This window comes from Myxine glutinosa, chromosome 4, assembly GCF_964187855.1.
Source record: "Myxine glutinosa chromosome 4, kmMyxGlut1.1, whole genome shotgun sequence".
Lineage (NCBI taxonomy): Eukaryota > Metazoa > Chordata > Myxini > Myxiniformes > Myxinidae > Myxine > Myxine glutinosa.
In genome coordinates, this window is record NC_136264.1 from 14151881 (window position 1) to 14290826 (window position 138946).

At 46.0% G+C, this 138946-nt stretch overlaps 3 protein-coding genes, 1 non-coding gene and 1 pseudogene across 5 annotated transcripts in view; 4 read left to right on the plus strand and 1 right to left on the minus strand.

Moving 5' to 3' along the window:
* Positions 1-3854: 3854 nt before the first annotated feature.
* On the minus strand, positions 3855-3996 carry LOC137426335 (U5 spliceosomal RNA; annotated as a pseudogene).
* Positions 3997-15836: 11840 nt separating this feature from the next.
* On the plus strand, positions 15837-15950 carry LOC137426334 (U5 spliceosomal RNA). The gene has a single exon (XR_010984292.1). It is a non-coding gene; the product is annotated as a U5 spliceosomal RNA (small nuclear RNA).
* Positions 15951-19350: 3400 nt separating this feature from the next.
* On the plus strand, positions 19351-21519 carry LOC144891682 (THAP domain-containing protein 2-like). The gene is made up of 3 exons (XM_078775472.1): positions 19351-19599; positions 20182-20377; positions 20748-21519. Exons 1-3 carry the CDS (start codon positions 19532-19534, stop codon positions 21060-21062), a joined length of 579 nt encoding a protein of 192 aa, XP_078631598.1. The 5' UTR covers positions 19351-19531; the 3' UTR covers positions 21063-21519.
* A 21746-nt stretch (positions 21520-43265) lies between these two features.
* UBE2D3 (ubiquitin conjugating enzyme E2 D3) lies at positions 43266-121311 on the plus strand. Of its 2 annotated transcripts, XM_068111920.2 has the most exons (7): positions 43266-43818; positions 66351-66414; positions 78666-78697; positions 96839-96916; positions 105842-105947; positions 115895-115988; positions 119422-121311. In XM_068111920.2, the coding sequence occupies exons 1-7, from the start codon at positions 43795-43797 to the stop codon at positions 119465-119467; spliced, it is 444 nt and encodes a 147-aa protein (XP_067968021.1). In that variant the 5' UTR covers positions 43266-43794; the 3' UTR covers positions 119468-121311. The 2 variants fall into 2 exon arrangements, with proteins under 2 accessions (XP_067968021.1, XP_078631607.1); XM_078775481.1 differs by lacking the exons at positions 43266-43818; positions 66351-66414; positions 78666-78697; positions 96839-96916 and adding an exon at positions 104995-105263.
* Positions 121312-135776: 14465 nt separating this feature from the next.
* The window catches only part of MANBA (mannosidase beta), a 166018-nt gene continuing 162848 nt past the window's right edge, over positions 135777-138946 (plus strand). The window contains exon 1 of the mRNA XM_078775482.1: positions 135777-136168. Coding sequence (XP_078631608.1) covers positions 135968-136168 — 201 coding nt within the window. The 5' untranslated portion in view covers positions 135777-135967. The remainder of the gene's footprint in view (positions 136169-138946) is intronic.

Genomic DNA, 138946 nt, shown 5'->3' on the forward strand with positions numbered 1-138946 from the left:
GACATGTTCCACTTGTTTGACCAGTCTGTGATTTTGTCCAGGTCTTCAGAGAGTGAGGAGGCTGCAGACTGCCGATCTGAGGGAAGAGGAATGGAGCGGCAGAGAGTGGAGTCATCAGCAAAGAGATAGAGAGGATTTTCCAGAGAGTCGGAGAGATCATTGATAAAGACCAGAAAAAGCACAGGGCCCAGCACACTTCCTTGGGGAACTCCAGCCTGAACAGGAAGGGGAGATGAGAGAAATCCATTCAGGGCCACACGTTGACTACGACCAGAGAGGAAGTCCACAAGCCATGCATGGAGATTTCCATGGATACCATAGGAGGAGAGTTTGGTGAGCAGAGCTGGGTGCCAGACCGTATCAAAGGCCCGTGATATGTCAAGGGAGACAGCTCTGATTTCCTGTTTGGCATTGAGGCTTTTCTGGCTTTTCAACATAATACGTACGGCGTACGCGTTCATTCACAACATCGGCTTCGCCGGCTACTAGTACCCGAATGCAAAGCCGCAATGAGCCGGCGAAGCCAAAGCCTCTTGCCACTATTTTACCCATCACTATGGCATCAGTAGGTTAGGTAGTTGGTAGTAGGTAAGTGTAGTAGGTACCGTACCTAGTTCAAAATGACACCATTTGCCTTCTGGATGAGATTAAAATTTATAAAATCTTCTTCTTGATTAATTCGGTGAATTCCGTCTCAACTTCGGATATTTCCGGCCGTGCAAATCTATCCCCGACGGCCGCGAGATTTCTAAAAAATAATTCTTCGTCAATTTTAGAATATTTGACGCCGTTTTCACCCTCCGAAACGAAACGCGTAATAAGCTTTAAAAAAATATTTTTCAAATGCTCGAATCTCATTGGTTCCGGTGTTTGGTGACGATTTTCGTTGAAGATAACGAGGTTGGTCTTAACGTATTTTAATTACAAATTAGAGGTGCATTAGATTGTGAATCAAACAAAGACGGGTGAAACAAACTCCTATTGAACTTTTTCGCAATTGTTTTATGCAAACTTCCGCATCCGGTCGATGGCGGCCTCCATTGCGTGATTTGGTTTTAGAAATATTTTTTCAAATGCTCGAATCTCATTGGTTCCGGTGTTTGGTGACGCTTTTCGTTGAAGATAACCAGGCCCGTGCGGGCCGAGGTTGGTCTTAAAGTATTTTAATTACAAATTAGAGGTGCATAAGATTGTGAATCAAACAAAGACGGGTGAAACAAACTCCGATTGAACGTTTTTCAATTTGTTATGCAGTTCCATTTATTGTAGCAATACATCCGTCATGGGCAATAGGCATCCAGTAAAATCCACAGCCACATTCTGCTGATGCACACAATGTTCAGGCACTTCAAGATGTACCGCACCCAGGAGAGCATCACAACAGTGATATCATTTATTGTCCTAAAAACAAAAATAGTTTTTGTCAGTTGGTGTCTCCTTGATGGCTTACTTTCATTAACAAAACGTTCTGTGTACAGTCTACCATGATGATGATGAAGAATAGTCCGAATGAATAAGGAGCTGATTTTCTTTGTAAAATGAGTGACATGATCATCTTCTTCCATCAAGTATTGGTCAAGGCAGTGTTCATTCAGATCTGAGAAGACAGAACCATGCACGGTATTCAGGACTTCGAACTGAACTGACTTCAACAGATTGGAGGATGTCCTCATGGGCCCACCTTCAGTAGTACACAATGTTTTCCGAAAATTGAAAGAAAAATAAACTAAAAAAAAAATTGGAAACTGAAAAGGCAGCATGGACGTACTGCACGGCACATCAGTAACACTAGAAAACCTTTGACCTTTGATCTCGACCTCACATTCACTATGCGTTGGTTCACTTCCAAGATCGGTAGCCTGTCTGACGTCATTGCATGTTTTGGGTTGTGCAGCTATAGTGTGTGCGCACTGTCCATGGAATTGCATCATAATATTTACGCGTGCGGTCAACAAGAAACGTGCAGCGCACAGGTAGAGACGCTTTGTACGTGAACCAAAGCATAACATGTATGCAATGTTGCCAAGTTGACCTTAAAAATAATTGGTTGTTGAATTCAGTGACCAAATATCCAAATCCTTTTCAAATTTAGTCAATCGGATTAAAATTGCCAATTTTAGAAATTTGGCCTTTGTTGACCTAAAAAAGAATTGGTGGTTGAATTCAGTGACCTGTTATGAAAATCCTCTTCAAATTTAGTCAATCGGATTAAAATTGCCAATTTTAGAAATTTGGCCTTTGTTGACCCAAAAAATAATTGGTGGTTTAATTCAGTGACCTGTTATGAAAATCCTCTTAAAATTTAGTCAATCGGATTAAAATTGCCAATTTTAGAAATTTGGCCTTTGTTGACCGAAAAAATAATTGGTGGTTGAATTCACTGACCAAATATGCAAATCCTTTTCAAACTTAGTCAATCGGATTAAAATTGCCAATTTTAGAAATTTGGCCTATGTTGATCTAAAAAATAATTGGTGGTTTAATTCAGTGACCTGTTGTGAAAATCCTCTTCAAATTTAGTCAATCGGATTAAAATTGCCAATTTTAGAAATTTGGCCTATGTTGATCTAAAAAATAATTGGTGGTTTAATTCATTGACCTGTTATGAAAATCCTCTTCAAATTTAGTCATTCGGATTAAAATTGCCAATTTTAGAAATTTGGCCTTTGTTGACCTAAAAAATAATTGGTGGTTGAATTCAGTGACCTGTTATGAAAATCCTCTTCAAATTTAGTCAATCGGATTAAAATTGCCAATTTTAGAAATTTGGCCTTTGTTGACCTAAAAAAGAATTGGTGGTTGAATTCAGTGACCTGTTATGAAAATCCTCTTCAAATTTAGTCAATCGGATTAAAATTGCCAATTTTAGAAATTTGGCCTTTGTTGACCCAAAAAATAATTGGTGGTTTAATTCAGTGACCTGTTATGAAAATCCTCTTCAAATTTAGTCAATCGGATTAAAATTGCCAATTTTAGAAATTTGGCTTTTGTTGACCGAAAAAATAATTGGTGGTTGAATTCACTGACCAAATATGCAAATCCTTTTCAAACTTAATCATTCGGATTAAAATTGCCAATTTTAGAAATTTGGCCTATGTTGATCTAAAAAATAATTGGTGGTTTAATTCAGTGACCTGTTATGAAAATCCTCTTCAAATTTAGTCAATCGGATTAAAATTGCCAATTTTAGAAATTTGGCCGATGTTGACCTAAACAATAACTGGTGGTTGAATTCAGTGACCTGTTGTGAAAATCCTCTTCAAATTTAGTCAATCGGATTAAAATTGCCAATTTTAGAAATTTGGCCGATGTTGACCTAAAAAATAATTGGTGGTTGAATTCACTGACCAAATATGCAAATCCTTTTCAAATTTAGTCAATCGGATTAAAATTGCCAATTTTAGAAATTTGGCCTATGTTGACCTAAAAAAATAATTGGTGGTTGAATTCAGTGACCTGTTGTGAAAATCCTCTTCAAATTTAGTCCATCTGATTAAAATTAAGGATTTCAGAAATTCGACAAAGTTGTTGACCTTTGGCCTATGTTGGCCTTTTCACCTCAAAATCAATAGGCTTCTATTTGGTGAAGTTTCGTGAAAATCAGTTTAAAATTGTGACCTGTAGGCGATTGACATATAAACAGACAGCATAACACACGTGAACAACCGATATACTTGAAAAATTCTCGATTTTCACAAGTAAACAAACAGAATTACAGACCAGACCAGACCAACCAATAAACTTGAAAATGTTCAATTTCGCAAGTAACAGACATGGGGTGAATACAGACATAACATAACCTCTGTCCATCTTGGTGGGAGATCATAAAATTGTTCTTTTTTTATTTAAATACCGCCCCATATAAATACAGGGCATCAAAAAATACTTGGACTCGTAGATGTTCCTCTCCACGGAAATCTTTAGTAAAAGGCGAAAGATGCTTTTGAGGCCAGCACCGTAGCCTGCCTTTTTTTAATAAAAAAGGTAAAAAAATCAAACATTTGAACAGTCTTGGACGTGTACCTTGACCCCACGGCTAAGGCACACCGTCTATCAAAATGTCCCATTAGCATACACATGCACTTCAACCCCAAGGCTGAAGCACATGGTCATTCAAAACACATGCATCCTGACCCCGAAGGGCCAGAATGCATGGTCATACAATACTCCACCACAGTGGACCACTCCACCACAGTGGACCACTCCACACCTCCTCCACGAATTGAAGAGAAACCAGAGTATAAATCGCTCTGCTTTGTCTCATCATTTTATGCACATATAACACATCGACAAAGATGGTGTTTATACAATCAACCCAGATTGATGTTTTTACTTTATTTTCTCATTTCTAATATCATAACATATAATGATTCTTCAGTATTTTCTACATTGAAGTTTAAGTTCTCTTCATTTCACGATTTTATTTAAAAAATGAATCATTCCTCATTCATATTCAAGTCAACCAGCCAATCAGAGCGCACACCATCATGACGTCATTTCAATAAACCTTGGCTTGATTTCCTTAAAATTCCGGAAGGAAGTAATTCTTCCCAACACATTGAATGCTCTTTATTGTCCCCGTCGCACCGCGGAGCGAAAGAGGGACTATGGTTTCCCCCTCTGTCCGTGTGTCCGTCTGTCCGTCCGTCCGTGCGTGCGTGCAGGCGTGCGTGCGGGTGTGCGTGTGTGCGTACGTGCGTAAGCGAAGGACCGCATTCGAATTTGGTGTGTGGGTGTTACGGATTCGTCACTTCCGTTGTTGTGGTTTTCATCCACTGCAAATATTTCTGATTCCATGTACTATTATTGTTTTCAAAAGGTTTATTGTTTAGGAACTGTTTTCAAAAGGTGAAAAAGTTAGAGTTAAAAGAAACCGAAAACCGGATCAGGAACCGGACGATGACGAAGAAGAGGAAGAGGGGAAAAAGAAGGCGGAGCGAGTGGAGTCGGACAAGAAGCATAGTTGCTTTGCGGTCTGGAGCGAACTTTGGCGAGCAAGAGTCACGAGTGAACTTTGGGTTTCCCAGGAAGGGGATTCCTGCGACAGAGTTGGTATCGATGTGACAGATCAACCTGCGTGTCAGGTTTTGTGGTCGATTCCGAAGAGAATCGCTGGACTGCGGTTACATCTTGAGTATGGGCCGTCGGCCATTTTAACTTGCGCGCTTTGCGCGTCGAGCAAGGTTTCTTTGCTTCGCTTCAGCCTTTGCGCGTCGTGCAAGGTTTTTCTTTGCTTCACTTCAGCCGTTTTCATCGCATTACTACGTATCAGGTGTGTGTGTGTGCAACGCGGATATACCTGAAGGTAAATCTGAGGTTTGCCGACTGTGAGCCTTGGAACGTCCATACCCGAGGGTGTGATTTCCCAGTCGCCTGGAGGGCGCCTTTGGATTTCCCAGTCGCCTGGAGAGCGCCTTTGCACAGCTTTGGCAGCAGGACTTCTTCTTCTTCCAAATCCTGGTGGCGACTGGTCAAATCTGTTTCTGGTGTTTGTTCCCCCTCCATCCCCTCCCTCACCTCAAACGGCTACACTGCTGACTCCGCACGTGAAAAAGCTGAATGCCTCAACTCTGTGTTTGCCTCTAAATCTTGTGTCCCAAACCCATCCCTCTTTGTACCCACCGTACCCAGGCATACCCAGCTGCTCCTGGACTCTGTGTCCTTTCCTCCTGACAAGGTGGAAAGGTTTCTGTCAACCCTCGACTCTGATTCTGCAACTGGACCTGACGGCATCAGCCCACGGGTCCTAAAATCCTGTTCTTCCGCACTTTCACTCCCTCTCTCTGTTCTCTTCACCCTCTCTTTTGCTCAAGGTCATCTGCCATCTGCTTGGAAATCAGCCAACATCACCGCTTTGCACAAAAAAGGGGCAAAAACAGATCCTAGCAACTACAGACCAATCAGCCTTCTCCCAATTATCAGCAAAGTCATGGAATCCATCATTGCTTCAGTTATGAAATCTTTCCTCTTCTCCAATGGCTTGATCTCTGATCATCAATTTGGTTTCAGACCTGGTCACTCTACTCTGGACATGCTGCTTCTGCTTTCTCAACAATGGATGGAGGTCCTCAATGCCAAACAGGAAATTAGAGCTGTCTCCCTTGACATATCACGTGCCTTCGATACGGTCTGGCACCCGGCCCTGCTCACCAAACTCTCCTCCTTTGGTATCCATGGAAATCTCCACGCATGGCTGGCGGACTTCCTCTCTAGTCGTAGTCAACGTGTGGCCCTGAATGGGTTTCTCTCATCTCCTCTTCCTGTTCAGGCTGGAGTTCCCCAAGGCAGTGTTCTGGGCCCTGTGCTTTTTCTGGTCTTCATCAATGATCTCTCTGACCCTCTTGAAAATCCTCTCTATCTCTTTGCTGATGACTCTACTCTCTGTCGCTCCATTCCTCATCCCTCAGATCGGCAGTCTGCAGCCCCCTCACCCTCTGCAGACCTGGACAAAATCACAGACTGGGCAAACAAGTGGAACATGTCTTTCAATCCTGACAAATCTCACACTCTTACGATGTCTCTGCAAAAGGACCGACTGGACAACCCTCCCATCCACTTTCTGAATAATCCTCTCCAAGAAGTTCTGTCACTCAAGCTTCTGGGTCTCACTATCTGCCATGATCTTTCCTGGGAAAACTACATTTCCTCCAAAGCCAGTCGCCGACTGGGCATCCTCCGTCGTGCGAAGTCCTTCCTTGGCACATCCGAGCTCCTCACCACATACAAGGCTTTCATCCGCAGCTCAATGGAATACTGCTCTCCCCTCTGGGCTGGTGCTCCTGCCTCACACCTAGCTCGTCTTCACGCTGTTGAAACCAAAGCGTTCAGAATCATTGGAATCTCCCGCAATGAAGCTAACACCAAGGGCCTTTCACTCACTCACCGCAGGCAGGTTGGTGGTCTTTCCGTCTTCTACTGACTCCTCTCTGGCCTTGCCACCCCCCCCCCCCCAGCTCTCTCTGGGCTCTGTCCCCCAAATATTCCTGCAGGTCGCACAAGATCTGCCTGCAACCCTCTTATGGTTAAACTGCTAAAATCAAGACTCTCTGCTCACCTTCACTCCTTCATTCCTCTTTTCTCCTGCCTCTGGAACAAACTACCTCACTCTCTTCCACCCCCCCTCCACCCTCCAGGTCTTTAAAACAGCTGTTCACCACCATCTCTTATCTTCCCCCATCCAAAAGCTTGATCTTTTCTTCCCCCGCTAATTTCACCCCAAATCCACTTTTTTGAAATACCAACTTCTGTCCTGGAAGTCCTTGGTGTCCTTGTGTTTTATACTTCTCCCACCCCTCCCCCCCCCCCTTCCCACACCTACTCCCACCAGGCCCTCTCCCTCCCACACATCTCCCTGCTCTCAAATGTTGTGTTTGTGTGCTTCCCCTTCTCTCCCCATCTTGTCTTCCGCTCCCTCTTTTTATATATTTTGTTTGTCTGGTTGATTTGTTTGTGAAATAAATGTTAGCTCTTTCACGATCCTCGATTCAGTATACAAAAAAAAAAAAAAAAAAGGATTGTAACTGCCAACCCAACGGGATTCTGGTCTCGATTGGACATTGATCTGACGATCGCTGGAGCGAAGCCACTTTGGCTTGAAGCCGGGAATTAGAGACATTGGGATCTTTGGAACCAACTGTCATCCCAGTGTTTCACAGGCAGTGCGATTCATCATCAAATTTGGGAGTCTCGCGGAGATCTCGTGAGATCTTGGAGACGGCGGCAGGGATTTTCGAAGCTCCACACGGTCTCCACGTTTTTCGAAGTTAAGTCTGTTCACAATTGTATTTTGTCGAAACTGTATTTATCTTTCGGTGTGTGAAGTTATTGTGTGCAACTTTGGTTGTTTCTCGGTGTTTATCTTTCATAAATTGATCGTCTGTTTGCCGTGTCGCGAGCAAGGCCTTGTACAGTGTGCACTGTACAACCTTGAGGCTTTGTTTTTCTCTCAGCGGTCCGTCGTTTGTGATCCAATAACTTTCGTTCTCTGTATTCCCAGGCTTTTCACCCATAGCCTACTTCCTTGTGTAAATCTCAACTCAAAAAAAAACAACAAAAAAAAAAAACATTTCCTTCTCTGTTCTCATTCGTTTATTCATTCTTATTCGTTCGTTCGTTCTTCGACCACGTGTTTCTCCCCCATTTCCCCAGATAGTTTTCACTCATTAACCTTCAATGTTTACACTTTCCCCTCAAGTTATGTATTCCGTCATATTTTATAACACCTTTTTCTTCTTCTTCTTTAAAAGGCTGCTTTCGACTTGCTCACCAAATCAATTCATCCCAAAAAAAATATCCATCTCCTATAGTGCCTTTTTTCTACATTCCCTAAACTCTCCTGCACTCCATCCTCCATCCAGCGTCCTTAAACGTATTTTTAACTCGAAGGTCACAAGAAACTCATTTTGCAATAAATGTTCGTTTCCCATAAATCGTACACTTTCAAAAATCCAATCTCACCCCTCCCCTCCAAATCTTCCCCATAACCCCTCCCCTCCAAATCTTCCCCATCACCCCTCCCCTCCAAATCTTCCCCATCACCCATCCCTTTCAAATCTCCCCCCTTGCCCCCTCCCTCCTAAACTACCCCCTCACCCCTCCCCGCCAAGACGCCCCCTCGCCCCTCCCCTCCTAGACTCCTGCCTCACCCCTCCCCTCCAAATCTCCCCCATATCCCATCCCTTTCAAATCCCTCCCCTTGTCCCTTCCCTCCCAAACTCCCCCCTCACCCCTCCCCTTCAAATCTCCCCACCCTCATTGCTTCTCAATTTCCCCCCTCTCACTCCCCCTCCTCAAAGCGTCCTCCCCGCTTCTTCCCCCTTCAAACTCTCACCTCCATCTCCCCCAACCTTCTGCCTCGCTCTTCCCCCTCCTCAAATAACACCTCATTGTGGCTCACCCAATCACCATCAAACCTTTTGTCCGCCCCATCCTTCCCTTTCTCCGAGCTATTCTGAAATCTCTGACACACCTTCAACAGCTCTCCCTACCTCTTCCACCTCTTCCACATCTTACCCTACCCCTCCTCCCCCCTGTTCTGTATCTGATGCTCCCCCTTCCTCTTCATTAACGGTATGGACCTCAAACATCCGGGGCCTTCGTTCAAACTTAACTGATCTCTCCATACAGGTTGCTTCTGTCAAACCAGACGTGATCTGCTTAACAGAAACTTTCCTCCTTTATGATGTCTCTGATTCCATAGTATCTCTCCCGGGCTACTCCCTCCTCCGGTATGATAGACCTGAGCCTCGTCCTGGAGGCGGGGTTGCTATCTTTATCAAAAACTCTCTTCCTCACTCGCCCTGCACTGCACTCTCTCCACCTCACCCCCAGGAATACCTCTGGCTACGGCTTCCCCTTCGCTCCCACCTCTTGTTCATATGTGTGTTGTACCGTCCACCAAACAGTGATGACTCCATCTACATCTCGCTGTCTGATGATATGGACCAACTTCTATCTACTCATCCCAACCCTCTCTTCCTCATATGTGGTGATTTCAACTGTCATCATGCCAGTTGGCTGGGTGTGGGTACCTCTCTCACCAGCCATGGCTCCTCAGCAAAGGACTTCTGCGACTCACTGGGACTGACACAATCTGTCAATTTCCCGACCCGGATCTCAGTCAACGGAACATCTTCTCTTCTGGACTTGGTTATGACTAACTTCCCTGAAAATGTCTGCTGCTCTTCTTCTGCTCCGATCGGATCATCTGATCATGTCCTTGTTAAAGTGGACATCTCTCTGACCATCCTCAGGGAGCCTGCTCAGCGTCGACGAGTCTGGCATTTCACTCAGGCCAACTGGCACGGTCTTCAAGCAGCCATCAATCATCTGGACTGGTCTCCCATCTCTACCACCTCTAACATCAACTCATCCTGGGAATTCTTCCAAAGTAAATTGCTCTCTCTCATGCACAGATTTATCCCATCTCGTCTTCAGTTGTCATACCCTTCTTCCCGTCCATGGTACACGGAATCTTGTGGTGAGGCTGTTGCCCAGAAACAACTTGCCTTCGTCTCCTGGAAAGCAAATCCAACGGAAGGAAATCTCATTTCCTTTCACAAAGCCCGAAACAAGTGTGTGTCCACCCTCAGGAGAGCCAGGAAACAATATCTCTCCGTTCTCAAGACCGAACTCTCTTACCTGTCTCCCTCTTCCAAATCCTGGTGGCGTCTGGTCAAATCCGTTTCTGGTGTTTGTTCCCCCTCCATCCCCTCCCTTACCTCAAACGGCTACACAGCTGACTCCGCACGTGAAAAAGCTGAATGCCTCAACTCTGTGTTTGCCTCTAAATCTTGTGTCCCAAACCCATCCCTCTCTGTACCCACCATACCCAGTCGTACCCTGCTGCTTCTGGACTCCGTGTCCTTTCCTCCTGACAAGGTGGAAAAGTTTCTGTCAACCCTCGACTCTGATTCTGCAACTGGACCCGACGGCATCAGCCCACGGGTCCTAAAATCCTGCTCTGCTGCTCTATCTCACCCTCTCTCTGTTCTCTTCACCCTCTCTTTTGCTCAAGGTCAACTGCCATCTGCTTGGAAATCAGCCAACATCACCGCTTTGCACAAAAAAGGTGCAAAAACAGATCCTAGCAACTACAGACCAATCAGCCTTCTCCCAATTATCAGCAAAGTCATGGAATCCATCATTGCTTCTGATATGAAATCTTTCCTCTTCTCCAATGGCTTGATCTCTGATCATCAATTTGGTTTCAGACCAGGTCACTCTACTCTGGACATGCTGCTTCTGCTGTCTCAACAATGGATGGAGGTCCTCAATGCCAAACAGGAAATTAGAGCTGTCTCCCTCGACATATCACGTGCCTTCGACACGGTCTGGCACCCCGCTCTGCTCACCAAACTCTCCTCTTTTGGTATCCATGGAAATCTCCACGCATGGCTGGCGGACTTCCTCTCTAGTCGTCGTCAACGTGTGGCCCTGAATGGGTTTCTCTCATCTCCTCTTCCTGTTCAGGCTGGAGTTCCCCAAGGCAGTGTTCTGGGCCCCGTGCTTTTTCTGGTCTTCATCAATGATCTCTCTGACTCTCTCGAAAATCCTCTCTATCTCTTTGCTGATGACTCCACTCTCTGCCGCTCCATTCCTCTTCCCTCAGATCGGCAGTCTGCTGCCTCCTCACTCTCTGAAGACCTGGACAAAATCACAGACTGGTCAAACAAGTGGAACATGTCTTTCAATCCTGACAAATCTCACACTCTTACTATGTCTCTCCGAAAAGATCGACTGGACAACCCTCCCATCTACTTTCTCAACAATCCTCTCCAAGAAGTTCTGTCGCTCAAGATTTTGGGTCTCACTATCTGCCATGATCTTTCTTGGGAAAACCACATTTCCAAGCTGGCCTCCAAAGCCAGTCGCCGACTGGGCATCCTCCGTCGTGCGAAGTCCTTCCTCGGCACACCTGAGCTCCTCACCACATACAAGGCTTTCATCCGCAGCTCAATGGAATACTGTTCTCCCCTATGGGCCGGTGCTCCTGCCTCACACCTAGCTCGGCTTCACGCTGTTGAAACCAAAGCTTTCAGAATTATTGGAATCTCCCGCGATGAAGCTATCTCTGAGGGCCTTTCACTCACTCACCGCAGGCAGGTAGGTGGTCTTTCTGTCTTCTACCGACTCCTCTCCGGCCTTGCACCCCCAGCTCTCTCTGTGCTCTGTCCCCCAAATATTCCTACAGGTCGCACAAGATCTGCCAGCAACCCTCTGATGGTTAAACTGCCGAAATCTCGGCTCTCCGCTCACCTTCACTCTTTCATTCCTCTTTTCTCCCGCCTCTGGAACAAACTCCCTCACTCCCTTCAATCCCACTCCTCCCTCCAGGTCTTTAAAACAGCTGTTCACCACCATCTCTTATCTTCCCCCATCCAAAACCTTGATCTTTTCTACCCCCGCTAATTCACCCCAGATCCACCTTGTTTGAAATTCCAACTTCTTTCCTGGAAGTCCTGGCAGTGTCCATATGTTTTATACCTCTCCCACTGCCCCCTTCCCACGCCCCCCCCCCCAAAGCCCTCACCCTCTCTCAGATCTCTCGATGTCTCCATGTCTCTCGGTCCCTGCTCTCAAATGTTGTGTTTGTGTCCTTCCCCCTCTCTCCCCATCTTGTCTACCGCTCCCTATGTTATGTTTTATGTGTCGGTTTATCTTTCTGTGTGATTAATGTTCGCTCTTTCACGAGCCTCGATCTTGTATACAAAAAAAAAAAAAAAAAAAAAAAAAAAAAAATCTTCTTCTTTCCGCTCACTTGGAGCACAGTGAGTTACATTTTACGAAACTGATGGTACCATCATAGGATATATATTGATTGTACTTTTGATTACTATTATTGTTGTACTGTTATTCTTGTGTGATCTTAATACAATATTTGTTTGTGAGTAACAATTGGTGTGGCTTCCCCATTGATCTTTGACATACAGAAAAACACATTTTTCTGCCGTGACTCCTCTCGGGGCTCATAGGTACACCGTGACCAGGGGGTCGGGGAGGAGCACGTAACAGTGGGTGGAACCCACGTCAAAATCCAAGATGACCGCCGCCATGTATGTCTGACGCCATGTATGTCTGAACCTTGTGAGCGGAATATCATGAAAAATAAGCGAAGTACCAACTTCTAATCTGGTGTGTGGGTGTATCTAGGCATAAGGAAGGCTATTGAAAATTGGGTCGCCACTTCAAAATCCAAGATGGCCGCCACCATATATATGTCTGAACCTTGTGAGCGAAATATCTTGAAAAATAAATGAACTACTAACTTCTAATCTGGTGCGTGTGTGTATCTACGCATAAGGAAGAACGCTATTGAAAATTGGGTCGCAACGTCAAAATTCAAGATGGCCGCCGCCATGTATAGTATCCCTCTACCCAACAACTTGTCAAACACAACTTCATACCATCCTTCCTTTTCTCCAACCCACTCGCAAATATTATCGACTCTTCCATGTTTTCTGTCTTCCAATTTGTCAACTCACATCACTTCCCCGACGGGGGACCAAGGCGTAACGCTTGTTAAACTTATCTTTGCATCAGAAGTAGACTCGGAGACGTTATGGTTCGAGCAGCGGTTCTTACACTTCATTCATCCTTAAATATGAATGAGTGTTTCAAATACAGTACCGGTACTCACAATTTACCACTTTGGCTCCTACCAAGTTGCTACATTCCCTCCAGCCTGCCCTTATATACCTTGGGGTAGTTATATGATGACATAATTTGGATCAAACATGTCTTTATTACTGTAAATATACTGAACGATATAATTATTAAATAACTAAAATATATTCGTTAAAATAAGAATAAATGAGATTAATAGAAAAAATAAAGAACAAACTAGAATGGCACTGGGACAGAGCATACCTCCGCCAGGTGAATAGTTCACGTTTTGTATCCCACTGATAGGCCGAATCTGGATTCGGACCTGAAGCAAAATATAATCAGCTTGTTCTTGTCACCTTCCCAACTCATCCAGCAAGTTTTGTCACAAATAATTTAAAACTTTTTGAAATATCATCCCATATATCGTTTTCAGCCCTTCCACTCAATGGTGAATAATCACTTTAAAAATGTAAAAATTGTATCCGGATCCGTGTTCAGATCTTCACCAAAATGGAATCAATGCGTCCTTCCCAGGTCAAAAATCCCATAAAAAACGAATAGGCCAAATCCCATAAAAATCCCACAGGAAATTGGACCAGTAGGGGAAACTGTAACCAGTAGAATACCTATAAGTCAATCGGACCAGTAGGGTAATCTGAAACCAGTAGGATACCCATAGGTGAATGGGACCAGTAGGGGGAAACTGTAACCAGTAGGATACCCAGAGGTCAATAGGACCAGTGGGGGAAACTGTAACCAGGAGAATACCCATCGGTGAATGGAACCAGGAAGGTAAACTGGAACCAGTGGGATACCCATTGGCTGCCACTTTCAAAAATGATGAGAGTATTCTTTGCCAGATCAGAGGCAACGATTGTGTTGCAATAGAAGTGAGAATATCATCGCTCCTGTTATGTACATATTGTTATGTCGGTGGGGTCGGGGGATATATAGATCCAGGTAGATTTGCATTGGTAGGTGGTCCGATGTCGTGAAGAAGAAGAACCATCTCGATGTAAGCAAGTCAGGGACCTGTCTAGCCCGGTTTGTCGGATTAAGAGTATACCTGTGATCATACAAGGATGATCGGGTGATAAATACTTGTAGGGATTATGCTACTTCCCGCGTGTGTGAAACCTGTAATCATCCCGGTGTCCCGAATGGCAATGCACTCATATACATGAGTTAGGCCCAATAGCGCACCACATTAATTCATTCCCCTGCCACCACAATGACAATAAAACCTGACTGGACGAACAGACCGGAAGCGGCCACGCACAACGCCGGCATGATGAGCAAATATCGCACGGGCAGGCTGGGAGCCACGCCCAGGATAACTCGTGATTGGCCAGGGGAGGGGCAAGTAACAACCAGGGCACTGATTGGAGAGGAAGGAAGATGAAGGACATGCGACACTGATTGGCCACCGACCGATGGCACTAACACCAAAGGCGCGAGACGCTCGGCCAATCAGTAAGGAGGGCGTGAAAGAACGACAAGAAGCAACGCGCTGATTGAAGGAGAAGCGCCAGCGACGTGTGAGGGCGCGAAAGACCACGAGTAAGTGACGCACTGATTGGCAGAGAGAGAGAGAGAGGAGAGAGAGAGAGAGAGAGAGAGAGAGAGAGAGAGAGAGAGAGAGAGAGAGAGAGATGACGTCAGACGACGAGCGACAAAACGACTCGCGAGCCGGCATTTTGTCTTTTCGTTCTTGGATTCTTCCTGGCCGGACCGGGCCGGGGATTTTCGACCGGGGGAGGACGCATTGATTCCATTTTGGTGAAGATCTGAACATGGATCCGGATACAATTTTTACATTTTTTAAGTGATTCTTCACCATTGAGTGTATGGGATGATATTTTTAAAAGTTTTAAATGATTTGTGACAAAACTTGCTGGATGAGTTGGGAAGGTGACAAGAACAAGCCGATTATATTTTGCTTCATGTCCGAATCCAGATCCGGCCTATCAGTGGGAGACAAAACGTAAACTATTCACCTGGCAGAGGTATGCTCCGTCCCAGTGCCGTTCTAGTTTGTTTTATATTTTTTCTATTAATGTCATTTATTATTTATTTTAACGAATATATTTTAGTTATTAAAAAATTATATTGTTCAGTATATTTACAGTAATAAACACATGTTTGAATCAAATTATGTCATCATATAACTACCCCAAGGTATATAAGGGTAGGCTGGGGGGAATGTAGCAACTTGGTAGCAGCCAAAGTGGTAAATTGTGAGTACCGGTACTGTATTTGAAACACTCATTCATATTTAAGGATGAATGAAGTGCAAGAACCGCTGCTCGAACCATGACGTCACCGGGTCTACTTCTCATGCAAAGATAACTTTAATGAAGAGCATTCAAAGAGAAGCGAATTGCATAATTAACTTATTATATTGAAATCGTGATGTGTTGGGAAGAATTACTTCCTTCCGGAATTTTAAGGAAATCGAGCCAAGGTTTATTGAAATGACGTCATGACGGTGTGCACTCTGATTGGCTGGTTGACTTGAATATAAATGAGGGAATGATTCATTTTAAAAATATAATCGTGAAATGAAGAGAACTTAAACTTCAATGTATAAAATACTGAAGAATCATTATATGTTATGATATTAGAAATGAGAAAATAAATAAAAACATCAATCTGGGCTGTTTGTATAAACACCATCAATGTCAATGTGTTATTTGTGCATGAAATGATGAGACAAAGCAGACCGATGTATACTCTGGTTTCTCTTCAATTCGTATAAATCTTTCGCCTTTTACTAAAGATTTCCGTGGAGAGGAACATCTACGAGTCCGAGTATTTTTTGATGCCCTGTATTTATATGGGGCGGTATTTAAATAAAAAAAGAACAATTTTATCATCTCCCACCAAGATGGACAGAGGTTATGTCTGTATTCACCCCATGTCTGTTACTTGTGAAATTGAACATTTTCAAGTTTATTGGTTGGTTGGTCTGGTCTATTATTAGTGTGCACCGGAGGGGACTATAGGTTTGCACTCCGTCTGTCAGTCCGTCACGCAAAGAATAGTTTTCCGGCCTTTTTTCTAAACGCTTAACGCTAATGATTTCAAACTTGGCACATGGTTTCCTCATGATAAGTTACAGATCGAGTTCGATCATTTTTGACAAAGTTATGGCACTTTGAACTTTGGGAATTCTGATAATTCTCATGATCCTTAACTCAATGCCATTTTAAGTTTTAATTTCCTTTAAAAAACAATTTCTCTGCAATAAATAGGACCGATTGAGATAAAATTTTCACCATAGGAGGGACTCGGTCTGTAGAATATTTTTATGGTAATTATGACGTCACAGGTCGCATGGTTGGGTCGCCATATTGTTTTTCGTGAAAACACGAAAATCCCTTTTTCTCTGCAACGGCTGAACAGATCGAGGCCAAACTTTGCAGGCAGAATCGCATAGCCATGACGAACAAAAAAGTCAGCGAGCATGACGTCATGTGTCACATGGTTTCAGAGTTATAACGTTATTGAGCATGAACATTTAAAACCGAGCTCCTCCCTCATTTTTGATCCAATCGAGGGGAAACTTCACAGATCTGTTCAGCACTCAAATGTCCTTTTGGAATTTGCGATAGGGCACGTGGTTTGGCAGATATCGTTAATTAAACGAAAATAATTTTAAAAATGGATATCTTGTTTATTCTCGAGTTCTCCTCAAGCCGTACCTCGTGCCCTCAGCCTCGTCTCGCGAACGTCAACAGCGCGACACAGCGCGCGCTTTCCGGAGGGGCGGAGCCAAGCCGAGCAACATATACAGACTTGGCATTTAATATGGAATAATTTTTTTTTCTTGACTTGGGTTTACTTTCTTAACTCAGTATATCAATCTGGTGAGTTTCTTTTACACTTTGGTGATTTATTTGTTAAAAGAACCATGTCACTGATTGTCTGTCGCAGCAAGAAGTCAACAACAGGATTATATCACAGGTGGCGTGGCAAAATGTACGGACAGGTGCATTTGACGATTAGCTTCACAATCGGGTATACAAGGGTTGTTGCGTTCTGTATTAGTGGAAAACAACTGCTGCACGTCTCCAAAAGTTATTGCCGCTTCCTCTGGAGATGGTCCGTCAACTCGACAATGCTGTTTGTCATGGAGTGGTGGCTTTACGAAATTACGGCATGAAACAGCGTGCTATTGCTCAGCAGTATGGCATCACTCAAGGTCAGGTGTCAAAGATCCTGAAACGAAATGCTCAGAGGGGTGTCCCTACTCCAATACCGAGGCCAGGACGTCCCCGCAGAACCACAAGGAGGGATGATCGCCAGCTGCACCGGTTAGTCCGCAATGGCCGTACCAAGTCAGCTAATCGGCTTAGGGCTGAGTGGCAGCAACTGACAAATGTGCCTGTATCCAGAAGGCTAGTCAACCAACGACTGGTTCAAGCAGGCTATCATGCCAGGCGTCCCCTGAGAAAGCCACGGCTGACCAGACAACACCACCAGCGCCGATTGCAGTAGGCCAGAGAGCACCGTCAATGGCAGCCAGGACACTGGAATCATGTGATCTTCACTGACGAGTCTAGATTTCTGGTCTATCGTCAAGATGGCCGCGTCCGAGTGCGCAGACAAGTGCATTAAGCCTACAACAAAGATTGTATCGTGCCAAGAGTCCAAGCTGGAGGTGGTGGGGTGACTGTTTGGGCTGCTTTTCATGCAGGGGGCAAAACTGACCTGGTTGTTCTGAATGGAAACCTGAACCAGTTCAAGTACAGGGCCATTCTGGAAGAAACATTGCTTCCATTTGCTCGTGCAGCCTTTCGAGGAAACTTTGTCTTTCAAGATGACAATGCATGGCCTCATCGTGCTCACATGATCCAACACTTTCTTGCTGACCGTGGTGTAGAGCATATGGAGTGGCCTGCCATGTCCCCGGATATGAATCCGATAGAGAACTTGTGGGCAGAATTAACTCGTCAAATCGACCACTTGGACCAGCAGCCGACCTCTGTGCTTGAATTGCAGCAGGCTATCGTCACTGCATGGCAAGCGATTCCTGTCCAAACTTTGGCAAATCTCGTGAACAGCATGCCTCCACGTGTATGTGCTCTCCTGAATGCTCGTGGGGGTTACACGAAGTACTGAACTGTAATTTTACTGTCCGTAATCCCAGTCGTAATTTAACTTTTGTTTTTGTTAAAAAAAAATTTGGCTAATGTGCAAAATAAAGAGATACTTCTGGAAAACGTACAGAAGTTTAACACAGTACTGTCCATGAATTGAGTTCGATATCAGTTTACATCATTTTCAGGGCTCAATTTATTTGTTTCGAAATGTCAAATGTGGTTTTTGTTTCTTTTAAAGGTCACATTAACAAAATCTAGAATAATTTCAACATAATTCCAATGAACTTTTGGTTCTAAGACATCTTGAAAAGTAAGTTCACCCTCACAAAAAAAATATTCCATATTAAATGCCAAGTCTGTATATACACATCGATCATTGATCGTGAACTGAAAAATATAATAAATTACTGATGGTTTCAGAGTTATGACGTTTTTAAGCATGAACCTTCAAAACCGAGCCCCTCCCTCATTTTGATCCAATCGAGGGGAAACTTCACAAATCTGTTCAGCATGTCAGTCTACTAAAATGTCCTTTTGGAATTTGCGATAGGGCACGTGGTTTGGCAGATATCGTTAATTAAACGAAAATATTTATAAAAATGGATATCTCTTGAATCGCTAGTACCTCAGACCGTGAGTTGGTAATAATTTATATAATTCACACAGTGCAATACGTGCAGGCCGCTCCACGGAGCGACCTTGCGGGCTTATCAACGAGGCGAGGCGAGGCGTGACACACGTGTCTCAGCATACCTCAGATCAAGTTTGAAAACCAGCATCAACCGTGCATAAATTTGCATCTTCGATCATTTTTGACAAAGTTATGGCACTTTAAACTTTGGTAGGGGACGTGTATTGCAGCGCAATACTCAGAATGCTTGTTCTGTTTGTTCGTTGTGAAAATCTAGGATTTTTCAAGTATATCGGTTGTTCACGTGTGTTATTCTGCTGTTTATATGTCAATCGCCTTCAGGTCACAATATAAAACCGATTTTCACGAAACTTCACCAAATAGAAGCCTTTTGATTTTGTGGTGAAAAGGTCAACAACTTTGTCGAATTTCTGAAATCCTTAATTGTAATCAGATTGACTGATTAAAATTACGATTCCCTGCCGCGCCCACGGAGGTATATAATAAACTGGAGAGCCAATGACGGCTGTCGGCTGAAGCTAGCGGAAGTTGCTTGGCGGCCATATTGGGAAGCCGATTGTGTCTGCGTCCGTGTTTGATCTCACAATCAGCTGATCTCACAATTTCTGATTCATTTTGGATGCTTACCGACTGTAAGGAGTCTTATTTGTGAACGCGCTGTTTCAAAATGCCACAGTGTGTTGCATTTGACTGCACAAATACCTCAGGGAAGGCCTCCACATGCACATTTCACAAGTAAGTGACAAACCGCGATCGCGGGTGTTCTGCTTTTTCAGTTTTTGGCGTGGTCACGGTGGTGGGGCTAGGTAATTAAGTTTCAATGTAGTTTCAATGAAGTTTGAACACTGTGTTTGAATTTGATGATGTTAGACCACGCGCAGGGTGTGCAATACGACACAGATCTCAAATATAACTGTATTGTGTATTCACTAGGGCTATGTGAGTATGTCAGACTGATGTCTGATTGACTCATTCATTGATTCAGATTGAAGTATCGAGATTGACTCGTCAGCTCGTGATCATTGTCAAGTGATTTAATTTGTGATGAGCTTCACTTAATTGTCCAGTCTACTACTGTCAGGGTTTCCATGCCCTCCTGTGTCACTCGTGAGCAGAAAGAGCAAATGGGGGTTACTTGTGGAAGGTACGAAAGTCCGACACATGGCAAACATTAGCAGATGAAGTTGTATTTAACTATACATATGAAACTCAAAATATTATTTTGATATGGAGTCGTTTTGACTCGGATGTTTTGACTGCCCTCTGAGGTTTTGACCCGCAACCACATTTTGTGACCACAATGTATTTTGTTTCAAGGTTTCCAAAGGATAAGGACTTGTGCTCTCGATGGACATCTGCCCTGAGAAGGGAGTCCTTCTACCCCACCCCAGGCACCACAGTTCTGTGCAGTGATCACTTCAATGAGAGTGACTTCGACAGGACTGGTCAAACCGTCCGACTGAAGCCGAAGTCCGTCCCCAGCTGTTTCAACTTCCCAGCACATTTAAAGAAGGTAAACTATGCTATGTTGGTATTCCACCTATGTTATGATAGTAACCCATCACATGCCATGTCTGCTGCTTCATATGCAGCTCCTAAGACATAGTTTTATGGAGAACAACTCAGTTGCTTTTTAAAAGATTTAGAGCTGAGCCGAATCCCATTTTGTACACTTTCTTGGCATTTCCCCCCCGAAGCTTTGTTGTAATAATATTTAACAAAATGTTTAGTCTTTGAAACAATGTTACAATACGTCCAACGCAGTCACATCTATTTCTAATTAGAACCCCAATCTAATGAACGAAGCTTCTAAGCATTCGGCTCAGCCCTAAAAACAACTTAATGAGTATTAATGGTTCACCTTTTCTTTTCTTTCCAAATAGGTTACAGCTTTGAGGAAAGCGCCAGTGGCCAGGTCTGTCATCCAAGAAGATACACCAGAACCTCAAGCCACTACTCAAGATCCTGAACCTGAGGTGGGACCCTCATTTCAGACCACAGATCACTCCTACTCCGTCACAAGTCCACTGGTATTGAAGCACAAGCTCGATGAAGCAGTCCACAAGCTGGACAACTTTCGAAAAAAAATTAAAAGTGAGTCAGCAACACAACAGAAGGTTAGCCAGAAAAGTGGAGTCCCTGAATACCATCGTGGAAGACCTGAGGGAGAATGGGATGGTCACCGACAATTGTATTGAAATGCTCAACACAACATTCTCTGGTGTGTCAAAAGCTATTGTGAGCAGAATGCTGAAGAACAAAGGCAGCGGCAAACGCTCGAGAGATGAATACGATCCAGTCATCAAAGCTTTCGCACTCACTCTTCAATTTTATTCTGCTAAAGGATACGACTATGTTCGAGAGACATTCGACTTGGCACTGCCAAGTCCATCCACAATCCGGAAATGGTACAGTGCAATTGATGGTTCACCTGGTTTTAGTGCAGTTGTATTCCAAGCACTAGAGAGCCGGTTTAAAGCAGAGAAGGAGACTGGCAAGAGAACACTGTGTAGCCTGATGTTAGACGAGATGGCCATCATGAAGGCAATTGACTTTTTAGGGGACAAGGTATTGGGGTACGTCGACATCGGAAACGGAGTCCAAGATGACAGTGCTCCCCAGGCCAGCAACGCACTGGTTTTCATGCTGGTTGCACTGAATGACAGTTGGAAAGTGCCTGTAGCATACTTTATGATAAATGGATTGTCGGGGAAGGAACAGGCGAATTTGGTGACACAATGTCTACTAAAATTGCATGATATCGGTGCAGAGGTGGTTTCCTTAACTTGCGATGGACCGTCCGCTCATTTGACAATGTTACGTGAGCTAGGTGCAGACATCACGCCGCAGAATGTGAAACCAACATTTCCCCACCCAGCAAATCCCGAAAAGAAAATTTGTGTTGTACTCGATGCATGTCACATGCTTAAACTTGCAAGAAACTGTCTTGGATCCATGAAAATGATGGAGGATGGCAACAAAAAAGTCATCGCGTGGAAATACATCCAGGCACTCTTTGATCTGCAGAAGAGGGAAGGCTTGCGTCTGGGAAATAAGCTCTCCCGGAAACACATCGAGTGGAAGAGCAATGTCATGAAGGTGGACACAGCTGCTCAGACATTGAGCACTAGTGTGGCAGATGCAATTCGGTTTTGCAGGGACACTTTGCAACTATCAGAATTTCAGGGCAGTGTCCAATACATTGAAACATTGGACAAACTGTTTGACATTCTAAATTCTCGCAATCCATTGGCAATCCTCACAGTTTGACTGTGAGGCAGACAGCAACCATGTGTTTGCTTTAATACATTCTGTATCACAATCATACAGCAAGATACGTTTCCATCATGTTGTGAGAACACTCGATGATGACATGAAGGAAGAGCGCATCAGGAAAAAATATTGCAAACTGGTCCTGTTTGCTCACCAGTGAGGCAACACCAGAGCAAGCTGAAATATAAGAGCGACCTCATCTCTACATGGTGTGGGTGTGTTTTGTGGGTTAACTGTGAATTGTGTGGGTTAACTACATGACAGCGTTTCATGTCATTTATGTGACTGACTCACTGTTGATGTGTTGCTGACCCATGTCAGTGTAGAATAAACTCTGGTTATCATTATATCTGCGTGGTTTCTAACATCTCGGTAATAGAAACATACACATCTTAGTTACAATATAATGACTGAATTAAGTAACATCATATAACATGACAACAAATCAGATCTTTATATTGAGGAATATTATAGAACAAGCCAAAGAATGGCAAACGACGATGTACCTCAATTTTATAGATTTCTAGAAAGCTTTCGACTCCTTGCCCAGAGAAAGTCTGGGTCATAATGAAGAAATACAGCATACCTGGAAAATTAGTGAACCTTGTAAAAGCCCTTTACCAAGACTTTCAATGTGCGGTCGTCGACCAAGGTGAAACAACAGAATGGTTCAAGGTGAAGACAGGAGTTAAACAGGGGTGTAACATGTCAGGATTCTTATTCCTACTAGTGGGTGATTGGGTCATGAGAAGGACGATAAAGAACACCGAGCGGTAATTTTGGGCACTTTTTTTTCAAACAAGCTCTAAACCATTGGATTCCCCAGGAAAAATGCGTCTAGAACCAACTTCAAACTTAATGAACACCATTTCCTTAAAGAACGGGATTCTGAGCCCAAATATCAGTTCAAATATTAGTATTCTATATTAATTAAATAGTCGGCGGTCCTAAAATTCGCTCCAGCTGCATCATCAGTGCGCCACGCCTTTGCTTTGACAGGCTTACGATCGGCTTCCCAATATGGCCGCCAGACTATTTCCGGTGGCTTCACGGCGGCTAATGCTGCGAGGTGGCCAATTGGCTCTCCATATTATATACCTCCGTGGCCGCGCCCTCAATTGGTGATGTTGCGCAGGACGTCCGTGTCACGCAGCCGCCCACTTCCCGACTATCGCGAGATTTAGCCTGTTTACCACACCCGGCTCGGCGTCTCATGTCGCATCACGAAAATAGATCCCCGCTCATTTTGAGGCGATCGAGGAAATAAAAACAGGGGAAATGATACAAAGCTCGAACAATGTTTAAACAAATGTGACATCGGTTAAAGGTGGCAACGTTTGCTCGGAATAACTCATGCTCATTGTCGGCTGTAAAAAATTTACTTCACAGTTCGGTGTTGGTTTTACACACTTTTGATTTATTTGACAACAACAAGACTTTTTTTTTTAGGCCACAAGTGGTGACATTATAAAATAGGTCACAGCAACAAGACAAACGACAGCAGATAAAACAGCGAGGCGAGACGAAGTTTTCACCCGTGATAAAGAAGAAGAAATGTGAACGACAGATATTTGGACGAACTGTCTCAATTGATTGATTGGCAACAGGAAGTTCAAGTTCAAGGCAATCGAAGCGAAATTGCACTAACCGACGTCACGCGGAGCGATCTTTTTGGCACTACATTCTAAGCTGCAGTGCTGACAGGAAGCGTGCGATACTGCGATTCGGCCTCTTTGTGCTAGTTGGGCCTAGTTGAGGGAGGGGGGTATCGCTTTATTCCCACAAGATAAACCCCCATTTATTTTTCCTCTTCCAGGCTGTTTGTTCTTCATCGGATCAATCCTACGATCGCTTCCTCGGTTCACGACTTGGATTTCCTTTTGTTCCACATCTTCCCATCGCGTGTTCGTCATATTCAAGTGTCGGCGTATTTTTTTTTTTATCATTATTTTGAGGCCTAACGAGGCCCACGGCCAACACTTCCCTTCGCTGTGCATATATTTCCGTCTGGACCCTCAGGCCTCTCCGAATCCGTCAACCTTAAGTTCTGTTCACCTGTTCGATGGCGCTGAAAAGAATCAACAAGGTAAGACGTCCACACTGTACTGTCCACTTATTCACCACCTTCATACTCTCCCTTTGGGCCGCGAGACTATTGCACTGTACAGGTAGTGTCCACCTGCAGAGGTGCTTCCTCATCTTTTGTGTGTTCCCCTCCTTCCGTGTCAGTTCCGGCTCCTGTATCTTCCCGGCAAGTTGCTCTTCCCAAGAAAACCTGGGAATAATTCGTCCATACAAACAAACATATAAACTGGGGGAATTTGTGGGGAAAAATGGTGATAAGGATTATAATTTATATTTGTTCACAATTGTGTTTTTATTGTAACTTGGCGATAATGTGTTCATGTTCTGAGGAACCAGGTATCGGGGATTCCCAGGTTCTCTATAAATATCCGATCCCCGAGCGTCTCTGATGTCACTTGAAAATGAAACAGAACCAGTTTGATCCGGTCTCACGTTGTTGTTACATGACGATCCCGGGTAGTGCGGCTGGTAAATGATGATCCCGGGTATTGCGGTTGGTAAATGACGATACCGGATAGTGCGGCTGGTAATAATGATTCCGGGTAGTGTGGTTGGTAAATGACGATACCGGGTAGTGCGGTTGGTAAATGACGATACCGGGTAGTGCGGTTGGTAAATGACGATACCGGGTAGTGTGGTTGGTAAATGACGATACCGGGTAGTGCGGTTGGTAAATGACGATACCGGGTAGTGTGGTTGGTAAATGACGATACCGGGTAGTGTGGTTGGTAAATGATACCGGGTATTGTGGTTGGTAAATGACGATACCGGGTAGTGCGGCTGGTAATGATGATTCCGGGTAGTGTGGTTGGTAAATGACGATACCGGGTAGTGCGGTTGGTAAATGACGATACCGGGTAGTGCGGTTGGTAAATGATGATACCGGGTAGTGTGGTTGGTAAATGATACCGGGTAGTGTGGTTGGTAAATGACGATACCGGGTAGTGTGGTTGGTAAATGATACCGGGTATTGTGGTTGGTAAATGACGATACCGGGTAGTGTGGCTGGTAAATGATACCGGGTAGTGTATTTGGTAAATGACGATACCGGGTAGTGTGGCTGGTAAATGATACCGGGTAGTGTGGCTGGTAAATTATACCGGGAAGTGTATTTGGTAAATGACGATACTTGGTAGTGTGGCTGGTAAATGATACCGGGTAGTGTATTTGTTAAATGACGATACCGGGTAGTATGGCTGGTAAATGATGATACCGGGTAGTGTGGCTGGTAAATGATGATACCGGGTAGTGTGGCTGGTAAATGATACCGGGTAGTGTGGCTGGTAAATGATGATACCGGGTAGTGTGGCTGGTAAATGATACCGGGTAGTGTATTTGGTATAAATGACGATACCGGGTAGTGCGGCTGGTAAATGATACCGGGTAGTGTGGCTGGTAAATGATGATACCGGGTAGTGTGGCTTGTAAATGATACCGGGTAGTGTATTTGGTAAATGACGATACCGGGTAGTGCGGCTGGTAAATGATGATACCGGGTAGTGTGGCTGGTAAATGACGATACCGGGTAGTGCGGTTGGTAAATGATACCGGGTAGTGTATTTGGTAAATGACGATACCGGGTAGTGCGGCTGGTAAATGATGATCCCGGGTAGTGCGGTTGGTAAATGACGATACCGGATAGTGCGGCTGGGAATGATGATTCCGGGTAGTGTGGTTGGTAAATGACGATACCGGGTAGTGCGGTTGGTAAATGACGATACCGGGTAGTGTGGTTGGTAAATGACGATACCGGGTAGTGCGGTTGGTAAATGATGATACCGGGTAGTGTGGTTGGTAAATGATACCGGGTAGTGTGGTTGGTAAATGACGATACCGGGTAGTGTGGTTGGTAAATGATACCGGGTATTGTGGTTGGTAAATGACGATACCGGGTAGTGTGGCTGGTAAATGATACCGGGTAGCGTATTTGGTAAATGACGATACCGGGTAGTGTGGCTGGTAAATGATACCGGGTAGTGTGGCTGGTAAATGATACCGGGTAGTGTATTTGGTAAATGACGATACTTTGTAGTGTGGCTGGTAAATGATACCGGGTAGTGTATTTGGTAAATGACGATACCGGGTAGTATGGCTGGTAAATGATGATACCGGGTAGTGTGGCTGGTAAATGATGATACCGGGTAGTGTGGCTGGTAAATGATGATACCGGGTAGTGTGGCTGGTAAATGATACCGGGTAGTGTATTTGGTAAATGACGATACCGGGTAGTGCGGCTGGTAAATGATACCGAGTAGTGTGGCTGGTAAATGATGATACCGGGTAGTGTGGCTTGTAAATGATACCGGGTAGTGTATTTGGTAAATGACGATCCCGGGTAGTGCGGCTGGTAAATGATGATACCGGGTAGTGCGGCTGGTAAATGATGATACCGGGTAGTGTGGCTGGTAAATGATACCGGGTAGTGTGGCTGGTAAATGATACCGGGTAGTGTGGCTGGTAAATGATACCAGGTAGTGTATTTGGTAAATGACGGTATCGGGTAGTGTGGCTGGTAAATGACGATACCGGGTAGTGTGGTTGGTAAATGATACCGGGTAGTGTATTTGGTAAATGACGATACCGGGTATTGCGGCTGGTAAATGAGGATACCGGGTAGTGTGGCTGGTAAATGATACCGGGTAGTGTATTTGGTAAATGATGATACCGGGTAGTGTGGTTGGTAAATGACGATACCGGGTAGTGTGGCTGGTAAATGATACCGGGTAGTGTATTTGGTAAATGACGATACCGGGTAGTGTGGCTGGTAAATGATACCGGGTAGTGTGGCTGGTAAATGATACCGGGTCGTGTATTTGGTAAATGACGATACCTGGTAGTGTGGCTGGTAAATGATACCGGGTAGTGTATTTGGTAAATGATGATACCGGGTAGTATGGCTGGTAAATGATACCGGGTAGTGTCGCTGGTAAATGATACCGGGTAGTGTGGCTGGTAAATGATGATACCGGGTAGTGTGGCTGGTAAATGATACCGGGTAGTGTATTTGGTAAATGACGATACCGGGTATTGCGGCTGGTAAATGAGGATACCGGGTAGTGTGGCTGGTAAATGACGATACCGGGTAGTGTGGCTGGTAAATGACGATACCGGGTAGTGTGGCTGGTAAATGACGATACCGGGTAGTGTGGCTGGTAAATGATACCGGGTAGTGTATTTGGTAAATGACGATACCGGGTAGTGTGGCTGGTAAATGATGATACCGGGTAGTGTGGCTGGTAAATGACGATACCGGGTAGTGTGGCTGGTAAATGATACCGGGTAGTGTATTTGGTAAATGACGATACCGGGTAGTGTGGCTGGTAAATGACGATACCAGGTAGTGCGGCTGGTAAATGATGATACCGGGTAGTGTGGCTGGTAAATGATGATACCGGGTAGTAAGGCTGGTAAATGATGATACCGGGTAGTGTGGCTGGTAAATGATACCGGGTAGTGTATTTGGTAAATGACGATCCCGGGTAGTGTGGCTGGTAAATGACGATACCGGGTAGTGTGGTTGGTAAATGACGATAGCGGGTAGTGTGGCTGGTAAATGATGATACCGGGTAGTGTGGCTGGTAAATGATGATACCGGGTAGTGTGGCTGGTAAATGATACCGGGTAGTGTATTTGGTAAATGACGATACTGGGTAGTGTGGCTGGTAAATGATACCGGGTAGTGTGGCTGGTAAATGATGATACCGGGTAGTGTGGCTGGTAAATGATACCGGGTAGCATGGCTGGTAAATGACGATCCCGGGTAGTGTGGCTGGGAAATGACGATCCCGGGTAGTATGGCTGGTAAATGACGATACCGGGTAGTGCGGCAGGTAAATGACGATCCCGGGTCGGGCGGCTGGTAAATGACGATCCCGGGTAGTGTGGCTGGTAAATGACGATCCCGGGTAGTGCGGCTGGTAAATGACGATCCCGGGTAGTGCGGCTGGTAAATGACGATCCCGGGTAGTGCGGCAGGTAAATGACGATACCGGGTAGTGTGGCTGGTAAATGACGATCCCGGGTAGTGTGGCTGGTAAATGACGATCCCGGGTAGTGTGGCTGGTAAATGACGATCCCGGGTAGTGTGGCTGGTAAATGACGATCCCGGGTAGTGCGGCTGGTAAATGACGATCCCGGGTAGTGTGGCTGGTAAATGACGATCCCGGGTAGTGCGGCAGGTAAATGACGATACCGGGTAGTGTGGCTGGTAAATGACGATCCCGGGTAGTGTGGCTGGTAAATGACGATCCCCGGTAGTGTGGCTGGTAAATGACGATCCCAGGTAGTGCGGCAGGTAAATGACGATCCCAGGTAGTGCGGCAGGTAAATGACAATCCCGGGTAGTGTGGCTGGTAAATGATGATCCCGGGTAGTGTGGCTGGTAAATGACGATCCCGGGTAGTGCGGCAGGTAAATGACGATACCGGGTAGTGTGGCTGGTAAATGACGACCCCGGGTAGTGTGGCTGGTAAATAACGACACCGGGTAGTGTGGCTGGTAAATTATGTTACCGGGTAGTGTGGCTGGTAAATGACAATAACGTGTCGTGCAGCTGGTAAATGACAATAACGGGCCGTGCGGCTGATAAATGACGATACCGGGTAGTGTGGCTGGTAAATGATACCGGGTAGTGTATTTGGTAAATGACGATACCGGGTAGTGTGGCTGGTAAATGATACCGGGTAGTGTGGCTGGTAAATGATACCGGGTCGTGTATTTGGTAAATGACGATACCTGGTAGTGTGGCTGGTAAATGATACCGGGTAGTGTATTTGGTAAATGATGATACCGGGTAGTATGGCTGGTAAATGATACCGGGTAGTGTCGCTGGTAAATGATACCGGGTAGTGTGGCTGGTAAATGATACCGGGTAGTGTGGCTGGTAAATGATACCGGGTAGTGTATTTGGTAAATGACGATACCGGGTATTGCGGCTGGTAAATGAGGATACCGGGTAGTGTGGCTGGTAAATGACGATACCGGGTAGTGTGGCTGGTAAATGACGATACCGGGTAGTGTGGCTGGTAAATGACGATACCGGGTAGTGTGGCTGGTAAATGATACCGGGTAGTGTATTTGGTAAATGACGATACCGGGTAGTGTGGCTGGTAAATGATGATACCGGGTAGTGTGGCTGGTAAATGACGATACCGGGTAGTGTGGCTGGTAAATGATGATACCGGGTAGTGTGGCTGGTAAATGATACCGGGTAGCATGGCTGGTAAATGACGATCCCGGGTAGTGTGGCTGGTAAATGACGATCCCGGGTAGTATGGCTGGTAAATGACGATACCGGGTAGTGCGGCTGGTAATAATGATTCCGGGTAGTGTGGTTGGTAAATGACGATACCGGGTAGTGCGGTTGGTAAATGACGATACCGGGTAGTGTGGTTGGTAAATGACGATACCGGGTAGTGCGGTTGGTAAATGACGATACCGGGTAGTGTGGTTGGTAAATGACGATACCGGGTAGTGTGGTTGGTAAATGATACCGGGTATTGTGGTTGGTAAATGACGATACCGGGTAGTGCGGCTGGTAATGATGATTCCGGGTAGTGTGGTTGGTAAATGACGATACCGGGTAGTGCGGTTGGTAAATGACGATACCGGGTAGTGCGGTTGGTAAATGATGATACCGGGTAGTGTGGTTGGTAAATGATACCGGGTAGTGTGGTTGGTAAATGACGATACCGGGTAGTGTGGTTGGTAAATGATACCGGGTATTGTGGTTGGTAAATGACGATACCGGGTAGTGTGGCTGGTAAATGATACCGGGTAGTGTATTTGGTAAATGACGATACCGGGTAGTGTGGCTGGTAAATGATACCGGGTAGTGTGGCTGGTAAATTATACCGGGAAGTGTATTTGGTAAATGACGATACTTGGTAGTGTGGCTGGTAAATGATACCGGGTAGTGTATTTGTTAAATGACGATACCGGGTAGTATGGCTGGTAAATGATGATACCGGGTAGTGTGGCTGGTAAATGATGATACCGGGTAGTGTGGCTGGTAAATGATACCGGGTAGTGTGGCTGGTAAATGATGATACCGGGTAGTGTGGCTGGTAAATGATACCGGGTAGTGTATTTGGTATAAATGACGATACCGGGTAGTGCGGCTGGTAAATGATACCGGGTAGTGTGGCTGGTAAATGATGATACCGGGTAGTGTGGCTTGTAAATGATACCGGGTAGTGTATTTGGTAAATGACGATACCGGGTAGTGCGGCTGGTAAATGATGATACCGGGTAGTGTGGCTGGTAAATGACGATACCGGGTAGTGCGGTTGGTAAATGATACCGGGTAGTGTATTTGGTAAATGACGATACCGGGTAGTGCGGCTGGTAAATGATGATCCCGGGTAGTGCGGTTGGTAAATGACGATACCGGATAGTGCGGCTGGGAATGATGATTCCGGGTAGTGTGGTTGGTAAATGACGATACCGGGTAGTGCGGTTGGTAAATGACGATACCGGGTAGTGTGGTTGGTAAATGACGATACCGGGTAGTGCGGTTGGTAAATGATGATACCGGGTAGTGTGGTTGGTAAATGATACCGGGTAGTGTGGTTGGTAAATGACGATACCGGGTAGTGTGGTTGGTAAATGATACCGGGTATTGTGGTTGGTAAATGACGATACCGGGTAGTGTGGCTGGTAAATGATACCGGGTAGCGTATTTGGTAAATGACGATACCGGGTAGTGTGGCTGGTAAATGATACCGGGTAGTGTGGCTGGTAAATGATACCGGGTAGTGTATTTGGTAAATGACGATACTTTGTAGTGTGGCTGGTAAATGATACCGGGTAGTGTATTTGGTAAATGACGATACCGGGTAGTATGGCTGGTAAATGATGATACCGGGTAGTGTGGCTGGTAAATGATGATACCGGGTAGTGTGGCTGGTAAATGATGATACCGGGTAGTGTGGCTGGTAAATGATACCGGGTAGTGTATTTGGTAAATGACGATACCGGGTAGTGCGGCTGGTAAATGATACCGAGTAGTGTGGCTGGTAAATGATGATACCGGGTAGTGTGGCTTGTAAATGATACCGGGTAGTGTATTTGGTAAATGACGATCCCGGGTAGTGCGGCTGGTAAATGATGATACCGGGTAGTGCGGCTGGTAAATGATGATACCGGGTAGTGTGGCTGGTAAATGATACCGGGTAGTGTGGCTGGTAAATGATACCGGGTAGTGTGGCTGGTAAATGATACCAGGTAGTGTATTTGGTAAATGACGGTATCGGGTAGTGTGGCTGGTAAATGACGATACCGGGTAGTGTGGTTGGTAAATGATACCGGGTAGTGTATTTGGTAAATGACGATACCGGGTATTGCGGCTGGTAAATGAGGATACCGGGTAGTGTGGCTGGTAAATGATACCGGGTAGTGTATTTGGTAAATGATGATACCGGGTAGTGTGGTTGGTAAATGACGATACCGGGTAGTGTGGCTGGTAAATGATACCGGGTAGTGTATTTGGTAAATGACGATACCGGGTAGTGTGGCTGGTAAATGATACCGGGTAGTGTGGCTGGTAAATGATACCGGGTCGTGTATTTGGTAAATGACGATACCTGGTAGTGTGGCTGGTAAATGATACCGGGTAGTGTATTTGGTAAATGATGATACCGGGTAGTATGGCTGGTAAATGATACCGGGTAGTGTCGCTGGTAAATGATACCGGGTAGTGTGGCTGGTAAATGATGATACCGGGTAGTGTGGCTGGTAAATGATACCGGGTAGTGTATTTGGTAAATGACGATACCGGGTATTGCGGCTGGTAAATGAGGATACCGGGTAGTGTGGCTGGTAAATGACGATACCGGGTAGTGTGGCTGGTAAATGACGATACCGGGTAGTGTGGCTGGTAAATGACGATACCGGGTAGTGTGGCTGGTAAATGATACCGGGTAGTGTATTTGGTAAATGACGATACCGGGTAGTGTGGCTGGTAAATGATGATACCGGGTAGTGTGGCTGGTAAATGACGATACCGGGTAGTGTGGCTGGTAAATGATACCGGGTAGTGTATTTGGTAAATGACGATACCGGGTAGTGTGGCTGGTAAATGACGATACCAGGTAGTGCGGCTGGTAAATGATGATACCGGGTAGTGTGGCTGGTAAATGATGATACCGGGTAGTAAGGCTGGTAAATGATGATACCGGGTAGTGTGGCTGGTAAATGATACCGGGTAGTGTATTTGGTAAATGACGATCCCGGGTAGTGTGGCTGGTAAATGACGATACCGGGTAGTGTGGTTGGTAAATGACGATAGCGGGTAGTGTGGCTGGTAAATGATGATACCGGGTAGTGTGGCTGGTAAATGATGATACCGGGTAGTGTGGCTGGTAAATGATACCGGGTAGTGTATTTGGTAAATGACGATACTGGGTAGTGTGGCTGGTAAATGATACCGGGTAGTGTGGCTGGTAAATGATGATACCGGGTAGTGTGGCTGGTAAATGATACCGGGTAGCATGGCTGGTAAATGACGATCCCGGGTAGTGTGGCTGGTAAATGACGATCCCGGGTAGTATGGCTGGTAAATGACGATACCGGGTAGTGCGGCAGGTAAATGACGATCCCGGGTCGGGCGGCTGGTAAATGACGATCCCGGGTAGTGTGGCTGGTAAATGACGATCCCGGGTAGTGCGGCTGGTAAATGACGATCCCGGGTAGTGCGGCTGGTAAATGACGATCCCGGGTAGTGCGGCAGGTAAATGACGATACCGGGTAGTGTGGCTGGTAAATGACGATCCCGGGTAGTGTGGCTGGTAAATGACGATCCCGGGTAGTGTGGCTGGTAAATGACGATCCCGGGTAGTGTGGCTGGTAAATGACGATCCCGGGTAGTGCGGCTGGTAAATGACGATCCCGGGTAGTGTGGCTGGTAAATGACGATCCCGGGTAGTGCGGCAGGTAAATGACGATACCGGGTAGTGTGGCTGGTAAATGACGATCCCGGGTAGTGTGGCTGGTAAATGACGATCCCCGGTAGTGTGGCTGGTAAATGACGATCCCAGGTAGTGCGGCAGGTAAATGACGATCCCAGGTAGTGCGGCAGGTAAATGACAATCCCGGGTAGTGTGGCTGGTAAATGATGATCCCGGGTAGTGTGGCTGGTAAATGACGATCCCGGGTAGTGCGGCAGGTAAATGACGATACCGGGTAGTGTGGCTGGTAAATGACGACCCCGGGTAGTGTGGCTGGTAAATAACGACACCGGGTAGTGTGGCTGGTAAATTATGTTACCGGGTAGTGTGGCTGGTAAATGACAATAACGTGTCGTGCAGCTGGTAAATGACAATAACGGGCCGTGCGGCTGATAAATGACGATACCGGGTAGTGTGGCTGGTAAATGATACCGGGTAGTGTATTTGGTAAATGACGATACCGGGTAGTGTGGCTGGTAAATGATACCGGGTAGTGTGGCTGGTAAATGATACCGGGTCGTGTATTTGGTAAATGACGATACCTGGTAGTGTGGCTGGTAAATGATACCGGGTAGTGTATTTGGTAAATGATGATACCGGGTAGTATGGCTGGTAAATGATACCGGGTAGTGTCGCTGGTAAATGATACCGGGTAGTGTGGCTGGTAAATGATACCGGGTAGTGTGGCTGGTAAATGATACCGGGTAGTGTATTTGGTAAATGACGATACCGGGTATTGCGGCTGGTAAATGAGGATACCGGGTAGTGTGGCTGGTAAATGACGATACCGGGTAGTGTGGCTGGTAAATGACGATACCGGGTAGTGTGGCTGGTAAATGACGATACCGGGTAGTGTGGCTGGTAAATGATACCGGGTAGTGTATTTGGTAAATGACGATACCGGGTAGTGTGGCTGGTAAATGATGATACCGGGTAGTGTGGCTGGTAAATGACGATACCGGGTAGTGTGGCTGGTAAATGATGATACCGGGTAGTGTGGCTGGTAAATGATACCGGGTAGCATGGCTGGTAAATGACGATCCCGGGTAGTGTGGCTGGTAAATGACGATCCCGGGTAGTATGGCTGGTAAATGACGATACCGGGTAGTGCGGCAGGTAAATGACGATCCCGGGTCGGGCGGCTGGTAAATGACGATCCCGGGTAGTGTGGCTGGTAAATGACGATCCCGGGTAGTGCGGCTGGTAAATGACGATCCCGGGTAGTGCGGCTGGTAAATGACGATCCCGGGTAGTGCGGCAGGTAAATGACGATACCGGGTAGTGTGGCTGGTAAATGACGATCCCGGGTAGTGTGGCTGGTAAATGACGATCCCGGGTAGTGTGGCTGGTAAATGACGATCCTGGGTAGTGTGGCTGGTAAATGACGATCCCGGGTAGTGCGGCTGGTAAATGACGATCCCGGGTAGTGTGGCTGGTAAATGACGATCCCGGGTAGTGCGGCTGTTAAATGACGATCCCGGGTAGTGTGGCTGGTAAATGAAGATCCCGGGTAGTGCGGCAGGTAAATGACGATACCGGGTAGTGTGGCTGGTAAATGACGATCCCGGGTAGTGTGGCTGGTAAATGACGATCCCCGGTAGTGTGGCTGGTAAATGACGATCCCAGGTAGTGCGGCAGGTAAATGACGATCCCAGGTAGTGCGGCAGGTAAATGACAATCCCGGGTAGTGTGGCTGGTAAATGATGATCCCGGGTAGTGTGGCTGGTAAATGACGATCCCGGGTAGTGCGGCAGGTAAATGACGATACCGGGTAGTGTGGCTGGTAAATGACGACCCCGGGTAGTGTGGCTGGTAAATAACGACACCGGGTAGTGTGGCTGGTAAATTATGTTACCGGGTAGTGTGGCTGGTAAATGACAATAACGTGTCGTGCAGCTGGTAAATGACGATACCGGGTGGTGTGGCTGGTAAATGACTATCCCGGTTAGTGTGGCTGGTAAACGACGATACCGGGTAGTGTGGCTGGTGAATGATACCGGGTAGTGTGGCTGGTAAATGATGATACCGGGTAGTGTGGCTGGTAAATGACGATACCGGGTAGTGTGGCTGGTGAATGGCGACACCGGGTAGTGCGTTTGGTAAATGACGTGACTGGGTAGTGTGGCAGGTAAATGACGTCACTGGGTCGTGCGGCTGGTAAATGATGTTACTGGGTAGTGTGGCTGGTAAATAACGATCCTGGGTAGTGCGGCTGGTAAATGACGACGCCGGGTAGAGTGGCTGGTAAATGACGATACTGGGTCGTGTGGCTGGTAAATGATGATACTGGGTAGTGTGGCTGGTAAATGACGATCCTGGGTAGTGTGGCAGGTAAATGACGATACTGGGTAGTGTGGCTGGTAAATGACGATCCTGGGTAGTGTGGCAGGTAAATGACGATACTGGGTAGTGTGGCTGGTAAATGATGATACTGGGTAGTGTGGCTGGTAAATGACGATCCTGGGTTGTGTGGCAGGTAAATGATGATACTGGGTAGTGTGGCTGGTAAATGACGATCCTGGGTAGTGTGGCAGGTAAATGACGATACTGGGTAGTGTGGCTGGTAAATGACGATCCCGGGTAGTACGGCTGGTAAATGACAATCCCGGGTAGTGCGGCAGGTAAATGACGATACCGGGTAGTGTGGTTGGTAAATGATGATCCCGGGTAGTGTGGCTGGTAAATGACGATCCCGGGTAGTGCGGCTGGTAAATGACGATCCCGGGTAGTGTGGCTGGTAAATTACGATCCTGTGTAGTGCGGCTGGTAAATGAGGATCCTGGGTAGTGCGGCTGGTAAATGACGATCCCGGGTAGTGTGGCTGGTAAATGACAATCCCGGGTAGTGCGGCAGGTAAATGACGATACCGGGTAGTGTGGTTGGTAAATGATGATCCCGGGTAGTGTGGCTGGTAAATGACGATCCCGGGTAGTGTGGCTGGTAAATGACGATCCCGGGTAGTGTGGCTGGTAAATGATACCGGGTAGTGTGGCTGGTAAATGATACCGGGTAGTGTATTTGGTAAATGACGATACTTTGTAGTGTGGCTGGTAAATGATACCGGGTAGTGTATTTGGTAAATGACGATACCGGGTAGTATGGCTGGTAAATGATGATACCGGGTAGTGTGGCTGGTAAATGATGATACCGGGTAGTGTGGCTGGTCAATGATGATACCGGGTAGTGTGGCTGGTAAATGATACCGGGTAGTGTATTTGGTAAATGACGATACCGGGTAGTGCGGCTGGTAAATGATACCGAGTAGTGTGGCTGGTAAATGATGATACCGGGTAGTGTATTTGGTAAATGACGATACCGGGTAGTGCGGCTGGTAAATGATGATACCGGGTAGTGTGGCTGGTAAATGATACCGGGTAGTGTGGCTGGTAAATGATACCGGGTAGTGTGGCTGGTAAATGATACCAGGTAGTGTATTTGGTAAATGACGGTATCGGGTAGTACGGCTGGTAAATGACAATCCCGGGTAGTGCGGCAGGTAAATGACGATACCGGGTAGCGTGGTTGATAAATGATGATCCCGGGTAGTGTGGCTGGTAAATGACGATCCCGGGTAGTGCGGCTGGTAAATGACGATCCCGGGTAGTGTGGCTGGTAAATTACGATCCTGGGTAGTGCGGCTGGTAAATGAGGATCCTGGGTAGTGCGGCTGGTAAATGACGATCCCGGGTAGTGTGGCTGGTAAATGACAATCCCGGGTAGTGCGGCAGGTAAATGACGATACCGGGTAGTGTGGTTGGTAAATGATGATCCCGGGTAGTGTGGCTGGTAAATGACGATCCCGGATAGTGCGGCTGGTAAATGACGATCCCGGGTAGTGTGGCTGGTAAATGATACCGGGTAGTGTGGCTGGTAAATGATACCGGGTAGTGTATTTGGTAAATGACGATACTTTGTAGTGTGGCTGGTAAATGATACCGGGTAGTGTATTTGGTAAATGACGATACCGGGTAGTATGGCTGGTAAATGATGATACCGGGTAGTGTGGCTGGTAAATGATGATACCGGGTAGTGTGGCTGGTAAATGATACCGGGTAGTGTATTTGGTAAATGACGATACCGGGTAGTGCGGCTGGTAAATGATACCGAGTAGTGTGGCTGGTAAATGATGATACCGGGTAGTGTGGCTTGTAAATGATACCGAGTAGTGTATTTGGTAAATGACGATACCGGGTAGTGCGGCTGGTAAATGATGATACCGGGTAGTGTGGCTGGTAAATGATACCGGGTAGTGTGGCTGGTAAATGATACCGGGTAGTGTGGCTGGTAAATGATACCAGGTAGTGTATTTGGTAAATGACGGTATCGGCTCGTGTGGCTGGTAAATGACGATACCGGGTAGTGTGGTTGGTAAATGATACCGGGTAGTGTATTTGGTAAATGACCATACCGGGTATTGCGGCTGGTAAATGAGGATACCGGGTAGTGTGGCTGGTAAATGATACCGGGTAGTGTATTTGGTAAATGATACCGGGTAGTGTGGTTGGTAAATGACGATACCGGGTAGTGTGGCTGGTAAATGATACCGGGTAGTGTATTTGGTAAATGACGATACCGGGTAGTGTGGCTGGTAAATGATACCGGGTAGAGTGGCTGGTAAATGATACCGGGTCGTGTATTTGGTAAATGACGATACCTGGTAGTGTGGCTGGTAAATGATACCGGGTAGTGTATTTGGTAAATGATGATACCGGGTAGTATGGCTGGTAAATGATACCGGGTAGTGTCGCTGGTAAATGATACCGGGTAGTGTGGCTGGTAAATGATGATACCGTGTAGTGTGGCTGGTAAATGATACCGGGTAGTGTATTTGGTAAATGACGATACCGGGTATTGCGGCTGGTAAATGAGGATACCGGGTAGTGTGGCTGGTAAATGACGATACCGGGTAGTGTGGCTGGTAAATGACGATACCGGGTAGTGTGGCTGGTAAATGACGATACCGGGTAGTGTGGCTGGTAAATGATACCGGGTAGTGTATTTGGTAAATGACGATACCGGGTAGTGTGGCTGGTAAATGATGATACCGGGTAGTGTGGCTGGTAAATGATGATACCGGGTAGTGTGGCTGGTAAATGACGATACCGGGTAGTGTGGCTGGTAAATGATACCGGGTAGTGTATTTGGTAAATGACGATACCGGGTAGTGTGGCTGGTAAATGATGATACCGGGTAGTGTGGCTGGTAAATGATGATACCGGGTAGTAAGGCTGGTAAATGATGATACCGGGTAGTGTGGCTGGTAAATGATACCGGGTAGTGTATTTGGTAAATGACGATCCCGGGTAGTGTGGCTGGTAAATGACGATACCGGGTAGTGTGGTTGGTAAATGACGATAGCGGGTAGTGTGGCTGGTAAATGATGATACCGGGTAGTGTGGCTGGTAAATGATGATACCGGGTAGTGTGGCTGGTAAATGATACCGGGTAGTGTATTTGGTAAATGACGATACTGGGTAGTGTGGCTGGTAAATGATACCGGGTAGTGTGGCTGGTAAATGATGATACCGGGTAGTGTGGCTGGTAAATGACGATCCCGGGTAGTGTGGCTGGTAAATGACGATCCCCGGTAGTGTGGCTGGTAAATGACGATCCCGGGTAGTGCGGCAGGTAAATGACAATCCCGGGTAGTGTGGCTGGTAAATGACGATCCCGGGTAGTGTGGCTGGTAAATGAAGATCCCGGGTAGTGTGGCAGGTAAATGACGATACCGGGTAGTGTGGCTGGTAAATGACGATCCCGGGTAGTGTGGCTGGTAAATGACGATCCCCGGTAGTGTGGCTGGTAAATGACGATCCCGGTTAGTGCGGCAGGTAAATGACGATCCCGGGTAGTGTGGCTGGTAAATGACGATCCCGGGTAGTGTGGCTGGTAAATGACGATCCCGGGTAGTGCGGCAGGTAAATGACGATACCGGGTAGTGTGGCTGGTAAATAACGACACCGGGTAGTGTGGCTGGTAAATTATGTTACCGGGTAGTGTGGCTGGTAAATGACGATAACGGGCCGTGCGGCTGGTAAATGACGATACCGGGTGGTGTGGCTGGTAAATGACTATCCCGGTTAGTGTGGCTGGTAAACGACGACCCCGGGTAGTGTGGCTGGTAAACGACGATACCGGGTAGTGTGGCTGGTAAACGACGACCCCGGGTAGTGTGGCTGGTAAACGACGATACCGGGTAGTGTGGCTGGTGAATGATACCGGGTAGTGTGGCTGGTAAATGACGATACCGGGTAGTGTGGCTGGTGAATGGCGACACCGGGTAGTGCGTTTGGTAAATGACGTGACTGGGTAGTGTGGCAGGTAAATGACGTCACTGGGTAGTGCGGCTGGTAAATGATGTTACTGGGTAGTGTGGCTGGTAAATAACGATCCTGGGTAGTGCGGCTGGTAAATGACAACGCCGGGTAGAGTGGCTGGTAAATGACGATACTGGGTCGTGTGGCTGGTAAATGATGATACTGGGTAGTGTGGCTGGTAAATGACGATCCTGGGTAGTGTGGCAGGTAAATGACGATACTGGGTAGTGTGGCTGGTAAATGACGATCCTGGGTAGTGTGGCAGGTAAATGACGATACTGGGTAGTGTGGCTGGTAAATGATGATACTGGGTAGTGTGGCTGGTAAATGACGATCCTGGGTTGTGTGGCAGGTAAATGATGATACTGGGTAGTGTGGCTGGTAAATGACGATCCTGGGTAGTGTGGCAGGTAAATGACGATACTGGGTAGTGTGGCAGGTAAATGACGATACTGGGTAGTGTGGCTGGTAAATGACGATCCCGGGTAGTACGGCTGGTAAATGACAATCCCGGGTAGTGCGGCAGGTAAATGACGATACCGGGTAGTGTGGTTGGTAAATGATGATCCTGGGTAGTGTGGCTGGTAAATGACGATCCCGGGTAGTGCGGCTGGTAAATGACGATCCCGGGTAGTGCGGCTGGTAAATTACGATCCTGGGTAGTGCGGCTGGTAAATGAGGATCCTGGTTAGTGCGGCTGGTAAATGACGATCCCGGGTAGTGTGGCTGGTAAATGACAATCCCGGGTAGTGCGGCAGGTAAATGACGATACCGGGTAGTGTGGTTGGTAAATGATGATCCCGGGTAGTGTGGCTGGTAAATGACGATCCCGGGTAGTGCGGCTGGTAAATGACGATCCCGGGTAGTGTGGCTGGTAAATTACGATCCTGGGTAGTGCGGCTGGTAAATGAGGATCCTGGGTAGTGCGGCTGGTAAATGACGATCCCGGGTAGTGTGGCTGGTAAATGACGACCCCGGGTAGTGCGGCTGGTAAATGATGTTACTGGGTAGTGTGGCTGGTAAATGACGATCCTGGGTAGTGCGGCTGGTAAATGACGATACTGGTTATTGCAGCTGTCCTGTTTTATCATGTAGGTACGTACGTATATATCAGAGTACGCTCGTCCTCTCTATGTCGGGATGGCACGGAAAAAGACGTCGGTCACATCTGCTGCATGCAAAACTAAAGTTGGATTATCTTCTTTAAAAACTCGCTTCGGCTACATATGAGAGCCTACCTGGTCTGTTCAGCTGATTGTCGAGGTAGCGATCACTTTCTGTTCTCCAGACCCAGGCAAAAGCAAAATAAAGCAAAATAACGAGATCGCTCAAAGCCGGGAATTGCTCTTCTTGTTCATAATAATAATAATAATAATGATAATAATAATAATAATAATAATAATCTTCTTCAGACGACATATTTCCGAGCTGTCTCTATCAATGGCAAGGATTCGGCTACCATTCGATAGAGTTTTACTTCCTGCAATGTCCTTTGGTATTGTAATTCTCGTAGCTTGAAAGAATTCCACGAAAAGTACCTAAACCTACATTCCGATGTGGGGACTGGGGTGGTATGGGACTGGGGTAGGCGTGGCTATGACTCGGTCAGCTTGATGGGGGCGGAGCCGCTAGACACAAAGCTGTGAATGACTTGTGACAAAACTTGCTGGATGAGTTGGGAAGGTGACAAAAACATCAAACATGTCTATTGCTGTAAATATACTGATGAACGATATCATTATTAAATGACTAAAATATTATCGTTAAAATAAGAATAAATGAGATTAATAGATAAAAAATAAAGAACAAATTAGAACGGCACTGGGACAGAGCATACCTCCGCCAGGTGAATAGTTAACGTTTTGTATCCCACTGATAGGCCGGATCTGGATTCGGACCTGAAGCAAAATATAATCGGCTTGTTCTTGTCACCTTCCCAACTCATCCAGCAAGTTTTGTCACAAGTCATTTCCAACTTTTTGAAATATCATCCGATGTATAGTTTTGGTGAAGGTACCGCAAAAACGGCTGAACCAATCGCAACGATATTTTGGGTGGGTAATCCAAGGATTCCCTGGAGTAAAATAGGCTATTATATATTGTTTTTCCAATTTTTCCAAATTTTCCAGTTTTTCCAAACACGATGGAATAATGTTTACCGATATGAACAGTGATGTGGCTTTTGTTTAAATTCTACGTACCAGGAGAGTTTTTTTTTTTTTTTTGTATACAGAGTCGAGGCTCGTGAAAGAGCTAAGACTCTTGACTCTTGTAAATCGACTCTTGATGAACTCTTCCTATATAAACGTGTGGCCCCGAAGTAACATTGCAGCGTGTGCAAAGCGACTGAGAAACAGGTGTAGCGGCCGTTTACGTGTTACAGATTCGGCACTCTTCACACAAACGTGCGACTGGGAAAGACGTGTCGCGGCCGCTTACGTTTCAAAATGGGCGCCATGTACTGTTTAGATTTTGATGATTTGCGTGTGATATGATTTAACGGATGTTTATATGAATCGTTTAAAATGAAAAAAGCCTTCAATTTCTGATATTTTGCATTTTCATTTGGGCTTCCCAATTGAAGCCCGGGCGGGTACCGTTGCTTGTGTTCTTCAATTTCAAGTTTTCAAGGTCACGCAAGAAAGCTGCCAAGTAGGATTGCCTACCTCGAGGTGCACACACTTGCTTCTGAGACGTCTAACCCAAATTGACTCTTGGTCCAGCTATAAACTCCCGGATTCATCAATGTGAGTGCCTTCCCTCGGATGGACGTCAAATGGGTGTCCCATCTGCCGGCATTAGTTGCTGGATGTTAAAGATCCCAGTGCTCCCCTCGCGAAGAGTAGGTGATCTATCGCCGGCACCATGAACAAATTCTAAATTCCTGCCATAATTTTAGTCGAACGTCAGGCCTGGTCAGCCAGTTTGTGAAAGACTTGGGGGAAGCTTCTCTCAGCCAACCCCACAAGAACGTGGGAATAATAATTGTAGTTGGTGAAGAAGAAGAAGCGTGAAGGGGAGAAGAAGAGAAAAAAGAAATGTAAGTCAAGAAAGCAAACAGGGGAGGCTGAATTCTTCAGATATTTGTCCGCTCCAGCAACTCATTCACACTTTGTCATCCTCCCATTTCTTCCGCAATGCAAGAATTTCTCACGACAACCGCACCCATTTGCGTATGTACTAAATAGATGTCGCATTGGGCTCCAAAACCGAATGAGATCGGAAATGAGCGTCGTGATGGTCCAAAAAAAACCTTCACATTGCATAATAGGGGAAATTAAGGCTGCAAAGACGAACCAGGAAATATTAATAGCAAAAAATCCTCAGCCATTCCACAGGAGCCCTCCGTGTGTTTTGGATATAAAAAGGTTCGATGATTCACTTCCGCGCCCTCAATTGGTGATGTCACGCAGCCGCCCACTTCCCGACTATCGCGAGATTTAGCCTGTTTACCGCACCGGCTCGGCGTCTCATGTCGCATCACGAAAATAGATCCCCGCTCATTTTGAGGCGATCGAGGAAATAAAAACACTGGAAATGGTACAAAGCTCGAACAATGTTTAAACAAATGTGATATCGGTTAAAGGTGGCAAGGTTTGCTCGGAATAACTCGTGCTCATTGTCGGCTGTAAAAAATTTACTTCACAGTTCGGTGTTGGTTTTACACACTTTTGATTTATTTGACAACAAGAAGACTTTTTTCTCGGCCACAAGTGGTGACATTATGAAATAGGTCACAGCAACAAGACAAACGACAGCAAATAAAACAGCGAGGCGAAACGAAGTTATCACCCGTGATAAAGAAGAAGAAGAAATGTGAACAACAGAGATATTTGGACGAACTGTCTCAATTGATTGATTGGCAACAGGAAGTTCAAGGCAATCGAAGCGAAATTGCACTAACCGACGTCACGCGGAGCGATCTTTTTGGCACTACATTCTAAGCTGCAGTGCTGACAGGAAGCGTGCGTTTCGGCCTCTTTGTGCTAGTTGGGCCTAGTTGAGGGAGGGGGGTATCGCTTTATTCCCACAAGATAAACCCCCATTTATTTTTCCTCTTCCAGGCTGTTTGTTCTTCATCGGATCAATCCTACGATCGCTTCCTCGGTTCACGACTTGGATTTCCTTTTGTTCCACATCTTCCCATCGCGTGTTCGTCATATTCAAGTGTCGGCGTATTTTTTTTTTTATCATTATTTTGAGGCCTAACGAGGCCCACGGCCAACACTTCCCTTCGCTGTGCATATATTTCCGTCTGGACCCTCAGGCCTCTCCGAATCCGTCAACCTTACGTTCTGTTCACCTGTTCGATGGCGCTGAAAAGAATCAACAAGGTAAGACGTCCACACTGTACTGTCCACTTATTCACCACCTTCATACTCTCCCTTTGGGCCGCGAGACTATTGCACTGTACAGGTAGTGTCCACCTGCAGAGGTGCTTCCTCATCTTTTGTGTGTTCCCCTCCTTCCGTGTCAGTTCCGGCTCCTGTATCTTCCCGGCAAGTTGCTCTTCCCAAGAAAACCTGGGAATAATTCGTCCATATATACGAACATATAAACTGGGGGAATTTGTGGGGAAAAATGGTGATAAAGATTATAATTGATATTTGTTCACAATTGTGTTTTTATTGTAACTTGGCGATAATGTGTGTGGTGTTCTGAGGAACTAGGTATCGGGGATTCCCAGGTTCTCTATAAATATCCGATCCCCGAGCGTCTCTGATGTCACTTGAAAATGAAACGGAACCAGTTTGATCCGGTCTCACGTTGTTGTTACATGACGATCCCGGGTAGTGCGGCTGGTAATGATGATCCTGGGTAGTGCGGCTGGTAATGATGATCCTGGGTAGTGCGGCTGGTAATGATGATCCCGGGTAATGTGGCTGGTAAATGATGATCCCGGGTAGTGCGGCTGGTAAATGACGATCCCGGATAGTGCGGCTGGTAAATGATACCGGGTAGTGCGGCTGGTAATGATGATCCCGGGTAGTGCGGCTGGTAATGATGATCCCGGGTAGTGTGGCTGATAAATGAAGACACCAGGTAGTGTGGCTGGTAAATGATGATACTGGGTAGTGCGGCTGGTAATGATGATCCCGGGTAGTGTGGCTGATAAATGACGACACCGGGTAGTGCGGCTGGTAATGATACCAGGTAGTGCGGCTGGTAAATGATGATACCGGGTAGTGCGGCTGGTAAATGACGACTCCGGGTAGTGTGGCTGGTAAATGATGATCCCGGGTAATGTGGCTGGCAAATGACGACTCCGGGTAGTGTGGCTGATAAATGACGACACCGGGTAGTGTGGCTGGTAAATGACGATACCAGGTAGTGTGGCTGGTAAATGACGATACCAGGTAGTGTGGCTGGTAAATGATGATACCGGGTGGTGCGGCTGGTAAATGATGATACCGGGTGGTGCGGCTGGTAAATGATGATACCGGGTGGTGCGGCTGGTAAATGATGATACCGGGTGGTGCGGCTGGTAAATGATGATACCGGGTGGTGCGGCTGGTAAATGATGATACCGGGTGGTGCGGCTGGTAAATGATACCGGGTAGTGCGGCTGGTAAATGACGTTTCCGGGTAGTGCGGCTGGTAAATGACGTTTCCGGGTAGTGCGGCTGGTAAATGATGATACCGGGTGGTGCGGCTGGTAAATGATACTGGGTAGTGTGGCTGGTGAATGATACTGGGTAGTGTGGCTGGTAAATGATACTGGGTAGTGTGGCTGGTAAATGATACTGGGTAGTGTGGCTGGTAAATGATACTGGGTAGTGCGGCTGGTAAATGACGATACTGGGTAGTGTGGTTGGTAAATGACACTGGGTAGTGTGGCTGGTAAATGATACTGGGTAGTGTGGCTGGTAAATGATACCGGGTGGTGCGGCTGGTAAATGACGATACCGGGTAGTGTGGCTGGTAAATGACGATACCGGGTAGTGTGGCTGGTAAATGACGATACCGGGTCGTGTGGCTGGTAAATGACGATACCGGGTAGTGTGGCTGGTAAATGACGATACCGGGTAGTGTGGCTGGTAAATGACGATACCGGGTAGTGCGGCTGGTAAATGACGATACCGGTAGTGTGGCTGGTAAATGACGATTCCGGGTAGTGTGGCTGGTAAATGACAATACTGGGTAGTGTGGCTGGTAAATGACGATCCCGGGTAGTGTGGCTGGTAAATGACGATTCCGGGTAGTGTGGCTGGTAAATGGCGATCCCGGGTAGTGTGGCTGGTAAATGACGATTCCGGGTCATGTGGCTGTTAAATGACGATCCCGGGTAGTGTGGCTGGTAAATGACGATCCTGGGTAGTGTGGCTGGTAAATGATGATCCCGGGTCGTGTGGCTGGTAAATGACGATACTGGGTATTGCAGCTGTCCTGTTTTATCATATATAGTTGTTTATCGAGGACACTTGCAGTTCTAGTGTATAATAAGTTTTATTGACACCAAGTAAACAAAACGGTAAAAACCACGAGTGTCTTTCACTTTCGAGTATAAATAAATTCCTTCAAGATCCTCTGCCCCTGCCCTCTGTCCCCACCCTATTTGTTAGAGGGAAACCACACCAGTTATTTTGGCATTTCTAAGTGCAGGTCCTTGTGTGGCCTGAGGCTGGATGAAGACATTACTCTTTGAGAAAGAAGCAATAAGACAGAGCTGCAAGATAAAGTGAGGGTTACATAAGACAATATAGGAACACATGTGCAGTGTTTGACATTGCTGACTAAGATATTGTTACGGACGCGGTTTAGATGTTATTTACCGAGCGGTGGTATTGCCGCGACCTAACAGTTCCCCCGATTCTTCCCTTACTCACCCGATTCACCCAGACGTTGACCAAATCGCGCTATGCCAAATCAATGATGGAAAGGACACGACGACTGGGAAAGAGGAAACGACGCAAGGGGTACAGTTCTCAAGACCTCCGGAGGAGGGTATAATTACAGTGGTGGAGAAAAGGGGGTAGATTACACGGCAGAGTGAGGTAAAAGACACAGAAGAGATGGGCACTTAAATACAATCTTATCTATTCCCGGACAGACCACAGACAAACGGCACAAGGCTGACTTACACAGGGATTGATGGCAGGGAGGGACAGGTAGTTCGATGGCACAAGGTGCACCTTGGCTCGGGGACAGGATAAAGCACGGTCCAGTCCAGAAGATGCGGGGAGGCCTCACAGCGCTCGGAGGTGGTCTTGCTTGCTCCAAGCTCAGCGCGCATCTCACGTCACCTCCCTCTTCCTGCGCATGCTCAGCGGGGAGTGACACGCCCTCGGCTGGTTGGCGGAGCCCCACTGGGGCCGGTCCGCCGCTTCCATTGGGTGCGGGGGTTACCGGGCTCCGCCCTTGACGAGGAGCTGACAGGGAGCCCCTATTTGGTAACCCCGTCGAGCACATGTTCGATGGCGGCTCGTTGGGAAGGCCTGGTGCCCTTCCAACACCCCCTACCAACCAAGCCGGAGTGAGGACGCGCACTTCCCGTGCCCGCCGCTGCCGTTGCTGTTGTTGTTGTTGTTGCTGAACCGTGAGGAAGAGCTGCGGGGAGGTATTGGGAGGTCCTAAACTTCCTAACGGTGCCATACAATCACATTCTGGTGCAACGAAGGGTCAGAATTAATGGAAACGAGTCCTTAACTGACATAGACTAAGAATAACTAGCAAGATGTCCTATAGTTGTCTTACATGAGATGCGGTGAACCTGGGCACGACATTTAATGGGGGAAATAGGGGGAGGTCGGGTCTACAGAGTGTTGTTTACAGAAAATGGGACTGGGGGATTGGGGATAGTTGGGAAGTATTGAGGAAATAGGGGAATATTTACAAGCGGATATGGATGGATGCAAATCCCATATCCGCAACAATATCTTGACACTTTTGCTCCAAGATTGGGTATCCTCTGAGTACCATATACCATTGTGTTATTCCACATTGTAAAAATTTTTTTTTACAGAAACAAGTGAATAAAATAATTTATGCTAAATTAAAAAGGCAATGTAGGGATGACAAACTACAGCCAAAAAAAAATGGCCTAAACAAGATAGGGATGATGTTGGTTTGGACTCTTCGAGAGTAGCTAACAGTATTGCCATCACATAACAATCCCTACGTCACTGCCTCCACCGGAGTTGGATTTATTGAAATCCATAAATCCATTCTCAAGTTATTACGAGACAGACACAGACACGGCTCCTTTTAGAATATAGATATTGTATGTTCTCCGATCAGATCGACATGATAATGATGACGATGATTGTAAACATACATATTGTTGCGGTTTTGAGTTTTGGTAACAGTCAGTATAATAAAGGTTAAATTTCCCCTTCATAGTTAGTCACACAAGCAACATGTAGCCTCGTGATAGTGTAGTTATCTCTTAGTATTTGGGAGCTTAGTCCTTTTCCTATGTTAGTTCTGCGTTGAGTAGAGTAAGGAGAATAGGTACGACTCCTACTTTCATTGACTATACCGCCACCCTAGCCTCATGCCTCTTTGCGCTGCCTTTGATTCTTTTGGCGCGAATTAACACGAGGCAGGCCTAGGAGGATCGGGGCGGGACCGAATGAGGGCGGCAGAGAAGCTGATGGTAAGCGCGAGCCGCCAATCAGGGCTCACAGGGTGTGGCGGCAACACTGCGTCACAGGGCGTGGTTGGAAGGTTCGAGAGGTTTCGAGAAGGTTCCGGGCGTACCGATATAAGCGGTTGCGCAAAGCCCCCAGGAGGACTGACCAAGAGGGCTCGCGCATGGTGAGCAGTTGAGTAAGGACTGACGAGGAGGACTCGCGAGCAGCTGGATTGAAGAAAGCAGTAAGAGGACTGAGTTGGCATTGAGTGGAGGAAGACGCGCCTGAACCAGGATACGCGCTCATATGAAAGCAACGCTCGGTTGAGCTTGAAGCCGAGCCACGTATTGTGCATTGAGTTATGCGAGTAATAACGGGCTGTGTAACCGCCAGCCGCGCTGAGAGACGCGTACGTTTTCCTTCCTACCTCATCGGCTGCCTTTTGTTCGGGCGACGCGCTACGAGGATCCTTCCACCACCTGCTTGCCGCCTTCGCGGGACGTGCGGGGACCGTGGAGAGCCGGACGGGGCCGTTCCTGGACGACCACGTCGACGCAGTTGGCCTGAACATCAACCTGCCTGCAATCCCCTGTGTGAGTGTGATGGGCCCGAGTCTGGGTTTTAAGAATATTACTGCTTAAGTGCTGCTCTGTGTCTCTGTGTCTCTGCGTCTACCGATCATTGTACATACGTGTGGGAATAATAATTAAACCTGTGTTCTTCCTTTCCATTCGGTGTTGGCTTAGCCTGGTGTTGGCTTAGCGGTTAGGGTGCCGGCTTGGGATCCCAGGATCCTGGGTTCGAATCCCGGTCGATCGCTGAATTAATGCCAGGGGGGTTGACTCAGCCTGTCATCCTTCCGAGGTCGGCAAATTGAGTACCAGCTTGCTGGGATGAATGATCACGGTGTGTACCCCTATTTAGAATAGGTACACCGTATCCCTGCGCATCGTGAGAGCGTGACCAAGGGTTGGCGTCAGGAAGGGCATCCGGCCATAAAAACATTGCCTCAAACAGAGAACCATGATTGTCATGGGGCCCGCAAGGGTAACCCCCGCTCTCGCGGGGAAAATGGCCTTAAAACGATCATTCATTCATTCATTCATTCTTCCTTTCCATTCGATCGTTCTCGTGATTTCCTCATTGGCTAAGCGTGGTACGAGTAGAACCGCTCTAATCGGGGTCCAATATTTAACGGTGACTGCACGGACCATGTGGTACTCAATCTGCTCGGTGTACCCAAATCACACGTGGCTCGTGCGAGGCTTGTTTCCCCGTTTCCGTGGTGGCGCAGGGATTTAGGTACGAGCGAGGATTGTCCCGAAACCCTACCTTGCGTTTGTCCGGAAGAGGCGTTTCACGTCCTCGGTTCCGCCAAGCCCAGAAAGAACAAGGGGCTTAATCCCCCTTTGGTAAGGGTGAGAAGGGCGGCGGAGAACCGTAACTATGTATGTATGTATGTATGTATGTATGTATGTATGTATGCCCGGGTTCCAAATATGTAGAAAGTAAATGACTTGACTGAAAGCAAGTTGTTATGTAGTTCATGTTGTATGTAATTATATACACATAACATAAGAACTTGCTATACGTTAAGTCATTTAAGTTAAAAAAGAGTGAGTGAGTTGGTGATTTAGGTCCAAGTTCAATCCATTTAGGGACTATATCTCAGAATGGGCTACATTTGGTGCCTTCACAAATGTTTGCCGCTGCTGGGATTGGAACGCGGATCGTCTGCGTGGCAAGCAAGCACATGATCCACTGGGCCACCAGCGCTGCCTCGGTAAAATATTAACAGACGTGTTTTAGTCAGAAAGAGCTCTGGGGTAGACAACATTTCTTGTTCTGCCGTTTGGTGCTCTGATGAAAAGATGTGTGCTTGCCCCAACACGTGAGCATGCAATGTAGAGTTGACCATGAGAGAAACATGGACTTGTCAGTTCAACTCCAGCAACCTTGAGAGACTGTCCCTGAGACCTGTTGATGGTCATAGCAAATGATAGTCTCACTGGAAACGGAAGGCACTTGAACTGAAATGGCATATCTGTTGGGATGATGGGAATCCGTGGAATAAAAACATTCTCTCCCTTGGCACAACCAGTCATAATGGTGGCTTCGATCACATGGGGCATAAGAGTTTTGACAGCGAGTCTTGTACCGTTAGAGTTTTGGTGCATCCAAATTTCGTTGCAACATTCCCACTTTCAGTGAATGATGATGCGAAACATCCTGATGTTTCCATCCTGATGGAAAAGACAAATGATGAATTGCGAAAGATGATGGGAATATTGCCTGTGATTGATGCTGTGAAGAGGAACAGGTTGAGATGGTTTGGTCATGTATTGAGGAAGGATGAAAGTGACTGGTTGAGAAGAGTGATGGAAGTTAATGTAGAAGGAAGTAGAGGACGGGGAAGACCGAGAAAGACTTGGCTAAAGATGGTGGAAGAAGAAATGCGGGCAAGGGGGTTAACAAGGAGAGATGCAGAAAACAGGGCAAAATGGAGAAGATTGTCATGGGGACCGCAAGGCTAACCCCCACTCTAGCAGGGAACATGGCCTTAAAATGCATGTTGTGTTGTTGTTGTATTCCCACTTTCAGTGGGGCTCCCACTTTCAGTTACCAAGAGTGGTTCATTTTGGTGGACATATTGTTGCAGCTGTTGAATGTCATGGGTGGTTGCCTGAAGCATCACTCGACTGAGAATTGCAGGTTCAGACAGAGTGCAGGTTTGGGTTTTTTGACTCTTGTTGTGCTTGATACACTAGATACAGTATGTCTTCTGTCATGCTGTCCTGGTGATTATGCCAAAGTTGCTCAGGATTGGATGGTGAACAGGCACAGATAATGATAACAAAGAGGCTTCTCATCTTGCTTGGAGAATGCGAGACTGCAGCCTCTTCCAAGGTACTATTCCAGTGTGCATCATCTTCCAAGAGACCTCTTCTCAGGCAAGCTTCACGGTATGTTGCACAGACATATCCAGCAACTGTCTTGAGATCCTGGAATGATGTTGGACCATGAATGTTGTGCAGGAGGAGTCTGAGATAAAAACACTCAGAGTTTCTGGGATGAACAGGGTAGACACGACCTACCACTTGACTGGATCTGACGTGAGGGTGTCCAGGGATTGTTGCACCTTGCTTTCTTGGCTGAAATGCCTTTTTCCCTTCTTGCCAGGTGTAATATCTGGGCACTTCACAGTGGAGAAGACTTCTAGCAAAGGAATCCTGTTTGCACAAATCAAAGAATGCAGTTAGTTTGGTCCTAGGTGGCTGCTGGGCTCGCTGCAGCGCGGTTTCTTCTGTGAAGTAAACTCTTTCCCCATTTTCCAAATGGATCTAAAGATACATAACACTGGGGTGGCGTTCATGAATGGGAAAGTTGAGAATACGCCACACAGCCTCATTACTGCTGATGTAACGACCCATCGGATATGCTGATACCTCATCATTTTTGGTTTCCTCTCTCTGCAGACCAAAGACTGCCTGATCAGTACCTTTGTTGACATACTTCAAGACATACTTGATAGACTTGACTGAGTAGCATGCTTCAACATTGATGTGTGATTTGAAGATGCGTGAAAGGAGAGGGTTGAAGGGCACCACCCACTGGTTGTCAATGACAATTTCTTGTTGTTTCACTCTGAGAGTGGTGGTGGTGAAGCCCCCATCACCTGGCTTTCTTCTTCTGTACAAAGGATATCCATCCTGATCTGTCTGAGTTTCTGTAAGAAGAGGTCTGGGGTATCGTTTTGTGCATTTTCCCGCTTTCATGCAAGGAGAATGGGTGTTGATGTGACCACAGGGACCATGGAGCATGTGCTTCACCACTACTTCGTGCAATACTTTGTCCTCGGTAGGATTTGGAATCTCTGCACTGATTATATCATTGACCTGAGCTGGACGAATCTTATCCTTAAGCCAGACCAAAATGTGGATGTGTGGCAATCCATGCTTTTGCCATTCAATGGAGTACATGTAACATCTGCAATCTCCAAAAACAGCAGCTTTTGTGATGAGATTCATAAGTGAAATACTGTAACCTTCTGGCGAAACACTCTGGCAAGAAGATCATGCCTGTCTGACCAAGCATAAGTTCTGCTGTGATCTCGGGCCATGTAGGATTGCAGGTAAAAGTGATAAACAGATCAGGTATACCATAGTAGCGAACATAAGTCATGGCATCCTGTGTGTACTCATGCATGTAGCGAGGACCCCCTGTGAAGGAAGAGGGAAGAATAACCAACTGTCCAACATTGGCAGCATGGCCATCATTTGCAATTCAGCATCTCCAAGGTGAACAGATCTTTCAACTCTTAATCTCTTCTGGTTGTGTCTGATGTAGCACAATCGCTCAGACTCAATCTTGGCATACATGTCAACAATGAATTGGTGGAAGAGCTGACCATATCGCAAAATATGACTGTCCATTTGTCTGACTATAATTCGGTAGGAATAGAAGTCATTGGCAGACACCTTTTTCCATCATGTCTTTGGTGTTCAAAGTGATATCCATCCTCACCTTTCCAGAATATGAGAGGATACTGCAAGGCATCATAGGCCTTATTGTCCCCCGTCGCACAGCGGAGCGAAAGGGGGCTATGGTTTTCCCCTCCGTCCGTGTGTCTGTCCGTCCGTCCGTCCGTCTGTGCATGCGTGCGTAAGCGAAGGACCGCATTCGAATTTGGTGTGTGCGTGCAACCCACGTCAAAATCCAAGATGGCCGCCGCCATGTATGTCTGATGCCATGTATGTCTGAACCTTGTGAGATGAATATCTTGAAAAATAAGCGAAGTACCAACTTCTAATCTGGTGTGTGGGTGTATCTAGGCATAAGGAAGAACGCTATTGAAAATTGGGTCGCCACGTCAAAATACAAGATGGCCACCACCATATATATGTCTGAACCTTGTGAGCGAAATATCTCGAAAAATAAGCGAAGTACCAACTTCTAATCTGGTGTGTGGCTGTATCTAGGCACAAGAAAGAACGCTGTTTAAAATTGGGTCGCCACGTCAAAATCCAAGATGGCCACCGCCATGTATGTCTGAACCTTGTGAGATGAATATCTTGAAAAATAAGCGAAGTACCAACTTCTAATTTGGTGTGTGGGTGTATCGAGGCATAAGGAATAACGCTATTGTAAATTGGGTCGCCACGTCAAAATCCAAGATGGCCGCCACCATATATATTTCTGAACTTTGTGAGTGAAATATCTTGAAAAATAAGCAAAGTACCAACTTCTAATCTGGTGTTTGGGTGTATCTAGGCACAAGGAAGAAGGCTATTGAAAATTGGGGTGCCACGTCAAAATCCAAGATGGCCACCGCCATGTATGTCTGAACCTTGTGAGCGGAATATCTTGAAAAATAAGCGAAGTACCAACTTCTAATCTGGTGTGTGGGTGTATCGAGGCATAAGGAAGAATGCTTTTGAAAATTGGGTCGCCACGTCAAAATCTAAGATGGCTGCCTCCATGGATGTCTGAACCTTGTGAGCGAAATATCATATCATATCATAGCATGTTTTCTGCGTCTTCCACTTTGTCAACTCACATCACTTCACCGACGGGGGACCTAGGCGTAACGCTTGTTAGTTTCAGAAATACGAATCAGTTTGTCATCTTGATGTTGGAGAATGATGTCTCGCCGATTGAATTATTGTCCAGATATGAGGACAGCCACATCCGAAACAGTAGGAGCATTAAAGCACCGTGGATGCTGTCCTGTTGGAGTTCTGTCAGCATGGATGATTACTTTCCAGTTTGGCTGTGTTAGATTATGCAAAGTAGTGCGAAAACTCTTAACATAATTTTTATGAGCATGGAGCATCTGCTGAAGGGCCAGCACAATTTCCTCTCTGACAGTTGTAATATTTCTGCAGCGCTGCTGTACCTGCTGCTGCTGATCACCCAGGAAACAAGTGAATCCTCTTGGATTGCGCTGAGGTTCGGGCATGGAATTTCTAGGAGGAAGTATAATTTGTATGCAATGAAAGTACATGTAATATGGGATCGAGTAAGATCGAGTAAGCTTCACCAGTGCGCGTGCGCGAATTTACGTCACGTCGGCAGCGAGAAGGCGTTCCCCAACACGAACCAATCAGGAACTGCCACGCCCACTTATATGATCTCAGAATTCCTGTGACAGGAATTAGCGTTACACTGGCTGGAAGTCATTCGCTAGAGGCGCTTCCTCAGCGCCAATAAATTTGAAGAAACATTGGGTCTTCATTAGGTAAGGGCAAAAGTGAACCAGCCAAATGGTAAACCTGTCCCTGAACCTTAAAAGTTGGCATCCATCCTTGTTGCTGCACAATGCTTGTAGTACCAAATGAGGTCATTTGAAAGCAGGAGTTGTACTTTCGTATGTTTGCCAAGAAATGGTGGGAGTCTCTGCTGCTGCCAGCTAAAAGTGACTTTAGTGGTTCAGGTGGTTCTGTGAGGGGTGGGAGGAGCACTTTGCCTCCAGCACAACACATTCCAGGTGATTCAGCCTTCCACTTCTTTGCTCTACGGCAGGGGTCGGCAACCTTTTTGACATGAAGTGCCAGTTTGAAATGTTCTTGTTAATTAGTGTGCCATATCAACATTAAAGGGCCACACACAGAAAATCATGTTTGGTTTAATTAATAGATATTGCTTCACTTAACACTTAATCGTCCGTTTTTTTGAATAAATATCACTCGATTGGCCCCGGCCACCCAAAAAACGGCGATTTGATTGCTCATGTGACTGGCTACGTCATCGAGGGAATTTTTGTTGCTGCTGGTAGTTTTTAGCTGGTAGTGGAGTCCCGCCCCTAAAATCGTGATGTTCATTCATGATGTCACCTGTGTGATGTAATCGAGGGAAAGGTTTCTCAGCACGTAATGATAACTGCCTGACCAAGAATCTTCTGATAGTCAAAATCATAATTAAAAACTACCAGCAGCAACAAAAATTCCCTCGATGACGTAGCTAGTCACATGAGCAATCAAATCGCCGTTTTTTGGGTGGCGGGGGCCAATCGAGTGATATTTATTCAAAAAAAAGGACGATTAAGTGTTAAGTGAAGCAATATCTATTAATTAAACCAAACATGATTTTCTGTGTCTGTGGCCCTTACATTAAGTTTAATTTTGACACCACATCAAAAAAATATTTCCAACAGACATGGAATTTTATTCCATCCATATCGGCTACATGCATAGCAACAACATTTTAAAGAAACATTTACCGAACATCTACCGAACCTGAACCGCTTCACTGCAATTCCTGTGGGAAATGTGAGCGGGAGGCCGTACCGACGTACCGTCAATCAAACTAAACAAGCATTCTGAGTATTGCGCTGCAATACATGTCCCCTACCGGCATTGGGTAGCACTGTCATAGAAGACAGCATTATGACTCACCGCACTCCAAATTATAGTCCAGAAAACTGTTGGGGAAATTCCCAAAGTTCAAAGTGCCATAACTTTGTCAAAAATGATCGAAACGTCGTGAAGTTGGAACTTGATCTGTAACTTGTCATTCGTGCTGTCAACCGATCCGAGACCGGGACGAAATCCCGGCAGTTTCGGCTTTCGAGACGGTCTCGGGACGGTCCCGAGATAAATTGACTGACGCAATTTCTCGGTAAAAAAAATCCCGGTTAAAATTCCAACTTCTTGCAGATATTTTCCATAATAGAGGCATTTATTGAGCCTTGGTTTCATTACTCTGCTTCTGCACAAGCATCATTTTTCGCAAGTGCAGCTGAACTGACACAAACGATGATAGATAAAGTAAACTCACTGTTCCAGGATTTTCCCCTTGTCAACAAACAATGCACTGCAAACATGCCGCTGCGCGATCGCAATGACCCGCCGCTGCGGCTCAACTTCAGCTGAGATTTATGGGCTGTGGCTGGCGCGGCGAAGCGAAAAATACTTTGATAACGAGGGGGGAAAAAGAAAAACAAATCCCGCCCGACCGGGAGCTGGGCAGTATCTCGGCACAGGTTGTTGAAGCCTAGCGAGCGAGTAAATAATTCGACTCGTAAATAGTTGGTACTTTCAAATAATTGACGTTGGTTGAGATTTATTTCAAATCCCACATAATGTGTTGATGACTTGATGTTTACAGTTTGTCGTTTTTCATTGCTGTACATAACTTAAGTCATATTTATAAGCCTATAATGCATTTCGGATTGTACACGTAATATATAAAGTACACTATTTCCTGACATCGCTTTTCACTCTGCTTTATGTTGTCATTATCCATCGTGTTAGACTGAAAAAATGAGTTTAATGTTCGTTTTGTATGAATTAACTTCAAGATCCCAGAATGAGTTCACATTCAAACTTTTCAATGGCTTTTTTAGTTAATTTGTTTCTATCTTGGCGTTTAAGATAACGAATATGATAAGACAGCATGGCGATAACAATTGTGAAGATAAGGACTCGGGCCTCGGGAGGGGGGGGGTTTGGTTTGACGGTTTGAATGTGAAAGTATTTTGGTTATCTTATCTCCACTTTAGGCCTGATAAGTTGATTATGTTTACTTTAGTCAGAGTCAAAATAAGGAGGGCGGGGGGGGTGTGATCACTACACCGCCTGCTTTATAATTTACTAGCAGAAGTACCCGGCATTGCCGGGCGGGGGAGGGGAGGGGAACTGGGGGGGAGTGAGCCCCTTGGCAAAGCGAGCGATTTTTTTTTTTGTCATAGCGGCATAGCGTTCATAGCGTTATAGCGTCATCACGTGATCGCTCTGAGTGAATCAGCGCCCACCTGCTCTGATGCCGTTGATTCCGTGCGCTGAAATGCGCTGAGGTAAATATGAATAAAAAATATGGATCGTCAAATATTTTGAGTTCGGCCATGTTCGTCCCAGGCTCAATGGCTATGTCTGTGCCAAATATCAAGTACGTCAGCCTCTCCGTTTAGGATAACTTGGGTGCCTTATCAGTCGACAATTGTTAAAACACGTGAACATTCGATGAAAGGCGTTATTTAGCGTTATTAGTTTCAATTTCTGGAATAAGGGGTCGGTATATTCGATCCGTCCACCGAACGGCTATCAACGGGTTGAACAAAAAATTGTACATTCCGATTTGAGTTGAGGCACGCAACGCTGCGTCATTATAGCCCGCTTAACGGAACTATTAAAAAAAAAAGTAACATGTGCGCAGCAGCAGGACGCGGCAACTATTGAACTATCATGAATATCGAACGGTCGTACGTGTACGCGCGCGAGCTACGAGAACGCTTGACATGCCCGATCACAACTCACAAAATGATAATGAAACTCCAACCGGGACTCGAATATGCCTGGGCAGAAACATTTTCTCCCCTCTCTGACATTCCGAGCAAGAAACTACACGACAATACAAACTGTAATGAGATAACCCGGTCCCGGTGAGATAATTCAACAAAACTTTCGTGGAAGATATACATGTTATTGTTATTAGGCTTCATCGGGGATTCACGATGAATGGGTTGCTAAACTTACGGGTAGTGGGACGTGCGTCAGGTCGGTGAGCACGCTATATTGAACGCTTAGCGTTAGCGGTGGCCGATCATCTGCATGTAGGCGGTGTATTTTATTTCATCCCGGTAAATGGAAGCTAAGTCGGAATTTAAGTACTCAACATCAGAAATGAATTTTTTTCATTGTTGTTTATATATTGTAATGAAATTCCATTATTTTTGAAGCCTTACTTTTTTATGTATTACTTTGTCAGGAACCGAGCTGACCCGAGATCCCGTTATGAAAATTGAAAATTTATCGAGACGGTTCCGAGACGGGATTTTGAATCTAGCTAACAGCACCACTTGTCATGACAAAACCATGTACCAAGTTTGAAATCATTAGCATTAAGAGTTTAGAAAAAAAAGTCCGGAAAGCTGTTCTTTGCGTGACAGACTGACGGATCGACAGACTGACAGACTGACTGACTGACAGACTGACAGACGGAGGGACGGAGTGCAAACCTATAGTCCCCTACGGTGTACACCGGTAGGGGACTAATAAGACAGGCCGCGTGTTACGAGAAAAACTACTACCCCCATTTTCCTTACTTACCACCCCATAAAAAACTCAAAATAATGACGAGATCAATATTAAAACGCAGAAGGCAGCCTGAATGATAACAAAGAGTGGAGATGCAACCGCTGACCACCGGATGTTAACAGCACAGCCGCTCTTACAGCACCTCAGGTTGCCGCGAACAGCATATCGGAAGGCACCAAGTCTGCATCTCCTGTATTATATCTGCGATTATTATACAATTCAGAATAATGATGATTAATAATATTAAAACTCAGAAACCAGTCCAAATAATAACAAGTGAATCCTCTTGGATTGCGCTGAGGTTCGGGCATGGAATTTCTAGGAGGAAGTATAATTTGTATGCAATGAAAGTACATGTAATATGGGATCGAGTAAGATCGAGTAAGCTTCACCAGTGCGCGTGCGCGAATTTACGTCACGTCGGCAGCGAGAAGGGGTTCCCCAACACGAACCAATCAGGAACTGCCACGTCACACTTATATGATCTCAGAATTCCTGTGACAGGAATTCGCGTTACACTGGCTGGAAGTCATTCGCTAGAGGCGCTTCCTCAGCGCTAATAATGAGTGGAGATGCAGCCTCGGACCATCTGCTGTGAACAACACCACTGTTCTTACAGCACATCCGGTTGCCGCGAATATTGTGTTTGAATGCGCCAGGCCGGCATCTCATGTTGTGCATCTTTGATTATTATTCCAGTAATAGAATTTGGAATTGGAATGGTGACTCTGCTCTGATCCATCTACCTCATCACCCTGCACAATCACACCGGAATACTGTTATAGTGCAACACGTGCAACAGCCAATGGCTGTTCAATAGGTGATTTGGCATGCAGCGGAGAGGGCACTGCTTTCGCCAGTATGCCAATGACTACTCTGCCGCGTGCCAATGGTGGCACGCGTGCCTAAGGTTGCCGACCCCTGCTCTATGGTGTTTACAGATGACATACATTCCAACAATGTGAACAATAGAATCACCTTCATAGTTGATGGAGGAGTCATATTGAAAGGCAGCAAGCCTCTTGTTCTGCCACTTGCTTGCTCTCACTGCTGTCTGCCTGGTGCGGTGTGCATCAAGTCGTGCTCATCTGGACCGGAGTTTCTGCTGCCCTGGCTGCTGAATGTCTGGCTAAATCAGCCGCTTTTCTATAAGTTGCCTGGGCCGGAGTTTCTGCAGCCCTGAGTGCTGTCTGCCTGGTCTGCTGTGCAGCAATTCGCGCTTGTGTTTGAGCAGGAGTTTGAGCTGATCTCAGTTGTGCCTGTCTGGCTCGCTGGGCTGCAAGTCGAGCTTCTCTCTCTGTTGAGGACTCTCTTTGTCTCTTTTGTTGTACTTGTATTGCATGTGCATCTGCATTTGCAGAACGTTGCCTCTTAGGTCCCATTTACGAAGTTACTGAGAAGTGATTGTCTGTAAGAAAGGAGAAAAACACAAATGTATTGAAACGTTAGTGTTGAGTAGTATATGACACCACTGAGTGAAGAATAATTAATATCCGTATGGACTGAAAAACATACGTTAGTGTTGAGTAGTATATGACACCACTGAGTGAAAAACAATATGCGTATTGACTGAAAAACATACACATATAACTATATCTTACCTTTTGTACTGAAAATACCAGTATTTGTAAACATTATTGCAAATGGCTGTGAACAATCGCCTTCTGAAACATCCCATGAGAGAGTATTCTAGGATGAAATAGCTTTGATTTGGAGGCAGTGCAGAAATGTCAAATTTGGTCCCCGGGGGGTGTGGGTGTGGGTGGGGGCCGTCGTTTTTTTTTTGTTCATCAGTGATTCTGTGGTGCATGGGGACCCTCGTGCCAAATTTGGTGAAGATCCGTTGAGAAATGGCAAATTTGGTCGTGGGGGGCGGTGGAATCTTTTGGTTCATCAGCGATTCTGTGGTGCATAGGGACTCCCGTGTCAAATTTGGTGAAGATCCGTTGAGAAATGGCAAATTTGGTCGGGGGGGTGGGGGGCGGTGGAATTTTTTGGTTCATCAGTGATTCTGTGGTGCATAGGGACCCCCGTCCCAAATCTGGTGAAGATCCGTTGAGAAATGGCAAATTTGGTCCCGGGGGGGGGGGGGGGGGTGGGGGTTGTGGAAGATCTGATGATTATTATGATGATGATCTGGTGGGGGGCAGTGATTCTGTGGTGCATAAGGACCCCCGTGCCAAATTTGGTGAAGATCCGTTGAGAAATGGCGACGCTGCTTCAGAACAAACAAACAGACAACCTTTCACGCTTATAATATTGACATATATTGTTGCGGATCTCCTGGTCGGCCTTTCCCCTTACCAAGGGGGGGTTAGTCCCCTTGCCTTTGACGAGCCGACGGGATCCGGGGCTATGACGTTCCTTCCGGACGGCGTTAAATAGGGTTGTAGGCCGAGTTCCTATTACCTAAGTACCAACGCTGCCGAGGAAGCAAGGAAATGAGCCTCGCCCGAATCACGGTTATAGGTGGAAACGCCGAGCGGTAGCGAACCGCGACCCGAGCCGTTAACAATGACGAAACCCGATCCGAGCAGTTCTGATCGTGCCACGCTTACACAATGGAGGAAATCACTGATACGGTCGAATCAGGAAGAAACAAGGAATAACAATTGGTTTATTACACTATGTACAATGAGAAGAAGAAGAACACACAGTGCAGCCTTACACAGTCTTATGCTTATCCCAGGACACGGGCCCGTTTCACACTCAGACACTCACACGGGGTTGTAGATGGTCAGGTTGATGGTCCAGGGATGGCGTCCAGGCAGTTCGCTCCGGTCCCCGACTCGCACCGCGAAGAAGATGGTCATGGCGGCAGAAGCTCCCCGCGGGTCGTTGGCGCGGATCGGACAATTATTGGGCGAACGGTAAGGCTGGCAGGGCGATTACTTGCGACCACGGTCGCGTACGTAATAGATGAACTGGCGCTATATGCGCTCCCCAATACAAGTTCATAGGTGCTCCCAATACAAGTTCAATGGCAAGCGCCTCTCCCGCAGAAGGCTTCTCACAGAGTGCAAATCGGGCAAGTCCTCTTGCAGTGCGCTCTCCCAACAAGTCCTTTTACCGCAAGCTCACTCTTTAAGTCCTCATACAACGATTCTTTCGCACGAGTCCTGCATAAGTCCTTTCGCATGAGTCCTCCCGCATCAATTCTTTCGCACGAGTCGTCCTTAAGGGCTATGTGCGTGCGCTTATATAGGCACGCCCTTACCATGCCCCTCACGCCATGCCCTTCGAGCCCTGATTGGTTATGGCTCTTACCGTTGCTGTCTCCGCCGCTCCAACCTCGATGCCGCGCTCCTCCCTCTCTCAGGCGTACCTCGTGTCCCTTGACTAGTGAGCATTCTAATGCGAGGTGCAATAGCCAAAATGTGGCGTGGGATGGATTCTGCCCAACGAGGTAGATTTGGAGGGTGGAGGCAAAATTAACGCGGCCTATCTTATTTCTTTTACACAACGCAGATGATACGAGGGAAATGGCCTTATCCTCACACATACTATGACATAACTAATGTTCTAGGGGGCCTACGTGTTGCTTTTTTTTTTTTTTTTTTTTTTTTTTTTTTGTATACAAGATCGAGGCTCGTGAAAGAGCTAACATTAATCGCACAAAAAGTCAAACCAACACACAAAACAAAAAATAAGGGAGCGGCAGACAAGATGGGGAGAGAGGGGGAAGGACACAAACACAACATTTGAGAGCAGGGACAACGGGAGAAATGTGGGAGGGCGAGGGCTTTGGGGGAGGTGGGAGAGGTATAAAACATATGAACACTGCAAGGACTTCCAGGAAAGAAGTTGGAATTTCCAAAAAGTGGATCTGGGGTGAAATTAGCGGGTGTAAAAGATCAAGGTTTTGGATGGGGGAAGATAAGAGATGGTGGTGAACAGCTGTTTTAAAGACCTGGAGGGAGGAGTGGGATTGAAGAGAGTGAGGGAGCTTGTTCCAGAGGCGGGAGAAAAGGGGAATGAAAGGGTGAAGGTGAGCAGAGAGCCGAGATTTTGGCAGTTTAACCACAAGAGGGTTGCTGGCAGATCTTGTGTGACCTGGAGGAATATTTGGGGGCAGAGCACAGAGAGAGCTGGTGGAGCAAGGCCGGAGAGGAGTCGGTAGAAGAAAGAAAGACCACCAACCTGCCTGCGGTGAGTGAGTGAAAGGCCCTCGGAGTTAACTTAATCGCAGGAGATTCCAATTATTCTGAAAGCTTTGGTTCCAACAGCGTGAAGCCGAGCTAGGTATGAGGCAGGAGCACCAGCCCAGAGGGGGGGGGAACAGTATTCCATTGAGCTGCAGATGAAAGTCTTGTATGTGGTGAGGAGCTCAGGTGTGCCAAGGAAGGACTTCGCACGACGGAGGATGCCCAGTCGGCGACTGGCTTTGGAGGCCAGCTTGGAAATGTGGTTTTCCCAAGAAAGATCATGGCAGATAGTGAGACCCAAAAGCTTGAGTGACAGAACTTCTTGGAGAGGATTGTTGAGAAAGTAGATGGGAGGGTTTTTCCAGTCGGTCCTTTCAGAGAGACATTGTAAGAGTGTGCGATTTGTCAGGATTGAAAGACATGTTCCACTTGTTTGACCAGTCTGTGATTTTTTTTTTCCAGGTCTGCAGATTGAGGAGGCTGCAGACTGCCGATCTGAGGGATGAGGAATGGAGCGACAGATAGTGGAGTCATCAGCAAAGAGATAGAGAGGATTTTCCAGAGAGTCGGAGATATCATTGATGAAGACCAGAAATAGCACAGGGCCCAGAACACTATCTTGGGGAACTCCAGCCTGAACAGGAAGGGGAGATGAGAGAAATCCATTCAGGGCCACACGTTGACTACGACCAGAGAGGAAGTCCGCAAGCCAAGCGTGGAGATTTCCATGGATACCATAGGAGGAGAGTTTGGTGAGCAGAGCAGGGTGCCAGACCGTATCGAAGGCACGTGAAATGTCAAGGGAGACAGCTCTAATTTCCTGTTTGGTGTTGAGGACCTCCATCCATTGTTGAGAAAGCAGTCTGAACCTTGTGAGTGAAATATGTTGAAAAATAAGCGAAGTACCAACTTCTAATCAGGTGTGTGGGTGTATCTACGCATAAGGAAGAACTCTATTGAAAATTGGGTCGCCATGTCAAAATCCAATATGGCCGCCGCCATGTACGTCTGAACCTTGTGAGCGGAATATCCTGAAAAATAAGCGAAGTACCAACTTCTAGTCTGGTGTGTGGGTGTATCCAGGCATAAGGAAGAACGCTATTGAAAATTGGGTCGCCACATCAAAATCCAAGATGGCCGCCACCATATATATGTCTGAACCTTGTGAGTGAAATATCTTGGAAAAATAAACGAACTACTAACTTCTAATCTGGTGTGTGGGTGTATCTTCGCATGAGGGAGAACGCTATTGAAAATTGGGTCGCCACATCAAAATCCAAGATGGCCGCCACCATATATATGTCTGAACCTTGTGAGTGAAATATCTTGGAAAAATAAACGAACTACTAACTTCTAATCTGGTGTGTGGGTGTATCTTCGCATGAGGGAGAACGCTATTGAAAATTGGGTCACGACATCAAAATCCAAGATGGCCACCTTGCGTCTTCCACTTTGTCAACTCAAATCACTTCACTGACAGGGGACCTAGGCGTAACGCTTGTTATTATAAAAAAAATTCCTCCTTCAATTTTCCTCCTTTCCTTTCCTCCTCCAATTTTTTTCCTCCTTCAGAATTTTTTTTTCCTCCTTCCCTCCCCTCCCTCCCCCAAAACGGAGGGGCCTGTCATAGCCATCCCACCCCCCAAAATATGCATATGTCGTATATATTTCCCCTTTCCCCTCACCTCCCTCTCCCCACCCTACCTGCAGCGCTGGGTACTCCTGCTAATTGTAGATATACTATCCGAAGCTTTAAGGCGGGTTTAAAAAAATTTCATACACTGAAGTGGGAACGTTACCAAGAACTGAACTGCTGGGCGGAATGAGGTGGAATTTTTTTTTTTTAATACACGGTGCAATCGTGGGTTTTGGTAGTTAATTTGTTTTTAATAGTGGACTTGGTGTTCAAAGTGGGGGCAAGACCCCAATTTTTCTGGATGCATATCATATGCTGTCAGCACACTCACCTCTAATTTGTCTTGTCTGGATTTGAATCCTGACCCAGTTATAAACTGTCATCCTGGTGTTACACCTTGGATGGACGTTAATCTGGGTGCCCCTTGTGCGGCTTTAGTTTATGGATGTTGAGATCTTACGGTACTCTTCGTGAAGAGTAAGTGAGCTAACGATGGCACCCTGAACAAATTATCGCTGGCACAAAAGATTTACAAGATACTTTTGGTAAATAATCATGTACCCCTTAACAGCTTTGTAAATTAATTCCTTCCCCTCCTCCCCACTTGTGGCAGCCATCTTGTTTGGAATTGTTGTGAAACTCGTGTTAAAGTTGCCTGATGCCACACTGTATCACTCATTTACTCATGACTGTTCCTCAGGTCAGGAGAAATATCCTACTCGGTTACTTCGTATTTGAGTTATAATGTTTGGGTGACATCGAGTTCAGTACTCTGAATTGTTGCCGACCTTTCTTTTGAAAACAGAATAGTCGTTCCTGTAATAAAGCAAAGGTACATTGCGTTTCTAGAAATAAACTAGGTACATTGAAACACAACAAAACTTTTGAAACCGAAGCAATTGCTTGATACAGTAGATCTTTTCATTTCAACAAATCTTTTCAGCCATTTTAAATACAGTATCCGAACATGTAACTATCAGTCTCAGTTAAACCATTTTCTCCACAGCCATAATCTGCTCCAATCTTCAGGTCAAGGCAAACGCCATTGACGCCGCCACGTTCCTTCTTGTCAGCATAGATTTGCATGTGTGAGAACAGGCCAATGACTGATCTTTTTCTGCAGCAGTTAAAATGGATCTTGAAGAATATTTGGAGAGCTTGAAATGCTTTTTTCTTTTGTCAGACCTACATCTGAATTGAATGTTCTAGAAATATTTACTCTTATCTTCCAAAGTATTGTTACGGATCTCGGAGTACGGCACTCCCGTTAGCAAGGGGGGGGGGGTTAATTCCCTTGTCTTGTTAAGCTGGCCGTCTCCGGTCCTGGAACTATCCCGCTCCTTTGTGGGGTGAGATTGGCCAGGGTGATTGGTCAACGGGTTCCCAAATACCTTCACCAATCTCTCCGCAAAGCAGGGAGATGATTCCCTGCTCGAACCGCGGATGAGATGGTAATTGCCGAGCGGTTTCGCAATCCGAGCCGTTAACAAAAGGACTAAACCCGATTAAAAGCGGTTGGCCAAATCGTGCCACAGGTACTCAATTGGAGACGGGACAAAAACGATCGGGTGAGAGTGAATCAAAAAGAGTAACAGGAAGAACACAGGTTTATTAATTATGTACACTAAATGAAGAGGAAACGAAAGGCAAAGAATATACAGAAGAAGAAGAAGCAGGACAGAGGGCAGGAAAGGCAGGAATGGCAGGAAAGGAGGAGAAGGTCCAAGCAGATGGCACCGGCGTCGAGGTCCGCTCCAGGTCGTGCTCCGGTCCACGCTCCGGGCTTCACTTCTCTCCTCTTGTTCGAACCTCTGGTGTCGCCGTCATGCTCATCTCTCCTGAAGCAGTCCCTCTCGGCCGCTTTTATTGGGCGTTGTTAGATCAAGCTGCCGGCTCCCAGGACACGCCCAATGGTGAGCTTGCCTCGGCCCTGGTTGGCTCCAAGAGCTTACCGGTCCCGCCCTTCGACGAGACGTTGACAGGGCCACGCCTTGTTCTTGGCACCCAACTTACTCCTCCCCCTTTTTCCTCCAGAGGACCGAGCGCGTGATGGCGTTTGCACGGATCGTAGAAAAGCACTCTTACTGCCATTGAAGAGATTGGGGCCTATTCTTATTTGATTGATGCAACGTAGATTCAAACTATTGGGAACAAAGCCTTAATTACACACATACTAATGAGATATCTATAGAGATCCTAAGGTGTGCTACGTGTTGCTCGTGGACTAGCTCTGGGTGCGATCTTTAACGTTAGACAAATGGGGGTATTTACAGGGGATTATTTATAAGGGAACATTTACAAAAATTTACCAAGTGGAGGGTTCTAAAAACCGCAACAGTATGTACGAGTTAGGACGTAAAAACAATTGCATCTCCATTAGCAACTATGTCAACTTGAAATGTTTGTTCAGAATTTTTTTTCTTACGTTTATTTGAGCACTTGACAAACAACGTTTGTGTCAATTGTCTATTTCCCCAGGAACTAAGTGACTTGACACGTGACCCACCAGCACAGTGTTCAGCTGGACCCGTAAGCGAGGATTGTAAGTATGATGTTGCAAAGTACAGTCGCTAGTTTTATTTATTTATTATTATTATTTTTAAATTTATTTATTGCTACTTTGCTAATGACCCCATGTTTTAGATTTTCATTTTTTGTGGGGTGAAGGGTGTTTTTCTAATCTTGTTCCTCTAATTGTTTATTTCCTGACTTCTTGCCTGTCTGATCCCTTTTTCCTCATTGGCGTCCAAAGATCACACACTTTCTTCTCCCCTCTTTTCCATTTAATTTTGTTGCATTTATGTTCATAGCCATATGTGATGTCATCGAGATTGCTACCATTCTATATTTGGAGAGCATACCTCTAGTCTTTTATAGCCTCGTGTCCACCTTTGTATTGAAATGAATGGTCACTGGTATGACTACAGCTATGACTCGGTAGCAAAAGCTCGGTTTGGATCCGGCGTTGTAATTTTGGCCAAAAAAATTCCGGGTCATGGATCTTGTGGTCACCACATGGACCTGGATAGGTTTGCATTGCATTGCATTGCATCCAAGCATATGTAAAGCGATCGTATGGTCTCTGTCTAGACTGCGTTGACAGGTGCAGCTGGCGACAGCATTGCTCGCAGAACAATACAACAACATCCTGTGTAGGAAATGACAAACTTTGCTTCTTTACAAACTTGCCTGTTTCAAAAGCCTCTCTCCGAGTTTGAAGAAAAACGAGCACTAATGGTTTATTCACGCAGCAGTTAAACGGAAACATTATTCCACCGAAGCAGGAACCCTCCAGATGTATACATAAGGAGCAACCAAAATTATCTTGTTGTAAATAACCTTATTCTGTTTATTCCCACACTTTTTGAAAACGCCGTTACTTTCTTGTTACATGAAATGGGGATATTGTAATTGGCTGTCTGTCTCTCTGTCCATCTGTCCGTCATGCGATCTCTTACTAAACCGTTTGGGCAGAAATTCATCAAACATGGTAGTTATGATCACCACATGTCAATTAGGTGTAAGAACAGTTTCATTTCTGGCCCTGCCACCCAGGGTGGGGTCAAAAGGTGAAATACTGAAAAATGCAATTGCGGCACATTTTAAAATGAAACTTTGTATATGCAATCAACATTGAGGGACGTATGCTACCTAGGAGACATGCTGAATGGAGCAGGTGGATCAGACTCGACGGTTGTTAGAGTGAGATGTGCATGGAAGAAGTTTCGGGAACTGAGTGGTGTGCTGACGAGGAGGGGAGTGTCATTGAAGCTGAAGGGAAAGGTGTATGCTGCATGTGTGAGAAGTGTTATGATTTATGGGAGCGAGACATGGGTAATGAACGTGGAGCAGCAATGAAGGCTGGAAAGGGTGGAAATGCGAAGGGTTCTGTGGATGTGTGGAGTATCGTTGAGAGAGAGGAAGACAAATGATGAATTGCGAAAGATGATGGGAATAGAGCCTGTGATGGATGCTGTGAAGAGAAACAGGTTGAGATGGTTTGGTCATGTGTTGAGGAAGGGTGAAGGCGACTGGTTGAGAAGAATGATGGAAATGAATGTAGAAGGAAGTAGAGGCCGTGGAAGACCGAGAAAGATTTGGCTGAAGGTGGTGGAAGAAGAAATGCGGGAAAGGGGGTTAACAAGGGGAAATGCAGAAAATAGGGTAAAATGGAGAAGATTGTCATGGGGCCCGCAACGCTAACCCCCGCTCTAGCAGGGAAAATGGCCTTAAAATGCCTGTTGTGTTATTGTATTGAGGGACGCATGAAATATGTAACGATTTTTTGCATTTGACCATCGGTTCATGCCTCAGGGGATGGGGACTTAGTGTCATGGGTCAAAATGGTGAAAAAATTCACTTAACATTTGATATTCGGTGGAACTAAGTTGTTGCCATCTTTACCCCATGCACGCATGCGAACGAAAAGTGGTGTTAAACAATTGGTTCATGCCTGTCGGTCTTATCAGTTTAAGATCAAAGAACAAGTAATTTAAATTTAATGTTATATTTTGAACATGAACGTTCAGTCAGTCGATCCTCCAACTCCTCAGGCTACATGTCGTCAAAGCCTTCCCCTCCCACCTGCCGTGCCAACTCGGCAATTTCATTCCTGTCCTCCGTGTTGGCGGGAAAGCTTGTAAAGTCTTTCACTGCCTGTGGCCACAGGTTGTGCCAGCACGTGTTGGTGGAGGCTCTCACCTCATCCAGCGACTCCTTGATGGGGCCGATGCATTAGGCTATGTTGAACTCTTTCCAACACTGCCTGATTGTGAGCTATGGGTCAGTCGATCACATCCAAAATGCGGCGAAAGGTGTGGCGGGTGTAATACGTTTTAAAAGTGGAGATTACCTGTTTGTTTTGCGGCTGGATCTTGGAGGTGGTGTTGTGCGGTCGTAAGATCACCTCGACGTTGGCTTGAGCCACCTTGAGGTCCTCGGCGTGGCCAGGAACATTGTCAACGAGCAGGAGAACCTTGAACGCAAGTTTATTTATTTATTTTTTCACCGGGTACCTCTCCACCTGATGGACGAAACTTTTATGGAACCAGTCCATGCAATTGCTGCAGTCACCTACGCCTTCCTGTTTGCCCACCAAAACATGAACAGGTTGTGTTTGGTCTTGCTCTTGAGAGCACGCAAGGTTCAGGGAACAGTACAGCATCATGGCGTTCATCATACAGTCCTTTTGTGTTTGCTTGGAGAAGAGATACCCGGCCCTTGGATGCCTTGAACCCCAATGCTGTTGCCTCGTGCTTCGAGATGAAAGTTCTCGTGGGCATTTTATTCCAGACCTGGTGAGGTCTGTATTGAGGTCCTGCTCAGGCAGGTACCCCTTTTCATCGATCCGTTGTGCTCGTTGAACAAGGAACGTTTTGGCTAAGTGGTCCACGGAGGCACGCTCGCCTGACAGTTTGACGTTGCAGAGACTGTACTCGTCCTTGAAGTGCTGAAACCATCCCTTGCTCGCTCGGAATGAACTGGGGCCATCCGCGCCATCCAGATACGTGTGAATACGCCTCGCCTTTCCCGAATGAGGGGTCCACTTAAAGGTATGTTCTTCTGCATGTTGCCCTCTATCCATACGCACAGAGCCTTCCCCATCCTTTCTCTGTGGATGTCCCGGACAATGGTGACCACCTTGGATATTGGGGGGGGGGGGGGGGGTGGGGGGGGATATTCTTGTTGGTAGCTGTGGGGGACAAAATATTTTGTGCATGGCTGGTGGAAGATATTCTTACTGCGCCCACGAAAAACCATGAATACGTGCGGCACATGGCCACAAATGTAGAAACAGATTGCTTTTTATCAAATGCGAATGTTGGGACCGTGAATGTTGAGGTCCAACAGTCCTTGAAAGCTATGTGGGGTTTCGTGTTCTATGAACTCTGTCCTTCAACTTTGCTTTCGGTGGGATGTGTGGGGTCTTGCAATGGCATGCCATCAACTTCACTCTAGTTTGTTTGTTTGTCTGACTGATGATTTTCTCAATCTACTTGACCAGGGACCATAAGACCCATCTACCATATAAAACAGCCAGTTTGTGTGTTTGTACAGATGTCTGCCCCCCTTTCATAATGGTAGGTTTTAATGGTCAATCTTTTAACACGAACGTGTTCACTACAGTCTATTTTTGAGGATAAAACAAACTCGAACAACATTTTCCATAAAAGTCATTATGTCTCTTCTGTTGGAATTGTAGACGGTGGCTTGCAAACCGAGCCTCGAGGGCGGTGTAGAAAAACGTTAAATAAAAAACTGTAAATACAAGGCGCAGGAGGTGAAATTCGCTGCACGTGATGTGCATTGTGCGCAGAGTAAAACGAGTGTTCCTTTCCGTCCCAAGGATGTCGAATAAATAAAGAAGATTTAAGCACACCTGACACTAGGCTGAAGCTTCAGACTTTGGCACGCTCACGAGGCTGCCCGGTCGAATAAACTCATACGGGCTTTTTATTAGTATCATTATGAAGGTCTGTGTCCGAGGAGTTCCAGTTGTGTATTTCGTATCGTGAGCTTACGTAATCTTGCGAGATTGTGAATTAAACGTTCCGTCGTTTACTCTTAACAGGTTAAGTACAGAGTTTGGAGAGGGAGATTGAGGCTTGTGGGATGTGTGGCTTGCGGACTTGGGATTGGTTGGGGGGGGGGGGGGGGGGGAGGGGAGGGTTGCTGATTTGAAGTCTCATCTTTTTTTTATTAACTGCCGTGGGTACCTGCTCGTATAATTATAGAAATATTTTTGAAGCGATAGAAAAATGTATAACAGTACACAGGAGCACAACAACAGCAACCGCAACAACTGCAGCCATAAAAGGCACGACGTGTTATGAAATATGCTTTTTCATGTGCTTTATTTCATTTTGTAGCCTAAATGACGCTCAGATAGATCTACAATATGTCTGGGGTACAAATACTGTCTTTTGTTGAAACCCATCAGTTGTCTTGATGAAGTTAATTACAAAGAGATTACTGTCGACTCACAGCATGAATGTACAGAAAAGACTTGTTCTCTACGCATGCCTGCTGCTTGATATTTAGTTCAATTTTATTCTCATGAGGCGTGACTCACATGGACTAATCAAATTTAAATGATGTTTCCACTTTGTCGTGCCTGCGACTAACAGAGCTAGACAGTTTACAGTTACAGTGCTTGATTACAGTTGCTTGAAGGTACTGTGAATGAATGAATGAATGAATGATCGTTTTAAGGCCATTTTCCCCGCTAGAGCAGGGGTTAGCCTTGCGGGCCCCATGACAATCATGGTTCCCTGTCTGAGGCAATGTTTTTATGGCCGGATGCCCTTCCTGACGCCAACCCTTGGTCACGCTCTTACAATGCGCAGGGATATGGTGTACCTATTCTAAACCGGGGTACACACCATGATCATTCATCCCAGCAAGCTGGTACTCAATTTGCCGACCTCGGAAGGACGACAGGCTGAGGCAATCCCCCTGGCGTTAATTCAGCGATCGACCGGGATTCGAACAGAGGATCCTAGGATCCCAAGCCGGCACCCTAACCGCTAAGCCAACACCAGGCTGTTGTATTGCTTCAACTGTATTGCAGCTGTATTGCTTCAATTGTTCGACCGATTCACCCTTGCGGCATTTTAGGTTAATAAACAGTTACGATATTCGGAAAAAATGTTTCGCTGTTGCACATAACCAGCAATGCTTATTACCCTCGCCAGAGGAGAGGGTATTGCTTTTGAGTCAGTTTGTCTGTGTCTGTCTGCCTGCCTGCCTGTCTGTCTGTCTGCCTGTCCGTCTTTGTCCGCACAGAATAAATATGATTTTCTCTGCAACCGTTGGTCCGATTGACAGGAAATTTTCACCATCGGTGCAACTCCATCTGTAGACTTTTAAAATGATAATTATGACGTCATAGGTCACGTGGTTTGGCCTGCCATTTTGGAAAAACCGAAAAACTTTGCACCTCTATCTTCGAAAGCGCTGAATAGAAAAAATTGACATGTCTCATTGTAAAGAACTCTCCATCGGGAATAAAATATGTTGATGTCATAAAAACCACCTTTAGAGGCCATTTTTCCCCGCAAAGCGGGGGTTGGCCTTTTTTCGGGGACGGTGGTTGTTGTTGTTTTTTGGGCCCCTTTTTGAAGCAATGTTTTACGGCCGGATGCCCTTCCTGCCGCCAACCCTTTTTGTCGCATTTTACGACAAGCAGGGAATTTTTATTTATTTTTTTTTATTTTTTTTGTATACAAGATCGAGGCTCGTGAAAGAGCGAACATTAATCACACAGAAAGACAAACCGACACATAAAACATATAACATCGGGAGCGGTAGACAAGATGGGGAGAGAGGGGGAAGGACACAAACACAACATTTGAGAGCAGGGACCGAGAGACATGGAGACATCGAGAGATCTGAGAGAGGGCGAGGGCTTTGGGGGGGGGGCATGGGAAGGGGGCGGTGGGAGAGGTATAAAACATATGGACACTGCCAGGACTTCCAGGAAAGAAGTTGGAATTTCAAACAAGGTGGATCTGGGGTGAATTAGCGGGGGTAGAAAAGATCAAGGTTTTGGATGGGGGAAGATAAGAGATGGTGGTGAACAGCTGTTTTAAAGACCTGGAGGGAGGAGTGGGATTGAAGGGAGTGAGGGAGTTTGTTCCAGAGGCGGGAGAAAAGAGGAATGAAAGAGTGAAGGTGAGCAGAGAGCCGAGATTTCGGCAGTTTAACCATCAGAGGGTTGCTGGCAGATCTTGTGCGACCTGTAGGAATATTTGGGGGACAGAGCACAGAGAGAGCTGGGGGTGCAAGGCCGGAGAGGAGTCGGTAGAAGACAGAAAGACCACCTACCTGCCTGCGGTGAGTGAGTGAAAGGCCCTCGGAGATAGCTTCATCGCGGGAGATTCCAATAATTCTGAAAGCTTTGGTTTCAACAGCGTGAAGCCGAGCTAGGTGTGAGGCAGGAGCACCGGCCCATAGGGGAGAACAGTATTCCATTGAGCTGCGGATGAAAGCCTTGTATGTGGTGAGGAGCTCAGGTGTGCCGAGGAAGGACTTCGCACGACGGAGGATGCCCAGTCGGCGACTGGCTTTGGAGGCCAGCTTGGAAATGTGGTTTTCCCAAGAAAGATCATGGCAGATAGTGAGACCCAAAATCTTGAGCGACAGAACTTCTTGGAGAGGATTGTTGAGAAAGTAGATGGGAGGGTTGTCCAGTCGATCTTTTCGGAGAGACATAGTAAGAGTGTGAGATTTGTCAGGATTGAAAGACATGTTCCACTTGTTTGACCAGTCTGTGATTTTGTCCAGGTCTTCAGAGAGTGAGGAGGCAGCAGACTGCCGATCTGAGGGAAGAGGAATGGAGCGGCAGAGAGTGGAGTCATCAGCAAAGAGATAGAGAGGATTTTCGAGAGAGTCAGAGAGATCATTGATGAAGACCAGAAAAAGCACGGGGCCCAGAACACTGCCTTGGGGAACTCCAGCCTGAAGAGGAAGAGGAGATGAGAGAAACCCATTCAGGGCCACACGTTGACGACGACTAGAGAGGAAGTCCGCCAGCCATGCGTGGAGATTTCCATGGATACCAAAGGAGGAGAGTTTGGTGAGCAGAGCGGGGTGCCAGACCGTGTCGAAGGCACGTGATATGTCGAGGGAGACACCTCTAATTTCCTGTTTGGCATTGAGGACCTCCATCCATTGTTGAGACAGCAGAAGCAGCATGTCCACAGTAGAGTGACCTGGTCTGAAACCAAATTGATGATCAGAGATCAAGCCATTGGAGAAGAGGAAAGATTTCATATCCGAAGCAATGATGGATTCCATGACTTTGCTGATAATTGGGAGAAGGCTGATTGGTCTGTAGTTGCTAGGATCTGTTTTTGCACCTTTTTTGTGCAAAGCGGTGATGTTGGCTGATTTCCAAGCAGATGGCAGTTGACCTTGAGCAAAAGAGAGGGTGAAGAGAACAGAGAGAGGGTGAGATAGAGCAGCAGAGCAGGATTTTAGGACCCGTGGGCTGATGCCGTCGGGTCCAGTTGCAGAATCAGAGTCGAGGGTTGACAGAAACTTTTCCACCTTGTCAGGAGGAAAGGACACGGAGTCCAGGAGCAGCAGGGTACGACTGGGTATGGTGGGTACAGAGAGGGATGGGTTTGGGACACAAGATTTAGAGGCAAACACAGAGTTGAGGCATTCAGCTTTTTCACGTGCGGAGTCAGCTGTGTAGCCGTTTGAGGTAAGGGAGGGGATGGAGGGGGAACAAACACCAGAAACGGATTTGACCAGACGCCACCAGGATTTGGAAGAGGGAGACAGATAAGAGAGTTCGGTCTTGAGAACGGAGAGATATTGTTTCCTGGCTCTCCTGAGGGTGGACACACACTTGTTTCGGGCTTTGTGAAAGGAAATGAGATTTCCTTCCGTTGGATTTGCTTTCCAGGAGACGAAGGCAAGTTGTTTCTGGGCAACAGCCTCACCACAAGATTCCGTGTACCATGGACGGGAGGAAGGGTATGACAACTGAAGACGAGATGGGATAAATCTGTGCATGAGAGAGAGCAATTTACTTTGGAAGAATTCCCAGGATGAGTTGATGTCAGAGGTGGTAGAGATGGGAGACCAGTCCAGATGATTGATGGCTGCTTGAAGACTGTGCCAGTTGGCCTGAGTGAAATGCCAGACTCGTCGACGCTGAGCAGGCTCCCTGAGGATGGTCAGAGAGATGTCCACTTTAACAAGGACATGATCAGATGATCCGATCGGAGCAGAAGAAGAGCAACAGACATTTTCAGGGAAGTTAGTCATAACCAAGTCCAGAAGAGAAGATGTTCCGTTGACTGAGATCCGGGTCGGGAAATTGACAGATTGTGTCAGTCCCAGTGAGTCGCAGAAGTCCTTTGCTGAGGAGCCATGGCTGGTGAGAGAGGTACCCACACCCAGCCAACTGGCATGATGACAGTTGAAATCACCACATATGAGGAAGAGAGAGTTGGGATGAGTAGATAGAAGTTGGTCCATATCATCAGACAGCGAGATGTAGATGGAGTCATCACTGTTTGGTGGACGGTACAACACACATATGAACAAGAGGTGGGAGCGAAGGGGAAGCCGTAGCCAGAGGTATTCCTGGGGGTGAGGTGGAGAGAGTGCAGTGCAGGGCGAGTGAGGAAGAGAGTTTTTGATAAAGATAGCAACCCCGCCTCCAGGGCGAGGCTCAGGTCTATCATACATACCGGAGGAGGGAGTAGCCCGGGAGAGATACTATGGAATCAGAGACATCATAAAGGAGGAAAGTTTCTGTTAAGCAGATCACGTCTGGTTTGACAGAAGCAACCTGTATGGAGAGATCAGTTAAGTTTGAACGAAGGCCCCGGATGTTTGAGGTCCATACCGTTAATGAAGAGGAAGGGGGAGCATCAGATACAGAACAGGGGGGAGGAGGGGTAGGGTAAGATGTGGAAGAGGTGGAAGAGGTCGGGAGAGCTGTTGAAGGTGTGTCAGAGATTTCAGAATAGCTCGGAGAAAGGGAAGGATGGGGCGGACAAAAGGTTTGATGGTGATTGGGTGGGCCACAATGAGGTGTTATTTGAGGAGGGGGAAGAGCGAGGCAGAAGGTTGGGGGAGATGGAGGTGAGAGTTTGAAGGGGGAAGAAGCGGGGAGGATGCTTTGAGGAGGGGGAGTGAGAGGGGGGAAATTGAGAAGCAATGAGGGTGGGGAGATTTGAAGGGGAGGGGTGAGGGGGGAGTTTGGGAGGGAAGGGACAAGGGGAGGGATTTGAAAGGGATGGGATATGGGGGAGATTTGGAGGGGAGGGGTGAGGCAGGAGTCTAGGAGGGGAGGGGCGAGGGGGCGTCTTGGCGGGGAGGGGTGAGGGGGTAGTTTAGGAGGGAGGGGGCAAGGGGGGAGATTTGAAAGGGATGGGTGATGGGGAAGATTTGGAGGGGAGGGGTGATGGGGAAGATTTGGAGGGGAGGGGTTATGGGGAAGATTTGGAGGGGAGGGGTGAGATTGGATTTTTGAAAGTGTACGATTTATGGGAAACGAACATTTATTGCAAAATGAGTTTCTTGTGACCTTCGAGTTAAAAATACGTTTAAGGATGCTGGATGGAGGATGGAGTGCAGGAGAGTTTAGGGAATGTAGAAAAAAGGCACTATAGGAGATGGATATTTTTTTTGGGATGAATTGATTTGGTGAGCAAGTCGAAAGCAGCCTTTTAAAGAAGAAGAAGAAAAAGGTGTTATAAAATCTGACGGAATACATAACTTGAGGGGAAAGTGTAAACATTGAAGGTTAATGAGTGAAAACTATCTGGGGAAATGGGGGAGAAACACGTGGTCGAAGAACGAACGAACGAATAAGAATGAATAAACGAATGAGAACAGAGAAGGAAATGTTTTTTTTTTTTTTTTTTTTTTTTTTTTTTTTTTTTTTGAGTTGAGATTTACACAAGGAAGTAGGCTATGGGTGAAAAGACTGGGAATACAGAGAACGAAAGTTATTGGATCACAAACGATGGACAGCTGAGAAAAACAAAGCCTCAAGGTTGTACAGTGCACACTGTACAAGGCCTCAAGACACGACACGAATTAACACGATTTTCAATACAGGTATGAAAGATTTGCACCGAAAAATCTTCGTCGGGACACAATATACGTACAACACCATAAATAAATACAGTTTTAACGAAAATACAAATTGGAACAATCACTTAACTTCGATTTCAAATCGTTCGCGACGCGGCAAAGGCCTTGCTCGCGACACGGCAAACAGACGATCAATTTATGAAAGATAAACACCGAGAAACAACCAAAGTTGCACACAATAACTTCACACACCGAAAGATAAATACAGTTTCGACAAAATACAATTGTGAACAGACTTAACTTCGAAAAACGTGGAGACCGTGTGGAGCTTCGAAAATCCCTCCCACCGTCCAATTACCAGTGAACTGGAATTACCAGTGAATACCACTCAATTAGCCGACCTCGGAAGGATGACAGGCTGAGTCAACCCCCCTGGCGTTAATTCGGCGATCGACCGGGATTCGAACCCAGGATCCTTGGATCCTAAGCCGGCACCCTAGCCGCTAGCCCAACACCAGGCTTATGGACTATATATATAACTATAAAATATAACTTGAGAACGGCTAATGGGATTGAATGCAAACTTGGTATAGATGTGCATAATGATGTAAAGATTAACTGATCAGAATTTGGGGCCAAGAGGTCAAAGGCCAAAGGTCAGATGTCATTTCAGGTATAAATGTGATGACTTGAGAAGAGCTGTATGGATTTAAATCAAACTTGGTACAAGTATTGTAATGATTTAATAATGTGGGCGGAGGCATATCGGTCGACGTTGTGACGTCGGAGAGTGCCGTTATAGTTTATACGTGGATTTATTTGAAGAAGGAACATGGACTTTTAATCATTTGGTTTAAACTTGTGTAAACTAAACTTGTGTTGAACCATTAAAGAACTTCAGCAACACAAATCATCACTCCACACAGAACAAGCAGATCTATCATGCTCTTTCCCTGTTGCATTTCACCAATTGATGTTAATTTTTTATCTCACCTGGAACGAAGTTCAGGGGAGCTTATGTTCTTATGTTCGTATGTTCTTTTGTTCAGGCGTGTCATCCGTCAGTCAGTCTGTCCGTCCGTCTGTAAACACTTGAAACTTCTCCGAAACCGCTGATGGGATTGCGACCAAATTTGGCACAAATTATATTTGCTGTGTTGACTAAAGTTTGTTCACGGCATTAAAAAAAATCAGGGTCTTCGGGGTCGACCGAGGGTCAAAGTGGATCCAGGTTTGACCCCCCCAATATATGAATTTGCTTTTTCCTCTGAAACTACACACACTTTCGATGAAACTTCACCACAACCTTCATCATCCGTGATGTACCAATGTTTGTTCAAGGCAAGGAAAAATTGGGGTCTGAGGAGGTACACGGGTTGGGAGAGGGTGGGGGTGGGTGCCCCCCAAAATAGGTATTTTTTTGTTTAAAGTCTTATGATTATGTTGGTATGATTCTATATGCTGCCCTGTCTTCTGGCAAGCATTGAAATTGGTTTAAAATACCTTTAGTTAATGCAGCATACTGTTTATTGTCCCCCGTCGCACCGCGGAGCGAAAGGGGGACTATGGTTTTCCCCTCGGTCCGTCCGTCCGTGCGTGCGTACGTGTGTGCGTAACCGAAGGACCTCATTCGAATTTGGTGTGTGGGTGCAACCCACGTCAAAATCCAAGATAGCCGCTGCCATGTATGTCTGAACCTTGTGAGCGGAATATCTTGAAAAATAAGCGAAGTACCAACTTCTGATCTGGTGTGTGGGTGTATCTAGGCATAAGGAAGAACGCTATTGAAAATTGGGTCGCTACGTCAAAATCCAAGATGGCCGCCACCATATATATGTCTGAACCCTGTGAGCGAAATATCATATCATAGCATGTTTTCTGCTTCTTCCACTTTGTCAACTCACATCACTTCCCCGACGGGGGACCTAGGCGTAACGCTTGTTCTACCAGGTTAGCATCAGCGGTATTTCCCCTATGTTTGTTGTTTGGGATCCTTTGCACAAGCCTTTCTTGGATGTCGTTTTTGCTATTCTGTATGTACAAATCATTGTACAGGTTTGTTGAACAATGACTGCTGTGCTGTATTTAAAGTTTTTATTTTAATATTTTTTTCTCCCAATCAGATTTTACCTGAGGAAACAAGAAATGTCTGTGATATCTTCGTAATTGCTATTTTGTCCTGTAATTGCCAATTCCCCTCTCCTCACAAACACTTCTTTTTTTGTCTTTCAGTATTTCATTGGCAAGCTACAATAATGGGACCGGTAAGAAATTTATTTTGAAGCACTTTTTATCATATTGTATGACTAAACTTTTGACACCCTGCATTTTATGTCTGGTTTTTTTTTTTGTCCGATTCCACGTGCCTGTCCATGTCCACGTTGCTGTATTTGTGTCTACGTCAGTTTATGTCCATTTTAGTGCCATGTCCATGTCCGCTTGTCTGTTTTCGTGCCGTGTCAGTGGCTGTTTGTGGCCGATTGTCCATTGTCGTGTTTTTGCGTCCGCATCGTGTCCATTTTTTTTTGTAGTATTCATTTTCATGTGTGTCCATGTCTGTGTTACCCCACACTCACAAAGCGAAAACCGGGGTTAAGCAATTCATGTTCATCCATCTTTGTCTTGTCAGTTTATGATCGAGGAACAACTTATTTAAATCGAATGTTATCTTTTAAATATGAATACTATAGGAAGACAAGTTTGACAAGCATTCCATGCGCTCTTTGGCTCTGAATTTGTCCTGACGGCACATGCACAGAGGAGCGGGATAATATTTTAAAGCTGTCTGCCTGCCTGGCAGTCAAACAAAATTGTAAATCATTTCAAACAGGAAACTTACTATTTTTTAAGGGTGTTATAAAGGACAGAATGAGGCACAAATAACTGATGTGGCATGTTAAATAAGGTGATGTAATACACTGGAGAAAACGGCAGTAAAACCCGGCATTAATTTATTTGTACGCCTTTATAATTTAATTTAAATAAAGGTTTAGAGGTTTACACTTGAATACTGGAGAGCACAAATTGTCTTAATAATGCTTCCAAGAATCATGCTATGTATCGATTATTTATTTATTTATTTATTTATATATATATATATTTATATATTGTCGCGTAACCGTGATTAACACCACAGTTACGGATGACCGATTTGCGAGACTTTAACTCCCGAGGCGAACACTCAATGGCGGACTCACGTTCAACACCAACGCGCGAAATGGCGGGACGCAGCGAAGGCTCCGCAGCCTTATCTATTAAAATGAAACACCCAGGAAACTGCGTTCAAATATGTACAGAAAATAATATAAGGATTTATTATTAAAAGTAAAGCCAGTGAAAAAGCACGCGCCGGTAATACTAATAACTAAATCGGGACGTCCCCACACGACTGATATCAAACACAAAACGAGGGAGATTAATACGAAAATAACAAGTCACGTCGTGTACAGTGTACGCGGATTCGGGCTTATCTGTCTTTGTCGTCTTTGTGGCTGCCGTCCAACACCGCTCCTTTCGGCCCGATCGCACACCTCGCTCCAAGTTCCACGGCCCTCTGCCTCCGCCTCCAAGCGCCACCAGGCCTCGTCGGTCCAACGCAGGGCTGCACGAAGCAACCAAAAACCAAGTGCCAACTGCCAACTGCTGAGTGCCGAGTGCCAACTGCCAACTGCAACGAGCTGTGGTCACGAACTGTAGAAAATGGCACGAACCGTCAACTGCCACGAGCTCTCACTTCTCTCAACTGCCACTCCGGTACCGAAGTGGGACGCTCTACTCAACTGTTCAACGAACTGGGACGACTCGAGATCAGATCGCAACTCAACTCAACTGGCGAACTCAACTGGCGAACATGGCGTCCGACCGTCGCATATATCTCTCCCCGATGACGTCACATTCGCGCACTCCTCAGCCAATCATATGGTCCCAGCTCGCCGGTCACGCCCTCTACGGCATGCGACTCCTAACATCTCCCCCGTTACGCGGCCCTGCGGTCCTGGCATAACACGTGCCGGCCCGGTTTGTAGGCCTTTGGAGGTGTACACGGTGGCGGCCAGCCGTGGCGGTGTTTTTGGCCTGGTTTCCTGTCAATTTAATACGAAGTCCTTGTCAGGGAAAGGGGATTATTTAATGTTGCGCTAAGGACCTAACTAATGTTTATGTGGTTTGCAGTGCCATAAAGGACAAAGGTTTGATTACTAGGTGAGACTCACAGGGGCGTTACCTTTAACCCCTCACTATTTAACACTCGAATCTCCAGGTAGATCCACACTCATACATCTTACCCCGACAAACGCCTGAACATCAATAACTTATTACATGTAGAGTCCCTGTCACGACAGCCGAATACCTACCTATTCAGATCTACCTAGCTCTAGATGTTGCATTACCAAATTCATAACACAGCCCCCCCCCTGGAACCGTAGCTCCTGCAAGGTTCACCGCAGGGCTACCATTCCAGCCTTAACACTTACTGTCTCACACTTAATTAACCTATGAAATAAATCAGGAAGGGCTGTGGGAAGTGAGTCGGACTACCTACCTACACTTCCTTAACATGCTGAACCCCTTAACCATCATGCAAGTATGTACATCTTCTTCCTTGTTCCTGTGGAGGGGGGAACAAACAACACACCAAAACTCCTACCTTATCCACAAACTTAACCATCTTACCAAAAACTCAAAACTCTAACCTTTGTACATACCCCGGTCTACAGACCGCGTCCCCCGGTGGATGCCACAAGACTCAACCTTACCTGCGGGGCCATCCCCAATGCATCCCACTAAATTTTCACGGGCCCTGTCCAGATGTTACAGGTGAGTGACACGGCTCGGTGGATTTCGCCCACATTCATGCAACACAGACCCCTTAACCACTCATTCTCATTCCATAGGTCATCAAGGCATTTCAAAAATCAACAAAGCACTTATTCCCAATACACCCCCTGCAGGACCATGGCATTGATGTCATTCACGTGTGTGTGCATTCCTCAACTAGGCAGCGGGGAGGTACCGCACAAAAAGATGGTGGGGGCGCATCAGGCTGTGGTGCCCGCAGTCCCAAAAACAAGTCAACCGACTTACAAGTTCATTGCCCCCCCCCCCCTTTACCTCTTGGCCCCATGACAGCCCAACAGCCCCTTTCCGCCGTTACCTCGCCGGTGAGGGTCTCCACACACACCAGGCTCCTTTGCCTCCTGCTTTCGCGCAGCAACACGGGTCACCGGGGGACTTCCTCACCCCGCGGCGCCCAACCAGACCCTCCACCGACGAGCTCCAATTTCCAGTTACCACCGGCTGCCAGGGGTAATTGCCGCAGAGGGGGGCCCGCAGGCATCGCTCCTCAGAGCTTGCTCTGTACCTGCGGACACACACACCTTCCCCACCCACAAGACCCCAAAACACACTTCCTCCCCCACTGCCATTCAATTCTCCACACAACTCAGCACAATTCAGTACAATTCCATAGATGGTGTAAAAGGTGTTACAAGGCTTGCCATGGCCTGCTACATGTGAAATTCCCCCAGTTCACATTTAAACCATCACATCTTCCCAAAAGCACATTTCCAAAAGCACAATTATCACCCCTCATTATCTCCAATAATCATCACACACTCTCCAGGTTCCACTCTCACGACCACATCAAAACACATAACCACAATACAAATACATACGCCACCCACAAGACACTGTGGCTCCCATTCCATCCCCTCACCGGCCATGTCATCACTCACACCCGCCTCCCAACTCCAATTTACATGTCCCCAATTTCCAAAGCAAGTCCTGAAGCCTGGGACAGTACTCCTCAAAACACTCACCTTAAGTGCAGGTAGTTGCAGGTTGGTCAGGTTCAAAGTGCAATCCACCCATACAATTCCCAAAATTTCACATTGGGCCTACCAAATCCTTCCAAATTTCTCTTTTGTCCCCACTACACTGGCAGGTATGTGGATCCGCATCCAACGGTGATCATCACTACACAACTACCTGTGGCCACGACAGCTCTGCACCTCTACCGTGCAAGGGTCACCGGGACAAGGTGAGCAGTCAAAACGCCAACATGGCCCATGAGTGTCCATAAGGGCGCGACCCACCATCCATCCTTCGGCCCCCCTGCGAGGAACACAGCTGCAGCAGCCCCAGCTGGCCAATGTGGTGAGCACTTGCTGCCACAACACACACTACCGCACACACAACCTCGGCCCTGGGGGGCACGGTCGCAGTGCGTGGCATCCCTACAGCCACGTCCCCTGCACCTCCCCATCATCCCCCAGTCCGACTACAGAACTGCAGCCCCCCAGTGCTCACCCACACTTGACCACACCAAGGTCCAGTCAACAGCCATGCTCCACCAGGAGACCCACCCAGAAGACATGGTCCACACACCTCGGACACGCACAGCACCACGTTGACCCTCAGGCTACACAACTACATCCCCATCATCCCGCGTCCCAAATATCAGCACAGTTGCCCCCGCAACCAGTTGAAAGCTGTGTCTTGCTACCCTATTAATTTCATCACAGCCTCCAACACTTTGGTCTACACACCTGGATCAATAATGGCGTCACTATACAGTGTCCACCATGGCATTTCAAAATCCACCCTTAAATTTGCATCTAACCCACAGATTACCCATGCCAACCATTTGTCACATTTCACTCACCTCACCAAAGAAGGATGCTTTGCCATACACATGCCAGCCGAGCATGGCCCATATGCTCGGCGCGTTACACATCTCCCGATTCACATCCCCATGGCTCTCTTCCCAACCCGAGAGTCCATAAATCATAACGGAGCATCTGTGGAAGGTCACTCACACCATCACGTTCCACAGATGCCCCAATGGTTGTCCGGCAGGCTATCTCCATCCCTGTCCATTCGGTTTGACCCGCGTCCATAGACCAACCACCATGCCAGGTCACCACATGCTGGTTGTCCCAGAGTCTCAGGGAGAGGGTGTCAGGTCGCATGCCCGGGTGATCACTACATCAGGCCCAAGCTGGCCATCTGCGGTGCCACCACCAAAGCGCGACCCACAACACCTCCCCCCAGTGGTCCTCAATATTTGCCATCCCAGGCTTGAGAAACCACCTCGGACCTCCCTGGAGGTCTTAACCCCCACCAGGGTCCGGTGACCCTGCCGGCCCGAGCCACCAGCTCGGACGGCGCCCCGACGGACAAGGGACGCCACACTCCACCAGACCCCCCGTGGGACCCAGGTCGTACCTCGACACCCAAGGCTGGACCCCACGTCCAAATCTCGCCATCACAGCCCCCCAGCTGGCTGGCATACCCAAATTTTGAAAGGGGCAACTTTTGCCCGAGGCCATCACCCATGACCTCTCCATATCCAGATCCCGCAGCCCGGGGACCAATCCCAACCATGGCTGCTCCAAATCAAGTTCCCATTGTAATTTTATTTTAAATTTTATTTTACAAATTTTCATTCCCACCGCCAAACCGCAGCTGCAGGGAACAACCTCTACCACCGGTTGTTCTGCCCCTCCCTGCAGTTGATCCAAATTCCCTACAGGGACCAAATCTCCAGAAGCTCTATCTCCCGATCCTCCAAGATCCAAATCCAGCCCGGAGCCAACACACTCCCCCAACTGGTTGTCCAATTTTGGAGCCTCTGTTTCCAAATAGCAGTGTACAGTGAGCGTCCCCTCGGTCATTCCAACCACCTCCTTGGACCAACTCACCTCTTCCCCCAGACTCCTTTGGGCCTGAACAAGCTCTACCTCCATGGGACTGTCACAGGTCTCCAGCCGCTGGATCAAATCATCCTCATTACAAATCATTCCTGGCCCCGCCAGGCTTTGATCAATATCCCCAATAAATACCTGGTCCGGCTCCATTGCACGGACCCCCAAAAACTCTACCCCCTCTTGCTCCGCACCACCGCCCTGGTGCTGCACAATTCCAAATTCATCCCCCGGTTGGGGTGTTGTGACATCCACACGGTCCCGATAAACAACCAGGCCAGAATGTGGGAAACATTCCCCATTACAACTCTCACATTCCAAATTTCCTTCCCCGCTCACCTGTGGACACTCCACGTTTACCTGCAGGCATTCCCCCTTTACCTGTACACATTCCCCATCCACCTGTGGACATTCCCCATCCACCTGTGGACATTCCCCATCCACCTGTGGACCTGCGGTCTCCCCATTTACTTCAATTGCCATTCCCTGTGCAATTCCCAATTTTGCCATTCCCGGCTCCTGAGCCCCGTGCACATCTGCATGGGCCGTACTCTCTCCTGTTCCCAATCTAGCTTCCCCCCGTTCCGATTCAATTTTTGCCACCTTTGGCTTCTCCTGTGCCCCCATTTTGTTTGCCAGCCCATCAATTTTAATACTCCATCGATCACTCATTTCCTTCATTTTGTTTGCCAATCGCTCACTCTGAGCCCTCATGTCTCCCATCTGCTTTCCCAATCGCTCACTATCGGCCCTCTGAGCATTTATTAAATTTACTATGGTCTGGAGATCTATCGGGGCCGTCCCAGCGGCGGGGAAAGTTCCAACGCTATCCTCCTTATCCCCCATTTCCGGCTCACTCCCAACGCTGACGGAGGCCTCGCTGCGTACTTCCATCTCATCAATTTCCGACATCCGCTTTCCGGAAGATTGTTTCCCGCGCGCGTATTTATTTTAATAATTCCAGTAACACAATTTAAATTTGACGAAGACGCGATATCGCGCTCCGTATGCCCAATTGATTACTAAATTTCTCCGCCTCGCCTATAACAATTTTGCGTTCGAACGTCGGGCGCAATGTACGCCCGACCGTGTCGATGTCGCCCCGCGGACAAAAAAATTTGTCCGACCGTGTCGATGTCTCGCCGCGGACAAAAAAATTTGTCCGACGGGTTCAAATCCTACACTCCTGACACCACTTGTCGCGTAACCGTGATTAACACCACAGTTACGGATGACCGATTTGCGAGACTTTAACTCCCGAGGCGAACACTCAATGGCGGACTCACGTTCAACACCAACGCGCGAAATGGCGGGACGCAGCGAAGGCTCCGCAGCCTTATCTATTAAAATGAAACACCCAGGAAACTGCGTTCAAATATGTACAGAAAATAATATAAGGATTTATTATTAAAAGTAAAGCCAGTGAAAAAGCACGCGCCGGTAATACTAATAACTAAATCGGGACGTCCCCACACGACTGATATCAAACACAAAACGAGGGAGATTAATACGAAAATAACAAGTCACGTCGTGTACAGTGTACGCGGATTCGGGCTTATCTGTCTTTGTCGTCTTTGTGGCTGCCGTCCAACACCGCTCCTTTCGGCCCGATCGCACACCTCGCTCCAAGTTCCACGGCCCTCTGCCTCCGCCTCCAAGCGCCACCAGGCCTCGTCGGTCCAACGCAGGGCTGCACGAAGCAACCAAAAACCAAGTGCCAACTGCCAACTGCTGAGTGCCGAGTGCCAACTGCCAACTGCAACGAGCTGTGGTCACGAACTGTAGAAAATGGCACGAACCGTCAACTGCCACGAGCTCTCACTTCTCTCAACTGCCACTCCGGTACCGAAGTGGGACGCTCTACTCAACTGTTCAACGAACTGGGACGACTCGAGATCAGATCGCAACTCAACTCAACTGGCGAACTCAACTGGCGAACATGGCGTCCGACCGTCGCATATATCTCTCCCCGATGACGTCACATTCGCGCACTCCTCAGCCAATCATATGGTCCCAGCTCGCCGGTCACGCCCTCTACGGCATGCGACTCCTAACATCTCCCCCGTTACGCGGCCCTGCGGTCCTGGCATAACACGTGCCGGCCCGGTTTGTAGGCCTTTGGAGGTGTACACGGTGGCGGCCAGCCGTGGCGGTGTTTTTGGCCTGGTTTCCTGTCAATTTAATACGAAGTCCTTGTCAGGGAAAGGGGATTATTTAATGTTGCGCTAAGGACCTAACTAATGTTTATGTGGTTTGCAGTGCCATAAAGGACAAAGGTTTGATTACTAGGTGAGACTCACAGGGGCGTTACCTTTAACCCCTCACTATTTAACACTCGAATCTCCAGGTAGATCCACACTCATACATCTTACCCCGACAAACGCCTGAACATCAATAACTTATTACATGTAGAGTCCCTGTCACGACAGCCGAATACCTACCTATTCAGATCTACCTAGCTCTAGATGTTGCATTACCAAATTCATAACAATATTATTCGATTTATTATAAACAGACTTGGCATTTAATATGGAATATTTTTTTTTCCTTGACTTGGGTTTACTTTCTTAACTCAGTATATCAATCTGGTGAGTTTCTTTTACACTTTGGTGATTTATTTGTTAAAAGAACCATGTCACTGATTGTCTGTCGCAGCAAGAAGTCAACAACAGGATTATATCACAGGTGGCGTGGCAAAATGTACGGACAGGTGCATTTGATGATTGGCTTCACAGTCTGGTATACAAGGGTTGTTGCGTTCTGTATTCGTGGAAAACAACTGCTGCACGTCTCCAAAAGTTATTTCCGCTTCCTCTGCAGATGGTCCGTCAACTCGACAATGCTGTTTGTCATAAAGTGGTAGCTTTACGAAATTCCGGCATGAAACAGCGTGCTATTGCTCGGCAGTATGGCATCACTCAAGGTCAGGTGTCAAAGATCCTGAAACGAAATGCTCAGAGGGGTGTCCCTTCTCCAATACCGAGGCCAGGACGTCCCCGCAGAACCGCAGATGATCGTCAGCTGCACCGGTTAGTCCGCAATAGCCGTACCAAGTCAGCTAATCGGCTTCGGGCTGAGTGGCAGCAACTGACAAATGTGCCTGTATCCAGAAGGCTCGTCAACCAACGACTGGTTCAAGCAGGCGATTGTGCCAGGCGTCCCCTGAGAAAGCCACGCCTGACCAGACAACACCGCCAGCGCCGATTGCAGAGGGCCATAGAGCACCGTCAATGGCAGCCAGGACACTGGAATCGCGTGATCTTCAGTGACGAGTCTAGATTTCTGGTCTATCGTCAAGATGGCCGCGTCCGAGTGCGCAGACAAGTGCATGAAGCCTACAACAAAGATTGTATAGTGCCAAGAGTCCAAGCTGGAGGTGGTGGGGTGACCGTTTGGGCTGCTTTTCATGCAGGGGGCAAAACTGACCTGGTTGTTCTGAATGGAAACCTGAACCAGTTCAAGTACAGGGCCATTCTGGAAGAAGCATCGCTTCCATTTGCTTGTGCAGCCTTTCGAGGAAACTTTGTCTTCCAAGATGACAATGCACGGCCTCATCGTGCTCGCATGATCCAACACTTTCTTGCTGACCGTGGTGTAGAGCATATGGAGTGGCCTGCCATGTCCCCGGATATGAATCTGATAGATAACTTGTGGGCAGAATTAACGCGTCAAATCGACCACTTGGACCAGCAGCCGACCTCTGTGCATGAATTGCAGCAGGCTATTGTCACTGCATGGCAAGCGATTCCTGTCCAATCCTTGGCAAATCTCGTGAACAGCATGCCTCAACGTGTACGTGCTCTCCTGAATGCTCGTGGGGGTTACACGAAGTACTGAACTGTAATTTTACTGTCCGTAATCCCAGTCGTAATTTAACTTTTGTTTTTGTTAAAAAAAATTTTGGCTAATGTGCAAAATAAAGAGATACTTCTGGAAAACGTACAGAAGTTTAACAGTACTGTCCATGAATTGAGTTCGATATCAGTTTACATCATTTTCAAGGATCAATTTATTTGTTTCGAAATGTCAAATGTGGTTTTTTTTTCTTTTAAAGGTCACATTAACAAAATCTAGAATAATTTCAACATAATTCCAATGAACTTTTGGTTCCAAGTCATCTTGAAAAGTAAGTTCACCCCCACATAAAAAATATTCCGTATTAAATGCCATGTCTATGTGTATATATCTATATTATAATAGCCGTAGATGATTCTGTCTGTCTGTCTGTCTATCTGTTGGGTGTCTGTCCGGGGTGTGGCTTACTCGGTTTGCAGAGTAGCTCCACCCATAGCTCCACCCATTCTGGGAGTGGCTATAAACAAATATCCACCATTTTATTAACTCGCATAGCTTTGAGTCCTGTTTTGTAGGCCCGTGGTGTCTTGCTCTCCCCCAGTTTTATTTCAAATCAAATTCGATAAATCATTTCATTTTTCACAGTCGCTAACATAGTTTTAGACTCGGTTGAAAAAAAACGGGAAGAAAATCCGATGAAAGTTGCCGTTTATAGAACGAAATGAATTCTCAAAGGCCTGTAACTTCAAGGCCATTGAGTCTCTCTCACGCCTTTATCTCCAATCTAACTCACCATATGATTTCATTTTTATCGATGGTTTTACTTTTAGACTCGGTGTCAGCAATAATTGAGAACAATCCACACACGCGGGAAAATGCAGAGATATATTTTTTAAAATCGCGTCATGGTGTATCATACACCGCCCAACATGACACCGCCGGCAATGTGTCGATATATATTAAAAATTCGCTTTTGCTTTTCCGTTATGATATATTACTATTTCGTTTGATGATAGTCGTCACAAAAACGTCAACAATGATGCCGACATATATTTCTTCGTTTTTATTTCATTCAACATATTAGCCGGAAGTAAAATATGTTTCAGGAAATTACCGAGAGATATTTCTTCGTTTTTTTTATTAGTTATGTGCGCATACACTTTAAATAGGTTTATTTGAAATCTTTAATTTTCCACAAACATTCCACACACGCGGGAAAATGCAGAGATATATTTTTTAAAATCGCGTCATGGTGTATCATACACCGCCCAACATGACACCGACGGCAATGTGTCGATATCTATTTTAAATTCGATATATCATTTCATTTTTCACAGTCGCTAACATAGTTTTAGACTCGGTTGAAAAAAAACGAGAAGAAAATCCGATGAAAGTTGCCGTTTATAGAACGAAATGAATTCTCAAATGCCTGTAACTTCAAGGCCATTGAGTCTCTCTCACGCCTTTATCTCCAATCTAACTCACCATATGATTTCATTTTTATCGATGGTTTTAGAGTCGGTGTCAGCAATAATTGAGAACATTCCACACACGCGGGAAAATGCAGATATGTTTTTTAAAATCGCGTCATGGTGTATCATACACCGCCTAACATGACACCGACGGCAACGTGTCGATACATATTAAAAATTCGATATATCATTTCATTTTTCACAGTCGCTAACATAGTTTTCGACTCGGTTGAAAAAAAACGGGAAGGAAATCCAATGAAAGTTGCCGTTTATAGAACGAAATGAATTCTCAAACGCCTGTAACTTCAACTTCAAGGCCATTGAGTCTCTCTCACGCCTTTATCTCCAATCTAACTCACCATATGATTTCATTTTTATCGATGGTTTTGGACTCGGTGTCAGCAATAATTGAGAACATTCCACACACGCGGGAAAATGCAGAGATATATTTTTAAAAATCGCGTCATGGTGTATCATACACCGCCCAACATGACACCGACGGCAACGTGTCGATATATATTAAAAATTCGCTTTTGCTTTTCCGTTAAGATATATTACTTTTTCGTTTGATGACAGTCGTCACAAAAACGTCAACAATGATGCCGACATATATTTCTTCGTTTTTATTTAATTCAACATTATTAGCCGGAAGTAAAATATGTTTCAGGAAATTACCGAGAGATATTTCTTCGTTTTTTTAAATTAGTTATGTGCGAATACACTTTAAATAGGTTTATTTGAAATCTTTAATTTTCCACAATATAATTTACTTGCCATTTATCATTTGATGATTACGAGACAAATTCCTCTTGAGGATCGTGACAATTCATGCGCTGCGTGGAAACTTCTATTTCCAAAATGATTGAGACGATCGATGAAGAACGCAGACTTGAACAGGATGCAGCAAGAAAACGAATGAGACGGGCGAACGAGTCCATCGACGAACGTCAATGCAAACTTGCGGGGTCACCCGTGGGAATCCCACGGGCATGGATGTGTGTGACATTTCGACATATTGAGTTAGATGCTGCACATTCATTTTTACAAAATGGTTACTGGCAAGTCATCAGATCCAGAAATGGTGTAAAAACCACCGTTTAGAGGCCATTTTTCCCCGCAAAGCGGGGGTTGGCCTTTTCGGGGACCGTGGTAGTTGTTGTTTTTTTGTCCCCTTTTTGAAGCAATGTTTTACGGCCGGATGCCCTTCCTGACGCCAACCCTTTTTGCCGCCTTCAACGACAAACAGGGAATTACCAGTGAACTGGTACTCAATTAGCCGACCTCGGAAGGATGACAGGCTGAGTCAACCCCCCTGGCATTAATTCGGCGATCGACCGAGATTCGAACCCAGGATCCTAAGCCGGCACCCTAGCCGCTAGCCCAACACCAGAAATGGTGTCATGAACACAATTTATTTACGCACAAGCACAAAAGCAAGACGGGCCGATTTCCGATTCCGACGGGCCGACGGGCGAGACGGGCCGATTTCCGATTCCGACGGGCCGATTTGGAGCAAGAAAAAGAACGAGACGGGAGAAAAAGGAGAGAAACGAGACGGGGAAAGCCGATTGGAGAGGCGAGTGAGGCGCGATTGGAGAGGAGTGTGAGGCGCGATTGGAGAGGAGTGTGAGGCACGATTGGAGAGGAGTGTGAGGCGTGATTGGAGAGGAGTGTGAGGCACGATTGGAGAGGAGTGATTGGAGGGGAGTGTGAGGCACGATTGGAGAGGAGTGTGAGGCACGATTGGAGAGGAGTGTGAGGCGCGATTGGAGAGGAGTGTGAGGCGCGATTGGAGAGGAGTGTGAGGCGCGATTGGAGAGGCGTGTGAAGGATTGGAGAGGAGAGGAGTGTGAGGGATTGGAGAGGTGAGGGATTGGAAAGGAGAGGGATGTGAGGGTTTGGAGAGGAGAGGAGTGCTAGGTGGAGAGAGGAGAGTGTCAGGTGGAGACAGGAGAGTGTCAGGTGGAGACAGGAGAGTGTCAGGTGGAGAGGAGTGAGGGGTCACATATTATGTGAAATAACTAAATTCACACCATTTCTGGATCTGATGACTTGCCAGTAACCATTTTGTAAAAATGAATGTGCAGCATATAACTCAATATGTCGAAATGTCACACACATCCATGCCCGTGGGATTCCCACGGGTGACCCCGCTAGTATATATATATACTAGCGGGGTCACCCGTGGGAATCCCACCGGCATGGATGTGTGTGACATTTCGACATATTGAGTTAGATGCTGCACATTCATTTTTACAAAATGGTTACTGGCAAGTCATCAGATCCAGAAATGGTGTGATGAACACAATTTATTTATTTCACATAATATGTGACCCCTCACTCCTCTCCACCTGACACTCTCCTGTCTCCACCTGACACTCTCCTCTCTCCACCTAGCACTCCTCTCCTCTCCAATCCCTCACATCCCTCTCCTTTCCAATCCCTCACCTCTCCAATCCCTCACACTCCTCTCCTCTCCAATCCCTCACATGCCTCTCCAATCGCGCCTCACACTCCTCTCCAATCGTGCCTCACACGCCTCCAATCGCGCCTCACACTCCTCTCCAATCGCGCCTCACACTCCTCTCCAATCGCGCCTCACACTCCCCTCCAATCACTCCTCTCCAATCGCGCCTCACACTCCTCTCAAATCATGCCTCACACTCCTCTCCAATCGTGCCTCACACACCTCTCCAATCGCGCCTCACACTCCTCTCCAATCGTGCCTCACACTCCTCTCCAATCGTGCCTCACACTCCTCTCCAATCGCGCCTCACACTCCTCTCCAATCGCGCCTCACACTCCCCTCCAATCGCGCCTCACACTCCCCTCCAATCACTCCTCACTCACCTCTCCAATCGCTCCTCACTCGCCTCTCCAATCGGCTTTCCCCGTCTCGTTTCTCTCGTTTTTCTCCCGTCTCGTTCTTTTTCTTGCTCCAAATCGGCCCGTCTCGCCCGTCGGAATCGGAAATCGGCCCGTCTTGCTTTCGTGCTTGCGCGTAAATTAATTGTGTTCATTACACCATTTCTGGATCTGATGACTTGCCAGTAACCATTTTGTAAAAATGAATGTGCAGCATCTAACTCAATATGTCGAAATGTCACACACATCCATGCCCGTGGGATTCCCACGGGTGACCCCGCAAGTTTGCATTGACGTTCGTCGATGGACTCACTCGTTCACCCGTCTCATTCGTTTTCTTGCTACATCCTGTTCAAGTCTGCGTTCTTCATCGATCGTCTCATTCATTTTGGAAATAGAAGTTTCCACGCAGCGCATGAATTGTCACGATCCTCAAGAGGAATTTGTCTCGTAATCATTAAATGATAAATGGCAAGTAAATTATATTGTGGAAAATTAAAGATTTCAAATAAACCTATTTAAAGTGTATTTAATTATAATTTAAAATTTATTTACTTTACTAATTTATAATTATATATAATTATAATAAAACTAATAATACATAACTAATTTAAAAAAACGAAGAAATATCTCTTGGTAATTTCCTGAAACATATTTTACTTCTGGCTAATAATGTTGAATGAAATAAAAACGAAGAAATATATGTCGGCGGCATTGTTGACGTTTTTGTGACGACTGTCATCAAACGAAAAAGTAATATATCTTAACGGAAAAGCAAATGGAATTTTTAATATATATCGACACGTTGCCGTCGGTGTCATGTTGGGCGGTGTATGATACACCATGACGCGATTTTTAAATATATATCTCTGCATTTTCCCGCGTGTGTGGAATGTTCTCAATTATTGCTGACACCGAGTCCAAAACCATCGATAAAAATGAAATCATATGGTGAGTTAGATTGGAGATAAAGGCGTGAGAGAGACTCAATGGCCTTGAAGTTACAGGCGTTTGAGAATTCATTTCGTTCTATAAACGGCAACTTTCATTGTATTTTCTTCCCGTTTTTTTTCAACCGAGTCTAAAACTATGTTAGCGACTGTGAAAAATGAAATGATATATCGAATTTGATTTGAAATAAAACTGGGAGAGAGAGCAAGACACCACGGGCCTACAAAACAGGCCTCAAAGCTATGCGAGTTAATAAAATGGTGGATATTTGTTTATAATTATATGAAGCCACTCCCAGAATGGGTGGAGCTACTCTGCAAACCGAGTAAGCCACACCCCGGACAGACGCCCAACAGACAGACAGACAGAATCATCTACGGCTATTATAATATATATATATATATTTTGTTACGGACCGCGGATTAGATGTTATTTTGACCGAGCGGTGGTGTAACCGCGTGTAACAGTTATTCCCCGACTAAAACCCGATTCAACCCAAACGTTGGCCGTATCGCGCCACCGCTATTCAATCGGGAAAAGACTTAGATGACAAATGCAAAGAGGAAAAGGAATAAGACGAGAAAAGGGTTGAAAATACTACTAAATTTATTTACTATTTACAGGCTCAAAATAACCAAGGAGAAGGAAAGATAATAAAATAATATACAGAAGCTTTTAGGGACACAGGGAAAATACTAGCTTATCTAACAGGCTTACTTACTACCCAGGACAGAACAAACAAAGACACTGACTCACGCGGGGAATTGCAGAGTGGATTGCTGGAAGGAGGTGTGTGGCTGGAGGGGGAGGACGGCACGGGGCTGGCTGGAGCTTGATCCCGCACGGGACGTCGGGCTGGACCTCGACGGCCGCTGATGCCACCGAGCCTGTCATGTGCGCGGCGTCACGGGTCGGGGCTGCTTGTCTCAGTAAAAGCGCATCTGCTCTGACGACCCAGCTCTTTCTTTGGACTCAGTAAAAGCGCAACTCTCTGACGACCCAGCTCTTTCTTTGGACTCAGTAAAAGCGCAACTCTCTGACGACCCAGCTCTTTCTTTGTACTCGTCTCTTCGTCTTAGTAAAAGCTCATCTCTCGTCTCCTCCCTTGGACTCCTTTTGGGAACGCCCCGCAGCGGGTTATATAGGCCCCGCCCCTCAACCTTTTCGAACCTCCCCCAAACGCTCTTCCTCCGCCCTCTCAAACCAAACCCCTCGTGCTCGGTTGGTTGTTCGGGGCTGGCTCACTCCTCCCCTCTATGACGAGGTGGAGACACGCCTTTCTTCCCCAACCCTGCCTCGTGGCCAATGGTGGTTGAAGAAAACCGCCCAAAATGCAGTTGGCCATTGAAATGAAATGAAAGGGGACCTATTCTTATTTCACTCGGTGCAATGGAGTATTTAAATTAATGGGAGACACAGCCTTACCCTAAGACACATAATAAGATATAAGCTACTGAACAAGGGTTTTATCGGGTCCTGCAATGTGGTGTTTATGGAATAACTACCGAGACGCCCTTTGACCTTTACACTACGGAGGTATTTACAAGGAATCATTACATTTTACAGAGGGTGATATTTACAACAATTTACTATACAATAACAAAAAAACAAACCATTCTCATATCCACAACACACACACACACACACACACACACACACACACACACACACACACGCACACGCACACGCACACACACACACGCGTAAAGTTTTGAGTTTTTCAACATACAGCTATTTGATCTTCATTTCAACAATATTGATCGATAAAGGTGATATAATATAACAAATATCATGAAACATTTACATTTTGTAGTCCATTGTATAATTTAAATAAACATAAATGCAAATTTTGCATGTTGAAAAAGTAAGTACACCCTTGGCTCTAATAGGTGGTATTGCCCCCTTTTGGCAGAAACAACCTCAAGTAGGCGTTTCTTATAACTGTCTACCAGTCTCTGACATCGACTGGGAGAAAATTTTGCCCACTCCTCCATGCAGAATTATTTCAGCTGTGCGATGTTTGAGGGGTTTCTTGCATGCACAGCTCGTTTCAAATCCCCCACAACATCTAGATGGGATTTAGATCCGGGCTTTGACTTGGCCATTCCAGAACCCTCCATTTCTTTCTTTTCAGCCATGCCTTGGTGGATTTACTGGTGTGTTTAGGGTCATTGTCATGCTGCAAGGTCCACTTTCGGTTGAGCTTCAACTTTCCGACAGATGGCCTCACATTATCCTCAAGCACCTTCTGGTACAATGAAGAATTCATAGTTGATTCTATGATGGTGAGGTGCCCAGGCCCTGATGCAGGAAAGCTGCCCCAAACCATAATATTTCCACCACCATGCTTTTTAGTTGGTATCAGGTTCTTGTAGTCAAATGCTGTCTTTGGTTTTCGCCAAACATGTCTGCTTGTACTGTGGCCAAATAGCTCTACCTTTGACTCATCTGTCCAGAGCACATTGTTCCAGAAGTGCTGGTCTTTGCCTGAGGTGTTCATTGGCAAACTTTAGTCTTGCCCTGATGTTCTTTCTGGACAGCAAAGGTTTCCTCCTGGCACACCTCCCATGTAGATCAAATTTGTGCAGCCTCTTTCTCATGGTAAACTCGTGCACTTTGACATCAACAGTGGCAAGAGCTACCTGTAGGTCCCGTGATGACATTCTGGGGTTCTTAGAGACTTCTTTCAGCATCTTGCGGTCTGCTCTCGGGCTGAACTTGCTGGGGCGGCCTGCCCTGAACAAGTTGGCAGTTGTTTGGAATCTTCTCCACTTGTAGATGATCTTCCGGACAGTCGAATGATTGATTTCATATTGTTTGGAGATCTTTTAAAATCCCTTCCCAGACTCGGAGGCATCAATAACCTTCTTTCTGAAGGCCTCAGAGAGCTCTTTTGGTCTCGGCATGGTGACCCCGCACACTTCAACAACAAAGAGAAAACCAAACTAAATGTCTGAGCTTTAAATGAGACAGGATCCTCCAAGATCCTCTCTAACGATGTTCTAATCATTTGCACCCGAGCTGGTGCACCTGATTCTAATTTTAGGTATTTGAAGTAGTGATAAATGTCGGGGTGTACTTACTTTTTCCACATGCGAAATTTGCATTTATGTTTATTTAAATGATTCAATGGACTACAAAATGTAAATGTTTCATGATATTTGTTATATTATATCACCTATATCTATCAATATTGTTGAAATGAAGATCAAATAGCTGTATGTTGAAATATGTTGAAAAAGTCAAAACTTTACATGGGGTGTACTTACTTTTTCACGTGACTGTATATAGCGTGAAGGCATGGAATGTAAGAGGGTACGTATTGTGGTGACGAAGAGGCCGATTATGGCTTTGTATAATGCTGATTGACGTGCGTTTAATGGTGATTGGTAAAGCCTGCATCTCCTAAACTGCACCTCAGTGTAGTCTTTTTACAGTTTATAAGGATGATGTACAAGACTGCTTCATTCGTGCTAAATTTCCGGTAATTTTGTATTGAAAGAAAATCTTTAAAATCGTTATTTTATTAAAATTGAAGTGTATAATTGAACTCAAGTTTTTGTTTTTGCAAATCTCAACATCTATTGGAGAAACATTACTATTTTTAAATGTTCCTCAGTCCGAAAGCCCATATCAAGGTGGAGTTTTCTTCCTTACGATTCACTTCCCCACAGACTACCCTTTCAAACCCCCCAAGGTAAGTTGATTTTATTGTTTTCCAGCTGTAGTTTCCTAATAATTGCTCTACCTTTGCATTGTGGTTTTAGTCGTTTGAAGCACACCACTTTGCAGTTTTTTTAATTTTTAATATTTTTTAATGCCCCCGCCCCCCCCCCCCCCCCCCAATTTTGCCAAATATATATATTTTTTGTGTCAACTCAGCAATCTGCTGTTCATATTTTTCCTCATCTACCTCACTAGTAATACTGCAGAAGAGTGATCATCTTATTAGTCCCCTACCGGTGTACACCGGAGGGGACTATAGGTTTGCACGCCTGTCCCTCCGTCCGTCAGTCCGTCAGTCCGTCAGTCCGTCACGCAAAGAACAGTTTTCCAGACTTTTTTTTCTAAACGCTTAATGCTAATGATTTCAAACTTGGCACATCGTTTCCTCATGATAAGTTACAGATCAAGTTCGAACTTCACGACGTTTCGATCATTTTTGACAAAGTTATGGCACTTTGAACTTTGGGAATTCTGATAATTCTGATGAATCTTAACTCAGTGCCACTTTAAGTTTTAATTTCCTTTAAAAAAGATTTTCTCTGCAATAATAGGACCGATTGAGATCAAATTTTCACCATAGGAGGGACTCAGTCTGTAGAATATTTTAATCGTAATTATGACGTCACAGGTCACGTGGTTCGGGCGCCATATTGTTTTTCGTGAAAACACGAAAACCCCTTTTTCTCTGCAACGGCTGAACAGATCGAGGCCAAACTTTGCAGGCAGAATCGCATACCCATGACGAACAAAAAAGTCAGCGAGCATGATGTCATGCGTCACATGGTTTCAGAGTTATGACATTTTTAAGCATGAACCTTTAAAACCGAGCCCCTCCCTCATTTTTGATCCAATCGAGGGGAAACTTCACAGATCTGTTCCGCATGTCAGTCTACTAAAATGTCCTTTTGGAATTTGCGATAGCTCACGTGGTTTGGCAGATACCGTTGATTAAACGAAAATATTTAAAAAATGGATGTCTCTTGAATCGCTTTATTGATCGACGTGAAACTTCATACTATAATATAAGTCATGAAGAGTAACAAGTGTGCAAAATTTAAAAATGATTGGATGTACAGCCTGGAAGCTAGAAGTTGTTATTGCGTGAAGAAGAAGAGGCGTCAAGTGTGTGGATTTAATTATTTATCACATGTACAGACTGAAAGCATCGTTGGACACGACCTGTCGCGGTCATTTTAACCTCAAATAAAATTCTAATTTAAGATTTGTCAATAGCTGAGGTATAGTAACAAACGAATAAAACAGATTTGGTCAAATTCTGACTTTTTTAACTCGATTGCATTTGACAGAGTTGTGACAAGCTGAGGAAGAAGAAACCTCGCATTGGCTTCTCCAATGTGCCATAAAAAAATGGATATCTCTTGAATCGCTAGTACCTCAGACCGTGAGTTGGTAATAATTTATATAATTCACACAGTGCAATACGTGCAGGCCGCTCCACGGTGCGACCTTGCGGGCTTATCAACGAGGCGAGGCGTGACACACGTGTCTCAGCATACCTCAGATCAAGTTTGAAAACCAGCATCAACCGTGCATAAATTTGCATATTCGATCATTTTTGACAAAGTTATGGCACTTTGAACTTTGGTAGGGGACATGTATTGCAGCGCAATACTCAGAATGCTTGTTTGTATAAATCAGCTAAAGGCTATTTTGGGACGGATTGTTCAAATCCTGCTCTAGATTCTGATTCAACTTTAATGTTGGAGTTTGACAGATTCAATCCATTGCAGTGCTGTATTTGCAAAGTTTTTATTAGTCCCCGACCGGTGTACACCGGAGGGGACTATAGGTGTGCACGCCGTCCCTCCGTCCGTCAGTCCGTCACGCAAAGAGCAGTTTTCCGGACTTTGTTTCTAAACTCTTAATGCTAATGATTTCAACCTTGGCACATGGTTTCCTCATGATAAGTTACAAATCAAGTTCGAACCTCACGACGTTTAGATCATTTTTGACAAAGTTATGGCACTTTGAACTTTGGGAATTCTGATAATTCTGATGATCCTTAACTCAATGCCATTTTAAGTTTTAATTTCCTTTAAAAAACAATTTCTCTGCAATAATAGGACCGATTGAGATCAAATTTTCACCATAGGAGGGACTCGGTCTGGAGAATATTTTAATGTTAATTATGACGTCACAGGTTACGTGGTTCGGCCGCCATATTGTTTTTCGTGAAAACACGAAAACCCCTTTTTCTCTGCAATGGCTGAACAGATCGAGGCCAAACTTTGCAGGCAAAATCGCATACCCATGACGAACAAAAAAGTCAGCGAGCATGACGTCATGCGTCACATGGTTTCAGAGTTATGACGTTTTTAAGCATGAACCTTTAAAACTGAGCTCCTCCCTCATTTTTGATTCAATCAAGGGGAAACTTCACAGATCTGTTCAGCATGTCAGTCTACTAAAACGTCCTTTTGGAATTTGCGATATGGCGCGTGGTTTGGCAGATATTGTTCATTAAACAAAAATATTTTAAAAATGGATATCTCTTGTTTATTCTAGAGTTCTCCTCAAGCCGCACCTCGCGCCCTCAGCCTCGTCTCGCGAACGTCAACAGCGCGACACAGCACGCACTTTCCAGAGGGGCGGAGCCAAACCGAGCAACATGTATATACACATCGATCATTGATCGTGAACCGGAAAATATAATAAATTACTGAGATTTAGCGACTCGAAAGGTTCATTATCAACAACTTATTTTCTCGTGCTTCTGCTGACCTGTCTGCAAGGTGTATAAATCGAAGTCCCGAGTGCGAATCACAGGTGAGCCCGTCCTGAGGTAATTTGCGATTGGGAACGATTCAGAACCTGTGGGTGAATAACCCTTTTTAATTTCCCCAACAGTTTTCCGGACGACAGACTGCCGTTAGGGAACATGTATTGCAGCGCAATACTCAGAATGCTTGTTATTATTGGTTCACGAGTTATCAAGTGACCACTATATTCGTCGTGTGTGTGTGTGTGTCTGTTTGTCCGCAGCATAACTACCTGATGATATCATCCGATCTTGATGAAACTTGGGTGGGAGGTTGATATCATGATCTAGTTGTGTCCTGCCTAGAGTGGGCGGAGTGACGCCCGAAAAAGAGGTCTCTTTAGGGGGTAATCTAGTTCAAACTACATCTTCTCCGAGGGGTTTGGTGGAATCTGACAGGGGTTTCGATATTTGGTTCGGCCAATGTCATGTCAAGCCCCACAGAGCTCGATTTATCTTCTTTTTTTTTCTTTCTTTTTTTGTATATAGAATCGAGGCTCGTGAAAGAGCTAACATTTATTTCACAAACAAATCAAACAGACAAACAAAATATATAAAAGGAGGGAGCGGTAGACAAGATGGGGAGAGAAGGGGAAGCACACAAACACAACATTTGAGAGCAGGGACATCGGGAGAGTTAGCTATATATGCTAGCTTGGCACGGCTCGCTGCGCTCGCCTCACCAAGCGTCGTTACTGAGGAACGGGCTTATTTTAGCTGAGACCAATGACTGTACCTGAGTTGCTGTGTTGTCATGATTTACACCAATCATAATACAAACAATTACTTTGCACAAATGTATTTGTTGTGTTTGTGATATTCCATTTTTATAGGCTATTATTCCATAAATATGATATTCCATAAAAAAAACATTGCCTCAAACAGGGAACCATGATTGTCATGGGGCCCGCAAGGCTAATCCCCGCTCTCGCGGGGAAAAAATGGCCTTAAAACGATCGTTCATTCATAGGCAATTTAGGTTGAAGATTTAGGTTGAATGTTTTTTTTTAAAGAAAGAAATCCTCAGCACACACATAGGGGAGGGGTAGGTGCAGACTGGAAGTTTGGGACGATTACACCTCACCACCACGTAATTCAAAACACCTCACCACCAAGTAATTCAAAACACCTCACCACCAAGTAATTTAAAACACCACAGCCATAAAACACGTAATAAAAACACCTCACCACCACAAAATTAAAAACACCTCACCACCACAAAATTAAAAACACCTCACCACCACAAAATTGAAAACACCTCACAGCCATCAAACACGGAATAAAAACACTTCACAGCCATAAAACACGGAATAAAAACACCTCACAGCCATAAAACACGTAATAAAAACACCTCACCACCACGAAATTAAAAACTCCTCACAGCCATAAAACACGTAATAAAAATACCTCACCACCACGAAATTCAAAACACCTCACAGCCATAAAACACGTAATAAAAATACCTCACCACCACGAAATTAAAAACACCTCACACCCATAAAACGCGTAATAAAAACACCTCACCACCACAAAATTAAAAACACCTCACAACCATAAAACACGTAAAAAAACACCTCACAGCCACGAAATTAAAAACACACCACCACGTCATTTAAAAACACCTCACCACCACGTCATTTAAAAACACCTCACCACCACGTCATTTAAAAACACCTCACCACCAAGTAATTCAAAACACCTCACCACCATGTAAATCAAAACACCTCACCACCATGTGATTTAAAAACACCTCACCACCATGTGATTTAAAAACACCTCACCACCATGTGATTTAAAAACACCTCACCACCATGTGATTTAAAAACACCTCAGTGATTTAAAAACACCTCACCACCATGTGATTTAAAAACACCTCAGCACCACATCATTTAAAAACACCTCACCACCACATAATTCAAAATACCTCACCACCACGTGATTCAAAACCACCACAACGTTATTAAAAACACCTCACAACCACGGAAACAAAAGTTTGAGGGAGTCGTTAAGTGACAACACAGACACTGCCCAGATGTGTAGCTATATAGATAAATGACTATACCCGAGTTGCCGTTTTGTCATGGTTTAAACCAATCATAATTCAAACGATTATTTTGCACAAATGTATTTGTAATGTACGTGATATCACATTTTATAAACAATTGAAGTTGGAAAAAAATAAAATCCCCCCCCCCCCCCGCGGTTTGGTTTGTCACCCAAAAAAAAATACCCGTAGGACATACTGACGGGAGAGATATGTGCATACCAGAAGTTTGGTACGATTTCACAAAAGTTTGAGAAAGTAGTTCAGTGACAACACAGGACAGACGCTCCATGTACATATATATATATATATACACCTCACCACCACGGTATATATATATACATGCATGCATACATACATACATACATACATACATACACTTTTTTTTTTTTTTTAAATAAATACTGTATATATATATTGTTATGTTTGTGGGGTAGTGCTATGTAGTAAGGTAGATTTGTGTAGGTCGGTGCTCCGATGGTCGTGATAAGAACCATCACCATGTAATTTTTGTTTCGCCGAATGTCGGGTTAAGTGTATATTCGTGGTCACACGAGGATGGCCCTCGTGATAACTAGTTGTAGGGATTATGGTAATATCCCCTGTACGTCATACCTCAGTAGTCATCCCTTTGTCCCTTATGGCACCGCATTAGACACTAGGAATCCATCACCATTAGTACACTAATTAATTAATACCACCAATAAAAACCAACGGAAGCCCAGAGTCAGGTTCACTATGTTAACAAATATAATTTCGTTCAAAATTTTGGTAGATTAGCAAAACTATACATTTTTGGAATATTCAGAGCATGAGGAATCCAAAAATTAATGTTTACATTTGCGTAGACACCTTTGCGAAAATGACACTCGGGACAGTGATGAAGATAGTCAGTTCACTATGTTAACAAATATAATTTCTTTCAAAATTTTGGGATTAGCAAACCTGTACATTTTTGGAATCTTCAGAGCATGGAGAATCTGAAAATCGATGTTGGCATTTGCACAGACACCTGCATGGCCGCCATTTTTGATTTTGAAAATGGCCGCCATAAAATACATATTTTGCGTGATCTCGGCTTCTAGTCAACCTAGAGACTTAATTAAATATGCTAATCCTATGTTTTCTGGGTCAAGGAATCCAATAAAGGCCTCAAAATAGTGCTCAGGATTATAGAAAAGCAACAAACAAAGGTATTTGAAAACCATTGTCTTTATATTTGTGATATAACTGTATTACATAATACATGATATTGCAAGTCCTTTGAAGTTATAGGTTGTTATAGGAAGTTATAGGTAGTATCAGATTGAACTATAAGTCCTATACACAGGATCTACGAGGTCTATACCGTTCAGGAATATGCTTTTACAGATCTTCATCACTGTCCTGAGTGTCATTTTCGCAAAGGTGTCTACGCAAATGTAAACATTAATTTTTGGATTCCTCATGCTCTGAATATTCCAAAAATGTATAGTTTTGCTAATCTACCAAAATTTTGAACGAAAAAACAGTGAACCTGACTACCAGAAGGAAGCTTTGTCACCCATTTTACCAACCTGGTGAGGAAACATCGAACAGGACAGGTGACTCCGTTAGGCCACAGCCTGGAGAGCCACGACTGGCTGGGGGGTTTGATGGGCAGACAGTGGTTGGTTAGTGCGGGGAAGCGCGATTGGACAGTGATTGGTCGAGGAGGAGAGCGCGAAGCGCTTGGCCAAGGGTGAAGGACTGACTCGAGAAGAACATTCTAGAGGTCTAGAGGTGACGGACTGATTGGGCAGGGTAGAGAGATGTCAGAGGAGGATGATAAAAGATCGATCGGGCGACATTCTCTGGCTCTTCCTCGTCTCTTTCCGTCCTTGGTCCCATGCTTCCTTCCTTCGTCCTCTGGCTTTTGTCCTTCGTCCTTACTTCTGCTTTTGGGGCTGGTGTATTGATTCTGGACACGCCAGCGAACAGGCGCTGGTGGCGCGGTTGAGGAAGAGGTCGCGGTTTGTGGACTCGGTGGGAGAGGTGGAAGCTTCACATGGCTGAGGCCGTGCCGAACGCATCAAGAGGCAGCGAGACTCCACGGCGCGCAGTCGGGGGGAGGGGAGGTTTCAAGGCGCCCCTGTGGTCGAGTGGTCTTCACTGCGAGCGGTGGGGGGGGGGGGGGTGGGGGGGGTTGCAAGGCACACCTGAGGCCTGATTCCCATGCGCGGGTCGAAGCCAGTCGGCGTGCATTCCTGCCAAGAACGGAGCTGAGTCCAGACAGCGTGCTTGGGGCCGACGAGTGCAAGCGGAAGACCCCAACCGATCAGCTAAGTCGCACATAAAATCCTAACCTCTATTTATTTCGTTAGTTTATCCCCTGTGCGTGTGTGTCTGTAATAGGAGCACTCCATTTCGATTAGAGGGATTAGTTAACCGCTTTTGCCTTGTTTGTTACCGGCCTTTCATTTCAATAAAGCCGGCGTTTATTTTTGTACATACAATCCGGTTGGTTTGAGTTATTTTTGCAGGGTGAAGACGTCGGCGAGACCCGTCCAGGTGAGTCGATACTCTTCTTCCTCGCGTATAATCCGCCATATAGTTGGATTTAAAACGCCTCCATTTGCCTTTCATGGTTCTTTCAGTGTTAATTGAGGGAACCACACGACAATATTGTTGCGGTTTTGAGTTTTGTACAATAAAGGTTAAATTTTCCCCTCATAGTTTAGTCACACAAACAACACGTAGCCTCGCGATAGTTCACTTATTTCATAGTATGTGTGAGAATAGTCCTTTTCCTGTGTTAGTTTTGCGTTGAGTAGAATAATGAGAGTAGGTCCTTTTCATACTTCCATTGCCTTATGCCTCTTACGCCTCCTTGTGCTGCCTTTGGCTTTTTGGCGCGAATTAACACGAGGCAGGCCTAGCAGGTCGGGTCGGGACCGAATGAGGACGGCGAAGAAGCCGACGGTAAGCGCGACCGCCAATCAGGGCTAAAAGGGGGTGGCTGCGGCAACGCGTCACAGGGCATGGTTGGAACATTCGAGAAGGCTCAGGGCGTGGCAAATATAACCCGTCGCGCAAAGCCCCCACAAAGAGTTGAATTGAGGAGTTGAAGGAGCACGGTCAGCATTAAGAGGACTCTCGAGTTGTTGGCATTGAAGAGCGCGGCAGCGTATAGAGTTACGAGATCGGAGAAAGACACGCATGAACCAAGATACGTGCTCGTATTAAAGTGGTGCTCGGTTGAGCTTAAGGCCGAGCCTATATTGCATTGGGTTACGCGAGTGATAGCGCGCTGGTTACTAAACGCGCTGTGGAACCACCCAGCCGCGCTGAGACGCGTACATTTCCTTCCTGCCTCATCTGCTGCCCTTTTGTTCGAGAGATGCGCTACGAGGACCCTTTCCACCACCTGCTTGCCATCTTCGCGGGACGTGCTGGGACCGTGGAGAGCACGCCAGGGCGCTGTTCCTGGACGACCAAGGCAGCGCGTGGACACCATTCTGCCTGCAATTTCCCTGTGTGAGTGCGATTGGGCCCGTGTCTGGGTTATTATAAGATTGATTAAGTTCTGCTCTGTGTCTGCTTTCTACCGACTTGTACATTGTGTAAATAATAATAATTAAATCCTGTTGTTTCTTTATTCGACCGCCTCATGTTTTCCCTCATTGACTAAGCGTGGTACAAATAGAACCGCTCTAATCGGGGTCCAATATTAACGGTGACTGCACGGACCACATGGTACGCAATCCGCTCGGTGTACTCAAATTACACGTGGCTCGTGCGAGGCTTGGTTCCCCGCTTCCGTGGCGGCGCAGGTATTTAGGTACGAGCGAGACTTGGTCCCGAAACTCTACCTTGCGTTTGCCCGGAAAAGGCGTTTTAAGTCTCGGGTTACGCCAGGCCCAGAAAGAACAAGGGGCTCAATCCCCCCTTGGTAAGGGTAAGAAGGGTGGCGGAAAACCGTAACAATATATATATATATATATATGTGTATATATATAATTATATTTTTTGTCTTCAGGTTGCTCCTTGTCTTTTGCCAAACCATAGTAGTGAAAGAGTTCTGAAGTAATCTTGGCCTTTGTTATGCTCTGCAGGTTGCTTTTACCACACGCATCTACCACCCCAATATTAACAGCAATGGAAGCATCTGTCTCGACATCTTGCGATCACAGTGGTCCCCTGCTCTCACAATTTCCAAAGGTGTGTTACCAATTGTTCTCCCCATCCTCACCCGACCCCTATGACCTTGATGCAGTTATGTTACAGCATATGGTGTGTCTCTATTTATCAGGACCATGTTGTGCATACAATTCTTTATCACCTTGTAATCGACTTCAAAAGCTTCTTTATGGCATCGTTCACATTGGTCAGACATTCAAATGTTGTAGACTCTCCTTCCCAGTTGGCTGATTCTTGAGATGAGTACACGGGAGAGGAGGGATTGGGAGGGGGGCGGTCAAGACTGTTTGTGTGGGTCCAGTGGTAATTGAGGGGCGGTTGGGGGAGGTGGCGGGGGTTGCAGTTACGGATTGTAATGCAGCATTTTCTCTTTTTTCCTAGCTTTTATTGTAAATCGCGAAAGCTGTTTTGTTGTACTGTAATCGACAAATAGGCTGGGCAGGATTTGATTCTACAGTATCCCTCGATTTAAGAAAGGGATGTGTTCCTGGAGAACAGAACGTAAACTGAAAAAAAAACGTTGATCAAACTCGTTTTGCATTATTTTAAAAGTAAAGAATAGGTGATGCATTCCTGACCCAAACTTTTCGGCCTACCTAGCATATTTATGCCTCCGCTGACGAAGTCGGCAGAAGCATTATGTTTTCGGGTTGTCCGTCCTTCCGTGATAGGTTTTCGTTCCCGCGATAACTTAAGAACGGCTAAAGGGATCAAAGTCAAACTTGGTACAACTACTTATAATGATGTAAAACTGAACTGATTAGAATTTTGGGTCAAGAAGTCAAAGGTCAGAGGTCCCATTCGGTAAAAATTCTGTTACCGTGCTAACTTGTGAATCAGTGATGGGATTTAGACCAAACTTGGTGGAAGTATATATATTATATGATGCAAAGATGAACTGATTAGATTTTTGTGTCAAAACTCTGAGGTCATGTCAGGTAAAAAATGTGATACTTGAGAACAGCTGAACGGATTTGTATCGAACGTTGTACAAGTATATATAATGATGTAATAATGTGGGCGGAGGCATATCGGTCGTCACCGTGATGTTGAAGAGTGTCGTTCTAGTTTTGTTGTCCCCCGTCGCACCGTTTAGCGAAAGGGGGATTACGGGGTTCCCCTCCGTCCGTGTGTGTGTGCGTCTGTCCGTCCGTGCGTGCGTAAGCGAAGGACCGAATTCTAATTTGGTGTGTGGGTGCAACTAGGCATAAGGAAGAACAATATTGAAAATTGGGTTGCCACGTCAAACGCCAAGATGGCCACCACCAGTCCACCATATACAGACTTGGCATTTAATATGGAATATTTTTTTTGTGGGGTGAACTTACTTTTCAAGATGTCTTAGAACCAAAAGTGCATTGGAATTATGTTGAAATTATTCTAGATTTTGTTAATGTGACCTTTAAAAGAAACAAAAACCACATTTGACATTTCAAAACAAATAAATTGATCCTTGACAGTGATGTCAACTGATATCGAACTCAATTCACGGACAGTAGTGTTGGACTTCTGTACGTTTTCAGGTATCTCTTTATTTTGCACATTAGCCAAAAATTTTTTTAACAAAAGCAAAAGTTAAATTACAACTGGGATTACGGACAGTAAAATTACAGTTCAGTACTTCGTGTAACCCCCACGAGCATTCACGAGAGCAAGGACACGTTGAGGCATGCTGTTCACGAGATTTGCCAAGGTTTGGACAGGAATCGCTTGCCATGCAGTGACAAAAAAAACCAAAAAAAAAACCACCTTTAGAGGCCATTTTTCCCCGCAAAGCGGCGGTTGGCCTTTTCGGGAACCGTGGTTGTTGTTGTTTTTCGGTCCCCTATTTGAAACAATGTTTTACGGCCGGATGCCCTTCCTGACGCCAACCCTTTTTGCCGCCTTTAACGACAAACACCTTGGCACATTAGCCAAATTTTTTTTAAACAAAAACAAAAGTTAAATTACGACTGGGATTACGGACAGTAAAATTACAGTTCAGTACTTCGTGTAACCCCCACGAGCATTCAGGAGAGCACGGACACGTTGAGGCATGCTGTTCACGAGATTTGCCAAGGTTTGGACAGGAATCGCTTGCCATGCAGTGACAATAGCCTGCTGCAATTCACGCACAGAGGTCGGCTGCTGGTCCAAGTGGTCGATTTGACGCGTTAATTCTGCCCACAAATTCTCTATCGGATTCATATCCGGGGACATGGCAGGCCACTCCATATGCTCTACACCACGGTCAGCAAGAAAGTGTTGCATCATGCGAGCACGATGAGGCGGATTGTCATCTTGGAAGACAAAGTTTCCTCGAAAGGCTGCACGAGCAAATGGAAGCAATGTTTCTTCCAGAATGGCCCTGTGCTTGAACTGGTTCAGGTTTCCATTCAGAACAACCAGGTCAGTTTTTCCCCCTGCATAAAAAGCAGCCCAAACGGTCACCCCACCACTTCCAGCTTGGACTCTTGGCACTATACAATCTTTGTTGGAGGCTCCATGCACTTGTCTGCGCACTCGGACGCGGCCATCTTGACGACAGACCAGAAATCTAGACTCGTCACTGAAGATCACGTGATTCCAGTGTCCTCGCTGCCATTGACGGTGCTCTCTGGCCCACTGCAATCGGCGCTGGGTGTGTTGTCTGGTCAGGCGTGGCTTTCTCAGGGGACGCCTGGCACGATAGCCTGCTTGAACCAGTCGTTGGTTGACTAGCCTTCTGGATACAGGCACATTTGTCAGTTTCTGCCACTCAGCCCTAAGCCGATTAGCTGACTTGGTACGGCCATTGCGGACTAACCGGTGCAGCTGGCGATCATCCCTCCTTGTGGTTTTGCGGGGACGTCCTGGCCTCGGTATTGGAGTAGGGACACCCCTCTGAGCATTTCGTTTCAGGATCTTTGACACCTGACCTTGAGTGATGCCATACTGCCGAGCAATAGCACACTGTTTCATGCCGTAATTTCGTAAAGCCACCACTCCATGACAAACAGCATTGTCGAGTTGACGGACCATCTCCAGAGGAAGGGGCAATAACTTTTGGAGACGTGCAGCAGTTGTTTTCCACTAATACAGAACGCAACAACCCTTGTATACCCGACTGAAGCCAATCGTCAAATGCACCTGTCCATACATCTTGTCACGCCACCTGTGATATAATCCTGTTGTTGACTTCTTGCTGCGACAGACAATCAGTGACATAGTTCTTTTAACAAATAAATCAACAAAGTGTAAAAGAAACTCACCAGATTGATATACTGAGTTAAGAAAGTAAACCCAAGTCAAGAAAAAAAAAAAAAATCCATATTAAATGCCAAGTCTGTATATTGTTGCGGATATGGGATTTACATCCATCCATATCCGCTTGTAAATATTCCCCTATTTCCTCAATACTTCCCAACTATCCCCAATCCCCCCATTCCCTAGTCCCATTTTCTGTAAACAACACTCTGTAGACCCGACCTCCCCCTATTTCCCCCATTAAATGTCGCATCCAGGTCCACCGCATCTCACGTAGACAACTATAGGACATCTTGCTAGTTATTCTTAGTCTATGTCAGTTAAGGACTCGTTTCCATTAATTCTGACTCTTCGTTGCACCAGAATGTGATTGTATGGCACCGTTAGGAAGTTTAGGACCTCCCAATACCTCCCCGCAGCTCTTCCTCACGGTTCAACAACAACAACAACAACGGCGGCGGCGCGGGGAGTGCGCGTCCTCACTCCGGCTTGGTTGGTAGGGGGTGTTGGGAGGGCACCATGCCTTTCCAACGAGCCGCCATCGAGCATGTGCTCGACGGGGTTACCAAGTAGGGGCTCGCTGTCAGCTCCTCGTCAAGGGCGGAGCCCGGTAACCCCCGCACCCAATAGAAGCGGCGGACCGATCCCATCTGGGGCGGAGCCAACGAGCCGAGGGCGTGTGACTCCCCGCTGAGCATGCGCAGGAAGAGAGAGGTGACGTCAGATGCGCGCTGAGCTTGAAGCAAGAGAGACGCCACCTCCGAGCGCTGTGAGGCCTCCCTGGATCTATTGGACCGTGCTTGATCCTGTCCCCGAGCCAAGGTGCACCTTGTGCTATCGACTACCTGTCCTTCCCTGCCATCAATCCCTGTGTAAGTCAGTCTTGTTCCGTTTGTCTGTGGTCTGTCGGGGAATAGATAAGATTGTATCTAAGTGCCTATCTCTTCTGTGTCTTTTACCTCACTCTACCTTGTAATCTACCCCTTTTCTTCACCACTAATTATATCCTCCTCCGGAGGTCTTGAGAACTGTACCCCTTGCGTCGTTTCATCTATCCCAGTCGTTGTGTCCTTTCCATCATTGATTTAGCGTAGCGCGATTTGGCCAACGTTCGAGTGGAATCGGGTGAGTTGGGGGTAATCGGGTAAACTGTGCGAACACGGCGGCCATTCCGCTCGGTCAAGCAACATCTTTAGCCGTGTCCGTAACAATATGTCTGACCCTTGTGGATGAAATATCTTGAAAAATAAACGAACTACTAACTTCTAATCTGGTGTGGGTGTATCTACGCATAAGGAAGAACGCTATTGAAAATTGGGTCGCCACGTCAAAATCCAAGATGGCCGCCTTGCGTCTTCCTCTTTGTCAACCCACATCACTTCACCGACGGGGGACCTAGGCGTAACGCTTGTTTTATTGCTTTGTAGTGCCTGCGCCTTTGAAGCTACCTGAAGTGTGATATTAAACGACTTTTGGCGACGAGAAAATGACCCCTCCCTCCCCTCACCTCCACTCTGGGATTTTTAAGCCCCATGGCTAAACAGAATCATCAGACTCGGAGATGGCTTTTTTGCAGAAGATGTAAATACCTGCTTTACTCCCTGCTTCTTTTTTTTTTTGAACACACAATCTAATATGTATAAAGGTGTGTGTGTCGTGTCGTTAGTTGTTATCTCCATTTGCGGTTTCAGGAGGTGGAACAGAATCCTCCCAGGGCCTAAAGTGTCCATTTCCTCTTCAGTAAGGGATCACAGTTCATGGACAAAACTGTTCAACTTTTCAGAGTTTTGTTCCAAGGGCTCTTTTCAGGATCGTCACCGAACCCCGGATTGCCTCCAGTTGTCGTTCATTTGTGGTAATATTCCTGGGGATGGTTTTCAAAATCAGTGAGGTTCTTCTTCGTTGTTGGTGCTTCAATGATCACTGGTGCAATTTCGATGCTCTTCAGCTTCCAAGATCTCTTGACCTAATTTTTTTAGGTCCTGGTATTTGGTCATTTTCTTGATTTCTGCATTGTTTCGGCCAAAATCGCTTTGTACTGATATCTCAATCAGCAATGCTGTCTTTTCTTCCTTTTTGTTCTGTTTGTGTTGTGTTTGTTTGTGTTGTGTTGTGTTGTGTGTTTGTTTTGTGTTTGTTTTTGTTTGTCCTGTTTGTTTGTTTTGTTTTGTTTGAGTACAATGTCCGGACGCAATGCTTTGTTTTCTATGTTCACACTCAATGGAATCAGATCGTACGTGAGCATGACGTCTTCATTTTCAACGATTGCCGTGTGTGTGTGTGTGTGTGCGTGTGTGTGTGTGTGTGTGTGTGTGTGTGTGTGTGTGTGTGTGTGTGTGTGTGTGTGTGTGTGTGTGTGTGTGTGTGTGTGTGTGTGTGTGTATATGTGTGTATATGTGTGTGTGTGTGTATGTGCGTTTGTGTTTGTGTTTGTGTTTTTTTTTTAAACATTTGCGTGTTTTTTTTGTTTGTTTGTTTGTTTTTGCGTGTTTTATTTTTATTTTTAATTTCTTTGCGTGTGGGTGCATAAAACATGTATATAATGCATAAAAAGAATGTGTGCATACAACACGCAGCATTTGATGTGCAAAACAAAAGTAAATATGCCAAAGCAAAACCACAACCACAGCCAAACGTGTATAAACCATGTGTACATGCAAATCCCGAGCATTGAACTCCAGACATCCTGGGACCAACCAAAACTCTTCCATTCACTCCCTTGTACATCCCTTCCACCAACATAGCTTCTGCTTCTGGGCTGCACATCCAACCATTTCACCTTGCATCTCCAACCTCTTCTCCACCAGCTGTCTCAACGTGAACATCCCATCCGTCATCACCCTCCCCTTTTCAAACCCCTGCTGCTCCTCTCTGATCTCCATCTCCACACTCTTCCTTATCCTCCTGTCCAGAATCTTCTCCAGCACCTTCATGACAGGACTTTGGGAGCGTAAAGCCCCTGTACTTCCTCGGATCATGAACATCGCATTTCCCCTTCTATATCGGCACAGTTTTCCTGTCCTCTAATCCTCCAGGATTTAATCTTCTCATACGTATGTTCAACAGCCTCTTTGTCCAACTGACTCCGACTGCTGCAATCATCATCTCTACACACACCTCATTTCTGCCTAGTGCTCTTCCCTTCTTCATCCTCTTCAATACCATCCACACCTCCACCACCTCCACTTTATCCTCCACATAACTTGGTAGCTCCAGCTCCCCGTTACTTCCTTCCCAGTTCAATAGCTATTTTAAATATCCTTCCCACACCATCAATGCTGCTCCCTCTCCCTCTCTCTGTCTCTCGTCTCCCGCCACCATCTTTGATCCCCTCCTCCCTCCCCCTTACCCTTCATGTCCTTGCTATCCTCATCAGTGTCACGAGAGCCAGTTTATAAATAATCTTCTTCCCACCATCCTCTTCCAACTTGTTGTGCACCACCTCTTGCGTATCAAATCCTGGATTCTGTGTCTTTTGCACCTGAGAAGGTGGAAAAGTTTCTGGCAACCCTTGACTGACGCTGCAACTGGACTGGATGCCATCAACTCGCTTGTGCACAGCTCGAATATCATCTCACGTGTCCTTGCCATGTCCACAGCTCTCCTTGCTGTTTTCTTCTTCTGCCAATGCAGGTGCAGCAACCCCATATCCGGCTGCCTTCCTCTATCCTTGTCCTTCTCTATCCTCTTCAAAACTTCATTTTTTTCACCAACTGCCTTCACTACTTCCTACTTCCAAATGCCAAACCCAATCACCCATGCCACTACATGTACATTGTACAACCACCCACAGGCTCTTAGACACATTAGAACTACACCACAATGACACTAAAGTGACATCCTTCGTAACATCCCCACACCAAACAATGGAAACTACAAAAAAACATCCACATCCACATCACCACAAAAGCAATAAACAACCTGAGCCCAAACAGTATCTTGGGCACAAAATCCCGACCCATTGATGACACAGAAACTACTCTCCAGGTCTGATCGTGTTCATGTCTTCGCTGTGGACACCACCCACAAGTTTTATACTATAAACATAGACTTGACAACACCACTGACGACACCTGCAACCACTGTCCCTCCCCTCCCTCCTCCCCCATTGATCCCACGTTCCAACTACCGAGCTGTACCTCTCTTCTGAACCGCTGCCCACCTGGCAGAGCCAGTACCATCTTGAATAATTTGCGCCATTCAGGTCGCCAATCAACAGCGCTGTCCTGGATTATCTATTACACTACTACCTACTACACAGCAGCGCTGTCCTGGATTACCTATTACTAGGGAGATACCCGTGCTTCGCACGGGTGGGAGGCCAGAAGCAAACAGGCAATGCAGATACGGCGAATGCTAAAGCACGAAACCAATAAATTCCACATTCCTGTGGCACCTTCAGTCGCACGTCAGACATGGACAGCAAGTTCGTGAATGACTTCCATGAAAAACGTACCCGTTCGCAAACAAACAGGTACGTTCACATATAGAAACATCGATCGTGAGACCATGACGAATCTGCATATTGCGATCCGCGAAGTTCACGTTCAGAAAGTAGAAACCATCACGGCATGTCGTCATTCACTTGAACTCGATATTTCTTTTTTCATTCCAAACAACATAACTCCAATTAATCACAAAATAAACTTTTAACAACATTGTTAATGTTTCCTTCATTGTAAAAACTACCAAATCAACAGTTAAAAGGATTTTGAGTCGATAGGTGTTACGGCCTTGGCGAGATTGATGGAGACAGCGATCTGTTAGCGTATTCACCGCCCAAATAGCTATGTGGAATTCTCTCATGTGGAGATTAAATGTTGTTTGCACTTTGGCCGAGGTCATTATTTACTTTTAATGATGTTTATATACGAATGATGTTTGATGATGTTTATATTGGTTTTGGTCGTCCTTTCCGCATGTCTCGTGGGATTGTAAGTTGGAGAGACGGCCGTGATGGCGGGGAGCAAGGAGGATGGAATTCTCTCAAACAGGGATTCAACCCGTGTCCTTGTAAAAGGTCTTTGTCGGAGGTCACCGAGTTCGGTCGGTGCAGCTGTGCAGCGATCGGTGCAGCCGTTTGTGTGGCACCCGGGAAAACAACATCGTCACAATGAACGTTATGCGAACGCGAATGTTATGCGGGAGTCCAAACCTGAGCATGCTGGAGACCAAGGCTGAAATTGGGAAAACTAAATAGCCTATTTTACTCCTGGAGATCCCAGGATTATCCACCCAAAATATTGTTGCGATCGGTTCAGCAGTTTTTATGGTACCTACGAATGGACGGACGGACGAACGAACGGACGGACAGACAGACAGACAGACAGACAGGCGGACATTTGGTGAATTATAGTAAGATACTACTACCTAGTGCACTAGCCTGCTGACCCATTCTGTGTGTTAGTTTAGCATCCAAGCAATAAATACCCCACTCTTTAACAGGGACAGATATGTTGTTGCATATGTTGGCTCATTGTCTGTCCACATGTTCCTGAACTATATTTTTAATGTGTCAATAAGTGAAGAAAATCCTCCCTGTTGATTACAAAAAAAAAAACACATTTGTCTCAACTCCAATTAATCTTACTATAATTCACCAAATGTCCGTCCGTCCGTACGTTCGAAGGTACCGCAAAAGCGGCTCAACCAATCGCAACGATAGTTTGGGTGGGTATTCCTGGGAACCCTGGGAGTAAAATAGGCTATATTGTTTTTCCAGTTTTTCCAAACACTATGGAATAATATTTACCGATTAATGAACAGTGATGTGGCTTTTGTTGAAATTCTACAAATACTGTTTATTCTACGTACCAGGAGAGAGTAGATCGACTCCTGACGAACTTTTCCTATATAAAGTGCGGCTCCGAAGTAACATGGCAGCGTGTGCAAAGCGACTGAGAAACAGGTGAAGCGGCCGCTTCCGTGTTAGATTCGGCGCGCACTCTTCACACATAAACGTGCGACTGAGAAAGACGTGTTGCGGCCGCTTCCGTTTTGCAGAATTCAATCTTTTTTCAAAATGGGTGTCATGTACTGTTTAGATTTTGAAGATTTGCGTGTGATATGATTCAACGGATGTTTATATGAATCGTTTAAAATAAAAAAAGGCTTCAATTTCTGATATTTTTCCTTTTCATTTGGGCTTCCCAATTGAAGCCCCGCCCATAGGGCGGGTACCGTTGCTAGTATTTATGAATTTCATTTTATCTTGAGTCTTTGTCACACATGTACCTTGCACCATCAACATATTGCTTTGCTCGCTCATGTTTTGTTTCATGAGTAAGTTTGTGTTAATGTCCCATCAGCAACCTAATAAAGCATTTGTTTGATACCTGTGGTTTAACAAATTAATATTGAGATCTCTGCATATTGATTCTAAGATTATACTGTTGCCAGGATTTTGTAATCCATAATTTGGAAAGAAAACCTGATGTTGACTTTGGCATATATTTTTGCAATGTAAAATCTGCATGCATGCAAATGGAGTGTCGAGGCCTATGGGCTTAAATACTAATCTGGTACTCCTGTATTGAAGGTGGACAGTTTGAGGCAAGTGTTAATCCCAGCCTATAATTTGCAAATGTCCAACGATGGAATTACCTTTTTTGAGTTTTGTCTTTTTGCAATTCGGGTGGTTTTGCATCTTCCCTTGGACATCAGAGATGTTTTATTTCCGGCTTTTATGAAATTGTGACGTGCATAAAGTGAAACCATGATCATGCTTTTATTTGTTCCTACAGTGCTGCTGTCTATCTGCTCGCTGCTCTGTGATCCCAACCCAGATGACCCCCTGGTGCCAGAGATCGCGCGTATCTACAAAAATGATAGGGACAAGTAAGCGAAAGCATGCTTTATCCCTTTTTTCGTATATTTCGCTCTCCTTGGCTGATTGTGTTAATGTGGCAGTATATATTTTCATGTTTAGCTGGGATTTTCAAATCGTATTCTGACAACGACCGAGCGGAGTCCCTCGGTGCACGGCCGTGTTATGGGTGCTAACCACCCTTATCCAATTGTTCTTTAACTGATGAGCACAATTGCAACTGCTATCAGCACCACCCAAATTCACCCGGAGACCAAGTAATTTTATAATGAAATCGGTAACACTGAGCAGGAATTACAACAATCAGTTATACACATCTCTCAACCCTTGCTGTATACGTGCTCACAAATCGAGGAATGGACAGAAATTCCTTCCTTTATCTAACTAAATGGGCCCAGTCATTCCACAAGGATGGACAAGGCAGAAGCTACTTTGGCGAGACGCCACTGGACCTTGAGGCATGAGCAGGATTGAGCCAACTTGCTGAAATCCGTTCCCGACCTAAGATGAGGGGTGGGTGTGGCTTGATGATTATGGTGAAGGTGGGCGTGGTGTAGACGGCACCTTTAGGGGGTCGTTAAGGGGGTAAACCCCACAGTACTTCCACGCAGCTCCACCAGGCAAGGTTCCAGGCTTCTCTTCCACCGTGCTGCACCCGCCTTTGTAAAGCCCACACTCACCCTCTGCCCGAGCACATTTAGCCCCTCCCTCTTCAGCCTATCTTGGTCTGTGGCCCAGTTTTATGGGTCAAGGCATTTCCCACCAACTGGTGACACAGACACTCCTGAGGGCCCGTGTGGCGCCTCGACATTTCTTGCCCAAACTTGCATCCGATGGCCTACCAGGACAATTTAAAAGCATAACAAATTGCAAAGGCAAGCATTAACAAAGGGTTTCCAGGGTTAGTGGTTTTAGCTAAAACATTGGGGTAGGTAGATGACATCTTTCTACGTAGATGATGCGTGTCTAATTTCACAATTAAAATTATCTCATGCTTATGTCTGGTGTTGGCTTCGCGGTTGGGGTGCCAGCTTGGGATCCTCGGATCCTGGGCTCGAATCCCGGTCGAGCGCTGAATTAATGCCAGGGGGGGTTGACTCAGTCTGTCATCCTTCCGAGGTCGGCAAATTGAGTACCAGCTTGCTGGTAATTCTCTGTGTGTCGCAAGACGTGACTATCAGGGTTGGCGGCAGGAAGGGCATCCGACCGTAAAACATTGGTTCAAAAAAAGGGGACCACGGTGCCCAAAAAAAGGCCAACCCCCACTTTGCAGGGAAAAATGGCCTCTAAAGATGGTTCTTCTTTTTTTTTTTGTCCCCCGTCGCACAGCGGAGCGAAAGGGGCACTATGGTTTTCCCGTCCGTCCGTGTGTCCGTCCGTCCGTGTGTGCGTGCGTGTTTGCGTGCGGGCGTGCGTGCGTGCATAAGGGAAGGACCGCATTCGAATTTGGTGTGTGGGTGCAACCCACATCAAAATCCAAGATGGCCGCCGCCATGTATGTCTGATGCCATGTATGTCTGAACCTTGTGAGATGAATATCTTGAAAAATAAGCGAAGTACCAACTTCTAATCTGGTGTGTGAGTGTATCCAGGCATAAGGAAGAACGCTATTGAAAATTGGGTCGCCACGTCAAAATCCAAGATGGCCGCCGCCATGTATGTCTGAACCTTGTGAGCGAAATATCTCGAAAAATAAGCGAAGTACCAACTTCTAATCTGGTGTGTGGCTGTATCTAGGCACAAGGAAGAACGCTGTTTAAAATTGGGTCGCCACGTCAAAATCCAAGATGGCCGCCGCCATGTATGTCTGAACCTTGCGAGATGAATATCTTGAAAAATAAGCGAAGTACCAACTTCTAGTTTGGTGTGTAGGTGTATCTCGGCATAAGGAAGAGCGCTATTGGAAATTTGGTCGCCACGTCAAAATCCAAGATGGCCGCCACCATATATATGTCTGAACCTTGTGAGCGAAATATCTCGAAAAATAAGCGAAGTACCAACTTCTAATCTGGTGTGTGGGTGTATCTAGGCACAAGCAAGAAGGCTGTTTAAAATTGGGTCGCCACGTCAAATTCCAAGATGGCCGCCGCCATGTATGTCTGATGCTTGTGAGATGAATATCTTGAAAAATAAGCGAAGTACCAACTTCTAATCTGGTGTGTGGGTGTATCTAGGCATAAGGAAGAACGCTATTGAAAATTGGGTCGCCACGTCAAAATCCAAGATGGCCGCCTCCATGTATGTCTGAACCTTGTGAGCGAAATATCATATCATAGCATGTTTTCTGTGTCTTCCACTTTGTCAACTCACATCACTTCACCGACGGGGGACCTAGGCGTAACGCTTGTTTTTCTTGATGCTAATACATTTAATGCATGAGATAACTAACCTTTCCTATGCAAAGTAGGCCCCACGAGGTCATTTCTGCAATTATCTTATATAATGCGATATGTGGTGTCTGTCTGCATTTGTGCTTTTTCCTGTCTTGCGTTTCTGGCGGCCGCTGCATTTGAAAAGCCCCACACGCAGGTCAACATTCTACCAGAAGGAATGCATGATGCCAAACGAAATACATTTTATATGTATAAATAGAACATGGAATCGCAGTTTGTTTATTAACAGTGCGTTAAGACACGACCTGTGCTGACAGGATGGTCGAGACTAGAGGTATGCACACTCCCCTCTAACCTGCCTAGCCTAGTTTTGAAACCTGATCTATAAACTGCCATCCCAGTGTTTCACAGGTAGGGTGATTCAACAATGTGTTCGCCATCCCTTGGATGCAAGTTCAACTGGGCATTCCGTCTGCCTGCATTAGTTGGTGGAGGTTAAATATCCTATGGTATCCTTCGTGAATAGTGAGCGAGCTATCTCTGGCACCATGAACAAATTACAAATCCTGCCCTGACCGTAGGCAACTCTCGGCCCTGGCCAGCTGGTTTGTGAAAGACTTGGCCAAACTTTCCCTGGCCAACCCTACCAGAACATGGGAATAATTGTAGCTGTTGAAGAAGAAGGTGGGTAGCTTCAAAATTGACTGGTTCTAAAAAAGAAGAATAATGCTGTGGATTTGCTGTCAGGTAAACTCTGGTTACAGTGTCTTACTGAATGATAGGGACGTGGGTTTAACTCCAGAATCCGATTTCCAATATTGCTGAGTGAGGATGAAAGAAAAGTTAACATTATCCCGCCCAGGAAGCAAAGTTTTTCCTTTTTTTTTTCCATATTTGGCGTGCAAAGTTCGATTGTCACCAATAAACCAAACTCTCTTTTTGGTACAGGTAAAACGCGGAACAATGTTTGAATTGTCTGCCCAACACCGGCTGCGTTCAAAGTGTTTATTTCTATTTTTGGCTGAGCTATGTTTGGTATGTTTATGTTCAGTTTGTTGTACGTCCAAGTCACATGGCCACTCTCCTCATCCACCATTTTCTGACATTCCAGGTACAATAAAGCGGCCAGAGAGTGGACAAGTAAGTATGCCATGTGAGATTGTCGATGGGTCTCATTCCCATTTTGCAACCGATGAGACAGAAGGAAGGTGAACATCTGCACTCTGCATTGACAAAAAAAACAAAAAACGCACAGGAGGACAAAACGCGGTCACCCAAATACAAGTCTGCTAACTGTGTTTGCATTTTTAGCAACAAATTAATTTTTGTACTTGCAGGGTGGCAAATTCTGCTTTGCTGACCAGTTTCCAAGTCATACTTGTGCTGTACATAGCATTTTGTTTCGACCAATGTTCAGAATTTATGGGGAAGCCTTCCGTGCTCCATTTGCTGGTGCACCCCTGCTTTTGATGACTGCTGGATTTGGCCATCCTCTGCACTCTTCCCTGTCACTTATGTATTTCCTGCTCATGGCTTTGCTCTTCTGGCATTCACATTGTGTTTTAAGGCATGTTATTGGGGGTGTGGAGTCGAGGGCGTAAGAGGACCGGGTTGTTTTGTTTTGCAGTCAAAAGGTGTTTGGGTGTGTCCAAGAAAATTCGTTCCTTTGTTAAAGTGTGGAAAAGATGCTCATTTTTGATTGGCCTATTTCGGATGTATCAAAACGCAGATTCACTAAATTATCTGAACAATTTTAACAATTATCAAGAAGAGTAAAGCTACAAAAATGTTGCACCAAGATCGAAAACACCAAATTTTTACCGACAGCAGTCCGCTTCATAGAATGCGTTTGGAGTCCTGCCCTTTTTTTTTTTTCCCAAACAAGTCCCTCTCGAGATTTGGCTTTGGGGAATATGTTGACACTCGTCCGAACGGGTTCAGTTGGGCTTCAACTTCAAGTTGCTGCATGATGGTTCCTTATTAATATTTAAGAAATGTATTTGTCATGTTTTATGGTGTATACTCTGGGAATGAAGCATTACGGTTTTCTTTCGTTCAACCTGCTTATATGTTTTCACCACAATTGGTCTAAATTATTCGAGGATGATTTGGCGTGGCAAAAGGGCCGTAAGGTACGTTGTCTTGACTCGCAAGGCCGAGGCAGTTCCTATTGACCATTTGATTTCTACCTGAGATTTCTAACATTTTACTAAAATGTGAATGAGGCTTTCGTTGTTTTCTGGCGATTTATTTTTTTATCAAAGCGCTATAAAAAAAATTGTGCTTTTCATTTTTTGGGGGGTTGGGTAATGGTTAGAGGTTTGCAGCGGTAAGGATTTTGCAGATTTGCAGCGGAGCATTTTACTTGCCGCCTTGACTGATTACCCAAAAAGGTTTCCCCCTCTGTCACAGTCACCATAAAAGATGCTTTAGATTATAATTTTTGCAGTGTATTTTCATTTCTCGGAAAGCGCCAAAATCCTACTTGAAATGCTATACCTTGTTACCATCTATCATAATATGATCTTGCTTACTGGCAGCAAACTATCTTAGTGATGATTAACAAGTGGTAAATTATTTGTAGGATTATAGTTCTGGTGTAGATCTGATCCTCCTCGCCTTGCTCTGTTGTCATATGATCCAAGCACTGCCATCATTAAACCAGCTGAGAATGTGAATCATTGTTGGACTTTTTGGTGTTTGGTTTCATGATTTGGGACGGCGGTCGGAGGTGTGAGGATGTGCTTTCCTGTCAATTAAACAGCTTTGCAATCTTTTGGTGATGGATTTGGTATATGTTTTTTTCTGATTTGCATGCAAGGTTTCCCAGGAAGTTTGACATGGCAAGCGAAGGATCTCGGAATGGTTAAATTGGTGGATTGCAGAATTATCTGAGAATCGGGCAAATGTTCTGTTTTTGATTCTTACACGGTATTGCTAGAGTTGTACCTGCAGCTTGAGATGCTGTCAAAATTACATGAATAAACGTCTGTTTGCAATGTGCCGTTTTCTTTTTAGTTGCTTTCGTTAAATATGCAATTTCGTTTTTCAACCTTTATTGGCATATACGCAGTTGTTCTTTATTTTACTGCAGAGATTGAGGCTCAAAGATTAGATGGACATCCTGCAGGATTGAAGAGAAGGTGAAGATTGACACAAATGGCAAAAATAACAAAAGGAAGACTGGAGAGGGTGCAGGTGTGCAGAATTGTCATAGGTATGAGCATGTCCATGTGCTGTCCCATTGAGGATCATCAAATGATGGACGTGAGCGTTGAAAGCTTGTACTTTGAGGATAATGAAAGGTTGCGATAACTTGAGAACGGCTGAAGGCATCTTAGGCAAACTTGGTGCAGGTATGTATAATGATGTTGACATGAATTGATTAAATTTTGGGGTCAAGTGCTCAGAGGTCATGTCAGGTAAAAATGTGATAACTTGAGAACAGCTGAATGGATTTAAATCAAACTTGGTACAAGTATTATCATGATGTAATAATGGAGGCGGAGGCATATCGGTCGACGTCGAGACGTCGATGAGTGTCGTTCTAGTTTATGTTTTACATAACTAGAAGGGTTATTCAAAATCTGCATGATACAAGTCTAGCACTCTTGGAGAAATTAAAATACTATCAACTTGCCCCATGCCCGCACGGGATTCCAAACGAGGTAGGGATGGAGATAGCAAAAATGCAGTGGGAAAGATGGGAGCAAGACGTCACATTTATTGCCACATCTGAAGCAATTTAAATGCTCCAATGGTGGCAAGGTGCTCCAGTTGAAACTGTTCAATTCTATGTACCTTTTGATGCATACTATTGTGCGTATTATAAAATTTTATTGTGTCAAAGCCAATAACCAATTGCATATAAGTAGGATTCAACATGGCTGCCAAGATGGCCACCATTATAGTGACCAGTCGTGAATTCAACATGGCTGCTAAGATGGCCGCCATTATAGTGATCAGTCATGAAATTCAACATGGCTGCCAAAATGGCCACCATTATAGCAATCAGTTGTGAAATTCAACATGGCTGCCAAGATGGCCACCATTATAGTGATCAGTTGTGAAATTCAAGATGGCCACCATTGTAGTGATCAGTCGTGAAATAGTCACAATTTTAATGTTATACCATCTAGAGACTTTTTTTTGTCTAACCTTTGATGTTCTACTGTTTGCAGCTCTCTTTTCCAAAATAGATGAGCTCTTCATGGCCAGATACATTGTTGACCAATTGGTGGAGCAATTCTTCGACAACTCTCCGCAAGGCCCTTGTATTTTGGTAGAAGTTCTTTCCAAATAACACCTTACATGAAACTCCACCAAATCCAGCCTTCATTACTTATTCAAGCTCGCTGTTAGCCATCAGCTAACCAACTGCCCCAACAAAACTCATAAGAATGTGCATGCCTCCTAGTCTTGGAAGAGAGTTATCGAACACGTCAGGATACACCCACATTACATTGACTGCAACTCTACAACTGTTGGTCTGCAGGAAAGACGGTGATGGTCTGACCATGATCTGTCTCGTTAACCGTTGGCCCTCCTCCATTGCAGTCATGATGGTTGAAGTGTCAGACGGTACCACATCTATCAATGGAATGCACGCAACCGTTATCCCTGGTTATAAAGTGTGATTTTCAGGGATTTAAAGCCAGCAAATTCTGGGGTTTGGATAATTTACAATTGCTTTCAAGAATTCAAAGTCCAAGTTTGCTCTTGCCACCAGTATCTTCTGTCGTGTCAAGATCTGGTGACGCAGAACAGAACATTTTGCCTCGTGTTTGGGCATGTTAGGCTTCTTTGGACCCCTACATTTATCATTGGGTACATCCGACATAATTTCCTCCTTCACTTCCTCCTCCGTCCTCCCTACTCCCTCAGCCCTACCTCTCCTCTCTCTCCCCCTCCCTTCCTTCCTCCCCCCCCCATCCCCTCCCCTCTTCCCCTTCCTTTCCGTCCTCCCCTCCTCTCCCTTTCCTGCTCCTCTCTCTCTCCACTCCTCTCTTACCCCACCCCCTACCCTCCCCTCTCTCCTTCCCCTCCCCTCTCCTCCTCTCTTTCTCCCTTCACTCCTCTCCCCCTCCTCTCTCTCTATCTCTATCTCTATCTCTATCTCTATCCCTCCCCTCCTCTCTATCCCCCTTCCTCTCTTCTCTCACCCCCTTCCTCTCTTCTCTCACCCCCTCCCCTCTGCCCTCCGCCTCCTTTCTCTCTCTCCCCTCCGCCTCCTTTCTCTCTCTCCCCCCCCCCTCCTTTCCTCCTCTCTTCCCCTTCCTTTCCCCCCCTTCTCTCGATATTCTCATCAGCGAAACAAAGCTGCAGTGCTGGGTGGGTGACGGGTAGATTTGCTAATTATTAATATTAAGCCCTGGGGGGGGGGGGGGGGTGGGGGGGGCGCGATGTACTACATATACATATTTTGGTGGGGAAGAGGGGTGGCTTTGACAGGCCCCTCCGTTTTGGGGGAGGGGAGGGGGGTGAAGGGAAGGAGGAAAAAATTTCCCATGCAGGGTGCTTCATAACAATGTTGCACAGGTAAAAAAGGAAATTGTAATACTCTGCCACCAACACCAGGTGGCACTACACAGTACACATTAACATAGAGAATTTACGACCCTCCACTGGTTCTCCCAGACCCCCCCGCATGAGGCCGCGGCCACATAGCCTATGTTACCCCCCAGACAAAGTTGTATTTGTATTTGTACCCTCAGTAAAGTATATGTGTTTATAGCTGGAGTACTCGGTGTTGCTCAAGAGAAAAAGAAACTAACATATTTGAAGTGAGGGCCAATATAATGGAAAAGCAATTGCATCCAAATCAGAATCTATCACAAATGTCAAATCATCATTTTACCTTTTACATCCAAATCAGAATCTATCACAAATGTCAAATCATCATTTTACCTTTTCGTTGAATATATGCTGGTTAATGTACTGTTGATCACGTTTCTGAGTTAAGTATTGTTATGTTTGTGGGGTAGTGATATGTAGAGTCCGGTAGATTTGTATAGGTAGGTGCTCCGGATGTCGGGTAAGAACCATCACCATGTAATTTTTGTTTTGTCGGAGTAAGGTGTGTCTTTGTCTCCATTACGAGGAATGGGGCATGTTAACTAGTAGAGGGATTATGTTAATTTCCCTGTTCGTCAAACCTCAGTAATTTACCCTGTATCTCTTTTGGCACCGCACCATAAACACTAGTGAGGAAATGCCTGTTAATTGCTCCAAATAATAACCATAAAACCAACCGGAAGCCAGTTCTGAACACTGCCGATGGACACCACCATCTACATCGCCACACATAGCTCAGGCAGGAGCCGTGATTGGCCAGGATGGAGCAAGAAGCATCTCGCTATTGGGCGGGAGTTGACCAACGGTCGGGCCGGGGGTAAGAAGGGACTCGTGATTGGCCAAGGCGGAGCAAGAAGCTACCCGTTGATTGGTGGAGAAGCGCTGATGACGTCACGACCCCGACGATAAAATAACTCGTGGACTGACATTTCATCTCTTGCCTTTTGCCCTTCACGCTTTGATCTTGCCCTCGACGACCTCTTGCCCTTCCTCGCCTCTCGCATCTTCCTCTGTCCCTCGAAGTTCCTGCCTCTCGCTCACCCCTGGTCATCGACACTCTTGCTGACACCATCGTTTGACGTGCAAGGAGAACTGAGGCCAACACGGCTGGGGAGACAAGCTGTGCGCCTGCCGTCCGAGACAGACCGTGCAGCGAGGCCTGGCTTTGTGTGCGTGCGCCAAATGACGAGCGGTTTCCCGCCAACACCGGAGCCGTGTCAAGACTGCGTGCTGGGACCTGGACGATTGCTGACGAGGCACCAATTTGAGTTGAGTGCCACAATTAAGCTGCACACCATTATTTTCCAGTTCTTTTATTCCCCATTTGTCCGTGTTATAAGTCTGTTGTGAAGGATCCCATAGCAATTTAGTTTTACCGTCGCGTATTTCTTGTTATCGGCATCCGTTTTAATAAATCCTTTTGTTATTTTACCTGTACATTTCTAAACCCGGTTTTTGTTTGAGTTATTTTTTGCAGGCTGGGACTGCCGGCGATCGCAACAGGTAAGCTCTTCAGCTTCCTCTTCTTCTTTCTTCCCCCCACGTGTATATATAGTGCAATCTGCATTTGATCATCGCCTTCGGAGTTAAAAGCTCGCTATTGGCCATCTGTGACTCTCCTGGTGTTAACTGGGAGGGAATCGCATGACAGTATGATGACATCCAGTATGAAGAAGAGGCCTTACCACCAACCTCGACCGCTTCCGGAATTTTTATTCTTTGTGTTCAAATGTCTGGTGATTGTTTTGTATTTATTTATGCGAATGTGTACTTGTATATAATCAAAAAGGCTTCGGCACTAAAGTGCGATTATTATTATTATTATTATAATATATTTTTTTTAACTCTTGGATGCAGGCGTCAAAAATCCTACATAAACACAGCCATTGGGCCTCGGAGGCCCAACGAATGTATTCGTGTAGTTTTTTTTGTTTGTTTGTTTTTTCTTTCTTTCATATCCTTTTTCAATCCAAGTTGATGCTCATGGATGTGTATTTGCTCAGAAAATGTGAATCATTGATCCTATTAGTAGGAAGAGTCCCATACAAGTAATGAATCTTTTTTTTTATTTTCTTTTTTTTTCCAATTTTTTTTTTTGTTCTTTGTTTTTCAACTTTTTTTTCTCTAAAGAGTTGAGGCTCATGGAGGAGTATTTGCCAAAAAATGATTCAATAATCCTTTTATTTAGAATGTATATGTCCACAACTGTCAAAAATCCTACACCTATGCGGCCATTGGGCCTCGGAGGCCCCACAAATGTATTCGTGTAAAGTTTTTTTTTTTTGTTTTTTTTTTCATATTTCAGTCACTGAATTATTTGTAACCAAGTTATAGGAGCATATAATGAGGCTCATATCAAGAAAATAATGATATAACACAGTAGTACAACATTTATGCGGGGCCTCGAAGGCCCCAGGCCTGCATTCGTGTTGGATTTTCATGTTACAAGTGAAGAATGAAGATTTTTCCCACAAGCCTGAATGAAATTGTTATTTATTTGTCACTGAATTTTGTGTAACAACATGAAAGTCGGTGAAAATGAGGCTCATTCCAAAAAAAATTGTACAGCATAGTTTTTGCAACAAAAAAAAACCTTGTGGGCCTCCGAGGCCCAATCACTGCATCCAAGGGTTAAATCCAAAATAACCTACTTTTTTTTTCCAATTTTTTTTTTGATTTTTTGCCTAAAACACTCCCAGCCACACGCTGATGAACCTCTGAAAGTTTGACGAAGATCCGTTCAGCCATCTCTGAGAAAAATGGCGACACAGACACACACACAGAAAGACCAACAGCTCTCTTATATAGTAGATGAGCTGGATATTTTAAAAGGTAGAATTATTGGGTGGTTCCGACAAAGACTCGAATTTCCGACAAAGACACATCCTCGTTGAGCCAAAGTTTGCAAACATGGCGAGGGGTGGTGACGATCACTCCAATTTAGTTCATTATTTCGGGTAATCGTGCTTTTCGGCGGAAATTGTGCAGTTGTATATGTGCTGTGCAAAGTTTATAGATTGATTTTAAACGGGTTTAGTGAATACTAACATGTACTTGTGTAGCTGAGAGACCTCTAGGCTCTATCAATGGTGCAGATCCACAATAATGCGGTGTTTTTAAAAGACTAGTATAAAGCCCGTAAAAAATGACAGGTTGGAACAGTTTATTTGACGGTGCAGCTGCATGAGCATGCCAAAGTCTGAAGTCTGAAGCCTGGGCCTAGTTTCAAGTGTGCTTATATCATCTTTATTTTTTAGACATCCTCCAGACGTAAATGAACACTCGTTTTACTCTGCGCACGTTGCACATCATGTGCTGCAAATTTCACCTCCCTGTGCCTTATATTTATTGCTATTTAAAAAAAAAAACGCTTCTGTACACCGGGCTTGGTTTGCAAGCCACCGTCGACATTTCCAATAGAAGAGACATAATTACTCTTCTTTTGGTTCTTCGGGGTCTTTTGCGTATTATTGGTCTTTTGGGTCTTTTGTTTGCTCAGGGTCTTTTGCGTCCTCGGGATCTTTTGGGACCTCGGGGACTTTTGTGTCCTATGGGTCATTTGGGTCCTCAGCGTCTTTTGGGTCTTCTGGTTTCTCAGGGTCTTTTGGGTCCTCTAGGTATTTTGGGTCGTTTGAGTCTTTTGCATCCTCTGGATCTTTGGGGTCCTCTGTGTCTTTGGGGTATTTAAGGGTCTTTGGGGTATTTTGAGTCTTAGGGGTAATTTGGGTCTTTGGGGTATACTGGGTCATCAGGCCTTTTAAAAGTCTTTGGGGTCTTTTCAGTCTTTTGGATTGTTTGGGTCTTTGGGGTATTTAAGGGTTTTTGGGTCTTTGGCGTCTTTTCAGTCTTTTGGGTCTTTGGCGTCTTTTCAGTCTTTTGGGTCTTTTCGATCCTTTGTCACCGGGGTTTTTTATTTATTTTTTATTTTTATTTTGGATGCAGGATCGAGGTTTGTGTAAGAGCTAACACATTGAACATGAAAACATGCACAGACACATGAAACATACAATGAAGGGAGCAGGAGACACGAGGGGAGAGAGAGGGAATCACACAAGCACAACAACAGCAGAGAACAAGGACGTCGGTAGATCTGTGGAAGGGAGAGGGCTGGGGGAGGAGGAAGGGGTACACGGTATAAAGCAAATGAACACTACCAGGAATTTCAGGAAAGAGGTTGGAGATTGAAAGAGGTGGATTTGGGGTGTTTTAATGGGGGTAGGAAAGGTCAAGGTTTTGGATGGGGGAAGATAAGAGATGGCGGTGAAAAGCTGTTTTAAAGACCTGGAGCGAGGAGAAGGATTGAAGAGAGTGTGGGAGTTTGTTCCAGAGGCGGGAGAAAAGAGGAATGAAAGAGTGAAGGTGAGCAGATAGTCTTGATTTTGGCATTCACCAGAAGAGGGTTGCTGGCAGATGTGCGTCCTGCAGGAATATTTGGGGGACAGTGCACACAGAGCAGGGGGAGCAAGGCCGGAGAGGAGTCTGTAGAAGACAGAAAGACCACCTACCTGCCTGCGGTGAGAGAGAGAAAGTCCCTCAGAATCAGCTTTATCACGGGATGTTCCAATGATTCTGAATGCTTTAGTTTCAACTGCGTGAAGCCGAGCTAGGTGTGAGGCAGGAGCACCAGCCCAGAGGGGAGAGCAGAACTCCATCAAGCTGCGAATGAAAGCTTTGTCTGTGGTGAGGAGCTCAGAGGTGCCAAGGAAGGACTTTGCATGACGGAGTATGCCCAGTCGACGACTGTCTTTGGAGGCCAGCTTGGAAATGTGGTCTTCCCAGGAAAGATAATGGCAGATAGTGAGACCCAAAATCTTGAGTGACAGAACTTCTTCAAGAGGATTTTTGAGAAAGTAGATGGGAGGGTTGTCCAGACGGTCTTTTCGGAGAGACAAAGTGAAAGTGTGAGATTTGTCAGGATTGAAAGACATGTTCCACCTCTTTGACCAGTTTGTGATGTTATCCAGGTCTGCAGAGAGTGAAGGGGCTGCTGCCTGCCGATCTGAGGGTTGAGATGTGGAGCGGCAGAGAGTGGAGTCATCAGTAAAGAGATAGAGAGGATTTTCCAAAGTTGGAGAGATCATTCATGAAGACTAGAAAAAGCACAGGGCCCAGAACACTGCCTTGAGGAACTCCAGCCTGAACAGGAAGGGGAGATGTGAGAATTCCATTCAGGGCCGCATGTTGACTGCGACCAGAAAGGAAGTCCGCAAGCCATGCGTAGAGGTTTCCATGGATACCATAGGAGGAGAGTTTGGTGTGCAGAGCGGGGTGCCAGACCGTATCAAAGACACGAGATATGTCAAGGGAGACGGCTCTGATTTCCAGTTTAGCATTGAGGACCTCCATCCATTACTGAGACAGCAGAAGCAGCATGTCCAGAGTAGAATGACCTGGTCTGAATCCACATTGATGATCTGAGATCAAGCCATTGGAGAAGAGGAAGGATTTGATGTCAGAAGCGATGATGGATTCCATGACCTTGCTGATCATTGGGAGCAGGCTGATTGGTCTGCAGTTGCAAGGATCTGTTTTTGCACCTTTTTGTGTAAAGCGGTAATGCTGGCTGATTTCCAAGCAGATGGCAGATGACCTTAAGCAAAAGAGAGTGCGCAGAGAACAGCGAAAGGGTGTGAAAGAGCAGCAGAGCAGGAATTTAGTACCCGTCTGGTCCAGTTGCAGAATTAGAGTCTAGGTTTGACAGAAACCTCTCCACCTTATCAGGAGAGGACACCGAGTCCAGGAGCAGCTGGGTACGACTGGGTAAGGTGGGTTCAGAGAGAGATGGGGTTGGGACACAAGATTTTGAGGCAAACAGAGTTGAGGCATTCGGGTTTGTCACGTGCGGTGTCAGCTGTGTAGCCGTTTGAGGAAGGGAAGGGATGGAGGGGGAACAAACACCAGAAACAGATTTGACCAGACGCCACCAGGATTTGGAGGAGGGAGACAGGTTTGAGAGTTCAGTCTTGAGAGTAGAGATATATTGTTTCCTGGCTCTCCTGAGGGTACACACACACACTTAATCTGAGCTTTGTGAAAGGAACTGAGATTGCCTTCAGTTGGATTAGCCTTCCAGGAGGCGAAGGCAAGTTGTTTCTGGGGAACTGCCTCACCACAAGATTCATACCATGTACCATGGACGGGTGGAAGGGTATGACAACTGAAGACGAGATGGGATAAATCTGCGCATGAGAGAGAGCAGTTTACTTTGGAAGAATTCCCAGGAAGAGTTGCTGTCAGAGGTAGGAGAGTTGGCAGACCAGTCCAGATGATTGATGGCTGATTGAAGACCGTGCCAGTTATCCTGAGTTGAAATGCCAGATTCGTCGACGCTGAGGAAGCTCTGAGAATGGCCAGAGAGATGTCCACTTTAACAAGCATTCTGAGTATTGCGCTGCAATACATGTCCCCTACCGGCAGTCTGTTGTCCGGAAAGCTGTTGGGGAAATTACCAAGGGTTATTTATCCACAGGTTCTGAATCGTTCCCAATCGATAATTACCTCAGGACGGGCTCACCTGTGATTTGCACAAGGGACTTCGATTTATACACCTTGCAGACAGGTCAGCAGAAGCACGAGAAAATAAGTTGTTGATAAAGAACCTTTCGAGTCGCTAAATATCAGTAATTTAATATATTGTTACGGATCTCGGTTTCGGCACTCCCCTTACCGAGGGGGGTGTAATCCCCTCGTCTTTCACACTGGCCGTCCGAGTCCTAGAAGGTACCGCGCTCCTTTGCGGGGGGTGAGGTTGACCAGGGTGACTGGTCAATGGAGTCCCAGATACCTTCGCCAACCTCGCCGCAAAGCAGGGCGCTACTTCTGCTCGAGCCACGGACAAGATGGAAGATTGCCGAGCGGTTTAGCAATCCGCAGCTCGAGCCATTAACAAAGGATTAACCCGCCTCCGAGCGTTTGGCCAAAATCGCGCCACAGGTACTCAATGGGGAAAAGACTAAAGCGACCGGATGAGAGGAAGGAAAAGCACCAAAAAGGGTAAAGGGAGAACACAGGTTTATTTACTATCTACAAGAAATGAAGAAGAAACGAAAGGTGAGACTGTACAGGAAGAGGAAGAGGAAGAAGCAGATACACAGGGCAAGCCTTAAAACAGTCTTATATTATACCCCAGGACAAAACAGACAGACTCACACGACAGGGAATGGCTGGAAGGAGAAGAAGGGTCCAGGCAGACGACAGGGTAGGAAGGTCCGGGCCGGTGCGCAGCGTCGAGGTTGGCTCGAGGCGAAACCCGGCGGCAGCTGCACGTATTCGTTTCACGCGGTAGGGACTTTCCGAAGCAGCTCATCAAAGAGCTCTGCGCAGCGTCGTCTCTCTCAGCCAGACCCCACCCAGCGCTGTCTCCAACCCAAGTCGACTCTCAAAAGGCTCGCGCTGGCGCTTGCATTACGCGCTTCAAGATCAATGCGTGCTTCATAGAGCTACGCCGTGATGGTATTTCGTCAGCCCTGGTTGGCTGGTAAGGGCTCGCTGGCTCCACCTCTGATGACGAGTTCATGTGCCACACCTTGTTCTTGTGGCCCCGCCCCCTTCTTCCTCTGCTTGAGACAGCGTGTGTAATGGCGGCTTGGTGCCAGCAAAACAGCCCAAGGCAATGGCAGCGAACGCCATCCTACTGTTACTGCGGAGTTGATTGGGGAAATTGAAAGGGGCCTATCTTATTTGATTAATGCAACGCAGATTCAACTATTGGGAACAGATCCTTAACTGAAACACATAATAATGAATTAACTACAGAGAGGTACTATGGTTCTCTACGTGTTGTACATGGACTAACTAGGGTGCGATCTTTAACGAAGCCAATTGATGGGGATATTTACAGGGGATCATTTATAGGTGAAACATTTACTAAAATTTACTCGTGAAGGTTCTAAAATCCGTAACAATATTTTTCGGTTCACGATCAATGATCGATGTGTATATATATATATATATGTTGCTCGGCTTGGCTCCGCCCCTCCCGCAAGCGTGCGCTGTGTCGCGCTTTTGACGTTCGCGAGACGAGGCTGAGGGCGCACGGTGCGGCTTGAGGAGAACTCGAGAATAAACAGTCATAACTTTGTCAAAAATGATCGAAACGTCGTGAAGTTCGAACTTGATCTGTAACTTATCATGAGGAAACCATGTACCAAGTTTGAAATCATTAGCATTAAGAGTTTAGAAAAAAAGTCCGGAAAACCTCTTTGCGTGACGTACGGACGGACGGAGGGACGGCGTGCAAACCTATAGTCCCCTCCGGTGTACACCGGTAGGGGACTAACAAGCACATGATCAGAAGAACCGATTGGAGCAGAAGAAGAGCAGCAGACATTTGCAGGGAATTTGTCATAACCAAGTCTAGAAGAGAAGATACTCCATTGACTGAGATCCGTGTCAGGAAATTGACAGATTGTATCAGACCCAATGAGTCGCAGAAGTCCTTTGCTGAAGTGCCATGGCTGGTGTGAGATGCACCCACGCCCAGCCAGCTGGCATGATGACGGTTGAAGTCGCCACATATGATTGCGAGTAGAGAGAAGTTGGTCCATGTTGTCAGATGCAAATTATGTCATCACTTTTTGGAGGATGGTACAGAACACATATGAACAAAAGGTAGGAGCGGAGAGGAAGCCGGAGCCAGAGGTACTCCTGGGGGTGTGGTCGAGAGAGGGCAGTGCAAGGAGAGTGAGGAAGAGAGTTTTTGATAAAGATGGCAACCCCACCACGAGGACGAGGGGCAGGCTCAGGGGTATTTTGGGTCTTTGGTGTATTTTGGTTCTTCAAGGGTCATTTGGGTCTTTTGTTTGCTCAGGGTCTTTTGCGTCCTCGGGATTTTTCGGGACCTCGGGTCTTTTGTGTCCTCTGGGTTATTTGGGTCCTCTGGGTCTTTTTGGTCTTCTGGTTCCTCTGGGTCGTTTGGATCCTCAGGCCTTTTCGGTCCTCTGGGTCTTTGGGGTCTTTTCGGGCTGATGGGTCTTTTCGGGCTGATGGGTCTTTTCGGGCTGATGGGTCTTTTCGGGCTGATGGGTCTTTTTGGGCTGATGGGTCTTTTCGGTCTGATGGGTCTTTGGAGTTTTTCGAGTCTTTATGGGTCTTTGGGTGTTTGGTGTCTTTAAGCATGTTCTGGGTAGTTTGAGTCTTCAGGGTCTTTTTTTTTTTTTTTTTTTTTTTTGTATACTGAATCGAGGCTCGCGAAAGAGCTGACATTTACTTCACAAATAAATCAACCAGACAAACAAAATATATAAAAAGAGGGAGCGGAAGAGAAGGGGAAGCACACAAACACTTGAGAGCACACAACATTTAAGAGCAGGGAGATGTGTGGGAGGGAGAGGGCTTGGGGGGAGGAGGCGTGGGAAGGGGGGAGGGGGGGGGTGGGAGAAGTATAAAACACAAGGACACCAAGAACTTCCAGGACAGAAGTTGGTATTTCAAAAAAGTGGAATTGGGGTGAAATTAGCGGAGGTAGAAAAGTTCAAGGTTTTGGATGGGGGAAGATAAGAGGTGGTGGTGAACAGCTGTTTTAAAGACCTGGAGGGTGGAGTGGGATTGAAGAGAGTGAGGGAGTTTGTTCCAGAGGTGGGAGAAAAGAGGAGTGAAGGTGAGCAGAGAGTCTTGATTTTGGCAGTTTAACCATAAGAGGGTTGCAGGCAGATCTTGTGCGACCTGTAGGAATATTTGCGGGACAGAGCCCAGAGAGAGCTGGGGGGGCCAAGGCCAGAGAGGAGTCGGTAGAAGACGGAAAGACCACCAACCTGCCTGCGGTGAGTGAGTGAGAGGCCCTTGGAGTTAGCTTCATCATGGGAGATTCCAATGATTCTGAATGCTTTGGTTTCAACAGCGTGAAGACGAGCTAGGTGTGAGGCAGGAGCACCAGCCCAGAGGGGAGAGCAGTATTCCATTGAGCTGCGGATGAAAGCCTTGTATGTGGTGAGGAGCTCAGGTGTGCCAAGGAAGGACTTCGCACGACGGAGGATGCCCAGTCGGCGACTGGCTTTGGAGGCCAGATTTGAAATGTGGTTTTCCCAGGAAAGATCTTGGCAGATAGTGAGACCCAAAAGCTTGAGTGACAGAACTTCTTGGAGAGGATTATTCAGAAAGTGGATGGGAGGGTTGTCCAGTCGGTCTTTTCGGAGAGACATCGTAAGAGTGTGAGATTTGTCAGGATTGAAAGACATGTTCCACTTGTTTGCCCAGTCTGTGATTTTGTCCAGGTCTGCAGAGAGTGAGGAGGCTGCAGACTGCCGATCTGAGGGATGAAGAATGGAGCGACAGAGAGTAGAGTCATCAGCAAAGAGATAGAGGATTTTCAAGAGAGTCAGAGAGATCATTGATGAAGACCAGAAAAAGCACAGGGCCCAGAACACTGCCTTGGGGAACTCCAGCCTGAACAGGAAGAGGAGATGAGAGAAACCCATTCAGGGCCACACGAAGACTACGACTAGAGAGGAAGTCCGCCAGCCATGCGTGGAGATTTCCATGGATACCAAAAGAGGAGAGTTTGGTGAGCAGAGCGGGGTGCCAGACCGTATCGAAGGCACGTGATATGTCAAGGGAGACAGCTCTAATTTCCTGTTTGGCATTGAGGACCTCCATCCATTGTTGAGAAAGCAGAAGCAGCATGTCCAGAGTAGAGTGACCAGGTCTGAAACCAAATTGATGATCAGAGATCAAGCCATTGGAGAAGAGGAAAGATTTCATATCTGAAGCAATGATGGATTCCATGACTTTGCTGATAATTGGGAGAAGGCTGATTGGTCTGTAGTTGCTGGGATCTGTTTTTGCACCTTTTTTGTGCAAAGCGGTGATGTTGGCAGATTTCCAAGCAGATGGCAGATGACCTTGAGCAAAAGAGAGGGTGAAGAGAACACAGAGAGGGAGTGAAAGAGCGGAAGAACAGGATTTTAGGACCCGGGGGCTGATGCCGTCAGGTCCAGTTGCAGAATCAGAGTCGAGGGTTGACAGAAACTTTTCCACCTTGTCAGGAGGAAAGGACACAGAGTCCAGGAGCAGCTGGATACGACTGGGTATGGTGGGTACAGAGAGGGATGGGTTTGGAACACAAGATTTAGAGGCAAACACAGAGTTGAGGCATTCAGTCTTTTCAATCTTCAGGATCTTTATGGTCTTTGGAGTGTTTTTGGGTCTTTGGGTATTTTGGGTATTCAGAGTCTTTTCAGTCTTCTGGGTATTTGGACAGTCTTCTTGGTCTTGTTGGTCTTTTGGGTTGTCAGAGTCCTTGTGGTCTTTTGGGTCTTCAGAGTCATTGGGGTCTTTAGAGTCCTTGGGCTGTTCTGGGTCCTTGGGCTTGGTGTATTTTGGGTCCTCGGAGTCTCTTAGGTCTTTTAACTGGCGGACACACAGTCGTGTCCACAGATTGCCCATTACACCCTCCTCCCCACTCAAATCCCTCCTAAAGCGTGACAAAGCCTTTAAAACCTACCCATATGAAGGGGGACAGACGTCACACAAATACACAAACATACATTGTGTTTTGTATGGGAGATGAAGTCGCAGATCGGGCGGGGCTATGATTGAGGGGTGGGGCTATAGTTGAAAGGCGGAGACAATCGGGGTGGCTCTCTGTTTGAAAGGCGGACATGATGGAGGTGGGGCTATTATCGGGGCGGTTGTATTGCTGAAAGGCGGAGACTATCATCGGGGCGGGGCTATTGCTGAAAGGTGGGGACTATCTTCGGGGCGGGGCTATTGCTGAAAGACGGAGACGATCATTGGGGCGGACTGTTGCTGAAAGGCGGAGACGATCATCGGGGTGGGGCTATTGCTGAAAGGCGGAGAATCATTGGGGCGGGGCTATTGCTGAAAGGCGGAGACGATCATTGGGACGGGGCTATTGCTGAAAGGCGGAGACGGTCATCGGGGCGGGGCTATTGCTGAAAGGCGGAGACTATCAGGGCTTGCAATAAACGTTTGTATTTGAGGAAGGAGAACCGAGGAAATAGAATGAAAAGCGTGTTTTTGTTTGTGGACAGTAGCGACAGTGATACAATTTCAAGGCAGCTTGAGCTGTTTTGAAGGAGGAAAGCGATCTGGCGTTTGTGGTTTGGCCGGGAGTTCATATATCCATGATGACCGTAACGTTGTCGCTGTTTCAGTTTGTGACGAATCTTGTGGCCGCAGTCGTGGCAGGTCCTTCAGCCCACGGTTTACGCACTGACGACCTCGGTGGATCCTGGATGGCTGTGGGAGCAGGAAGCGGTGTTGTCGTTCCTGCCAACGTCCCTGGCTCGATACACGGCGCCTTGCTTCGGGCGGGAAAAATTCAGGTTGGTGTTACCATAACACGTTGGATATTTCCTGTGAGTCTGGAAGGTCGGCGGTTCAAGCCCCAGCCGGGTTATAGCAAAGTTTAAAAATAGGACCGCGGGTCCTGAACCTCACCTGGATCAGGAGCAAAAACAGTCACTCAAACTCCCCACAAACCCCCTCAGACCCTGATACTTTTAATACCATCAACAAACTTTGGTACCTCATGGGCGATGAAGTTTCAGAGAAGAGGAAAAAATACATATTTTGGGGATCAAACCCCCATAGACCCCACACTGAGTGCTCATTTTGATGCGGTCAATACCGTCGTTTAACCTTCGTTAGGCATCGGGTATACAGGTTGTAGTCAAGTTTCATCAAAATCGTGTGTGTAGTTTAGGAGAAGAGAGAAAAAAAAAATTGGTGGGGGGGGGGGGGGGTTTGGTCAAACTCCCATAGACCCCTTACTGAGTGCTCATTTTGATACGGTCAATACATCTTCGTAATAGGCCAATACACCTTCGTAATAGACCAATACACCTTCGTAATAGGCCAATACAGCAAATACCTATTTTGGGGGGTCAAACTGTGCACCCTCTCCCACCGTAGTCCATCAAAATCGTGTTTCATTCAAGCGATGACTGAAGTGTTTACAGACTCATCGACTGTGACTCACTGACTGTGACTCACTGACTGTGACTCACTGACTGTGACTCACTGACTGTGACTGACGGACTGTGACTGACTGACTGACATTGACTGGCTGTGACTGACTGACTGTGTGACTGACACTGACTGACTGACCCACGGACACTGCTCGATCGCATAAGCTCGCTGGACTGAAGTCCAGGTGAGCTAAAATGGTACGACACGTGTTCCTTTCTTGCTTGCTGTTCAGGATAGTGCACGAGTAAACCACTTGGGGAGGGGCAATGGCAAACCACACAGTGTAATATCCGTGTAACCCTCACGAAGAAACTCCTTTGGCAGCACCAAGGCTCTGTATCAACAACACGTGACCATGTCTCGAGACGTTGATGTACCCGAAAGGTGGGTGTCTTTCCGGTGTCGTTGTGCGTCAACAGAGGCTTGTCGTGATGTCGGTGTTTGCTTTCCACGTGTTACTCAAACCTGACCAATCGGTGTAAATATTGTGTTCATTCCTGTGCCAAGAGCATTACATCATTCCCACCAGTGGTGATGGAATCATTGACTTGATGACTCTTGGGAATTGGTACGCTGCTGGTGCGGGGTGGACAGGACTGCAGTAGAGGTAGTACACTGACCTTTGATGCCTCTCGTGGGTTTGATTCCTAAGTTGACTGTACAAAAACTGTCATATAAAGTTATTGCAATATATGTATGACATCCCTGTCATAGAACCCCCGTCCCCCATGTACCATATATATATTGTAACGGTTTTGAGGTTTGTACAGTGAGCCTAATAAAGGTTAAAGGTTTGCCCCCCATAGATAGTCACACGAGCAACATGTAGCCTCATTTGTAGTATAGTTATTTCTTAGTATGTGTGAGAGTAGGCCCTTTCCAGTGTTGTGTAAAGCCAGGAAAATAGGCCCTAACGCCACCGATCATCCTACGTCCGTAACCTCAATACAGTTTGTTAACGTTAGTTCATTTTGGGCGAGTTAACACGAGGGCGGCGGAGGAGGGTCGGGGCGGAGTCGAGGCAGAGCGGCAGGAGCGATGACGCTCATGCATGAGCCGCCAATCAGAGCTCAGAGGTGGTGGTGTCAGAGGGCATGGTGAGAAGAGTCTGGTGAGTTCCAGAAGGTTTGCGGGGCGTGCCTATATAACCCGATGCGCAAAGCCCTCAAGAGGACTTGCAGAGGGAAGGCCTTGCAGAGGAGAGGGAGAGGACTTGCATCACTCGCACTGTACCGCTTGATGAACTTGACTATTGATAAGAACGCGTGCGCTAACCAACACCAAGGGTTGAGGAAGAAGAGTTGGTTACTAGATATACGTGGGCGTAGCCAGGCGCGGTTATAACGAACTTGCGCATTCCAGCCAAGAGAGTGAACGAGGTTGCGTAACCGCCCCTTTGCCGTAAAAGCCGTCCCGCCTTTGCCGTAAAAGCCCTCCCTGCCGTTCGCCACGATATATCGCCTTTGCTCAAGCGACGCGCTATGTGGCCCTGTCTTCGCCGATCTCCATCTTCGCGAACATGCCGGGGACCGTGGAGAGCTCAACGAGAACCATCCTTGGACGTGCTGGGGAACACCTGCCCATCTGCAATACCCCGTGTGAGTGTGTCAGACGGGCCCGTTGTCTTTGGGATAATTAAGACTGTATAAGGATTTCCCTGTGTCTCTTCGTCCTGAACTGTATATACGTGTGATAATCATTAAACCACTCTGTTCTTCCTTTCTTCTGAATTCGATCGTTCCCGTGATTTCTCCAATTGAATAAGCGTGGAACGAATAAGATCGCTCCAATCGGGTTCCATTAGTTATAACTGCGCGGATCACGTGTACGCAAACCGCTCGCCGTATTCCAACCTCACGTGGTTCGTGCGAGGCTTGTTTCCTTGCTTCCAGGGCAGCGCGAGTACTTAGGTACGTTCGAGAATTTGGTCCCAAAACCCTATTTTGCACTGTCCGGAAGGGACGTTGTAAGCCTCGGTTCGCGCCAGGCCAGTAAAGACAAGGGGATTAATCCCCCCTTGATAAGGGGAGAAGGCCGGCGAGAGAACCGCAACATTTGGTAGTCAGGAGTAGGGATTTGGAACCTGGGACAAAATATTTGGACTAAATTTTGGACACCAATTGTATTGGCCG

Coding starts and splice junctions, on each gene's coding strand:
- LOC144891682 (XM_078775472.1), top strand. CDS start 19,532: ATGCCACAGTGTGTTGCATTTGACTGCACAAATACCTCAGGGAAGGCC. Junction 19,600..20,181: donor TCCACATGCACATTTCACAA/GTAAGTGACAAA, acceptor TTTTGTTTCAAG/GTTTCCAAAGGATAAGGACT. Junction 20,378..20,747: donor TCCCAGCACATTTAAAGAAG/GTAAACTATGCT, acceptor CTTTCCAAATAG/GTTACAGCTTTGAGGAAAGC.
- UBE2D3 (XM_068111920.2), top strand. CDS start 43,795: ATGGCGCTGAAAAGAATCAACAAG. Junction 43,819..66,350: donor CGCTGAAAAGAATCAACAAG/GTAAGACGTCCA, acceptor CTATTTCCCCAG/GAACTAAGTGACTTGACACG. Junction 115,989..119,421: donor TACAAAAATGATAGGGACAA/GTAAGCGAAAGC, acceptor CTGACATTCCAG/GTACAATAAAGCGGCCAGAG.